The sequence below is a fragment of the Euprymna scolopes genome, chromosome 2 (genome assembly GCF_053919585.1).
Source record: "Euprymna scolopes isolate OS-2025 chromosome 2, ASM5391958v1, whole genome shotgun sequence".
Lineage (NCBI taxonomy): Eukaryota > Metazoa > Mollusca > Cephalopoda > Sepiida > Sepiolidae > Euprymna > Euprymna scolopes.
The window spans coordinates 179861486-179993985 of record NC_136483.1 but is presented as its reverse complement, the minus strand read 5'-3'; the positions used below and the strand labels follow the sequence as shown (position 1 = coordinate 179993985).

The window sequence follows — 132500 nt, the reverse complement described above, 5'->3', positions numbered from 1 at the left end:
AAAAATTCTTCAAATCATTTCCATACATTAAACGACGCGAGCTCAGTAGGGAATTTCATTCTAATGCGTTTTATATAAATACTTTTTCTTTATGTAGTAGTTTTCGACCGTTAACTATTCTGTACTTTTACCGAAATAACAAACAAAAGAACAAAATGAAAGAAATATGAGAAAGAAAAAAATATGAAAAAGATAGAAAAACAAGAATGTATATTCTTAAGATACGTTTGCTCAATCTATTAAGCAAGGAAGAAAATTGCTATTTCAACCTTAACCGTGACAGACGAATGAAAATGATATTTCAAAATTTAACATTTACGAAAATATTTCAAACTTTAGCATGACAAACCAACGAAAATGATACTTCAAAATTTAGCGTGACCGACACAAGGAAATGATATTTCAAACTTTATTTAGTATAACATACTAACGAAAATGACATTTTAAACTTTAGCTTGACAGACCAACAAAAATGATATTTCAAGCTTTACCACAACAGACGAACGAAAATGTTTTAAATTTTAGCATGACGGACTAACGAAAATCATATTATATTAGCGTGAAAGACCAACGAAAATAAGTCAAACTCTAGCCTGATAGACTTACAGAAATGATATTTCAAACTTTAGCGTGTCAGATCGTGGCCTTCGTAAATAAGTTAGTTACTTACGGTCCTTGCACTAAAGTCACGTGACCTGCTTATGTCACGGAATATAGTGTCAAGACACGACCAGAAGTCATTGTGTTGTATCGAATTGCAGAGCGAATTGCGAAATTCAGAAGTGGTTGTATTTTATTTTATTTATTAAAGACAAGAAATTATTTTCCATTTGAACACGTGTAATTAAAAAAGAGAATTTCTTGCCGTGGAATATAGTAAAGTTAGAAATATTTATATTTTTAAAGTCTATTTATTTATCGTAAAAATTTGAAATTTAAGAAAGCCAAAGCCATATGTGCTTTTTTTTTTTAAGAAATATTTTTTTGTTTTAAAAGGTAAATATTTTTGTTTTAAAAGGTAAATATTTTTTTTGTTTTAAAAGGTAAATATTTTTTTTGTTTTAAAAGGTAAATATTTTTTTGTTTTAAAAGGTAAATATTTTTTTTGTTTTAAAAGGTAAATATTTTTTTGTTTTAAAAGGTAAATATTTTTTTGTTTTAAAAGGTAAATATTTTTTTGTTTTAAAAGGTAAATATTTTTTTGTTTTAAAAGGTAAATATTTTTTTTGTTTTAAAAGGTAAATATTTTTTGTTTTAAAAGGTAAATATTTTTTGTTTTAAAAGGTAAATATTTTTTGTTTTAAAAGGTAAATATTTTTTGTTTTAAAAGGTAAATATTTTTTGTTTTAAAAGGTAAATATTTTTTTTGTTTTAAAAGGTAAATATTTTTTTTGTTTTAAAAGGTAAATATTTTTTGTTTTAAAAGGTAAATATTTTTTTTGTTTTAAAAGGTAAATATTTTTTTGTTTTAAAAGGTAAATATTTTTTGTTTTAAAAGGTAAATATTTTTTGTTTTAAAAGGTAAATATTTTTTGTTTTAAAAGGTAAATATTTTTTGTTTTAAAAGGTAAATATCTTTTGTTTTAAAAGGTAAATATTTTTTGTTTTAAAAGGTAAATATCTTTTTTGTTTTAAAAGGTAAATATTTTTTGTTTTAAAAGGTAAATATTTTTTGTTTTAAAAGGTAAATATTTTTTGTTTTAAAAGGTAAATATTTTTTGTTTTAAAAGGTAAATATTTTTTTTGTTTTAAAAGGTAAATATTTTTTGTTTTAAAAGGTAAATATCTTTTTTATTTTAAAAGGTAAATATTTTTTGTTTTAAAAGGTAAATATCTTTTTTGTTTTAAAAGGTAAATATCTTTTTTGTTTTAAAAGGTAAATATCTTTTTTGTTTTAAAAGGTAAATATCTTTTTTGTTTTAAAAGGTAAATATTTTTTTGTTTTAAAAGGTAAATATTTTTTTGTTTTAAAAGGTAAATATCTTTTTTGTTTTAAAAGGTAAATATCTTTTTTGTTTTAAAAGGTAAATATTTTTTTGTTTTAAAAGGTAAATATTTTTTGTTTTAAAGCGTAAATATCTTTTTTGTTTTAAAAGGTAAATATTTTTTGTTTTAAAAGGTAAATATTTTTTGTTTTAAAAGGTAAATATTTTTTGTTTTAAAAGGTAAATATTTTTTGTTTTAAAAGGTAAATATCTTTTTTATTTTAAAAGGTAAATATTTTTTGTTTTAAAAGGTAAATATCTTTTTTGTTTTAAAAGGTAAATATTTTTTGTTTTAAAAGGTAAATATCTTTTTTGTTTTAAAAGGTAAATATTTTTTGTTTTAAAAGGTAAATATCTTTTTTATTTTAAAAGGTAAATATTTTTTGTTTTAAAAGGTAAATATCTTTTTTAAAGAAAAAATGCGCATATCGTTTTGGCTTTCATCAGTTTCAGATTTTGATATTCATTTCATAACAATATTTCAAAAATATGTCATCCTATTGTTTATTATTAATTTTCAAATAAATTTTAAAATGAGTTTTTTATTATTATTATTATTATTATTATTATTATTATTATTATTATTATTATTATCATTATTATTGGCGGCTCACATGGAGCTTTCACACAAGTCAACAAACGATCTGATTGGAAACCTGTGGTGTTCTCTGGAAGCTGAGTGACAACAAGTCTCCCCAGACGTCCAGCTCTCTCCACCTCTTTCGATAGCATTTGCGAATGAATTTGCATTATTCGCAACAGCCTCTTACCATTGATTTCTCGCTGGCAGTAGCCATTGGTTTATACTGGAATTTGAGTGGCACTAAGCCTCCCCAAGGTCCCAGTTCTCTTTGCGCTTGTCCAGCCGAGGTCTGGCTAGCGCTCTCTCCTCGGTCTTTCAGTCCTTATTAACCCTTCTCAGCTCTTTAGCGTCACTTTTTTATTTGGAGGAGCGGTGGTGAAACAATGGGGGATGCATGATGGGGGTGTAGAACTTGTAGATATGCAGCTTCGGTGTTCTTCATTCCCTGTAATGCTTATTCTTTATATTGTCTTGTATTATTCTCCGCATTCAAGGGTTTTCCTTAATATTTCCGTCGTTTTCATTATCGTTAGTCGTTGTACTTTTGCAGTTATTCCTCTGATTCCGATTTCTGACATTCTTTTTTCGAAGTTTTTCGGAATTGTTCCTAGTGCTCCTACTATTATCGGTACTATTTTGATTTTCTTCATCATCCAAATCCCTTTTAACTCTCTGGCTAGCTCTGTGTATTTGCTTCGTTTCTCCTTTTCTTTCATACTCACCCTGTGGTCAGCTTGGACTGCAAAGTCTACGATTTGACAGGATTTTTCTTTCTTGTTAATTATTCCGATATCTGGTCTTCTTGCTTGGATGGGTTTGTCCGTCTGTATGTCCATGTCCCATAGGATCTTGTGGTTCTCGTTTTCGAGTGCTGTTGCGGGTTTATGCTTGTACCATTTGTCTGTACGCTCAAATGCAGTCGTTTGCACGATTCCCACTGCACCGCCCTCCCCACTTGGTCATGTCTGTTTTTGTATTCCTTTTCGGCCAGTTTACTGCATTCACTTACTATATGGTTTATCGTTTCGTCTCTTTGTCTACATAGTATGTATTTGCTGTTTTCTTGTTTTATCGATCCTTGCTTTGATATGGTTAGTCCTTATCGAGCTATCTTGTGCTGCAGTTATTAGAGATTCAGTTTCTCACTTTATATGTCCTTTTCGCATCCATGTCCGGTGTTTTCGTTACTCTCATCTTTTGTCATTCTTATGAATCTTCCCATTTCTCTTTTCTCGTTTTGTCGTTTGTCTCTCTGTTTTGTTGTTTTTTTTTTCAGTGTCTCTCGCTACCATAATTATCCTTTCAGTGTTTTGCATTATGTACTTTCTAGTTCTTTTTTCGTATCCTTCACACAGTCTTCTATACAGATCAGTCCTCTCCCGCCGTCTTTCCTTTTCACGTAGAGTCTGTCAATATCGTCTTTTGGATGTAGTGCATTATGCATGGTCATGAGTTTCCTGGTTTTCTGGTCGAGTTTTCTCAGCTCTTCTTTTATCCACCCTATAAACGGTCCAGAGTATCTTACTAGTGATATTGCCCATGTATTTATACTTTTTTTTTTTTTAGGTTTCTGCTATATAATTTCGTTTCCAGGAGTTTTCTTGTTCTCCTGAGGTATTCCTTTCCAATTTTCTCTTTCATTTCTGTTGCTCTGATGGTGTCCGCTTCCAGAATTCCCAAGTATTTATAGTCGTCTTGTTCCCCAAGTGCACTCATTTCTGCCTGGTTGGGTAGTTCCATGCCTTCTGTCGTTTCCAGTTTTCCCTTTCTTATAACTAGTTGTACGCACTTTTCCATTCCAAATTCCATTTGCATATCTTGGCTGAAGATCCTGGTAGTGTTAATTAGTTAGTGTCTCTAGCTCCTTTTCTGTCCTTGCAAAAAGTTTCAGATCGTCCATATACATCAGGTGGTTCATTTTTCCCTCTATATTGGAGAACCTGTATCCGGCTTGATTATCATTATTATAGTCGTCGTCGTCGTCGTCGTCGTCGTCGTCGTCATCATCATCATCATCATCATCATCATCATCATCATCATCATCATCATCGCTCCGTCCATTATCATGCTGTGCATCCCTAAAAAAGGAAAGTGGAATAATATTCCAAATAAACCTTGTCACCCTTGAAAAGAAATTGAAATCTAAAACAAAAATTGGTGTCGCTGTTGAGGCAAAGCTAATAAAAATGATTTGTCTTTCTTGGCCTTTTGGCTAAGATCAAAGTGTAGTATCTGTTCTTCAGGTGCTACACTTCAATTTCTTCTCTCAGTGGAAGAGAAATCCTTTATGACTAAGACAATTTTTAAGACAATTTTTTTCTCCACATTAAAAAACGACCCTGGTGTCTAAATCTGTCCCGTAGGGAGGCATTGTGAATAGGTACTATGTTTAATGTAACAAAGTTTTAATATTAAAAAAAGTAACTGGAAAAAGTTATTTCTTATTTAATTACAAAATGTCCTGGAAATGTCACTTCTGATTAATTATAAAATGCCCTGGAAAATGTCCGTTCTGATTATTTTTTTTGTTTGCTTGCCTCCCCACAAGGGCGGAATTGGACATGAGGTCGGTTAAAAATTTAGGGCGAAACCAGCTCCCCAAATGGGGCACTCTGGTCAATAACAAAAATAAGAATTGTATCAGTAATGAAGGATTTCTCCGCCATTAACCAAGACCAAAAAAAGGGGGGATTTAAGTCACTGGAATGCTGAAACTGATACTACACTCAGAAATTCATGTTGAAGCAATGGTTGCCTAATCCCTAACCGTGTTAATGTTTTTATGTATTACTTTCGAAAAGCTGCTGAAACAGTTTATGATTTAAACATTACTTTATTTCAAGTATATTTAAAGCAGTGGGTTACGGGATATGAAGTCAGTTCTGGAAATTACTCAAACCGTTTACGATTTAAACATTACTTTATTTTATGTATATTTTTAACAGTGGGGTGGGGGATATTAAATCAGTCCCGAAAATGGGTGAAACGGTTTACGCATTACACATTACTTTATTTAATGTATATTTTTAACATTGGGGTGGGAAATATGAAGTCGGTTCCGGAAATGGCTGCAACCATTTACGTTTTGAACATTACTTTATTTAATGTATATTTTTAACAGTAGGGTGGGAGATAAGAAGTCGGTTGCGGAAATGGCTGAAAAAGTTTACAATTTATACATTACTTTATTTCATGTATATTTTCAACAGTAGGGTGGGGATTATAAGTCAGTTCCAGAAATGGCTGAAACAGTTTCCTATTTAGGCATTACATTATTTCATGTATATTTTTAGCAGTGAGTTTGGGATATAAAGTCGGCCCCGGAAATGGCTGAAACAGTTTACTATTTAGACATTACATTATTTCATGTATATTTTTAGCAGTGGGTTGGGGGTATAAAGTCAGTCCCGGAAATGGCTGAAACAGTTTACGATTAAAACATTACATTATTTAATGTATATTTTCAACAGTGGGGTGGCGGACATGAGATAAGTCTCAGGATTGAATGAGATGTGCAAATATATACTATCAGAAAGCGTCGCCCAGTATTGAATGAGATAGGTGGAAAACATATAGTAGCAAAATACCCAGCGTCGCTCGGGATCGAATGAGATAGGTGAACGATATATCTTAGCAGAATATGCGGCGTCACCCGGGATTGGATAAGATAGGTGAAACATATATACTATGAGAATACCCAAAATTGATTGATTTGTTTGTAATGAAATAATCAGCCAAGGCAATATATCAAAGTTATTACTTACGTAAGAGGGAGCGACATAGTGGGTTAAAGTTATGAAAATTATTGTCGAAATTAGTAACATATCCAGGATTATGAACGAAGATTTAATGTGAGTTAATCGAGTTTGTGTTTATAATAAAATAATTAGCCCAGGAAATATATCAAAGTAATTATGTTAGTAAGAGAGGGCGATAAGGATGGTTAAAATTATGAAAAATAATTGTCGAAATTAGTAACATATCCAAGAATTATGAAAAATTATGTTATTTAATGCATTATTGTGTTTGCCATGAAATAATAAGACCAGACAATATACCAAAGTTATTATTTTAGTAAGTGGGGCGATGATGTGGGTTAAAATGATGAAAAATGATTGTCGACATTAATAACATATCCAAGAATTATGAAAAATGACGAAATGTAAGTTAATTGATTGGTGTGTTTGAAATGAAATAATCATCCCAGATAATATATCAAAGTTATTATTTTAGTAGTGGGGGGGTGATAATGTGGGTTAAAAATATTAAAAATAATTGTCGAAATCAGTAACATATCCAAGAATTAAGAAAAATTATGAAGTGTGAGTTAATTGATAGTTGTGATTTTATGAAATAATCAGCCCAGACAATATATCAAAGTAATTTTTTAGTAAGAGAAGGCGACGAGGATGGTTTAAATTATAAAAAATTATTGTCGAAATTAGTAACATATCCAAGAATTACGAAAAATGAGGAAATGTGATTTAATTGATTGGTGTGTTTATAATAAAATAATTGCCCTAGACAATATATCAAAGTTATTATATAAGTAAAGGGAAAGGAGACAAGGGGAGCTTAAATTATGAAAAAATATTGTCGAAATTAGTAACATATCCAAGAATTACGAAAGAATGTTCAAATATTAGTTAATTGATTGGTGTGTTTGTAAGGAAATAATCAGCCTAGACAATATATCAAAGTTATTATTTAGTAAAGAGGGAAAAGCGAAAATGTTGGTTAAAATTATGAAAAATGATTGTCGAAATAAGTAACATATCCAAGAATTATGAAAAATGATTAAATGTGATTTCATGCATTAGTGTGTTTGTAATAAAATAATAAGCCCATAATATATTTAAAAGTGATTATTTTATTAAGGAGGGGCGACAATGTATCAAAGTTATTATTTTAGTAATGTTGGGCGTCAACGTTGGTTTAAATTATAAAAAAATATTGTCGAAATTAGTAACATATCAAAGAATTACGAAAAATGATGAAATGTGAGTTGATTGATGTGTGTTTTTGTAATGAAATAATCAGCCTAGGCAATATATCAAAGTTATTATTTTAGTAAGGTGTCCGATATGGTGAGTTTAAATGATGAAAAATTGTCAAAATTAGTACCATATCCAAGATTATTAAAAATGATGAAATGCGAGTTAATTGATAGTTGTGTTTTTTATAAAATAATCAGCCCATACAATATATCAAATTTAATATTTTAGTAAAGGGAGAGGCGATAATGTGGGTTGAAATTATGAAAAATTATTGTCGAACATAGTAACGTATTCAATAATTATGAAAAATGATAAAATGTGAGTTAATTGACCAGTGTATTTGTAATGAAATAATCAGCCTAGGAAATATATTAAAGTTATTATTTTAGTAAGGGGGCAGTACAGTTTTAATAAAAAAAACTTGAATAATATGATTGTGCCTTCATTAATGCTGAACAGAACGCTCACAGCATGCCCAGCTACAATATATTACATATGGTGATGGTGGTGGTGGGAACTGTTTTTTCTTTTAACCTTCAGGACAATATGCCTTGTTTGATGTGAACAAAATTAAAATAAAATGTTTTAAATTAAACCGGAAAGTATCTTCACGCGTCCCTGGTGTATCAAAGAACATTTTTTATCTGTTTATTCATAATGTACGAGGGGCGTGCAATAAGTAATGCCCCTGACCCACTTCCCATAGCAGTAGAGCAACGAAACTTGGCACAGTTATTAGTCTTTCTCTACATAGGAACCACCCACAGTTATGCATTTCTCCCATCAGTTGATGCAGCTATGGAGACTGTTTTTGTAGAACACCCCAGGTTGGTCCTCCAACCACGACGTGACTTCAGAAATCAAGGCTGCATCATCTGGGAAACGCTTTCCTTTCAAAAACAACTTCATGGTTGGGAAGAGGTGAAAGTGAGAGGGTGCAAGGTCAGGAGAGTAGGGAGGATGGGGAAGGATTTCATAACCACACGCCCGTGCTTCTGATCTGGCGACATGCGAGTTGTGGATCGGAGCGTTGTCCTGCAGGAGGAGGGTACCTTTGCTGATCTTGCCCCGCCTCTTGATTTTGATAGCTCCCCTTAATTTCCTCAAAAGTAAAACATAATAGGCTCCTATAATTGTGGTACTCTTTGCCAGGAAATCTGTCATCACTACTCTGTCCTGGTCCCAGAAGACTGTGAGCATGACCTTGCCAGCGGAGGGCTGCACCCTTGCCTTCTTTGGAGGTGGTGAGTCCAATTGCTTCCACTGCATTGATTGGGCTTTGGTCTCTGGATCATAGTGAAGTTTCATCCTGTGTAATCAGTCTTTTGAAAAACTTTGACTCATCTTCTTGGCACATCTCCAAATTCATTCTCGAGCACTCGACACGTTCTCGCTTCTGGAATGGTGTGAGCAACTTGGGAATCCATCTGGCAGACACCTTATGCATATGCAAATGGTCATGAATGATAGTTTCCCCAGACTCTGTACTAATCTTGACATCTTAGGCTATTTGGCGAATAGTAACGCGCTGATCTTCCAAAATGGCAGCCTCAACATGACGGACAGATGCCTCATCAATGGCAGAAGGCGGGGGCGACCAGGTCTGGGAACTGTTTCCATAGACTTCCGGCCATGTTTGAATTCACAATGCCAGCGTTTTATAAGGTCATATGATGGGGCATTATCACCATAAGTTTCTTTCATTTCATCAAAAGTCTCTTGTGGTGTGCGTCCTTTCAAATACAAAAACCGGATCACTACTCGACATTCAACAGGCTCCATTTTACACCTGACTCAGTTCAAGCACGTGTAAAACAGAAACCACAATTACTTCAGAGCTGTAATTTGCCACATAACCCGTAGAGATATAAATCATTGCACATGCAAAATTTCAGCTAGATCAGACAACTGGAAGTGGGCCAGAGGCATTATTTATTGCACGCCCCTCGTATGCTTATTAATAACCAACCGATCTTCTACACAAACCATGTAAGTTCTTTCGTTATCATGGATTGAAAAGGTGTGGCTAGAACTTGTCACGTGTCTGGTTAAAAGATTTGAACAAGTTATTAAAAAGAAAAAAAAATGTTCTAATTAAATATATGTTCGTATATTTTATTAGTAAAAAGCGTAAAAATGCTTTATTAGTTCGTTTTAACACAATAATAATAATGGTTTTACTATTAAGGGAAATAATAAAAAAATGAAACTTAGAAAATTCGACAAACAAACAAAAACAAAAATGAGAAAGACAACCATAAAATGGTTTAGTGGGGGTCCCTTTTCTCTTCCCTGCAACCTCTCTCCTACAGAAGAGACGTTGCGAGCCTATCTTTGTTTTATCCTTATTTCCATGGCAGGTGATCGTCTGAACTCCAATCTCTGGTCCCCCCTCACCAATCTTTCACCAAAAAACACCCGTCTAGCTGAATCCTAAATCAAAACGTAGATTCCATGAACAAAGCTCCTTAGAACTGCACGCCTGTGGAACTCTATTCCGTCTGCCTGCTTCCCACCTGACTACAACCTGGATGTCTTCAAGTCGAACGTAAACAAATTCCTGATGAATCGCCCCCTTAAGTAGACACTTTATTAAATCTCCACACTAACGTACTGTACTTGCAATAACCCTTATCCCTGAGTTGCTTCCGGGCCTTGATAAGTGGTGACCACCTTGTAGAAAAAAAATAATAAATAAATGTGGTAGCTCAAAATCTGTAAAACATTTCCATTATCGACGGTCTAACTGTTTGAAACTTTTTCTAACTTGCCAGGACTCCCAGCCTCAATGACGTAATTTTTAAGTGAACAGGTCTGGATCTGTTTATGTACGACGGCATCAGGCAGACCAACGAAATCGATCTTGTAATCTTTATTGTGACAGACCAACGAAAATGATATTTCAAACATGAGCTTGACAGACCAACGAAAATGATATTTCAAATATTAGCTTGACAGACCGATAAAAATGTCATTTAAAACTTTAGTATGAACGAAAATGATATTTCAAATTTTAGTGTGATAGACCAACGAGAATAATCTTTTTAATTTTAGCGTGACAGACCAACGAAATCGATATCTATATATATCTATAAACGTGAGAATGTGTTTGAGAGAACACTTTTCAACCTACATAATCAACGGATTTTTTTATCTACAAACTTTAAAATTGGTATATAAGGTATTCAGACATGTAGAAAAGTTTTTCATTGGTTTTCATACGAAAAAAAAAAGGCTACTAAGAGATCAAAATTTGAAAAATTGGTATTTGGGGAGTAACAGATTATTTGGGGAGTAACAGATTATTTGGGGAGTAACAGATTTTTATCTGTTTGCCAACTGTTTAACTAGGTTTAAAAACACCTTTTAAAGATCATGGCCAGCTGGTCTAATGGTTATTGTACCTGACTTACTGTCTTTAGGTTTTGGTTTCGATCTCAGCTCGAATATTTATTATTTTACAAGCAAGAAATGACTGTTTCCCCCCCCATTTTTTTACTTCATTTTTTACAGGGATTTAACGTTATCTTTAATACCGGGCAACGCCCGTCACATCTTCTAGTTAGGTACAAAGATAATTGGATGCAAAACAAAACAAAAAAAAAAAAGAAAGAAAGAAAGAAAAAAGAAAGATCGAAGAAATCCGAATTAAATAAAAAATATCAAACCAAACAAAAAGATTGCAGTGGGGGAGGGGCACAGGTTTCGTCTGAAGAAGCCTTTTCTTCGATATTTCAGCTCATCGTTTACCATATTTGTGAAGAACTGGCATTCAGGCTCCATTTACCATTTAGTTTTCTGAAGAGAGGCAGAATATTTCACACGGTTGATTTTCCCGTGAAGGAGATCACCGAGTTTCGCATATGCTGCAATGCTGCATGTCACAGGCATGCGTACAAGTAGGCATCACGAGGGCTAGATGTGATTCAAGGTTGTGTGTGGAGTGGAGTTCAGGGCCTTTAAGGTACTCAGGACAGTTTGAATAAAAATAGCATGTTGCCCATTCTCTTTTGTGAACGCCCCAGGCGACAGGCAATAAACATATCCCTCTTCCTTTAGAGGGTACTTTATGAGAGGAATGCATCAAGCATGCAAATACACATCAGAATGATATACCGATTCAACCAGCATGCATTTCGACAAACACTTTTAATTAACAGAGAGCTTCTTTGTGTTCACAGCTGTGAAGAACGAATGAACTAACGGAAGAAAGAACAAACGAAGGAAAAAAAAACAAACGAACGAATGAACAAAGAACGAAAGAAAAGAACAAATTAAAGAACGAATAAAATACAGAAATAATGAAGGAACAGAAAAAATAATCCGAATGAACAATCGAAAGAACGAACTAACGAAAAAAATAAAAGAATTAATACAAGAACAAACAAAACATGGATGAAAAATATCGAAAAAGAAAAAAAAACGAACAAATGAACAAACAAAAGAATGAATGAATGAAGGAAAATAAGACAAAGAAAATAAAGAAAGAACAAACGACTAAATGAATATACGAACGAAAAAAAAAATAAAACGATTAAAGAAAAATACGAATGAAAAATGAACGGAAAAAAATCAAAATGAACTAAGAACGGGGGGCGGGAAATGGAAAGTAAAAAAAAACAAAAAAACAAAAAAAAATAAATAATGAACAGACAACCAAACAAAAGAAAGAACGAACAAATGAATTAACGAACGAACGAATAAATGAATGAACGAATTAATGAACGAACGAGTTAATGAACGAACGAATTATTGAATGAACAAATCAATGAACAAATGAATAAATGAATGAACGAATTAATGAATAAATGAATGAACGAATTAATGAACGAACGAATAAATGAACGAACGAATTATTGAACGAACGAATAAATGAACGAACGAATTATTGAACGAACGAATTATTGAACGAACGAATCAATGGACAAATGAATAAATGAATGAACGAATTAATGAATGAACGAATTAATGAACGAACGAATTAATGAACGAACTAATTAATGAATGAACTAATTAATGAATGAACTAATTAATGAACGAACGAATTATTGAACGAACAAATTAATGAATGAACGAATTAATTAACGAACGAATAAATAAATGAACGAATTAACGATCCAACGAGTTAATGAACGAATGAATTATTGAATGAACGAATTAATGAACAAATGAATGAATAAATGAACATATAAATGAAAGAACGAATTAACGAACGAATAAATGAATGAACGAATTAATGAAGGAACGAAATATTGAACGAACAAATTATTGAATGAGCGAAATAATGAATAAAAAATAAAACTATAAAAGAAACAACAACGAAAACAACAAACGAACAACAGGTGAAAAGAATATATAAACGAATTTTTGCGCAAAATGTTTTATTGTCTTGACCTTGTGTCATACATGAGTATACTTAATAGACAAAAATCTATATATATAAAAGCGAAAACGCATGTATGTATGTGTGTATGTTTGTGTGTCTGCTAAAAGACAGACACGACGAAAATTCACAAACTCGGTATCATATCGAAGCACCATCCTTCGCTCGAAAGATATCGAAAAATTGGCCAAAAACGTTCATTTTTTCACCCCGAAATCGACAATTTTCGACAGGGGGGGGTCAACAAAAACGGTCTTCTCGTGACGACGAGCGGTTCTAGGCATGCGCCAGATGACGGCATGACCTGATTTACTTTAAATAATTGAAAAACTGAAAATTTCATGTATGTCGCGTTAGGTCAGTCGATTAGCGCGTTGGTTCATATCTAAAACTTTTGGGTTCGAATCGTGGTGTGAGATGTCTTTGAACCAGTGTTATTTAAGCCATTTTTCACGTAGCGTTCGTTTTTCTGTTTTTTTTTTGTTTTTTTTTACTTCGCTTATCCACCCCCGACCACACACCCAAAAACACCCGGGTACCCACCGATTTTTTTAAATTTTAATATCGAAACAGGCTTATTTAAACCATTTTTCACGTGTTCGTTTTCTGTTTTCATCCTTCGCTTACCTTACGTTACGTTTTTTTGTGTGTTTTTTCCCACTTAAGTTTTAACGTTAGTTTATTTTTTTACTTCGCTTATAACAAACAAACCTGGCTATTGACGTCGTCGTCGTCGTAACGCTCGACGACTTCCGGGCGCGCACCTATAAATCTGGTTCTTACTTAAATAAATTTAAACATCTTTCAGTAACTCATTCTGGCTGGCTGATTTTATTTTCAAACTTCGCCTCAGGGCTTCGGGTTCGATCCTACCAACTTTTACCCCCCCGGTTTCTTTTTTATTTAACACCACACACACCTCCAAACACCCGGGCAACGCCGGGTACCCCCGCTAGTATTTATGAAAATCACACTTTTTAGTTACGGGCGGCTTTATCTAAGTTTAATAGCATTCAATTAACATTGACAATAACATATACAGGGTGTCCAAAAAGTTACTGAAGGGTTTTGAACTTAAATAGATTCTTTATTTTTTATATCTTTCTGTAATTTTAACACGATCTGACTAAGACATTGGGATATTTTTAAAAATTATGCAAAATTCAAACAATTGTTATTTATAAAAAAATAATGTCTTTTAAATGTTGCCAATTTTCAGCTTCGCATATTTATACTCTTCCCAAAACATTATTCGTGACAGATTGCAGAATCTCTGGATTGCGATTTAACTCCCTGTTTCCGTTCCGCGAGCTGGCAAACCTCGAAACGTCAAACCCAAGCCCTGCAAGAACTGAAAGAAAATATCAGGAACAAAATAAGAGAGTAAAATCGGAATCCAGAGATTCGGCAATTTTTCATGAATAATGTTTTGGAAAGAGCACAAATATGCGAAGCTTAAAATGTCCAACATTTAAAAGACATTATTTTTAATAAATAAAGATGGTTTGAATTCTGCATGGTTTTCAAAATTTCCCAATGTCTTAGATTGTATTAAAATTACAGAAAGATATCATTAAAAATAAAGAATCTATTTAAGTTCAAAACCCGTCAGTGACTTTTTGGACACCCTGTGCTTTTAATGTCAGAACCTAGTCTTTCCCACCCCCCTATTTTTCGCAATGTTTTGTGTTCGTTCTTTCTGCCACTTGTTGGAATTTTTTTGTACCAATAATGGTGCATTCCTCCCTGTTTACATTTATTATTTTTTTATCTGATTCTAATATATGATTTTTTGTATTTCGTATCCTTTATGATTTTTAGTTTCGTATATTTTGGATTTGTACGAAACTCTAATTAAAATAAAAACTTTAATTTGAGAAAAGGAAAATGACGTCACGAACCCAGCGCGAGATTCTTCCTCTTTTGAAATTCTGCTGACGTGGAGAGTGAACGTGTTGTTCATTGCCCGGCGCTGAAAATGGAATTTCGACGAGCCTCTTTCGAAGTGAAAACCCGGTAAGAAATTAATACCCGGAAACGTGACGAGACGTACTTCTGGAAACTATTTACGTGACTACAGTTTTGCACGTATTTTAGAAGGAGTGAAATTATTTTAAAGAAAATATCTTTTTTTACGTGACAAGGAATTTTGGAATCTCCTATCAAGACAAGCGACGAGGTCTTGCTTCTGAAATTCATCTGTATGTCTACGGTTTGCAAGCAAGCATGGAGGGAGAGAAAATTCTAAAGGGACTTTAAACAAAAATAAAAGAAAAACGCACGTGGCTGACTGGCTTTCAATTTGTGAGTACGCTCCTAGAATTAATTTCATATGCGCGTGTGATTAGGAGATACTATTTTGAATATTATTATTGTATTCGTTAATGAATACACACATCTTTATAAGAACCAGTGTTATTTTTTTCATAATATGTTACCTTGGCGTTTCATAAGTTTAATGCCCGCAAAGGGAAAAATTTGCAACTTATTATTGTAAATAAAATATCTTCTTCGTTTCAAATCAAGACCTTTATATTTTATTCTTTACCCCCTCTTTTGTTTCATGCTGTTTTTTTTTTCAGGTTAGTTACTTTAGCGTCGAGTTTATCTGGAAGCAAGATAAAATTTCGGCACACTGCCTTCTCAACGTTCTGTTTCTTTTACGTTATTTGTTTCTAGTGAGTGTGAAGACGATGTTGTAGTCTTCATGGGAGCAGTCTCATGGCAGTGTGTTTCGTAATTGGAAAGTTCTTGAAAAAAAATATGTTGTGTTTAATGTTATTCGCATGGAAGACAAGAAAGAAAAGTTATTTTTTATGATATGGAATTTTTTTGCAAATGTCTTACAAGTAGAATTAATTTTAAGGGATCGCCATTTAAGAGTCTCGTCCGCGCAAGGAAAGTTTTTTTTTTTTTTAGATGGGCATTCACTTCCTCCTTCGTGCACACAAAAATTAAATTTTGAGAAAAAAAAAAAAAGAAAAAAAGAAGCGGATTTTACCCCCCCCCCCCACTTCCTAAAAAAGTGAGAAATAAAAATGCCCTTACTCCTATTTAAAAAAAAATTTTCCTTGCGCGAACGAGACTCTCCAATGGCGTCCCCCCCCATAAAATTCTGGAGAATCGAAAACAGAAGGAGAAAAGGAATAACTAAAATGATCCAAAACTGCGTTTTGTCAAACTTAAAAAAATTAGATGGATTTATCTCCCCTGGCACCCCTTCCTCTTTGTAACTGAATTTTCGAAAATGTCTGCGTCGCGAGGGATCATATTAAAATTTGATGCTACTTAATCAAATTAAATGATTTTTTCTTCATTCAATAACATGCACATACATAATAGAGATTTTTCTTTATCTTCTTATTTCAATATTTTTTCTAAACTACATCAGCACCGAGCATTTTCCTTTGAAATAAAAAAATAGAGAAAGGCTGGAAATTTGTCTTCTGTGAGAAAGAGTTGGAAGATGGCAGAAGAGATCATCTCCCACTAGATTGTGAAGTCGATTTTGTATTCTGCCAAGGCAACAGATAGCGTTGCCTCCAAATTGTAACAGAATACTTCATTTTAGAATGCAGCTGACTCTTATACAGGATGAACATCAAGTTCATATGTAACTTTTAAAAGTTATAAGAAATAATATGTAAAAAAAAAAAAAAAAAGTTATAAAGTTTCACGAACTTAATTTTAAGTATAGTTATTGAATAATTCTTCACCACAAAATTTGTGACAGTTTTTAGATAAGTACAAAATATGTTTTTTTTTTTTCGGAATGAATTTGATCCATGGACAGGAAAATGTAAACTGTGTCCTTTGGTTGACTGAACGGAATTGGACTGAATTTTTATGAGGGGTGGAGGCATGAAGAAACAATTGTGTGTACAACCAAACCTAGTTCATCAAAAAATTTGAAAGTTAAAATAACTAATGTGATTTCGGTTATTGCTATAAACTTTCATAGAATTGCCCGGTAGTATTCAAGTGCAATGTAAACAAGTTCTTGTTGAGCCGTCTCCTTAAATAATCCAAATTCTACCCAATCTACACTATTAACGATTGCTATACTACCACCTTAATTTCATTAACCTTTATCCTCGAGTAACCTTCGGGCCTTGATAAGTGGTGATTCCCTTGTAAAAAAATTCAGTTGGTAAATGCTTTCCGTGAATTGCGAAATCGTATTATTCTTGTATTGTTAATAATGGAGGGTATGTGGAAACTTAAATCAAATTGTAATAAATTTCGATTTATTTATTTCTTGTATTTTTAAAAGATTATTTCCAGCAAATATTCAAATAAAGTTATAACTTTTAAAGCTCACACTGACTTTATGGACATCCTGTATATGTAAAGGGTTACATAGGAAATCAGGCACTTTCGTGGGTAGTAGAATGATTTAACCATATATTAATTCGTTCGTTCATTAATTAGTTAGTTCGTTCGTTTATTCGTTCGTTCATTAATTCGTTCGATTGTTTATTTGTTCGTTCGTTTATTCGTTCGTTCGTTTATTCGTTCGTTCGTTTATTCGTTCGTTCGTTCGGTTATTCATTCGTTTGTTCATTTATTCGTTCATTCGTTCGTTTATTCGTTCGTTCATTAATTCCTTCGTTCGTTCATTCGTTGGTTTATTAATTCGTTCGTTCATTTATTCGTTCGTTCATTTATTAATTCGTTCGTTCATTTATTAATTCGTTCGTTCATTTATTAGTTCGTTCGTTCATTAATTCGTTCGTTCATTCGTTGGTTCGTTCATTAATTCGTTCATTCATTCATTTTGATTTTTTTCTTTCTTTTGTTTGTTTTTCCAGCAACATTAGCAACAGATAGGATGCATGTTTTTCATTTTAGATCTGGAATGAAAGGGGTGGAAAGGGATTCTTCAAGGAGGGACCATTGATTTAGATTAGTGCGAAACATGGATATGAGTGTTGGTGATTAAAGGGGAAAACTTCGTATTAGATGCGTTAAAGGTGACAAGCTATTTTTTATCCATTGAATTACGTGCACAGGACCAGCAAGGTTTATTGCCATTAATACTCTTGTATTATTATTTTAACATGCCGGGACAACACCGAGTAACCTGATCTATTATTGTTATTAGAAAAATAAAACAATTAGATTTGGAAAAAATGTGGAATTACATCTTGAAACATTTAGTCAGGAATTTAACTCAGAAATAGAATAAACAAAGTTAATTTATGAATTTTCAAAGTAGCTGCGAAATTTGGTTAGAAATAAATAGATTTTGACTTATGTGAGAGGTCACCTGTTTGTGTCCTTGGGCACCTGGTGGGGTTTTGCTGACGTAATAGTTAGATCAAATTGGGAGTTGGCGAGGATCGCGTTAGCGAGCAGACTTGTGGACGACCCCGCTGGAAGAAGAATAAGAGGAAAAACCATTGACAATGTAGACAGAGACTCAACGTGCTAAACCCTGACAAGTGAATCCATAAGAAGAATAAAGACCGTGTAAAATATAGCTCGTTGTTATGGCCCCCTTTCGTTGTTTGGGAAAATAAGAAAGTATGTGCCATTTGGTCTGAGACAAGCAGACATCTACATTATCTGTTCATTGAATAAAAACTGTCTATAAAAGTTTATGCGACACGTTCGTTAGTTACGTATATTTGTGAAGAAACGTCCGCGCACACAATGAACAGTATACATATATACACAAGTCTACACACATACTAGACGACACACGTATATATATACAAGACACTATATATATATATATATATATATATATATATATATATATATATATTTAACAGCTAAATCTGACACCCAAGATTGCCATGGGCATGGAATATGTGCCTACATTAAGGATGGCTTCCCATGTGGCAGGGATATCTCTAGAGAAGATCCTAATTTACCCTATATGTGCTTCAGGGTTGCACTTGCTAACACCACTGCATTTATATTTGCCCTCTATAGGCCCCACAACAGCGGAGTTACTATCTTTAAGAGCATATCTGAGAAAATAGACCACATACTGTCTTCACATCCCTCGGCTAACATCCACATCTGTGGTGACTTCAACGTCCATAACGTGGAATGGCTGACCCATTCAAATAAGACAGATGATGAGGGGAGGTTTTGTCATGATTTTGCCATTGCTTATGACCTCACTCAGATAGTTCGCGAACCCACCCGTGTGCCCGATACACCCAATCAATATGCAAGCCTCTTAGACCTTTTTCTCTCAACTTCCCCTGAGCTATGTTCATGTACCGTTCATTCTCCTCTAGGATCCTCCGACCACTCCGTCGTATCAGTTAAGATAAAAACGAAATGTAAGAAGCCCCCAGACGTACCCCTCCACCGTACTGTATACCGATACCGATACTCTATGGCTGACTGGGATAGCTTCCGTACATTCATATCTGATTTACCTCTGCACTCCATGTTTAAAAAGGAAGTGTCCTCTATAATATCAGATCTGACCGAATGGTTAATTGTAGGCATAGACCAATTCATACCATCTAAAACTTCCAACAAAAACCTAACAGCCAGCCATGGTTCTCCCCAGAATGTGCTGCTGCCATCGGGCACAGAAATCACTTTTTCCATAGCTACCAACGTAATAGATGCACTGAGACTAAAGCTGCTTTCAGGACTGCCAGCAACCACTGTAAAAGAGTAATAAAAAATGCAAGAGAGCTATATGCCCAGGCTGTTAAATCCAAGGTAGCTGATCAGCGGCTTGGTTCCCACCAGTTTTGGCAAATAACAAATAGGATCCTGAACAGAAGTGTGCGTTCTATCCCAACCATTATCAATGGACCAGAGGTCATCTCGTCAGCGTCAGACAAGGCCAAACTATTTGCAAAGAACTTTGCAGCTAATTCTACCCTATGCGACGAAGGCCATCAACTCCCCATATTTCCTCCTATAACACAGAACAAGCTAGGTAACATACAAATATCCGTGCATGAGGTCGCCAAGCTAATAAAAACCTAGATTCCAGTAAAGCAACTGGCCCTGATGGCATCCCAATTATAGTGTTAAAAAAGCTTCAACCAGAACTTGCTCCATACTTACGAAACTGTTTAAGCGCTGCCTTAAGGAGAAGTGCTTTCCGACCCCCTGGAAGACCTCATCAGTTTGCCCTGTATTTAAGAATTCAGGTGATAAGTCATCTCCCTCTCAGTACAGACCAATAAGTCTCCTCTGTGTTATGAGTAAGTTGTTGGAATCAATATTAAATAGAGAAATAGTCAACCACCTCAGCAGGAATAACCTTCTTAGTGACACACAATATGGTTTCCGCTCTGCAATATCTACCGCAGATGTGCTGACGGTTATATCCCACAGGATTAGTGGATCTCTTGACAAAGGCTTCCGTTCTAGGGCAATTGCTCTTGACATATCAAAGGCCTTCGACAAGGTATGGCATAAGTGTCTACTTCACAAGATTTCCAGCTACGGTATAACTGGAAATGTTTTCTCAATCATTAAATCATTTTCTCAATCATTAAATCATTTCTCTCCAATAGGCTCATAAGAGTAGTGGTAGATGGACAAAAATCGGAGGCCTGCAATATAAATGCTGGGGTCCCTCAGGGGTCAATCCTGGGCCCAACTCTCTTCCTGATCTACATCAATGACCTCCCTAAACACATACTTAAATCATTCGTTTACGTCTATGCTGATGACACGACCATCTACGGCAACACATCAAAGGCTGTAAATGACAAAGTTCTCTCTGATTCTCTCTCCTCTGATCTCGAGCGCGTGGTTCAGTGAGGGAAGATGTGGCTAGTTACCTTTAATACATCCAAAACCAAACTCCTATCCTTACATCATCAACGCTCTGATCCCCAGCTGGCATCAATTGTGATGGATGGCTCTCGTCTGGGTGAGGCCCCGTGTTTTGACAAGCTTCTGGGTTTGACCTTTACTCCTGATCTGAAATGGAACACGTACATCAAGTCTGTTGCCAAGGTCGCTGGAAAGATGGTGGGATCCTTCTACCGCTCCAGAAGATATCTCACTACTGATGCAATTCTCTATCTATATAAAAGCCAAGTACGTTGAAGGATGGAATACTGTTGCCATATCTGGGCAGGAGCTGCCAAAAACAGCCTATCATGCCTTGACAGAGTACAAAATAGACTTCGTGGCTTAGTGGGGGATGTCCTTTTCTCTACCCTGCAACCCCTCTCCCACAGAAGAGACGTTGCGAGCCTATCCTTGTTTTATCGTTATTTTCATGGCAGGTGCTCCTCTGAACTCCAATCCCTGGTCCCCCCTCGCCAATCTTTCACGAAAAACACCCGTCTAGCTGAATCCACTGTGAAAAATTTCCCCCACTCTATATCTGTGCCTAAATCAAAACGCGGATTCCATGAACAAAGCTTCTTTCTTAGAACTGCACGCCTGTGGAACTCTGTTCCGTCTGCCTGCTTCCCTCCGGACTACAACTTGGATGTCTTCAAGTCTAATGTTAACAAATTCCTAATGAACCGTCCCCTTAAGTAAACACTCCATCAAATCTCCACACTAACGTAATGTACTTGCAATAACCCTTATCCGTGAATGGCTTTCGGGCCTTGATAAGTAGTGATCACTGTGTAATATATATATATATATATATATATATATATATATATATATATATATATATATCACAATGTTAAAAAAGACATCTGTTAAATTGACGCTGTTTATATATATATATATATATATATATATAAGAGAGAGAGAGAGAGAGAGAGAGAGAGAGAGAGTTTACTAATCAAGGAAAAGCAAACACCAAAATCAAATATGAATATAGTTATTTATATTATAATCCCAACCAAATGAAAAAGCTCAATACAATCACTGAGGGTTGTAGAGCTTAGGATAAATAATAAAAAGAACAGATTTGCAAAGTGGTGTTATACAAATGGTTTTTATTGTTCGGTGGAATAGTCCAAAGATGGGTGCTCCTTAATCCGTGGAATTTCAAAGAATGCTATTTCTTCTCGTTAGAGGAAATTATTAACGAAATATCTTTATGTATTTGCTGGTAGCTGCATAGGTTGAAACTTAAAATTTTATAATTTGTAGCCACAAAACTTAAAACATAGGGTGTAAATATGTGAAACTGTTCACGTGGAAAGTTCATTCAGGGATTAAAGTTACAAAAATGTAACCGTATTTAAGGATGTCCGGTGTAGAAATGCGTAAAGATTTGCCAGTAAGTTAAGCGGCCTGTGTCCGTTTCAATGGTTGAAAAATAAAAAGTAAATCGTCAGAGAGATAGGATTCCAAGGAGTTGAAGCCAAAACCGCTTCCATTTGGCTAGGTGGAGAGTTGAGACTGAATTAAACAAAGGAAAAGCAGAAAGCTGGGAGGTGGAGGGGAAATAAAAGTGAAGGAAGGGAAACGCAGCGTAATATCTGGGCCACTTATTCTCATGGCAATGCGAGTCAGGCGTGTGGAAATGTGGATCTCTCGTCTCTATGGCAGTGCGTGTCGGGTGAGTGGGGATAAAGCTGATTGGTAGATTTGAAATCTGGGGTCATTATGGAAAAAAAAAGGATTAAGATGATAAAAGAGATAAATTACTGTGTGGAGATGTATTCCTAGCAAGTAGGGATATATTATATAGACAATATATTTACGTGAGTTATATATATATATATATATATATATATATATATATATATATATATATATATATATATATATATATATATAATACACTTCAAGGTGCTGTTCTAGTCATGTCGTTTGCATAGGTACCAATAAATGATCTGAAAATTGGAAGTGACGGAGGTCTAGCGGGTAGCTCCACGAACTGATTGATCTAGGTGTCTCAAGTTCGTTCCACAGAAATCACTTTCAATTAGTGTGTTAGTAACCTTCATGTAGTCTCTCCCGTAATCCCCGATCTCTTTCTAGGAAAATATCGGGAAAACCAATGCCAATAATAGAATATTGGGATTCATACAATATGTTAATGATAAAAATGACCTCATAAAAGGATTTTAAATTCATTAATGGTGATCAGCAATACAATTAAACCAATAATAGATCCTTGAAGAACGCCGACGTTGATGCTGTCTGTTCCAGACTTCTGCCAACCACAACTTCTTTATAGAGAGAAATGATTTGCTGATTGAAAATTATGGCCTCCCGGTATTTATGAAAGGATTAGGGGTGAGAAAGGATGTCATAGAGGCCACAACAAAGAATCTATGAAATGAATAACGTTGGAAGTGTGTAGATTCCGACTCCATATAATTAAAGACAGACGAATATTGAAAGGTTGAGAACCGACTTTATTTACGACCAACAATTTGTATTAGGAGAGGCAAAGTGTTCGTAGGATGGAATGTGATTTAACAAAGGAGATGAATGTTCGTAAAATGTTTGTCGGTATGTATGAATTGGCAAGGAATGAATGTTCGTAAAATGTAACTTATCTTTTGGAGATGGAGAGGGTTGGGGTAGGCCGGTCATCCTACTGTCGGTGATGCATGTCCCGGCTTGTAACTGGAAAGCGAGTGATTTCTTTCATCAGCGCTAGCAGCCCGGCGTCTTCGTCGTCTTTCTCCTCCTCTCTCTTTGGTTTGTGTGAATTAGGCATCGTTTAGAATTGAAGGCGTTTGGCCCATAACATGAGAGCGTACTCGGCTTCAGTTCACTGGTGCCTTATTTCTTTTTCTTCTTCATCTCTTTAGGTCGGGTTGGAGAATGTCCGTGCGTTCACTGACGCAGCTGGGCAAAAATCTCCTGTTCCCTCCTCTCGGTTCCCTCAAATACCTCGTTTTTATAGAGGCAAACTGGCTCCCAGCGACTGTGATATTTGAGGTGTTTATTTTAGGCGCGGAGCTCTGCCATCCGTCGATAATTATTTTATGGTTATCTTATTTTTTTCTTCCCAAGTGGAAGCGATGCGTGGAGCCATGTGCAAACGATGATTTTTTATTTTGTCTCTCATGGTGGATGCGTTAACATCCGGTTGGCTGCCAATTCTCATGTTCCCACAAAATACATCGCTAGATATTCTTACTAGAAAGTTTGTTAAGCAACTCGTTTTGTCTGGCCCTATCAAGGGCGTTTTCTGTGTCGAGAGCTATTGGTCCTAAAAAAATCCGGATTGAGAGATTCTTTGCGATATTATAATCAACACGTCATCAGCTAATATTGCAGTACGAAATTAATAGTGTTTGCCACTAAGTAGATTGCTTTTGTTGAGGTTGAAATCTCATCGGTTCAAACTTATACTATACTAATGTATACGCATTTCACGTTTGAAGTAAAAAACAATAATGATAGCTAAACATTTTGTTTTGTTTTGTTTTTTTCTGTTTTTGATACATATCTGAAAGAAAACATTTAGTAAATTCAGAATACGGCCATGTACATGTCGAGAGCTTTTAGAGTGGTTTCTTTTAGGGATTTCAATTCGAGTAACATATTTTGGGGAGGAGCCTATTTTAGAGAAATGTTTTCAGTGAAATATTTTTTATGTCTATGATTAAATGTGAGAAAACAAAAGACATGTTACAAATGAGAAGCACAAACGAAATAATGAGTGTAAAAGCATAAATTCACAAAAGCGATATTTTATAAATATGTTTAAAGTGCAAGTTTACAGCAATAAGGAAAACAGAATGTTCGTCAATAAAGTAGAGACTTTGTAAAACAAAGGAATTTGTAGAAGTCAGAGTCGATAATCACGGGGGTGTGTTACATGGGTCTGAAAAGCGTCATCAAAAGTTAAAAGTTATTAATAAATGTCAATATTCATTTCTTTTCATAGTAGAAAGAAAGTTCAATGAGAAAGGTAAGGAATAATTCAATTAATAAATTTGTACATTGATATCTGATTGGCAGACGATAATGAATAAGTTTTTTTTTGTTTTCGTTAATGCTTGCGTGACTATGCGTTAGTTGAGACATAGCAGCAGGCTCAAGACCCAACAGAAGGGCGCCAAGGCGACACCGATCTGTGGACTACCGCTCAACTGGTTGTTGAAGAAATACCTTTTTTTTTTGTAGCATTTGGGTGTATTGAAAATAACAATTTTTATAAAAATCGGAGAAATACATCTGACTGGTATAGAATGTTTTTATTTGGTTTTATTGATTCAAACGAGTTTATGCGCAGGAATACCTGCGCATAAACGAGTTTAAACATTTTGATTTTGGACACCGAAAGTTGGGTCACTACTAGCCATTGTTCTAAAAACAAAGCCGCGATTGAGATATTCGCCGATTCTATGCGACATTACAATTAGCATGTCAGCAGCTAATATTACAGTACGAAATCCATAATGCTTGTCATTAAGTATATTTCTTTTGCCAAGTTTGAAATATTGTCGGTTTACTATGGTCCCTCCAGTAAGTACCTAGCCTTAGAAAGAACTAGGGAAACCAATAAAATAAAAAATAAAGACAGAATAGAAACAGATAAAACTTATACTATGCCGATTCATACGCTTTTAACATGTATAAAGTAAAAAAAAAATAGCCAACCATTTTGCTTTTTAGTTTTGGTTTTGCTACATTTCTGAAAGAGAACATTTTTTTAAATTGGTACTTATGCAGAATATGAACCGTGTTATCGCCGGCATATTCCGGACAGGTTAGGTTAACCGCTGGAAGGTGCCGAAACGCTTTGCCAATGACATAGTAACAGCCGACCATTGGCGAACGGTATATGTTCTTTATTAATTTTTTACAGTATCTTTTGTTTATTAAGTCGTTGGGTGAAAGTACAAAATAGTTATAAAGATCTCCGATTTCCATGTTAAGAAGGATTTTCTAAATAATGTTATTATTTTAGCACCGCTTATAAACTGAAAAAGTACATTTTTTTTTATTTAACTTACCATATAATGACCGTTATATATTTTTTCCTTAATTTTTAACTATTTGCTAGGGTTTTAAACTTTGGCCACCACTTTCGGCAAAAAAACAAAATAAAAACAAAACAAAACAAAAATGTAATAACGTTATTTAGAAAGCCCTTCTTAATATGAGGAAGAGGCCTTTTAACTATTCTGTATTTTCATCTAACAATTTAATAATCAAAAGATACCGTAAAAATTGAATTTAACTTTAACTGCCAGGAATATGTCGCCTATAACGGAGTCCGTATTCTGCATAAGTTGTATAAAATTTTATGTAGAAGTGTCCCGGTGCATACCAATAAGGGTACTTGTACAGTTTAATCAATACATTTAAAAATGAAAATATCGAAAAAAAATGTTATATTGTACGTATCCGTTTTGACATGAAGATCTCCAAAAAAAATTTCACTTAATTTGATCGAGTAGTTTTTTTTTTGTATTTTTACAGCGGAAAAACACGTTTTTATGAGAGCAAGTTGAAGGCAGTATTCTTGGATTTGTTTTAAATTTTTGTTTGAATTTTAGAAACGACACGGGAGATAACTCCATGTAAAGCACCGACACTCCCTCCCCATCTTTAATAACTAGCTTTTCTTCCTTGCTCGGTATCATAACAAATTGTTTTTTCGCTGTAAAAAAAAAAAAAAAACTACTTGAAATTAAGTGAAATTTTTTTTTCGGAGAACTTCATTCCATAACAGATACGTACAATTTAAACTTTTTTCTATATTTTCATTTTTTAATGTCTTCACTAAACCGTACAAGTACCCCAGTAAGGATCGACCTCGTGAATCCAACATTGTAATATACTTAATGTATATCCGTCCTTTATTTTGTATTTGTAAAAAAAAAAAAAAAAAAAATGATTTTCGTGCGAAGTGATTAGAATGTCGGAAGTAGTGATGCATTCTGGGAAAGATTTGGCGTATATAATTGTCAGGACACGGCCCAGGGGCTTTTTTTTTTCGCCAGCAAATGTCATTGCAGTACTTCTTACAGATTTGTGTAAGAAGTTTTCAAATGTAAACTTGCCATTTTTATTCAGGATTACCACGGATTTTGTTTATTCCAAGAATTTTAACTACTATATCGTCGTAGATAAGGTAAGATTTTCATTTTTTTTTTTTTTTTTGACGGAATGATGTGACGAAACAGCAGTAGTGAATTAACTTAGAAAACAATAAACGGAACAGAGATTGCTTGCCCCATGTTTCAAGATAGCCGAAGTAGATGCTGTTTACCTTAAATTAATGGAGAATAATATTTCTCTCTCGATTAATTAATCATTGAATTCGTTTTGTAAAAAGCGAATAATGTTTGGTGCTAATGCAGAGAGTGATCCGCGCTATTTTTTAAATCGTATTTCCAAGTTTAATTAAAGTTTTATGTGTTTTTATTCAATTGTAAGGTTAAAGTATAGAATAGGTACAAAACACCCTCCCCATGTTAAGAATGGCTTTTTAAATAACGTTATTATTTCAGCACTGATCACTGAGTACCAAATGTTTAATCTGATTAATGCTTAAGTAGCAATGTTATTAACAATATGCATATTTGTGAAATGTGTTTATGCTGTGTCATTCCGCCATGTTTTTCATTAGCATATAAATTTTGTCAGCCACGTATTTTTAAAAGCTAACTTAAATTCGATATTCATATAGCTAACAGCGTTCAAAAAGTTTCTCAAGAGCTAAATACACTAATTGGGGATTTAGCTCAGAAGCCAATAAACGAAACAAAGGATTAAAGAAAATAATCAAATATACAAAATGTTAGCATAGTTAATAGATTAACTTTTGTATTTATTTGGCTTTTTTTGTTTTGTTTTTAACGTAGTTTTAAATTCTTTGTCGATGTGTACTGGTTGTCCAACCTGCGAAGGATGTTTATTCCGAAAGCCGTTCTTAACATGGGAGGTTGAAAATAAGAAAATACCTTTAGGAATAAACACCCCCAAATTCCCCATGTTAAGAACAGCTTTCGGGATAAACTCTTTGCAGGCTTGACAATCAGTGCACATTGACCAAATGCCCTTTTTTACTCTTAAATATTCGATTTTTACGAGCGGTTTCACAAACAAAATGGCGGCCTACAGCTTTCTTTATGGGAAACAAACCTGACATCTTGTTTGTAAAACTGCTCGTAACTCCCCCCCCCGAATATTTGAGAGTAAAAAAGAGCATTTAAAACCACAAATGAGCCAGGTAGGTACAAAAGTACAAAATGATATTTATTTATTGAATATTCGATATTTTTAAAATATTTCCTTCGTTTGTTGGCTTCTACTAAATCCTTTACTAATTTTACGAAGATCGGCGCGCATCTGCATCTAAATGGGTTTTCATTTTCTTTTAAAAATTTCCAATACATGCCCTTCATTAATCTCACTTTTCCAGAACTAGTATATTTTCAATTGTTTTTTTTTAATATTGTAATTTTGTGTGTACCCTCGTGGCCATAATTACTTTACGACGGCCACAGTAATGTCCACTTTTGGATGCTTAGGTAAGTCATCTATTTGTGAGAAATATTATATCTAAGGAACTATTTGTTAACTTCAAGATTTTGATTTTATCCATTGTACTTTTGGTTTTGAAAAATGGTGTTAAAAAAAAAAGGTTGAAGGGCGATGCTTAAAGATGCAGGCAGCAATCGGGGTTGCAAAAAAAGAAATCCTCTTTAAGCGACCCGCTCACCGGGTCTGGTAACAGAACTATCTAAATTCCGGAGTAGAAGACTAACGGTCTGGTCTCTGATAACACAGTACAGACTGAGAACGGGATAGACCAACTCTGAATATATAGATTGTAATCACCTCCCACCCCTCCTATTTAATCCTGACTATAAATATCAGAAGTAGATAAACATTCAAGTTGGTCACAATATCCTCCGTCGCTGAGTCTGCCAGATATAAGTAACATTCATCCAACTCATTTTTTTTTCCACAAGGGTAATTCTGTGTTTATGAACCCGCGATTTCTACGAAGTTACTCGGGTGTATCCGGCAGATGACGGGAATAAACGGAAACTTCCAGACGAGCCTTATTACTAAAAACAAATTATTACAACCTCCCCCTTCCCATCCCCATGTTAGGAACGGCTACGACCACTGAAATTCATAAAGTAATACATTGGAAAATTGTTTTAATATCCAGAAAATTACTCGTCGACCGTTTCCGGTTCTTCCCGTCATCCGCCTGGCACACCCGAGTAACTTGGAAATTGCTAGTTCATAAATACAAAAGTACCTAAAGTTTCATTGCTGGTAAATTAAAACTGAAACATTTTCAGAGCGTAGATTTTTATTTGTATAGGATTGAGTTTTACAAGCAAAAAAAAAAAAAAAAAAAAAAAATTGGTTCCTAAAAAATGATTTACAAAACTGTCGAATGTTTTTCTATTTAAAATTAAGATATTTAAATCCAATCTGTTAAAATGTTAATTGTACGTGTGGTCATTATCACACGTAATCTTTTATGTGCGAGAAGACAATTTACATATGTAAATTATTGGAAGAAAAAAAAACGTACGATAGATAAGTTTCATATATGAAACTTAGGTTTTTCATCGATTTTTATGCATAAGTATTTTATTGGACGCCCCTAATGTATATTGTAATTTTTACTTACCGGAACTCGATGTGGAGGAGTGAAGGAATGGAATTCTGTGTGGCAGTCGTTCAAGCAAAAGGGGTGAATGTGGTTGGTCGACTGATTTTATGTCAGAAAAAGTTACGGTACTCACCTTCCTGCAGCTTCTGACGGAGATGCTTGAGACTAGGAAGTGAGTGCCTTGCTAACGATTGATTTTATTTGTAATCAGTGTCACCTGGCGCTCGTCTGCTATAAAAGGGGCTCAGTGCACACGTTTTTTGCCTTTTTCTCTTCCCTTTGACAGCTCAAGTGTTATTTTTTGCATTTCCCTATTAAGATCCTTTCGGATCTACTATTACCCCCCGAAACTACGGGACCTTGTTACATGTTTTTTTCTTTCGCGCAATCTGATGCAAAAATTAAGGTAAGGTATTCTCTTATTTTCTCTTCTCCATCCGTTGTTAGGTGAAAGACTTTTTTTCCCTGCTAAGGTCACCCCCGCACTCTTGTGCCGATGCTTCCCATTGGAAATCGGCACATAGTGTTGGTTTGTTGTCCACTCACGTGGATTGGATGTGACACTTGCATAGAATAAACTAGTAGGTTATAAAACCACCCCTATCGTCGATATGTGTCGTTGGTCTTTTAGTTCCGCCCAGTTATACGTTTCGTAGTTACGATTACAAGGACGATCTGTCGTAAGCAACGATGCAATTTGTTGCAACTCCAACCTGAAAAGCCGTGAAGGATTCACCACGCAAGGTAAGTTTTTTTCTTCTACGTCGAGTTCAGGTTTAACCTGTTGCGTTGCAGAAACGCCTTCCCCTCCCACTTTAGTCGATTAAAATCCGATAATATCGCTTGTAGTTCCAGAAATGGCGATTAAGAAAATAACCCTTATCACAATCAGATAAACTTGCAAATGAAATGCACAAAACTATAAATTTTCATTGTTTTGTTTGGTGCTTCAACACAGCGATGGGAGATCTTGAAAACCCATGTAATGTGGCGAATTTTCCTTGTGCTGGGCTTGAAACAGGGAGAAAGTTGCAACAGGTTGCTCTGTTGCGACCTCTAAGGTCTGGAAGCACTAATGTGCGTCCAATCTCTCCCACTGCCCGAATGCCAATGCCTAAAAAAAGCAAACACGCCCCCTATGCGGTATTCTGCCGCTTTAAATACGAAGCAGTGGGGGGGCATAACGTGAAATTACGTTCACGCGTGAATCACGCATGCCTAAGAATTAGAAGATGGCACAGCAGACGCCCAGAGAGGCAGACGCTTACATAATTTCTCACAGTAAAAAATCTGATGGTAAAGCCTATATCTGATACACGCTGGGAATGCAGGAGTGACAGTATGAAAGCTATTCGTTATGAAACAGCAATGTAAGATGCATTGGTAGAAGTGTCTGGAAATGCTAACGATCCAAAAGCAAGGACTGAAGCAACTGGTTTGGTGAAACAACTAAAAGATTTCAATTTCTGGTGACTTTAGTCATCTGGTGCGATTTATGGTTTCAAATGAATATAATCAGCAAATTGATGCAATCGAAAGACATGCAATTTGACATTGCACTGAAATGTATAAAAAAAAGCAAGAGTTCCTGAAAAACTACAAAGAACATGGATTCATATCCGCTCAAATTTCAGCCATAGAATTGGCTCAAGAATTAGAGATGGAACCAGATGAAATCATTTTCAGCTGCCACAAACTTGATACGATGGAAACTACACAAACAGTTCGATTATGAAAGCATAAATGAATCATCGACAGATAGAAAAGAAATATTTTGAGTGGAATTTTTTAATGTTTTGTTAAATCTAAGCAGTTATGTTACTGAGTACGTTTTGAGCAAAGAGAACGTTACTTTGGTGTTTTTGGATTTCTGCACAATATCGAAAAAATTGCAGAATTCGACCAAAACGATTTGATGAAACGTTGCATGGATTTGAATATTGCGTTCACCGATGCATCTGGTTCAGATATTGATCCGGAGGATTTATGCAGTGAATTGCAAATATTTTCCAACATTGTTCCATATATTGTTTCGTCTTCTTTTGGTGCTTTAAGTTTTATGATCATGGTTTGAATATTGATGTTCCAAATGTCTCTAGCTCTTCGTATAGCATTGACAGTTCCGATTACTGTTGCATCGGGCGAAAGAAGTTTTTCCACGTTGAAACGAATTAAAAACTATTTGAGAACTATGACGCAAGAGCGTCTAAACAGTCTGGCAATGATATCTATCGGACGAGATATCGTTAAGTCTCTGGATTATTCACAATTTATTGCCGCTATCAAAGCACGAAAAGTTGATTTCTTTTTGTTGATTTATGGCATCTGCACAAATGTTTGTATAAATTTCAGTTTTGTTGATTGAGATAAATAATAAAGGCGGTTTTTATTGGATTACGTATTTTTTTCCGGTACTAGTGCACTTAGTGATCCGTGCTGAAATAATGTTATTTAGAAAGCCATTCTTAACATGGGGAGGGTGTTTTGTACATATTCTGTACTTTAACCATACAATTTAATAAAAACAGAACTTTAAACTTGAAAATACTATTAAAAAAATAGCGCGGGTCAATAAGCGCACTACTACCTTTCCGTATTTATTTTTCTATTTCATTTGGGGCCACTAAATTCATTTGCGTAGGGCTTCCAATTAACTAAGGCCGGCTCTGGTCGAAGCAATGCCTGATATAGTTTTTGCTTTGACTGTAAATTGTTGTCGCGCGCACACGCGTACCTGTGAAATATTTCTTAAAAGGGCTGGTATTGTTTCCCGCGAAAAATCTGTCCAAGGTCTGGTGTATGTATGTATGCATATTGTCATACATGCAGAAGATTCCAATATAATGAAAATAAACTCCAGTATTTTTTAGATTAGGTCCACCTCCACAATTTTCTTTTAAATAACGACTTAAATAGGTTTTCGACTATACTGAATACGGAAATCGCATTGAAATTTTGCAGAAATGAGTAGTTATTGCAATATAAAAAGTTGTTTTATGCATTGTATTCTTTGTCGGCCATCCTTGTTACGCGCGTAGATTTGTTTATGGCGGGTAAAAAATATGGCCGCCAAAGAATACAATGCATAATACAACTTTTTATATCTCGATAAGTACTTATTTCTGCAAAATTTCAATGCGATTTCCGTATTCAACATAGTCGAAAACCTACAAAAGTTGTCATTTAAAAGAAAATTGTGGAGGTGGACCTAATCTAAAAATTTACCCTAGTGACTAACATAGAATGATTTTCAAAGTCTTGTTATTTTACTGTGGCGCCACAATACGATATTTAATTATTTTATGTGGAGTTACGTCTGTGTAAGACTCGTCCGATATAATGTATTCTTGTGAAGTATCCTGACAATGGAGATTATACGGGTGTGTGATTGTATAGGTGTGTATAATAGAGCAAGTTCTTCATCCGTTATATCGTCATCAATAGTATTATTAGGAAATTTATGTGCTTTACAATAATGAGTTCGACAATATTGAGTAGATGAATTTGGATCTAGTGTACACATATTGATACGTTTTGATTGTACATCATGTTCAATAATTGTATTTTGAATCATTACATTCGCCTGTTCTTCTGTTAATATTGTATACTTTCGATTTGGGTGGATCTCCATGTTGGTGTTGTGTATGTGTTTTATAGCTTTCTATATAGGGGTGACATACAGTGATCCACATGAGGGGGTTCAGTTCAATTACACCCAAATCTTTAAATTTAGACAGTGATCGAAACATGGGGAATTCCCAGAATATAAAGATATACATGTGACGTTGCAACAAGTTATCTTGTTGCGACCTAGATATATCTAGAGTCTGGTAGACTGAAATGCGCTAAACCTGTCAAAGTGTTGACCAACCCTATGCGGCCGCTTTTTTTCTACCTAAAAAGTAAGTTTGTTGACGTGCATTATTGAATACATGAATGACGTGTTCACGTGTTTAAATCACGTAAACACGTCATTCATGTATTCAATAATGCACGTCAACAAACTTACTATAAGGTGGTCTAAAGAATGCTACCGTTTCCTCCGATCATCCCAGCCGCCGTGGCAGGTAGGTACCTATTTTCTACAATAGGTAGTCGAGTATTAAAAATGAACATGCGATTCTGCACATCTCTTTCGCCTGCTGCATATCCCTATGTGTCGTCGTCGGACGTTGAAAGAAATGGAATACGTTTAAGTAGTCTCTCATTTTGATTTACATTGAAATGTTTCAGTACCTTCTAAAATACTGTCGGAATTAGCTTACCGACGAGTAGGGGTGGGGGAAGAGGTATGAAGTCCTGCAACGAAATATCGACGTTGCTTACAAGCAGTCTTTCCTTGTAAAAGTAACGATGATCGAAGTGTACTTTGTCTAAAAGACAACTGTCGAGCGACCATTCCTTTTATCTACTCCAACTCTCCGTCAACGAGATTCACGCGTGACTGGAATGTCTTTAACTTGTAAGGAATAGGCACTGTTTCTTTGCTTAACTGACCACCGGCCGTGTTGGTCACAGCTACCAGCACTCCTTTCTTCCCCACCGACCTCGGCAAGTCAACCAATTCAAAATTCTCACAATACATTTACCTTCAACATTCTGTGGGGTAAACTACATTTCGTCTGTGTTGATGATTGTCCTTAGGGGACAAAGATGTATAAAAAAAATCACGTAAATTGATCAATTTTTTATTTTAGAAAATCAAATCTTACGATTTTTAGCGATTATTTTGACAGCCATTAGTGATCTCTTGTGGAGAAATAGGTAAGTCTCGTTAATGGAATAGAGTTGCCCGCCCTTGAATGTTAATGCATTTAAAAAATAGTATAGCGCGTACTGCCTGTCCCACCCAGCTTGTCATAAAATTTGATTTTCTTAAATAAAAAAAACTGCTTATGCACTTATGTTACTGTGCTATTTTTTAAAATAGTATTTTCAAGTTAAATTCAAGTTTGACGATATCTTTTACCATCAGGTAAAAGCACAGAATAATTACAAAACACCCTCATGTTAAAAATTACTTTCTTAATAACTCCATTTCAGCACGATAAGATTAGTGAGCCGAATTTTCATGAGATATGTGTCACTTCGAAGCTCGGCTATTCAGACGATAAATATCGAAAAATTGGCCAAAAATATCAATTCGTTCACCCTCAACGGGGCACTTTTCTAAAGGGATGGGTCGGTTTTTTCGACGATATTTTTAAGTCCTCGCCTCTTTTCGATTGTCTAGCCTTAATTTAGACCTACGTCACTTCCGGTTTGGCGATAGCCGCAACAGCTAAAGCATTACATTTTTCACGTTTACTTCCTCCTTCGCGGTACGGGTTCGAGCCTGCTTGCCTACTAACACTTGTTTTTCCTTTTTTTGCGTTTGCAATTTTTCTTTTTTTTTTTTCTCAACCAACACCCTTACACCCCCCCCCCCCACTTTTCCATTTTCGGATCAAGAGTTCGAGCCTGCCTACCTACTATCACTTTTTTTTTTTTTTTTTTTTTTTAACACACCTCCAACCACCCGGGCAACGCCGAGGTACAAATAAGAACCAAAACGAAAACTATATCAATCCAAAAGCACACAAAGCATAACATCTATTTTTAAAGGGGTGTTCCATTTCTAATGTAACGTTTTAGTAAATCAATCACCAATTTTAGAACCACTCAACGCTTTTAGGCCAAATTTCGCGAATTTAGCATTTATAAGCAGTTTGGCCTTTTTAAATTTCGCTTTCTCCCATTAATTTATACACATTTATGCTTATCTTCAAGTTGTCACCCGACATTTACAATCTAAGGGCAATGAACATGCGCTAGAGTGCCAACTAAAGCCTTGCGTTTAAAAAATTGATTTTTAGGGGTATTCGTACAAAACAAATTGGAGCACGTATTGGATAAAACTCATCAAATTTATATAAATGGAAAAAATCTGTTATAGTTGTAACATGTTCAATTTATATAAATAACAATGATTGTTCGTATGTTACTAAGATGTAATAAAAAAAAACTAATTTGTTTGACTTGAAATTTTGCTATAGAATTTTAATCGGATACGTGCGTGTTTTTTATAGATCACTTATTTATAACGTTCTATGAAACTTTTTATTTAATAAATTTGGTTTTCTTTGTAACGAACTGACCCTTTTACTATAAGGGAATAAATCACTGTATGCATACTTAATGTGAGTTGAGGTTGCCATTCGGAACACATGCTCATTTGTATTTGTTCAGTTGGGAAAAAATGGCTGCCAATGAAAACAATGGATTACATTGGATAGTAGAGGTCTTAATATCCAGAAACTACTTATCTGCCTCAATTTTCAATGATATTCGTTTTCAGCATAACCGAAAACCTATGGGTTGTCAATTTAACCGTAATTGTTGAGTTGCCGTTAAAGTAAAAACAAATACGATTGTGCAATATAAATAGCAAATTTAACTTGTATGTCTTATAGCGAATTCTTAATAGGATGCTATAAAAAAGGTATAATCAAGGACCAAGGTCTGAGGCTAAGAAATTTATCCTAACACATCAATGACAACTGGCTGAGAGAGAAAGAGAAAAAGAACGTCTTACCTCTTGCAACAGATGCCGTCGGTTGCGACCTCAGGTATTAGTCCTTGTGGTCCCGTAATAATTCTTTATCAATACAATAATTGATTGAGAAAGAAAAAACAAAGGAACTACCAAGACGGTGTCCCAATAGTAAATAAGAGAAAAAGAAAAGGAAAGAGAAGAAAAGGAACAACTTCAGACACGGTGTGAACCGATTGTAAAGATGGGGGTAAAAATTAGGTATTTATTTTCAGAAAATTTACAAATAAAAATTCAGAAAAATTTGGCACAAGGCCGAAGATGGGGGAGGGGAAAGGACGGTCTTCTCTGACTAGTGCTAACTAATCTAACCTAACTAGTTCCTACTTTCACTCTACTTACACCATAATACCACATTCATACTATACATCCATCAGCGTATACATCCTTCATCAATCACCATAAGAACATCATACCATGATAACCTAATTAAAACCCATAAGAAAGGGGGGTTTGGGAAGATAAAAATTTTATATACAAAATATAAATGAAATATTTACAATGTTAGTAACAAAAGACCCCCCCGTTGTTAAACTATGGCAGATACACCGATTCGCCAGTCGAAAGGGTGATGCGGGTCCGAACGCTTTATTTAAAACACCTCTTACGAAAACTTCGAAAGGGAACCCGCATCTCTGGCGAATCAAGCGACCTGTCACCTAATTGGGGAGGGGAGTGGGGTTAAAAAAAAAAAAAAAAAAAAATGGGACAAACTTAAAAGGGGCCTAATGATCGCTATCACACACTAGCTAGGTTATGAACAAAGAAGCCTAAATAATGGTCCTACTCTTGCCTATATCGTGACCTACTCTGGACTAAAAACGAGTCAGGGCTGACGTTCGTTCCTGTCACCCAAAATTCTTTTTCCTAAGGAACATCCAAGAACCAGTCAAGACTTGCTTCTCTCACCTGACACACACGCGCAACTGACACCCACCTTTCAACAAAGTCTGACGGAGAGAGTCTAACTCTCTCGGCCTTGATACGATCCTTCAAATAATGACGGAAGAGTCGTATAAGGTCGAGGGGAGCAAAGTCCTCAGATCCATAGACCACTTTCATACGTGTGTTCCAGATAACACCTCTCATCACAGCTAGCAAGGTCAAACACAAATCTTTTCTGAGCCTATCCGTTGTCGGAGCCCAATTGCTACAGACATTAATAGGAGCCAAAGTTAATGAGGATGCGTTTAGTATGCGGACCATGAGATCTGTAACAAACTCAATCAGCGGCGTCACGATGCGACAATAAACGAAGGCGTGACATAAAGTCTCGTCCTCATCGCCGCACCGTTTACAAATAGGCGAGTCCACCAAGCCAGCTGAGTGGAGTCTCTTACCGACCCAGAGAGCATCCCGAATTACCAGCCAGGTCAAGGAAGCTTCGTCGTTAGTGAGGCATCCTGACCCAGGCGCCCAAGGCCAGATTGAGCGGAGCTGCTCCTTCGTCAAAGGGAGCCTCCCACCGATGACATCCGTTACGGATCCCCTCACTAAAACCCGATATAATGCCTTTCGGGACAACAGCAGAGTGTTAGAGAGGCTTTCCTTCACTCTTAAGAGGGACTTCAGTGCGCGCCGGCACTCGCGATAGAAGGGGCATTCACCTCGGGGCAACCTGTGTGCCTGCCCCTCGGAGTAGTGCACCCCTCTCAAAGCCGGGAAGGCTTTCTTAGTGTCCTCCATCCAGAGGCCACCGTTTTCCCTATCTTGTGTGCACATTCGATCTAAGTAGTAGAGCCGTAGCGTGTATAGCCGAATCTCCACGTTTGGCATACCTAGACCGCCTTCAGAAGGATGTAGGTAGCAGACATCGCGACAGACCTTAGGGGCCCTTCCAAGCCATAAGAAGTTGAAAAGAGCCCTCTGCAAATATAGCAGTGTGTCTGACGGGATTGGAAGCACTGATAGACGATAAATAGCGATTGGATAGATGTGGGTATTACACACCTCCGCTCGCCCCTTTAATGAAAGGTTTCTACTGATCCACCGTGAAGCTGCAGACCGTACCACTTTCAGAACCTCCGACCAATTTTTCTCCAGCTGGAGGTCAGGACCAAACCAGACGCCGAGTATCTTGCAAGGCCCATCGCTCCAACTAAAGGGCCCCTGAAGGGGCATACCCCTCCAGGCACCAATGCGCAAACCCGAAGACTTGTCGCAGTTAATTTTGGCCCCTGTTACCGTTTCATACAATCTGATTTCTACACCGACGACACTAATCTCAGCACTGCTCGTTACAAGCACAGTTACGTCGTCGGCATAGGCGGAGTACTTCGCCTGGGCATCCACACCTGGCAGAGTGATTCCGCGTAGGACCGGATTCACCCTTAGCCTGCGCAAAAATGGCTCGATCGCAAGCACATATAGCATGGGTGATAACGGGCACCCTTGACGAATGGAACGTGACAAACTGAAGGGTCTCGACCTCTTCCCATTTACTTCTACCATCACCGCGGGGTTAGCATAGAGAAGATGAACCCAAGAGCGAAATTGCGGGCCAAAACCGGCCGCCGATAAAACAGCCCCCAAGTACCGATGGTCAACCCTATCGAAGGCTTTGGACTGATCTAAATTGATCAGCGCGGCCTCAGTGTCGACTTTTTCTATCATCAGGCGTATCGAGTGCAAGTTATCCTGGATTGTCCTGCCCTTCACGGCACACGTTTGCTCGGGGCTAATAAGACGAGCCAGGACAAGCTGCAGACGATTTGCGAGAATCTTGGCCAAAATCTTTAACTCAGCGTTAAGCATCGTTAAGGGCCTGAAATTACCTAACCCATCCCCTCCATCTTTGCTTTTACGAACAAGCTTTATCACACCCATGGTAAAGTACTTGGGGATTGAGCCGTTCCTAAACCATGAGTTAAACAAAACCGTCAGTAAGGGGACGAAGATGTGCGACAACCTCAAATACACTTCGTAGGGAAGACCATCGATCCCCGGTGACTTATTAAGGCCGACCCGCTTTAAGGCTTCAATGACTTCATCCTCCGTTATGCCACCTTCGCACCTAGCCGCTTCGGTCGTCGAAAGACGAGAAAAGTCAGCCAAATAGGTGTCAAACTGTTCTAATGACAGACCGGGTTCCATGGAAAAAAGCTCCTGGAAATGGGATCTAAACGCCTCCAGCACACCCTGGTTTGTGGTCACGGTACGCCCGTCCGGCAATGTGACACGAGCGATGTGCCTATCAGCCGCTTGCCTAAGCTCCTCTGCACGCAGTTCAGCGGCCATGTTTTTTGCTTCCTGAGGCATTCTTTTTAACCTAGCCCTAATCGCTAAGGCTTGGTGCTCCTTTTCAGCAAGGGAGGCAAGTCGAGCCCTAATTATATTAACGCTAGCACTATCCCCCTCCTCCACCGCCCGATCTAGTCTAGACTCTAGTGTCACTTTAGCTGCCCTAGAATCTAGTTTGAGTCTTTTGCTAAAGTCAGCAGCAAAGGACCTAATGGCTTCCTTAACTTTTACCCACCACCTATTCCCAATAATTGCCCCCGTCAATTCCCGCTGTAGGGTTAGTAATAGCCCGTCACGGAAGCCCTTCACATCGAACAACGACGTGTTGAGCTTCCAGTAACCGGCTAATCTAGGCTTAGGTCTATCTAAGTTTACCCGTACACGAACAAGTCTGTGATCCGAGTAAACTATATTGTGGAAACTTGGACAATTCAATACTCCTACGTCGACTCGCCTAACTAAGAACCGGTCGATATAGCTCGAGAGCTGTATCGAATCGGAGCCGCCTCTACCTGTCCAAGTCCACACTAAGTCACGGGGCTTTTCATTTCGGAATTTGTCGATAAGATCAAACTTATCCACAAATTCACGAAATAAAACAGCATCCCGATCTCTGTTAGTTCCCCTAGATGTTAACCCAAATCGATCTAACTCGGGATCCAGGACGGCGTTCCAGTCTCCCGCTAAGATAACCGTTCTGGAAACATCTATGAACTGCTCGATCCGCCGAAAAAAACCAGCCAGCTCAGAATGGCTATTGGGCGCATAAACCCCAATAAGACGTAATGCCCTACCCTTTATGGTAACATCCAAAACATATAGTCTTCCCTCCGGATCCAAGTAACACGGGTCACACGACGCATCTAGAGACCTTTTAACTAGCCAGGAAACCCCTCTCGAGCGAGAATTATAGTGCGCTGAGTAAGCCTCAAAGGTCTTAGACAGTGCACCCAAATGGTCACCAGGAATAAGGTGGGTTTCCTGCACACAACAGATATCCACTCCGAGGTGCTGCAGGTCCAAACTCAAGCGCCATTTGCGCGAGTCGGCCCTTAGCCCTCGGACATTTAAACTAGCAAGCTTGAGATCCATGGTGGTGCCTTAGGGTTGGGAACCAGGAACGAACATCGCGGTCGTGAGCATGCCGACGGCTCTCGTGAGGGAATAAGTACCCATCGTAGTATCGATGAGGCCGTCACGAGAGATACCACCGACATGCAAAGGATAGGTTAATTTTGCTATCCTATACAGGGAGGGGTGAATATTTACCGGGACCCTCCCAACACAACATTTTTTTAGGCTTTTTATGTCAGAGTCTTTGAATATTACTATGGGAGGGGAAAGATTGAAGGTCTTGTTTGCCTCCTCCAGCATTTGCCATAGGTCCTTGGCTTCTTCTTTCTTCCTAATAACGGTCAAAATCCGTTTTGCATTGGGGAAATTGGTGGGGGTGTCTATTAGCTTTCCCCCTATCTCCCTGAAATCGATTAACTTGCTGAGGTCAGCACCTTTAAAATTTTTGTTGTTGTTCAATGCAGCAGCATTTAATATACAGATATCTTTTCCAGGGAGGGAGAGGGTTTTTTTCTTTATATCAATTGCGGGGGTGGTGTCCATGTTAATAGGGTTAGTCGAGGTTTTATCAGGTGAAGTGGGAGGGGTATTGTGAGGGGACTTAGAGGTAGCTAGGACAGGAATGGAGGATTTGTTTTTCTTAATGGGGCTTAGTGGTATTAGTTTGGGTGTTTTTTGGAGGGACGGGAGATGTGACTGGAGGAGGCATTTTGAACGGGGAAGGAGTTTTGGATGTAGAGGGGGAACTAGTGATTAGCTTCAAGTTTTTGGGTGGAGGTGATTTACATGGGGATTGAGGTATTTGTTTTTTTTGAAGGTCCAGTTTTTTTTTTAAGTTTATGATTTCGAGGTACTTTTCCCTACCAGGGTCTTTCTGCAGCATGGCTTCCTCCCTCATCTGGTCGAGGGAGATGCGTCCAGGGTTTTTTTTGCCGGGAGCGATCTGCCAGGGTTCTCTTTTCAGGATGTCGTTGGTTGCTTCATCAGCTGGCTGTTTGGGAATACTTGGCATGCTGGTTCCTAAGTGCTGGCCTGTAGTTTTCTTTTGGTTTGGTGGGGGTTTTTTAAGTGGACACTCGGATGTTAGGTGTCCGATTTCCCCGCAGTTCCAACATGTGGGGCGTCTGCCGGCCACTATTATCGGTAGTCTTTCTTCGCCAACCTCTAAGAAGAATGGTATACTCATAAAATCCTCTTTATTGAGGAGTATGTCAAAGCTCCATACTCCGTGGAACTCATCCACTTCCACGTGGACCATCTCCCCGAATTTTAAGAAGAAGGCACCAAGTTGTTCGCCGTCAATGTGGTGCGGGACGTGGAAAACTGAGACTGTGGTGCGTCTCTTGCCCATGTACTCTGTTCTGAGGATATGTTGTTGGGTGATGATTCCCTTTTGGGAAATAGTGAGGCACTCCTGCGCGGTGTTGAAGAGAGCGCTCCACGTGTTGTACCCCTTACATTTGATGACGCGTAAGGGTCTCAATCCTGCGTTAGCTAGTAGGTTTAGGATGATGTCGACTGAGGCTCGTATTACTTTTTTGGACTTTCTATCCACGACGAATAGTGTAAGGCATCTCTTGTTGATCTCTTCGAGTTTCGGTATGTCGACTATAAGTCCGGTGTTGGTGACTTTGTCTAGGCATTGTTTTGCCTTCTCTATGAACTGGTCTATGTCAATGTCGACTTTCGGGGGTTTGGTCCACGGGTTTACAGCTGCGCCGTTCTCCGTCTCCATATTGACGATAACAGGCGTCTGGCTCGCAGAAGCGGCCATAGTCGAACCGTTTAAAAAACGGTTAAAAAAAGTTCACAAAACTGTTATAAATAACAGTAAAAACAGTAGGAGGGGGGGAAAAATTGTGTAGAAAAAAATCCGGCTCAGTGAAGAGGAAGAAGAGGAAAAAGACAGAGGAGATAACAGACTTACAAAATAATCGCAGCGTAGACTCAGGAGTGGGGGTAAAAATTAACACACAAGCTAGTCAACCCATACAATTTTATAGAAGGTCTAGGGTCACATGATTTATCCATTAGTATAAAAAACAATCACAAAGGGAAAGACGCTTTCGCATCCATCTCTCAAAACCCGAGGTCATTGAAGGTAGGAAAGATTTTCTTATAGTTTCAAGCAGTAAATATACGTATACCAATGTATTAGTGTAATGAAATCTGAAGATTATGGTATCAACATTTAAGGCAAATATGGACATCGTAGATTGGAGCTGTATTAATGTTAGTCGGTCTATATAAAGCAGTTGATCTATATACAAAAATATAAAGACTTAAACAAATGTTGGGATTCATTTTCCCCCGAAAACGTAAGATAAATTTAATTTGGACTCTAACACATCGTGCCCTTATGATCTGCTCAAAATCAAAATTCGATGAGGAATTAAAAATAATTACTGATACCCTCTCCAAAAATGGGTACCCGTTGGATGTGATTAGGTCAGTTATACAGAGGAAAATAGCAGTCCTCTGTAACTAAAATTCAAACGGTTAATAAATGCCCAATATATCTGCGTTTACCTTGGCTGCGGCAGTGAGAAATTTGCAAAGCAAATTAGCTCAACAGTGCAAAATTGTTATTTTGCTTCAAATGTACGCGTTGTGTTCTCTACGAGAACATTAATGCCCCCCTCTCGAAAAAATGTTCTACCCCTCCCCATCATAATAATTTACAATTTTTAATTTAGTTACAGTATTTATGGTCCGCATACTAAACACATCCTCATTAACCTTGGTTCCTATTAATGTCTGTAGCAATTGGGCTCCGACAATGGATAGGCTCAGAAAAGATTTGTGTTTGACCTTGCTAGCTGTGATGAGAGGTGTTATCTGGAACACACGTATGAAAGTGGTCTATGGATCTGAGGACTTCGCTCCCCTCGACCTTATACGACTCTTCCGTCATTATTTAAAGAATCGTATCAAGGCCGAGAGAGTTAGACTCTCTTCGTCAGACTTTGTTGAAAGGTGGGTGCCAGTTGCGCGTGTGTGTCGGGTGAGAGAAGCAAGTCTTGACTGGTTCTTGGATGTTCCTTAGGAAAAAGAATTTTGGGTGACAGGAACGAACGTCAGCCCTGACTCGTTTTTAGTCCAGAGTAGGTCACGATATAGGCAAGAGTAGGACAATTATTTAGGCTTCTTTGTTCATAACCTAGCTAGTGTGTGATAGCGATCATTAGGCCCCTTTTAAGTTTGTCCCTGCGTTTTTTTTTTAACCCCACTCCCCTCCCCAATTAGGTGACAGATCGCTTGATTCGCCAGAGATGCGGGTTCCCTTTCGAAGTTTTCGTAAGAGGTGTTTTAAATAAAGCGTTTGGACCCGCATCACCCTTTCGACTGGCGAATCAGTGCATCTGCCATAGTTTAATAACGGGGGGGGGGTCTTTTGTTACTAACATTGTAAATATTTCATTTGTATTTTGTATATAAAATTTTTATCTTCCCAACCCCCCCTTTCTTATGGGTTTTAATTAGGTTATCATGGTATGATGTTCTTATGGTGATTGATGAAGGATGTATACGCTGATGGATGTATAGTATGAATGTGGTATTATGGTGTAAGTAGAGTGAAAGTAGGAACTAGTTAGGTTAGATTAGTTAGCACTAGTCAGAGAAGACCGTCCTTTCCCCTCCCCCATCTTCGGCCTTGTGCCAAATTTTTCTGATTTTTACTTTGTAAATTTTCCGAAAATAAATACTTTAATTTAGTTACAGTGCCAACTATGTGGGTCGAACAACATTAAGATTGGATGGAAGAGTCCAACACGTACCTACCAAAATCAGAAATGGGACATACCAAACAGACGTAATTGCAAATAAATACGAGTCTTCAATTACTGACCACCTTATAAAAACCCGTCTTGTGCAGCGAACTTTAGCACGAATTCTTTTACAATCTTTAGTCGTGCTCACTCACTATTTCATTTAAAGATCTTGGAGACTGTTCACGTTCGGTTGAGAAGGCATTCCCTCTGCAAGCAGAAGGAATGCCTCTTCGGTTTGAGGATGATTAATCTCTAGGATATGCGAGTATTATAACGTTGCTGTATTTCAATAGCTTTCCCTACCCCCCCCATACATAACGTAACGCAACGTTATTTTTATCTGAACATAATTTCAATTTCCATTCATGTCTTTTTTTTTTTTTGCACTCAAATCCCTCGATACGGCTTTGATAAAGCGAGGGCGAAACCGGTCAGCTGACTTCCATTTTTCTTTTTTCCTCCTTTTATTCTCTTCACCCCGTAAACTTTATTTTAAACGTTTTAATCATGAATTTCGCCTTTCTTTCATGATTGCATTATATAAATGTTGTACCCTATAAAAAATATATCTACATATACAAAAATGAAAAAAAGACTTAAGGTAATAAATGTTGAATAATCCAGATTTAGTATAATAATAGATCGACTTTATTCATGTTTTCTATCGAACAATCATATCTATATAAAATGACAGTTTATTTAAATCATTCTGTATAAATACAAATTGTCTTTTAAGTAAGCCTTTTACCAATCCAATAGCGGCCATCTTGAATTTGTAAGGTTCTTATTGAGATTTTTTTTTTTTTTTGTGTATTGGTAAGAATTGAACATCTCTTGACGTACGTACGGGAGCGGTATCCCCTCTGTAGTTTTATCTTCGTCTTTATTTTTTTCAGAGGATTATTATAGAATGAACTTGTCTAAAACTTAATTTCGACTCGAAAATGGACTGGATGCTCCGAGATGGGGACCGGTATAAAGGATTGCGAAATGATCGTTATTTCGCGACTCGGGAGTCAGTTAACACTTAGATGACAAACGACGCGTCGACTTCGTGGTGGATTGTTCGACAAGCTTGGAAAGGAACCAACGACATCGGCATCCTGCAAAGGTCCTCGTCCGCAACGTACCTCATTATCACGCCCACACTCGATATGGTGCATGTATGTGAGCAATCAGCTGGTAACAAATGAAATGCTCACCGAGACACTGCTAGCACCCTATCGCATCACGTAACATAAATAAGCGCAATATAAGAAGCTATAAGACAGACAGGGAACACTATAGAATACGGACGACGTCGACACCCCTCAGAACTCTATGGAATGAAGTGGTGTGCACCAACTAACCTGACCTAACCTGGTCCAAGGCACGTCCAAGGGCCAGCACCTCTCAACCGACCCTCTTGGACCCCCCCCTTTTGGCATTGGTGCTTCTTATTTTTTCAAGAGACCCTAGTCTACCAGATTATTAAAATTATGTCAATATTTAAATATTTGGTACTCATGCACTTATTGATCCGTGCTGAAATAACGTTATTTAAAAAGCCATTCTTAACATGGAGAGGGTGTTTTTTATCTTCTGTACTTTAACCTTAAAATTGAATAAAAAAAAAAAAAACTTTAATTACTCTTGGAAATACGATTTAAAAAAATAGCGCGGATGAGTAAGTGCATTAGCACCAAATATTTTTAAGGGGGTGTTGTTCCATTTCTAATGTAACGTTTTAGTAAATCGATCACCAATTTTAGAACCACTCGACGCTTTTAGGCCAAATTTCGAATTTAGCATATTTTAAGCAGTTAGGCCTTTCTCCCGTTACTTTATACACATTTATGCTCATCTTCAAGTTGTCACCCGACATTTACAATCTAACGGCAATGAACATGTGCTAGAGTATCAACTAAAGCCTTGTTTAAAAAGCTGATTTTTAGGGGTATTCGGATCTTTATTCCGTGCTTTTACTGGTTGCTATATTTGTTTTCGCGCGAAAACAAATATGGCGACCAGTGAAAATAATACGGAACACAGACCCGAATACCCCTAAAAATCAACTTTTAAAACGTAAGTCTTTTTTATATTTACAGCATCTCCAGCAAAGTTTATCAATTTTTGCTTTTGAATATTTCTAAATGGACAGGACATGCTCACGTAAACACAACTTGTTCTGTGCAATTGAGTTTTTGGACTAAGCATATTATAAAGCTATATCCATGAGGCAAATTTGGAAACAAGTTCTAAAAAAGGCCAAAAAGAATTTTTGAAGGCCAAACTGCTTTTAAAAAAGGCTAAATTAGGAAAATTTGAAAAAGGGGAAAATAAAGCAAATACAAAGGGGATACCGTTTCCATACGTGCGGCCATCTTTTGATGTGAAAGTTTAGGGTTTACTAATTATGCATGACAAATTAAGGCACGACAAAGCACGAAAACTGCTCCTGCTGATTATCTATTCGTTTGATATTTATTTACATCATTCGAACAACCTGGAAATTTTATATCAAGATCAATAAAGAAACGATTTTAATTTCGACAGACTGACATGCCGTTTATCTGTCCGCCAAAATCTTTGCGAAAAAAATAAACAAGTTTTTTTTTTCATACTTTTAGGAAAATTAAATAGTTTGATATATTTTGTCATTTTCTTTTGTTTTGTAAAAATGTACTATTTACAAAAATACTAAAAAAAAACAAAACAAAATGATTACGATTTTAAAAGTAAATTTTCCTTTTAAGTAACATTTTTTGTTAGACTCGTATTTTTTATTTTTGGTGCTAGTGCGCTTATTGACCCGCGCTATTTTTTTAAATAGTATTTTCAAGTTTGATTAAAGTTTTGATGTTTTTTATTAAATAGTAAAGTTAAAGTACAGAATATGTACAAAACACCCTCCCTTCATGTTAAGAATAGCTTTCTAAATAAGGTTATTTCAATGAGTGTACTAGTACATTTTTTTTTACTCTCTCTAAATCTAAAAAAAAAAAAAAAAAAAAAAAAAATTCAAAGATTTTTATAAAAAAAATTGCAGGAGCAATTTGTCGTGCTTAAAATCACGAATAGAAAATTAACAAGAGCAGTTATGCCTTGTCGTACATTTGCCGTGCCTTAATTTGTATATGAATTGAAAAACAAAAATTTACATGAGCATCAACACAAGCCCTAGACTATTATGATCACTGTATGAGTGTATATATTCGGAATGTTTGACTGTAGGCACAGGTAGTTAATTCATTTTTGGTGCTTATCCAAAATTCAACCTAATTAAGAAAAATACAGAAAAATCTTTGAGGTACGTACCAGTCACGGAACGAAAATGTCATCTAAAAAATGACGTAGATTGATGAGGCGCTTTTTTTAACTAAAAAAAAAATTTTTTATTAGGTAGTGACATTTTTAAAATTCATCAGCAGTAACCTCTCTTAACATCTACAAAAATAAATAAAAATCAGCCTTATGTTTGTAATTAATAGTAAATCGCTAAAAATCATTTTTTTTTATATACAGCGTGCAAATACACATGCTTTGCTTTACCTGTCCACATCAGCCGCCAACCAAAGGTGATAAGCTTCGGCGGCTAAGAAGGTAGCGCCACTAGCAGCGTTCGCCCCCCCCAAAAAAAAGCTGCTGATAGTCCCGATCGGTCGTAAGTATTTATAACAAGTCAATTCACAGAAGTTAGTGCAGAAAATTGAAGTCAACGGATTTTTTTGACAATAAAAGCGTTTCTTGTTAGACGACCAGAAAACGTTCTACTTTAATTTCATTAACTGGATTCGTGACCAAATCTAACTTTATTCTTTATCTGCAGACGCTGCAAACCACGTCTTAAAACATCACCAGAAATAGATTAAAACAATCAGCCCTGTTATGGCTGTAATTCGCCAAACATCATTAAAAAATTTATATTTTACATAAAAAAAACTACTTTATCAGTTTATTATAGAATGACATTTTCATTCTGTGATGTGCACGTACATCTTGAGTTTTTTTTCTCTGTATTTTTTTTTATGTTGAATTCTGGGCAAACATCCGAGTTTTTTTTTTTGTTCCTAAGCATGTATGTGTGCAGGTTTTCTTTCCCTTTCTTCCTCAGTCTGGATCAACGGGATTGAAGAAATAGAAACACAATAAGCACGAAACTCCGATGAAAACGAGGCCGATCATCACGTGACAGATGATGATCTGCGCGACGCTAAACATATACACCGTGTAGTTGCACCATTCGATCGGTCGATGGAGGCTGTCGGAAAAGTGCGGCCACCAGATGCGAAAGACCCATACGTTACCGAGGATGAACCACACGAAGAGGAAAAAGCTGAGGAAGTTGTTGGTGAATCGGAGCATCCTCGTGACCACCATGGAATCGTCTTCGTCGTCATCGTCGTACTCGTAATAACCTTCGTATTTCTGGCACCGCCGAAAGGCAAGTTGACGCCATATCGAAAGCAGCAATTTCAACGTCCCTGTGCATCCGGTGACCAGAAGGTAGATCACAATCTTTGGTTCTTCGGGACATTCGTCGCGGTAGGAAGATCCTAACAAAAACAAAAAAATAAAGGGTATAAAACAATGCTGTTTATACAGTGGTTGTATAATTATACTTTTTAAAAAAATATATAATTTTAATATACTATATAATTGTGGTTTCAAAAGTAACGCCTCTTATTTGTTTTTAACTCAAAGAGCTACGAAGACTGGAGTGGTACCATTAAAACGAGCGAAATTTTGTGTTCCAGAAGTTATTTTTCTGCATAGTCACCAACATTATTAATCGATGCTTCTGTTCAGTCTTGAAAGACAAAGGATACCCCCTGTAAGGTCAGCTTCGCATGTAATTGTGAGGCAAGGGTTGCGCAATCTCCATCCACACCTCTCCTGAATCAACACTATTTGAGTTCAGTGGCAGGGATAAGTTCAGGACGACTGGAAACAATGCCAAGATAAACAGAGAGAACACATACAGCACCTGGAATCCCAAATGGTCACCCATTTAGTACTGATCAGGTTCAACGTTGCTTAACTTCGGTGATCCAGCGGGAACCGGTGTGTCATCGTGATTATGCCGTACACACCATTATTAATGCATTTTTGCCAAAAACTCAATGACTCATCTCTGCTTCTGACCGTCACACACCTTCAATATTTCTAACAGATTGAAACTTAGGTCATGAATATATAAGTTCAGCTATCATCACAAAGCAATTCGTAATCCTTTTGATCCATTAGGGCGGAATAAAAATATGCATTACTTTGGAACATCTCTATTATTAAGCGCGCAAAAAGGGGGGGGGGAATACAACAAATAACACTTACTAACGATTTACGTTTGTGTGTATGTGTGTGTGTGTATATATATATATATATATATATATATATATATAATACGTAAGCAATATGTTGCTACAGTCACGAGTATGTTTCGATCAGCTAGTTACCAGTAACTAGACCTCTTCATGCAATACAACTTATACATCACAAACATTGCATTCATATAGGCTGTATCGCCTAAAGAGGTCTCTAGTTACTGGTATCTAGCTGACCGAAACAGGCTCATGACTGTGTAGGAACATTATTGCTTACATAAAAATAAAAAATATACCCTGCTCTGCTTTGGTATTGAGCACTCTTGTATTAACCTCGTTAAACTTCATTGGTTACTTAACCTCTGGAGAACAACCTCGGATTATATATGTATATATATGTATCAAGATAATGAGGCGAGTTTTCAGTGTTCATGGAGACTATTCTTCCTAACTCCTAGTATGAAATCAAATCGACTTTAATTATCGCTAATAAAACAAGCATAAGTGTAGGTTCTGCCACACAGAAGTAGAGAGTGTGAGCCACCTGACAGCCAGTTGTAAAGTCCTGTTTGGGGGACGGCTATTATACAATGCAACACAATGGAGTGTGTAAATATCTCCACTGAAAAATCTGTAAAAACTTGAATATCCAATGTAATAGTAAGTCTTTGGAACATGTTTACCAGAAAGAACAGTTGGAAATAAGTCATACACCATGCACTATGACTACGAAATCCCTACAGTTACATACCCAGAAAATGGGGCTATTAAGCCTGACATAGTAATATGGGACGAGAGGGAGAAAGTGGCAACCTTAGTTGAAGTAAGCGTCCCTAATGATGCTGACCTTAACAGAGCAGAGAGGAAGAAAATAACGAAATATCAAGGACGTGAAAAGAAATTGGAATCTTAAGGTATCAATCATACAAGTCATTCTAGGAACAACCGGGCCAATGAAAAAGAATTTCAGGAACTATCTGGCGAATATACCAGGTCAACAAAGTGCAAAAGATATACAATAGCACTTAAAGGGAACGGTTAGAACCTTAAAAAGATCTCTCGGTTGGATTAACTAAACTAATGGGAGAATGTATGGCATCCGGTAGAATGCCCCATCCGCAGCAAAAACAAAGTGATAAAATTAAAACAAAAATATATACATTTTTTTTTTGTCTTTGCTAAACTAACCTTCATATTTATATTATATATCGATGTATTGCTCGACGACACTGATACTGTTATCCAAAATGGCTTCGAATAATCCATTATTGAAAAAAATATATGCATTTTTGAATCTTAGATTGATATAAATTAATAAAACGAAAAAAAGCAAAAAATCTTGATAATTTATTACTAAAATAGATTATTTTTGGTGTTGAGAAAACTTGAAGCACTTACCTGCGACTCTCAGGAAGAGTGACAGCAGAAACCTTTTGTGTGGGGTGATGACTCTTTTTATATTGGTAATTGTTACGTTTAACTTATTTGATTGGCTAACTGGATTATAAGAGGGATGGAGTGAACTGAATTTTGGTGGTGATTTCAGTTTGCTTTTGACTCTTGTCTCGTGCATTATTCTATCAGCGATTTCTACCTTTTTATTTTTATTACCGTCGGATTTTTTTTTCTCTACACGACGCTTTTTTTTTCTTTCCTTTGCCTTACTGTTATTTTTAACAGTTGTTTTTTTGGACTTTCTTTTAACCGCGGCGAGCCAAATGCCCATTGTCGTCGACATTTCGGAAGCGGAAAATGGCACTACTTCTACGCCAAACACCTGGACCAAACCACCGAAAGTGGATATCAATGTCAATGAATTCATTGAAAAGGCAAAACAATGCCTGGAACTTGTCACCAACAAAGGACTAATTGTCAACGTGCCAAGATTGGAGGAAATCCAAAAAAAGTGTCTGACTATATTTATAGTCGACAGAAAGTTAAAAAAAGTTATAAGAGCAAGTACAGATATCGTCACCAACCTTTTGGCTACAGCTGGTTTTAGACCTTTGCGCATCGTCAAGTGCAAGGGCTACAACACATGGAGTGTACTTTTTAACTCCCCAGAAGACTGCCTAACTATCTCACAAAAAGAGATAATCACTCAGAACTATATTCTAAGATCAGAATATATGGGAAAACGTCGGACTACGGTGTCCGTTTTTAATGTACCTCACCACATTGAAGGAGAACACATCGGCGCCTTCCTTCTAAAATATGGCGAAATGGTGTCGGTGCAGGTGGAAGAGTTCCACGGCATATGGTCATATAACATCCTCCTCGATAAGGAAAACTTCGATGCGATCCCTTTCTTCCTCGGGGCGGGAGAGGAGAAACTTCCTATAATAGTGGCTGGAAGAAGGCCGACATGCTGGAATTGCAGCGGAATTGGCCACCTCACGTCAGAGTGCCCCTTAAAAAAACCTCCTCCAAACACCAAAAAATCCATCGGACAACACTTGGGATCCTCATCAAAAAGCGTTCCCAAGCCGCCTACCAACGAAACAGAATCGGACGAAATCCTCAGGGGAGAACCCTGGCAAATCGCCCCTGGGAGAAAACCCCCTGGATGCCTGAGCCTGGACCAAATGAAAGAACAGGCAATGCTGCAAAATGACCCCGGAAAAGAAAAATATCTGGAAATCGTCAAACTAAAAAAGAAATTAGACGCTCAACGCCCATCACCCAAATCCCCATGTAAACCCACTTCTCCGAAACCAAGCTCCAAATCTTTAACCAACCCTATCACCCAATCTTCTACAAAGCCAAAAACTCCTTCCCCCCTCAAAATGCCTCCTCCAGTTACAACTCCGGTCCCTTATAAACAGCATAAACTAATACCCTTAAGCCCTTCAAAAAAACACAAACCCTCCTCTCCCATTCCATCCACCTCTGCGACCACTCACAACACTCCCCTTGCATCTCCTTCTAAAAACACACATTCTGCTATGGACATTACCCCCTCGCCTGAACACAAGAAAAAGACTCTCTACCCCCCTGGCAAAGACATTTGCATATTAAACCAAGCCGCCATCAACAACCATAAAAACTTCAAAGGAACTGACCTCACAAAACTAATTGAGTTCAAGGAAGTGTGGGGGGGGGAGAAACTAGTAGATACCCCTGTTAATTTCCCAAACGCTAAAAGAATCCTAACCGTCGTTTGGAAAAAAGAAGAGGCCAATGACCTTTGGCTAATGTTAGAAGAGGCAAATTAAGCCTTCAACCTTCCCACTCCCCTTGTTGTGTTTAAAGATAGCGACATAAAAAACCTTAAAAAATGTTGTGTTGGGAGGGTCCCGGTAAAAATGCACCCTTCCCTATATAGGATAGCAAAACTAACCTATCCTTTGCATGTCGGTGGTATCTCTCGTGACGGCCTCATCGATACTACGATGGGTACTTATTCCCTCACGAGAGTCGTCGGCATGCTCACGACCGTGATGTTCGTTCCTGGTTCCCAACCCTAAGGCACCACCATGGATCTCAAGCTTGCTAGTTTAAATGTCCGAGGGCTAAGGGCCGACTCGCGCAAATGGCACTTGAGTTTGGACCTGCAGCACCTCGGAGTGGATATCTGTTGTGTGCAGGAAACCCACCTTATTCCTGGTGACCATTTGAGTGCACTGTCTAAGACCTTTGAGGCTTACTCAGCGCACTATAATATTCGCTCGAGAGGAGTTTCCTGGTTAGTTAAAAGGTCTCTAGATGCGTCGTGTGACCCGTGTTACTTGGATCCGGAGGGAAGACTATGTTTTGGATGTTACCATAAAGGGTAGGGCATTACGTCTTATTGGGGTTTATGCGCCCAATAGCCATTCTGAGCTGGCTGGTTTTTTTCGGCGGATCGAGCAGTTCATAGATGTTTCCAGAACGGTTATCTTAGCGGGAGACTGGAACGCCGTCCTGGATCCCGAGTTAGATCGATTTAGGTTAACATCTAGGGGAACTAACAGAGATCGGGATGCTGTTTTATTTTGTGAATTTGTGGATAAGTTTGATCTTATCGACAAATTCCGAAATGAAAAGCCCCGTGACTTAGTGTGGACTTGGACAGGTAGAGGCGGCTCCGATTCGATACAGCTCTCGAGCTATATCGACCGGTTCTTAGTTAGGCGAGTCGACGTAGGAGTATTGGATTGTCCAAGTTTCCACAATATAGTTTACTCGGATCACAGACTTGTTCGTGTATGAGTAAACTTAGATAGACCTAAGCCTAGATTAGCCGGTTACTGGAAGCTCAACACGTCATTGTTCGATGTGAAGGGCTTCCGTGACGGGCTATTACTAACCCTACAGCGGGAATTGACGGGGGCAATTATTGGGAATAAGTGGTGGGTAAAAGTTAAGGAAGCCATTAGGTCCTTTGCTGCTGACTTTAGCAAAAGACTCAATCTAGATTCTAGGGCAGCTAAAGTGACACTAGAGTCTAGACTAGATCGGGCGGTGGAGGAGGGGGATAGTGCTAGCGTTAATATGATTAGGGCTCGGCTTGCCTCCCTTGCTGAAAAGGAGCACCAAGCCTTAGCGATTAGGGCTAGGTTAAAAAGAATGCCCCAGGAAGCAACAAACATGGCCGCTGAACTGCGTGCAGAGGAGCTTAGGCAAGCGGCTGATAGGCACATCGCTCGTGTCACATTGCCGGACGGGCGTACCGTGACCACAAACCAGGGTGTGCTGGAGGCGTTTAGATCCCATTTCCAGGAGCTTTTTTCCATGGAACCCGGTCTGTCATTAGAACAGTTCGACACCTATTTGGCTGACTTTTCCCGTCTTTTGACGACCGAAGCGGCTAGGTGCGAAGGTGGCATAACGAAGGATGAAGTCATTGAAGCCTTGAAGTGGGTCGGCCTTAATAAGTCACCGGGGATCGATGGTCTTCCCTATGAAGTGTATTTGAGGTTATCGCACATCTTTGTCCCCTTACTGACGGTTTTGTTTAACTCATGGTTTAGGAACGGCTCAATCCCCAAGTACTTTACCATGGGTGTGATAAAGCTTGTTCGTAAAAGCAAAGATGGTGGGGATGGGTTAGGTAACTTCAGGCCCTTAATTATGCTTAACGCTGAGTTAAAGATTTTGGCCAAGATTCTCGCAAATCGTCTGCAGCTTGTCCTGGCTCGTCTTATTAGCCCCGAGCAAACGTGTACCGTGAAGGGCAGGACAATCCAGGATAACTTGCACTCGATACGCCTGATGATAGAAAAAGTCGACACTGAGGCCGCGCTGATCAATTTAGATCAGTCCAAAGCCTTCGATAGGGTTGACCATCGGTACTTGGGGGCTGTTTTATCGGCGGCCGGTTTTGGCCCGCAATTTTGCTCTTGGGTTCATCTTCTCTATGCTAACCCCGCGGTGATGGTAGAAGTAAATGGGAAGAGGTCGAGACCCTTCAGTTTGTCACGTTCCATTCGTCAAGGGTGCCCATTATCACCCATGCTATATGTGCTTGCGATCGAGCCATTTTTGCGCAGGCTAAGGGTGAATCCGGTCCTACGCGGAATCACTTTGCCAGGTGTAGATGCCCAGGCGAAGTACTCCGCCTATGCCGACGACGTAACTGTGCTTGTAACGAGCAGTGCTGAGATTAGTGTCGTCGGTGTAGAAATCAGATTGTATGAAACGGTAACAGGGGCCAAAATTAACTGCGACAAGTCTTCGGGTTTGCGCATTGGTGCCTGGAGGGGTATGCCCCTTCAGGGGCCCTTTAGTTGGAGCGATGGGCCTTGCAAGATACTCGGCGTCTGGTTTGGTCCTGACCTCCAGCTGGAGAAAAATTGGTCGGAGGTTCTGAAAGCGGTACGGTCTGCAGCTTCACAGTGGATCAGTAGAAACCTTTCATTAAAGGGGCGAGCGGAGGTGTGTAATACCCACATCTATCCAATTGCTATTTATCATCTATCGGTGCTTCCAATCCCGTCAGATACACTGCTAATTTTGCAGAGGGCTCTTTTCAACTTCTTATGGCTTGGAAGGGCCCCTAAGGTCTGTCGCGATGTCTGCTACCTACATCCTTCTGAAGGCAGTCTAGGTATGCCAAACGTGGAGATTCGGCTATACATGCTACGGCTCTACTACCTAGATCGAATGTGCACACAAGATAGGGAAAACGGTGGCCTCTGGATGGAGGACACCAAGAAAACCTTCCCGGCTTTGAGAGGGGTGCACTACTCCGAGGGGGAGGCACACAGGTTGCCCCGAGGTGAATGTCCCTTCTATCGCGAGTGCCGGCGACACTGAAGTCCCTCTTAAGAGTGAAGGAAAGCCTCTCTAACACTCTGCTGTTGTCCCGAAAGGCATTATATCGGGTTTTAGTGAGGGGATCCGTAACGGATGTCATCGGTGGGAGGCTCCCTTTGACGAAGGAGCAGCTCCGCTCAATCTGGCCTCATTCGCCTTGGCCAGGATGCCTCACTAACAACGAGGCTTCCCTGACCTGGCTGGTAATTCGGGATGCTCTCTGGGTCGGTAAGAGACTCCACTCAGCTGGCTTGGTGGATTCGCCTATTTGTAAACGGTGCAGCGATGAGGACGAGACTTTATGTCACGTCTTCGTTTATTGTCGCATCGTGGCGCCGCTGATTGAGTTTGTTACAGGTCTCATGGTCCGCATACTGAACACATCCTCATTAACCTTGGTTCCTGTTAATGTCTGTAGCAATTGGGCTCCGACAACGGATAGGCTCAGAAAAGAATTGGTTTTGACCTTGCTAGCAGTGATGGGAGGTGTTATCTGGAACACACGTATGAAAATGGTCTATGGATCTGAGGACTTCGCTCCCCTCGACCTTATACGACTCTTCCGTCATTATTTGAAGGTTCGTATCAAGGCCGAGAGAGTTAGACTCTCTTCGTCAGACTTTGTTGAAAGGTGGGTGTCAGTTGCGCATGTGTGTCGGTCGAGAGAAGCAAGTCTTGACTGGTTCTTGGATGTTCCTTAGGAAAAAGAATTTTGGGTGACAGGAACGAACGTCAGCCCTGACTCGTTTTTAGTTCAGAGTAGATCACGATATAGGCAAGAGTAGGACCATTATTTAGGCTTCTTTGTTCATAACCTAGCTAGTGTGTGATAGCGATCATTAGGCCCCTTTTAAGTTTGTCCATGTGTTTTTTTTGTTTTTTTTTAACCCCACTCCCCTCCCCAATTAGGTGACAGATCGCTTGATGTGCCAGAGATGCGGGTTCCCTTTCGAAGTTTTCGTAAGAGGTGTTTTAAATAAAGCGTTCGGACCTGCATCACCCTTTCGACTGGCGAATCGGTGCATCTGCCATAGTTTAACAACGGGGGGGGGGGTCTTTTGTTACTAACATTGTAAATATTTCATTTGTATTTTGTATATAAAATTTTTATCTTCCCAAACCCCCCTTTCTTATGGGTTTTAATTAGGTTATCATGGTATGATGTTCTTATGGTGATTGATGAAGGATGTATACGCTGATGGATGTATAGTATGAATGTGGTATTATGGTGTAAGAGTGAAAGTAGGAACTAGTTAGGTTAGATTAGTTAGCACTAGTCAGAGAAGACCGTCCTTTCCCCTCCCACATCTTCGGCCTTGTGCCAAATTTTTCTGATTTTTACTTAGTATTTATTTTCAGAAAATTTACAATGATTTCAGTTTGGGATTGGAGTTGAAGGAAATTGAATCGTTACCCTTATTACCAGACCGACAAGGTTCTACAATTTTTACCTAGTCACAGGTCGCAACAAACCATTGTTGCAAAAATCCTTGTTAACCTCTACCTTTCAGTGGAGAAAGTTTCCACATTGGAAAGGAATCCTATAATCTTTCGTTTGTTCCGTTTTATTCAATTTCCTGATGCTAGTAGATCAGACTGTCTGAAGATATTGGCATTTTTTTTTTCAAATACACTGTACATTAAAGTTTCTTTTTTTGTTGTAAAATTTGATCATATTCTACAAAGCTAAAAACAAACAAAAAAAATCATCGTGACCCTCTCTGTTTTTCTTTCTCCTCTACTTCTCTCTCTAAAGATACTTCTTGACTTAAAACGTTTTACTTTTCAAGTCTTTTCAAATTGCATTTTAATTTGAAAAAAAAAAAGACGAAGAGAAAATATTGTTAATAGAATCCCTATAATTTTTTAAGACTGAATAGTTTTAATCTTATAGCCTTAATTGACTTATAAGAGGTTGATTTACCGTTCGACACAACCAACCAACCAACCCATTTAATTTCAAACATTTAAACAATGCGACGCTATAAAAAAACAAATAAAAACATAACGCACAGTGTTTTATTGAGCACATTTAACTAAATAACATAATTTTATATTGCATAGGCAAATCTATACGCCTATAAATTTGAGGTTCTTTGTATTTAGATCCATATTAAAAACCACTTTTTTCTATTAAAAAAAAATTATGAATCGTAGAATTGCATTTATCTGTTAAAGATCTAGCTAATTAGCAAATTCTTTTACGCATTCATTCTAATTAATTCCCTATTTTTTTTTTTACATAGACGTCACCACTTATCAAGGCCGATAGGCCACTCAAGGATAAGGGTTAAAGAGTGTAGAGTAGTCAAAAGGACAATATAGTAATCGATAGTAATGGAAGTTCGGTAAATTTGTTAACTTAAGTGGAACGGCTCATCAGAAACTTGTTCACGTTGGACTTGAAGACAACCATATTATAGACAGCTGGAAAGCAGGAAAACGGAAGACAATTCCACACGCGTGCAGTTCTAAGGAAGAAGCTTTGATTATGGAATCTATGTTTAGGTTTAGGTACAGATAAAGAGTGGGGAAAATTATTGATAATGCTTTCAGCTGGTCGAGTGTTTCTTGTGAAAGTTTGGCGAGGGGGGGACCATAGATTGAAGCTCAGTCGAACACTTTCCATGAAAATAACGATAAAGCAGAGACCAACTCGCAACATCTCTTCTGTGAGACAGAGGTTGCAGCGAAGAGAAAAGGACATCTCCCACCAGGTTTTTTTTCAGTTTTATGGTATGATCATCTTTAGTTATCTATTACATATAATTTTTATATTTATGCAGATATTCTACATGATTTATACTTACGTAATTGCGTAAAAAAGGTTATAGTAAACAAACATTTTCTATTTTTATGTATGCGTATATATATTTGTTGAAAAAAATTTTGCCTACTAAACTCCTGCCAGTTTTTGGTCTACAGTCATGAAACTTAATATATAGGGTATTCGAAACCATGCGAAACTTTATATTTGGTTTTTAGCCGGAGAATGTCGGTGCAGAAGTGTGAAAATTACAAAAAAAAAAAAATGAAATTTGCTAGGTGACGGTCGAACAAGCGTGTTACGAATATGCGTAACGTAATAGCTATTGGTTTATTTCCATTTGTAATTTTGCAGCAAAAACGTGTTCATAGCTCAGGCATTAACGTCAAAGGAAAAATACATCGTAAGCTAAACGTTTTGGATTCTATTCTCGGTGGTGGCGCACGATTCATGATTTTTTTTCTTTTTAACTTTTTAAATCCTTACTATGTATTGGGTCCAATATAATAAATACGAAATCGGCATTAATTAAAATATATTTAAACGTATTTTACGGGCGGCCTGATAGTCAATACATTTTTTAAGAAAATCTGTTAATATAATCGGCTATCCTTTTTTTAATTTAATAACCACTTAAAATCACGTTATCGAGTTTTATTTTCAAATATATGTATTAAGCGTAATTTCATTTTCTCGAATTTAAATAGTCAAACTCGAATATGGAAATGAGTTCGTATTGTGAGAGAATATTAATATTAGTTGCTGATGTGGAGGTCCTTAGTTGTACCTACTATCTCTTTGTCCGTCCAAAAAATTGAGCGACTCGCAAGAAAAAAGCGGGTACACTCAGCATTATAAAGGGAGTGTCAAGTGCAAGTGGAGTAATCCTAGAAATGGATGGTCGCCATACTCCTACACATCAGTGTAACAACTAATGAAAAGGAACTGTTCGGGTCGCCCTTGACTATACTCGGCATCTTAGCTTCCGTGTTGAAAACTATTGCATATGTGTATTTCGTTTTGATGGTATTGTAAGTAAACAAACTTTTGGCATTCATTTGCATATATATCGTATGTAATCTGATGGAACAAATCGATTCGACTGCGTATATTTTATATACTCACCAATGAGGATCATGGCCACTGGCAGGATAAGCAGGATGACTAAGAAGACCGTGAACCGAACTGATGAATAAAGAAAAATGAATTGATTAAAAATAAATTACAATTAAAAAAAAAAAATCCTAGTTTTCATTCTCTCTCATATATATATATATATATATATATATATATATATATATATATATATATATATATGCGCGCACACACACACATAGTTAAAGGTATGCAAGAAAACTGGTAAATTTAACGAAGTTATTAAGAGTGCTCAATAAAAAAAGAGCAAAAGATATTTATTGATATAGACAAATTTACCTGATCGCGACACTGGACTAATTCTTTGGTGCTAATAGATCTCTTTTCTGTGTTCATAGGATACTTTATTTAGGTTAAAAGTTACGCCTAGAAAGTGCGCTATTTTAATATTGGAGTTAATATCAACTTTAAGGTTAATTCTTTTAAATTCTGTAAGGATTTTTTTTTTGGGGGGGGGGTACATTTTTACACTTTGGGCCGTTGGAATTTTATGAACATTAGGCCACCACCTCTAAATGCCTATGGTGTCCACTTTAATATACTTAGTAATATTATATAAGATTTAAAGACCCACTAGGTTAGTCATGTTAGCCGAGTCCAGAAATCCCATGGACACATCGAAAGAACCCGCCTGGCGTTTTTACTAATTAAAACTATTTCTGCATCTTTTAATAATATCGATTTCGCTCTTTGTGATGTCAGAATTGGAACGAACTCTATTATCTCATCGAAAAGATGGATTGTAATCGAGAGATAATAATTTTCAATGTCAAATTGAATAAACAAATTTTGTTTTTTTTCAATACTGGGAAACCAACTTAACGCCTTATGTATGAGTATGTGCCGCAGTAGATTATACTATTAATATACTCATAAATTGTTTACCTAGATTCTTCTCTTTAAACAAGTCTTTTCTGCTCGATCTTTCAGAATAAATTTCTGGTCCTGGATATGACCTTAAACTATATATATATATATATGGTGAGATCCCAGCTTGCGGGCTTTGGGGAGTGTGGAGCCATCCTTCAATTGCCATTGCTCCCAGGTCCACTCTGACCCGGAGTGGTAGTACCTTTAAGGATACCAAGTATGAGTTAAATAGAAACTGACTTGAAAAAAAAAAAAAATATTAAAAATTTTCTTCAAAATCATTGGATTCGGCATTAAATAATTTGAAAAGTGTTGATATGCCGTAAAACAAAAACAACCAACCAATCAGAATAAATATCTTATTCTCACACCTCTCCTTCCCTTTATAGTTCATTTACGTTCATTTTCCCTCTCTGTCTTATGATTCCGTAATTAACTCTTTTCCTCTCTGCTCACATTTTTAATTTCGATTAAACCGGATTTTGTTCTTTTTTCCTTCTTTTTCTTTCCCCGTTTTCTGCCTTCGCTTACAATGTCTGAAGTGTAAATGTCACATAATAACCCTTCCCTAAATTTGAACATCTTTTATTTTTTAAGCAAACAATTGTCATCTTTCATTTAAGAACCGGACTTCTTCAGTGAAAGACAAACGTCCACAAAGTCGCCTGGTGAGGACTTGTGGCCTTGACCGACCACCTGTCCGAAACATTAGCATGTCCAGTGGCGCAAACATAAATTTATTTATATATATATATATATATATATATATGTGTGTGTGTGTGAAACACAAGTGTCTGTATATATTAAATAATTATGGTATGTTTGTGGGAGGTAAACTTTGAAGTAATCAATGAAATTTGGAACACAAAAACTTAGTGTAAGGATGAGTAAAGTGGGTTATTAATTTTCAGGCGAATGAGCTTACAAAACCTACTGTGAAATCTAGATAATTTCGATTTTAATATTTTTATCATAGGATCAATAAATATTTTTCTTTGTATTTCAAATGTGATTTAAAGTTTTCGGTAGTATATGGTCGCGATCTCGCATTAAAACATTTTGATTTTATGAAATTTGATTTGTACTTTTTTTAATATAAAAATCATTCCAGACTAGGCATGATGCCACTTTATGTTCCGTCTGCCTGCTTCCCACCTGACTACAACTTGGATGTCTTCAAGTCCAACGTTAACAAATTCCTAATGAACCGCCCCCTTAAGTAAACACTTCATAAAATCTCCACACTAACGTACTGTACTTGCAATAACCCTTATCCCTGAGTGACTTCCAGACCTTGATAAGTGGTGACCACCGTGTAAAAAAAGGAAAAAAGCCTTCAAAATTAAAAACTGGCTAACGGTAAGTATTGACAGATTCCGACTTAGAAAATAGTATTTCTTCCTCACTGTCCGAAACGTCACTTATAAAATATGAGAACTAAAGGGCAAAAAGGGGGAATTTGTAGAAAGTAAACCCAACAAAGTAAACCCAAGGTCCATTTTCTAGTTTCTATTAATGATAATACAGCTTGTGAATGACCAGCCGAAATATTAGTTAAGACTAAATAATCATTGGTTATGCATGACACAATTTAAAAGAATCCGTTTTGGGTTTGTATTACTGGACACATAGATTCGAAAAGTTGTCAAAAAACAAATATATAACAAATAAATGTTATCAAAGGCAAGATAAGTTACTTTTCTACCAAACTGGATATATTCTTTGTGTTTTTATTCAATGTAACATATTTATTCAGCTCGAAAAACAGTGTTTACCGATGTATTGGACAATTCAAAATGGCGGCCGACTCTCTCTTAAACACGGTAAGTTCGGGAAAAAGTGTTATAAATAATAAACTAGACAAAATACTATTAAAAAAATACCGAATATATGTCAACCTATGTCACGGTAATATATATTGAGCGAATTTCTAACAGTATTTTGTCTAGTTTATTATTTATAATACCTTTTCCCGAACTTACCGTGTTTAAGAGAGAGTCGGCCGCCATTTTCAATTTTCCAATACATCGGTAAACACTGCATGTTTTTCGAGCTGAATAAACATGTTAAATTGAATAAAAACACGGATTATATCCAGTTTGGTAGAAAAATAACTTATCTTGCCTTTGATAACATTTATTTGTTATATATTTGTTTTTTTGACAACTTTTTCGAATCTGTGTACCCTCTTTTTTTTTTTTTTTTTTTTTTTTTTTTTTTTGCATAGTATTTTAAAAATTAAAATGTGACAATGATAAAAAAAAACAAACCTTTCTTGAGGTGCCTCGACTCCCACATATACTTATACCCAACCGTTCTTTTCCTCTTGTTAAGGAAACAAGTTAAATAAGATGTTGTTGAAACGCGATCCCTCGCTCAATTAGGGTTGACGGCTTGTTACAGAGTGACGGCTGTCGGTCCAGGTTGTTCTTGCAATTGAGGTTGATCGGGAAAAAGTCAGATCAATATGACTGACATTGGTTTCGCTAAACGGGTTAACATTTGCAACAATCTATACTGCAGTACCTTTAACGTACGTGTGTGTGTCACGGTTTCCAGATTATAAATTATTCGATCGCGAGATTCTATTTATAAAAAAGGAAGATAGGTGATAGTGTACTGCGAATATTAAATTAGTATATAGATATTCTAATTTAATGTTCGTCATATGTTATCACCTTCTATCCGCCTTTTTAATAAATAGGATCTCCCGATCACCGGAGACGCAATGTAATAAAAAGTAATAAAAATGTTTTGGGGGCCGTACGGGAAACTAAAATATATCTTGATCTTTTAGCTAAGATCATAGGGTAGTATCTGTTCTGTCCAAACATGGTATGATGATATCGTGGGGTTTCCGTTCGCGCCGGACGTCCATACACTGAAAAGTATGTCGCAGACTCCCATAATGATATTAGAGCTAAACTGTAATAACCAGATATATTCTGACACTACGTTAGCCAGATTACAATACTTTTACAGTTTTAACAAAAGGGTTACAATAATATTGCAGGTCTCTATTCATGCTGAACGTCCAGAGTATGTCCAGCAATAATATATTGTCTATCGTGTTTAACATCCGGGGAGCAAGTTGACGTGCCAGGATTCAAAAGAAACGCCCACACAAGTTGTGTGGGCGTACACAACACCGACAAACCAAGGTATTCTCCCCCGATAGGGTTACAAGAGTGTACTTTATAATTCACTAGCACTTCAGCCCGGCGTTGCCCGGGTGTTTGGAGGTGTATGTTGAGCAAAAAAAAAAAAAAAAGCGGTCAATTTTTTTTTTAACTTTGACCCCTATTATGACCCCCCTTAACATTTACTGTTTTGGGCTCAAATCAAGTTAAGTTACATCCATGCCCAAGGAACATATATCTAAAATTTCAATTGTTTCTACCTAAAATTGGCGGAGGAGTTTGGTAGTTCTCAAAGGTCAAATCGTTGAACTTTGACCCCTTAATAGCCAAATTTCTGGCCGAAAACCGATCAAAGATTTTCCCTGTATATCAAATTTCGAGTCTGTAGACTGAAAATTGAGTTATTGCGTAGGAAAATATACAGTTACACACACACACACGTTCACTTTTATAGATATATAGCTTCATTACATAGGCATATACATGCTCACCAATACCTTTGTTCGCGAGATTACCTTCTAGAAAGAAACAATACGATGATTTCAATCTGGATCGGTTATTCTTCATAGACTTCTTTCTGCTGATTTCACTAAATAAATTTCTGGCTTTAACGCTAGCGTCCAATCGCTCACATGCCTTCGTCACTGTCTCCCGATTTTGAACCTCAGTTTGTCCTGGCTTTTTGCTTGTATTTTAACAGCACCAGTGTGTTATGCCAGGCCGTAACAGCCGTTCTAGAAACATCCTCGCGATACGGACATACGTGGCACGCGATAGAAAGAAGATAGAAAAAAGGTAGAAGGAAAGGGGGAGGGGAGCGGGGAAGCTCATCCTTCTTCACGCAGCTTGATTCGTTGTCTTGTTAAACAAATCGATCACTAAATAAAACTATCGAAATGACAGGAGGGACCTTTGTGGCCTTTTGGCCAAGTTCAAAGTGTAGTATTTGTTACGGCAGATGCTGCAATCAAAGACCATTACCCTTGCGGCAATCTTCTGGTTCATGTAGGGGAAACCCTACATACCAGCGTGCAAATCACTATCCATTTCCCACCTGTCGGGAGATGGTCCCCTTTACCCTCTCCCCTCCCCCCTCTCTCTCTCCACATTAAAAAAAAAACGGCCTTGTGCCTAATTCGCTCAGTGGGGAAGCAAATAAATACAAATGACAGGATTCAGTGTTAAATAACCAGAAAAAAGGTTGATATGCCGCAAAACAAATCAAACAAACTAAACAAGTTACCTTGCACGTGTTCCTCAATCAATCATAGATTGTGAATCTTATTTTTTTTTTGTTTGTTTCAGATTGGGGTTAACATGCGAGTTAAACATTTTCTAACTTGTATTACAAATAAACTGACGTTTCCTTTCATGTCCGCTAATATTGAAAAATACAAATGAGCGATGTTGTTACGTGTAACAATTTTAAATTTTACGAAAGAAAATGAACTATTCTATTCTACCAGCTCTCCTCAGAATCAGTGGTTGTGCCTACTAGAATGTAATAGAATCCTTTGATTACATGATATTTTACAGAACGAAAAGTATACTTTATAATTCATTATATACGCACACACTCCATTCATTGGTTTGCAAGATGACTCTCTGGGAAGAAATAACACGATGGTCATATTTTCGTTTTTATGTATTTATTTGCTTCCCCACGAAAGCAAATGTGACACAAGGTCGTTTTTAATGTGGGATTAAACCAGCTTCCCTAAAACAAGGGTAAAAAGGGGGGGGGAACTCTGTCAGGATCCCCCCCCCCAAATAGTAATTGTCTCAGTATGAAGGGCTTCCCCTACATTGACCAAGGACCATTTTAACTTATGTGCAGCATCTAAAGACCATATACTACACTTTGAGGTATTTATTTTCTTCCCCACTAAGCAAATTAGGTACAAGGCCGATTTTTAATGTGAGGAGTGAAGGGGAAATGGGGACAAACTCCCCGGGGAGTAGGGGAGCTGCATAGTGACAATTGGTATGAAGGGTTGCCCCTACATTGACCAAGGTCTTATATGTGGGATTGCTCCCACATATGGCAGCAAACGGTTTTAGTTAAAGAAAAAGAAAAAAAAAAAAAAAAAGAAAATCGTATTATAGTTTACATACAATAAAATGTTTAACTGTTTTGAATTTGTTTTTGCCATTCTACAAAACATATATTTATGAAATATTTCTTGATCCCTTTTTTTATTTTTAGAAGTGATACTATTTGCTGCGGACTTAACGTCAACTGTTCTTCTTCTTCAGTGCGTGCACTATCGATTTCAGAAAATGATTTTAATGCTAGCCTTTACATGCGTTTGTCATGTCTCCTGTTAATTTTTCAATTTTCATAACGTATTCGATTTTGGAACAATTGATTTTAAAATGGTAAAAATTCGTAATTTTAGTCAGTCAGCAATACTAAATAATTATATTGATTTAAAAAAAAAAAATTATATCATCCTTGGCAATTGAACGATCTAATTTTTGAAAATAGGTGTGGAAGATAAAGCCTTACCTGATGAGCAAATTGTCCTTTTGATTCGATGAAGGAAATCAATACAAGAGACAGCTTCCTGGTTGGCATCGAAAATTTTCATTCTGAACGACCCATAAGCTTTCTCTTGTCTCGCCAGTGACGTCAGTTGAAGCGTACTGTTGCTATGTTCACCCATAACTTTGTTGGACAAAAAAAAAAAAAAAAAAAAAACTGAAATAAAGAAAAAGGTGTCATGCTTTAATTTTAGTCGTAAGAAGATACGATTTCACGTTTGTTTAATGAAGTCTCGCTATCTACCAAGCTTTAGCCCCTGTCTCCTCACCACTCGTATCACTGCTATTTTTTAAATATACTTTAATCGAATGTACTCAGGAACTTGTTGCTTTAGTGCCAACTCAATGTAAATATTATTAACCAAACTGACAATGTGCCACATTTGAATTATTAAGATTTAACAAAATTCTGACAGTGGATTTGTTGTTAGGCATAATTAAGTCCCGAGAAATCTACACTTTCGTTCTGAGAAGGGGCTAGTTTATTGCTAATTGCCCGAGTCGTGCTCCAACAAAAAATGCAGACGGAGCTGCCTTGCGCAATAGCTATCCAAACTACGCTTGGTCTTGTGCCTAACCTCCTGGCACGGAACTAAAAGTTGTAACCGTATGTTCGATGCTCTGTCAATATTTCTGCACTTACGTTGTTTTAAAACGATTCGCAGACCGTTTGTTGACGTAATTTAGTCGGAGACTTGCGTAAGTGTTCTGCTTGCTTGGAAACTCGAAAGCAAAAATATTTATTTGAACACAGAATAACTAAAAGAAAAGTCAAGTTACCCTTATTTGGAGATAAAAGAATTTGAGGAAACTGATCGGTGCTAATTCTGATTATATGAATTTTTGATGTTTTCTCCTTGCTTTTGGTCTCGTTTAGAAGTGGGTGTGAAAAAATAAAACATTATTTTAAGCAGAAAAGTAGAAATTTCCCAACAATGTCAAATATACGAATTACGACTACGTGTGAAAATATGCGTAACAAATAAGCTGAATCATTTTATTTTGTAAATTGCGAAAGAGCATTTCGTGCCCCCCCCCTCGTGTCTGTGCGCATGTCTCCGTGCACCCCCCCGTGTCTGTGGCGCATGTCTCCGTGCACCCCCCCTTCGTGTCTGTGGCGCATGTCTCCGTGATTCCCCCCCCCGTGTCTGTGGCGCATGTCTCCGTGCCTCCCCTCCCCCCCCGTGTCTGTGGCGCATGTCTCCGTGCCTCCCCTCCCCCGTGTCTGTGGCGCATGTCTCCGTGCCTCCCCTCCCCCGTGTCTGTGGCGCATGTCTCCGTTTCGCGCCCTTCCCCCTTCGTGTCTGTGGCGCATGTCTCCGTGCACCCCTCCCCCTTCGTGTCTGTGGCGCATGTCTCCGTGCCTCCCCTCCCCCGTGTCTGTGGCGCATGTCTCCGTGCACCCCTCTCCCTTCGTGTCTGTGGCGCATGTCTCCGTGATTCCCCTCCCCCTTCGTGTCTGTGGCGCTGTCTCCGTGACTCCCCTCCTCCCCGTGTCTGTGGCGCATGTCTCCGTGATTCCCCTCCCCCTTCGTGTCTGTGGCGCATGTCTCCGTGCCTCCCCTCCCCCCCGTGTCTGTGGCGCATGTCTCCGTGCCTCCCCTCCCCCCCGTGTCTGTGGCGCATGTCTCCGTGATTCCCCTCCCCTTCGTGTCTGTGGCGCATGTCTCCGTGATTCCCCTCCCCCTTCGTGTCTGTGGCGCATGTCTCCGTGATTCCCCTCCCCCTTCGTGTCTGTGGCGCATGTCTCCGTGCCTCCCCTCCCCCCGTGTCTGTGGCGCATGTCTCCGTGATTCCCCTCCCCCTTCGTGTCTGTGGCGCATGTCTCCGTGCCTCCCCTCCCCCCGTGTCTGTGGCGCATGTCTCCGTGATTCCCCTCCCCCTTCGTGTCTGTGGCGCATGTCTCCGTGCCTCCCCTCCCCCTTCGTGTCTGTGGCGCATGTCTCCGTGCCTCCCCTCCCCCCGTGTCTGTGGCGCATGTCTCCGTGCACCCCTCCCCCTTCGTGTCTGTGGCCCATGTCTCCGTGATTCCCCTCCCCACCCGTGTGTGTGGCGCATGTCTCCGTGCCTCCCCCCTCCCGTGTCTGTGGCGCATGTCTCCGTGATTCCCCTCCCCCTTCGTGTCTGTGGCGCATGTCTCCGTGATTCCCCTCTGCCTTCGTGTCTGTGGCGCATGTCTCCGTGATTCCCCTCCCCCCCCGTGTCTGTGGCGCATGTCTCCGTGATTCCCCTCCCCCTTCGTGTCTGTGGCGCATGTCTCCGTGATTCCCCTCCCCCTTCGTGTCTGTGGCGCATGTCTCCGTGATTCCCCTCCCCCTTCGTGTCTGTGGCGCATGTCTCCGTGATTCCCCTCCCCCTTCGTGTCTGTGGCGCATGTCTCCGTGATTCCCCTCCTCCTTCGTGTCTGTGGCGCATGTCTCCGTGATTCCCCTCTCCCTTCGTGTCTGTGGCGCATGTCTCCGTGATTCCCCTCCCCCCCGTGTCTGTGGCGCATGTCTCCGTGATTCCCCTCCCCCTTCGTGTCTGTGGCGCATGTCTCCGTGATTCCCCTCTCCCTTCGTGTCTGTGGCGCATGTCTCCGTGATTCCCCTCCCCCCCGTGTCTGTGGCGCATGTCTCCGTGATTCCCCTCCCCCTTCGTGTCTGTGGCGCATGTCTCCGTGATTCCCCTCCCCCTTCGTGTCTGTGGCGCATGTCTCCGTGATTCCCCTCCCCCTTCGTGTCTGTGGCGCATGTCTCCGTGATTCCCCTCTCCCTTCGTGTCTGTGGCGCATGTCTCCGTGATTCCCCTCCCCCTTCGTGTCTGTGGCGCATGTCTCCGTGATTCCCCTCCCCCTTCGTGTCTGTGGCGCATGTCTCCGTGATTCCCCTCCCCCTTCGTGTCTGTGGCGCATGTCTCCGTGATTCCCCTCCCCCTTCGTGTCTGTGGCGCATGTCTCCGTGATTCCCCTCCCCCTTCGTGTCTGTGGCGCATGTCTCCGTGATTCCCCTCCCCCTTCGTGTCTGTGGCGCATGTCTCCGTGATTCCCCTCCCCCTTCGTGTCTGTGGCGCATGTCTCCGTGATTCCCCTCCCCCTTCGTGTCTGTGGCGCATGTCTCCGTGATTCCCCTCCCCCTTCGTGTCTGTGGCGCATGTCTCCGTGATTCCCCTCCCCCTTCGTGTCTGTGGCGCATGTCTCCGTGATTCCCCTCCCCCTTCGTGTCTGTGGCGCATGTCTCCGTGATTCCCCTCCCCCTTCGTGTCTGTGGCGCATGTCTCCGTGATTCCCCTCCCCCCCGTGTCTGTGGCGCATGTCTCCGTGATTCCCCTCCCCCTTCGTGTCTGTGGCGCATGTCTCCGTGATTCCCCTCCCCCTTCGTGTCTGTGGCGCATGTCTCCGTGCCTCCCCTCCCCCCGTGTCTGTGGCGCATGTCTCCGTGATTCCCCTCCCCCTTCGTGTCTGTGGCGCATGTCTCCGTGCCTCCCCTCCCCCCGTGTCTGTGGCGCATGTCTCCGTGATTCCCCTCCCCCTTCGTGTCTGTGGCGCATGTCTCCGTGCCTCCCCTCCCCCTTCGTGTCTGTGGCGCATGTCTCCGTGCCTCCCCTCCCCCCGTGTCTGTGGCGCATGTCTCCGTGCACCCCTCCCCCTTCGTGTCTGTGGCCCATGTCTCCGTGATTCCCCTCCCCACCCGTGTGTGTGGCGCATGTCTCCGTGATTCCCCTCCCCACCCGTGTCTGTGGCGCATGTCTCCGTGATTCCCCTCCCCCTTCGTGTCTGTGGCGCATGTCTCCGTGATTCCCCTCTCCCTTCGTGTCTGTGGCGCATGTCTCCGTGATTCCCCTCCCCCCCCGTGTCTGTGGCGCATGTCTCCGTGATTCCCCTCCCCCTTCGTGTCTGTGGCGCATGTCTCCGTGATTCCCCTCCCCCTTCGTGTCTGTGGCGCATGTCTCCGTGATTCCCCTCCCCCTTCGTGTCTGTGGCGCATGTCTCCGTGCCTCCCCTCCCCCCCGTGTCTGTGGCGCATGTCTCCGTGATTCCCCTCCCCCTTCGTGTCTGTGGCGCATGTCTCCGTGATTCCCCTCCCCCTTCGTGTCTGTGGCGCATGTCTCCGTGATTCCCCTCCCCCTTCGTGTCTGTGGCGCATGTCTCCGTGCCTCCCCTCCCCCCGTGTCTGTGGCGCATGTCTCCGTGATTCCCCTCCCCCTTCGTGTCTGTGGCGCATGTCTCCGTGCCTCCCCTCCCCCCGTGTCTGTGGCGCATGTCTCCGTGATTCCCCTCCCCCTTCGTGTCTGTGGCACATGTCTCCGTGCCTCCCCTCCCCCTTCGTGTCTGTGGCGCATGTCTCCGTGCCTCCCCTCCCCCCGTGTCTGTGGCGCATGTCTCCGTGCACCCCTCCCCCTTCGTGTCTGTGGCCCATGTCTCCGTGATTCCCCTCCCCACCCGTGTGTGTGGCGCATGTCTCCGTGCCTCCCCCCTCCCGTGTCTGTGGCGCATGTCTCCGTGATTCCCCTCCCCCTTCGTGTCTGTGGCGCATGTCTCCGTGATTCCCCTCTCCCTTCGTGTCTGTGGCGCATGTCTCCGTGATTCCCCTCCCCCCCCGTGTCTGTGGCGCATGTCTCCGTGATTCCCCTCCCCCTTCGTGTCTGTGGCGCATGTCTCCGTGATTCCCCTCCCCCTTCGTGTCTGTGGCGCATGTCTCCGTGATTCCCCTCCCCCTTCGTGTCTGTGGCGCATGTCTCCGTGATTCCCCTCCCCCTTCGTGTCTGTGGCGCATGTCTCCGTGATTCCCCTCCTCCTTCGTGTCTGTGGCGCATGTCTCCGTGATTCCCCTCTCCCTTCGTGTCTGTGGCGCATGTCTCCGTGATTCCCCTCCCCCCCGTGTCTGTGGCGCATGTCTCCGTGATTCCCCTCCCCCTTCGTGTCTGTGGCGCATGTCTCCGTGATTCCCCTCTCCCTTCGTGTCTGTGGCGCATGTCTCCGTGATTCCCCTCCCCCCCGTGTCTGTGGCGCATGTCTCCGTGATTCCCCTCCCCCTTCGTGTCTGTGGCGCATGTCTCCGTGATTCCCCTCCCCCTTCGTGTCTGTGGCGCATGTCTCCGTGATTCCCCTCCCCCTTCGTGTCTGTGGCGCATGTCTCCGTGATTCCCCTCTCCCTTCGTGTCTGTGGCGCATGTCTCCGTGATTCCCCTCCCCCTTCGTGTCTGTGGCGCATGTCTCCGTGATTCCCCTCCCCCTTCGTGTCTGTGGCGCATGTCTCCGTGATTCCCCTCCCCCTTCGTGTCTGTGGCGCATGTCTCCGTGATTCCCCTCCCCCTTCGTGTCTGTGGCGCATGTCTCCGTGATTCCCCTCCCCCTTCGTGTCTGTGGCGCATGTCTCCGTGATTCCCCTCCCCCTTCGTGTCTGTGGCGCATGTCTCCGTGATTCCCCTCCCCCTTCGTGTCTGTGGCGCATGTCTCCGTGATTCCCCTCCCCCTTCGTGTCTGTGGCGCATGTCTCCGTGATTCCCCTCCCCCTTCGTGTCTGTGGCGCATGTCTCCGTGATTCCCCTCCCCCTTCGTGTCTGTGGCGCATGTCTCCGTGATTCCCCTCCCCCTTCGTGTCTGTGGCGCATGTCTCCGTGATTCCCCTCCCCCTTCGTGTCTGTGGCGCATGTCTCCGTGATTCCCCTCCCCCCCGTGTCTGTGGCGCATGTCTCCGTGATTCCCCTCTCCCTTCGTGTCTGTGGCGCATGTCTCCGTGATTCCCCTCCCCCCCGTGTCTGTGGCGCATGTCTCCGTGATTCCCCTCCCCCTTCGTGTCTGTGGCGCATGTCTCCGTGATTCCCCTCCCCCTTCGTGTCTGTGGCGCATGTCTCCGTGATTCCCCTCCCCCTTCGTGTCTGTGGCGCATGTCTCCGTGATTCCCCTCCCCCTTCGTGTCTGTGGCGCATGTCTCCGTGATTCCCCTCCCCCTTCGTGTCTGTGGCGCATGTCTCCGTGATTCCCCTCCCCCCCGTGTCTGTGGCGCATGTCTCCGTGATTCCCCTCCCCCTTCGTGTCTGTGGCGCATGTCTCCGTGATTCCCCTCCCCCTTCGTGTCTGTGGCGCATGTCTCCGTGATTCCCCTCTCCCTTCGTGTCTGTGGCGCATGTCTCCGTGCCTCCCCTCCCCCCGTGTCTGTGGCGCATGTCTCCGTGCACCCCTCCCCCTTCGTGTCTGTGGCCCATGTCTCCGTGATTCCCCTCCCCCTTCGTGTCTGTGGCGCATGTCTCCGTGATTCCCCTCCCCCTTCGTGTCTGTGGCGCATGTCTCCGTGATTCCCCTCCCCCTTCGTGTCTGTGGCGCATGTCTCCGTGATTCCCCTCCCCCTTCGTGTCTGTGGCGCATGTCTCCGTGATTCCCCTCCCCCTTCGTGTCTGTGGCGCATGTCTCCGTGATTCCCCTCCCCCTTCGTGTCTGTGGCGCATGTCTCCGTGATTCCCCTCCCCCTTCGTGTCTGTGGCGCATGTCTCCGTGATTCCCCTCCCCCTTCGTGTCTGTGGCGCATGTCTCCGTGATTCCCCTCCCCCTTCGTGTCTGTGGCGCATGTCTCCGTGATTCCCCTCCCCCTTCGTGTCTGTGGCGCATGTCTCCGTGATTCCCCTCCCCCTTCGTGTCTGTGGCGCATGTCTCCGTGATTCCCCTCTCCCTTCGTGTCTGTGGCGCATGTCTCCGTGCCTCCCCTCCCCCCGTGTCTGTGGCGCATGTCTCCGTGCACCCCTCCCCCTTCGTGTCTGTGGCCCATGTCTCCGTGATTCCCCTCCCCACCCGTGTGTGTGGCGCATGTCTCCGTGCCTCCCCCCCCCCGTGTCTGTGGCGCATGTCTCCGTGATTCCCCTCCCCCTTCGTGTCTGTGGCGCATGTCTCCGTTTCGCGCCCTTCCCCCTTCGTGTCTGTGGCGCATGTCTCCGTGCCTCCCCTCCCCCGTGTCTGTGGCGCATGTCTCCGTGATTCCCCTCCCCCTTCGTGTCTGTGGCGCATGTCTCCGTGACTCCCCTCCTCCCCGTGTCTGTGGCGCATGTCTCCGTGATTCCCCTCCCCCTTCGTGTCTGTGGCGCATGTCTCCGTGCACCCCTCTCCCTTCGTGTCTGTGGCGCATGTCTCCGTGATTCCCCTCCCCCTTCGTGTCTGTGGCGCATGTCTCCGTGATTCCCCTCCCCCTTCGTGTCTGTGGCGCATGTCTCCGTGATTCCCCTCCCCCTTCGTGTCTGTGGCGCATGTCTCCGTGCCTCCCCTCCCCCGTGTCTGTGGCGCATGTCTCCGTGCCTCCCCTCCCCCGTGTCTGTGGCGCATGTCTCCGTTTCGCGCCCTTCCCCCTTCGTGTCTGTGGCGCATGTCTCCGTGACTCCCCTCCTCCCCGTGTCTGTGGCGCATGTCTCCGTGATTCCCCTCCCCCTTCGTGTCTGTGGCGCATGTCTCCGTGCACCCCTCTCCCTTCGTGTCTGTGGCGCATGTCTCCGTGATTCCCCTCCCCCTTCGTGTCTGTGGCGCATGTCTCCGTGATTCCCCTCCCCCTTCGTGTCTGTGGCGCATGTCTCCGTGCCTCCCCTCCCCCGTGTCTGTGGCGCATGTCTCCGTGATTCCCCTCCCCCTTCGTGTCTGTGGCGCTGTCTCCGTGACTCCCCTCCTCCCCGTGTCTGTGGCGCATGTCTCCGTGATTCCCCTCCCCCTTCGTGTCTGTGGCGCTGTCTCCGTGACTCCCCTCCTCCCCGTGTCTGTGGCGCATGTCTCCGTGATTCCCCTCCCCCTTCGTGTCTGTGGCGCATGTCTCCGTGCCTCCCCTCCCCCCCGTGTCTGTGGCGCATGTCTCCGTGCCTCCCCTCCCCCCCGTGTCTGTGGCGCATGTCTCCGTGATTCCCCTCCCCCTTCGTGTCTGTGGCGCATGTCTCCGTGATTCCCCTCCCCCTTCGTGTCTGTGGCGCATGTCTCCGTGATTCCCCTCCCCCTTCGTGTCTGTGGCGCATGTCTCCGTGCCTCCCCTCCCCCCGTGTCTGTGGCGCATGTCTCCGTGCACCCCTCCCTCTTCGTGTCTGTGGCCCATGTCTCCGTGATTCCCCTCCCCACCCGTGTGTGTGGCGCATGTCTCCGTGCCTCCCCCCCCCCGTGTCTGTGGCGCATGTCTCCGTGCCTCCCCTCCCCCCCCGTGTCTGTGGCGCATGTCTCCGTGCCTCCCCTCCCCCCGTGTCTGTGGCGCATGTCTCCGTTTCGCGCCCCTCCCCCTTCGTGTCTGTGGCGCATGTCTCCGTTTCGCGCCCCTCCCCCTTCGTGTCTGTGGCGCATGTCTCCATTTCGCGCCCCTCCCCCTTCGTGTCTGTTGCGCATGTCTCCGTTTCGCGCCCCACCCCCCTCGTGTCTGTGGCGCATGTCTCCGTTTCGCGCCCTACCCCTTCCTGTCTGTGTTAAATTTTAAGATTCTAACATACCTATATTTTGGAGATTTTTGGGTACTGGTCGCGGTAAGAGTTCCCTGCCGAACACCCTAAAAAAAAACAATGACTTCTCCCCACGCATGCGCAAAGGACATGTCTTAGTTGCCCTAGTAACAAAACGATCCAGAATTTTTATTGACTTTGTTTTACTGTTTATGAATATTGAAATAAAATACATTACTACACATTTATTAATAATATCTCACTTTTAATCACTTTTATCGACTTTTTGAATGGTGCGAAAATAACATTGATTAAACGTAAGTAAATTTATTATTCTATCACCATTTTGTGGTACTAGTGCACTTATAGATCCGTGCTGAAATAACGTTATTATTTAAAAAGCCATTCTTAACATGGGGAGGGTGCAAATTCGCCTAAAAAAGTAGAATCTCATTTTACGGAATTAGCTAAGAGTGTTAATTTACAATAACATCTATGGCACCATTGACACTTCTGCATGTCAGTAACATGAAGCGAATGCGTGTAAGTTAGTTTCAAGAACCGCCGACAGATGTCGTTTGTTAGCCAAAGAACCAGGGTCGATAACTATTGTTGTAATGAAAAATAAAAGTTTCATTCAACACACAAAACTAAAAACACATAGAAATGAAAAAAGTTGGGAAATTATTTTAATATTAATTTTAAGAAAATGCTATTAAAAAAGAAAAAAAGTCGATAAAAGTGAGACAAACAGTAAAACAGTAAAAAAAAGATTAATGTGTAGTAATGTCTTTTATTTCAATATTCAATATCAGAATAATTTCAATATTTCATATATATAATATTTCAATATAAGAAAAGTCGATAAAAGTGACACATAAACAGTAAAAAAAAAAAAGATATTAATAAATGTGTAGTAATGTATTTTATTTCAACATTCATAAACATTAACGTTGCCATTTAAAAAGAAAATGCTATTAAAAAGTAAAAAAAAAAGTCGATAAAAGTGATTAAAAGTGAGATATTATTAATAAATGTGTAGTAATGTATTTTATTTCAATATTCATAAACAGTAAAACAGTCGATAAAAATTCTGGATCGTTTTGTTACTATGGCAACTAAAACATGTCCTTTGCGCATGCGTGGGGAGAAGTCATTGTTTTTTTTAGGGTGTTCGGCAGGGAACTCTTACCGCGACCAGTATCGATTTTTGAATAAGTAAAAATTAGTGAAAAGTAGAGAAAACAAAAATTCACGGAGTCATAAAATATTTGCATTTGAAAGATGTCTACCTCAGAAATCTGATAGGTTCAGAACATTAGCAGACAATGTCTCTTCATATGCCACAATCACACGATGGATCAGAAAATTCAAGCATGGCAGAGACAGGGTTGAATATCAAGACGACCCCCCCTACATAATTAACAATCAAGGATCAGCCTCATCTTATTTTGCAGATGATCATGCAAAATTGTCTAATATCATGTCTGACAGAAAAGATGGTTGGGATATTTATTGAGCGAACGGGGAAAAAAGTATTTGACCAAAAACTTGGAATTAAAGATTTCTAAAAGTTTGTTTCTTTTTTCACTTCTGACAGAAATGCACCAGATGTGTGTCCAAGAGAAATCTTGAATTGTTTTAAGCTGTTGAAGATGAATTTATGGCTTGTTCAGCACTATCAACCGAAAATCAAAGAGCAATCTAAGCAGTGGGAACACGTCATCTTCTAACCCAAAGACCAAAGTTGTTCCTTCAGCTGGCAAGGTCATGGCCTCTGTTTTATGGGATTCCATTGGTATCATACTGATCAAATACATTCAGAAGAGTCACAAAGTGTCTGAAGCGCTTACTGAAGGTCATTGCAGAATATGCATCAGACCACGCCCAAACAGCAATAATTCACAATTGTGAATTCGAATTTGTTCTCCATTTTATTGGCCAAACCTACTTTCTTCCGACTTCATTCTTTTCTCCTTTTTTTAACAAGGGAATCACCACTTATCAAGGCCCAGAGGCCATTCAAAGGTTAAAGAGTGTACGGCGGTCCAAAGGACAATATCATAGTAATCGTTAGTGTAAATTTGGTGAAATTGGATTACTTAAGGGGAAACAGCCCATCAAGAACTTGTTTATATTGGAATTGAAAACGACCATATTGTAGTCAGCTGGAAAGCAGGCAAAACGGAAGAGTTCCACAGGTGTGCAGTTCTTAAAAAATAGATTTGTTCATGGAATCTACGTTTAGGTTTAAGCACAGATAAAAATTGGGGAGGGGAATTATTGGTTATGTTTTCAGTCAAACGAATGTTTCTCGTGAATGTTTAGCAAGTGGGGGGCATAGATTGGAGCACAAACGAGCACTTACAATGACAATAACGATAACACAGACAGGCTCGCAACGTCTCTTCTGTGAAAGAGGTTGCAGGGAAGCAGAAAGGCCACCCCCTACTAAGCTACGAAGTCTATTCTGAACTCTTTCAAAGCAAGATAAGGTCTTCCTAGCAGCTCCTGCCCAATACTCAATCCTGTTGTTCGAATGCTAGGAATATCCAACTACCTCAAATGTTTTTAATTTTTTATTTGAACACTGAAATGTGATATAAAAAACATACTACACTTTGTTCTTAGCCATAAAACGAGAAACTGTTTCGTTCACGTAGATTTTTTTTTTTTTTATCTAGAGTCAAACTAAAAAAGATCCAAATGTAAAAAAAATCACTACACAAAGTTAAGACGCCGGAAGTTAACCAATATACGAAACCATATGGAAATAATTTAAAAAATTATTTTAGTTTAACACTTTTTGTGCTATCATGAAATAATAAAAAAATACATTTCATTTTTTTTTTTTTTTTACATTTCTATAGTTTTTGTTTTAACACTTGTGTTGTCACGAAAAAAAAAAGCTAATAAGAATATTTACATTTCTATAAATATTGTCTTTAAAATATTTTTTCACACGTTTTATCACAGAATTTTGTTAATGTATGAATTTAACACTCGTTATAAAAACTTATTTGAAACATTAGTGCAAAAAGTTATTTAAAATAAATGAAATTTTGTCATAATGTATGAAAGTTTAACCCTAGTCAGAAAACAGTTCCGGTTTCGTAATTCAATTGAAGGTATTTTTTTAATGATACACTAGCATGGGTGCTCGGCGTTGCCCGAGTGTTTGGAGGTGCATGTTGAGCAAAAAAAAAAAAAAATTGGTAGTAGGCAGGCAGGCAGGCTCGAACCCGTACCGCGGAGAAGGTAAAGAACGTGAAAAAACTGACGTCTTTGATGTTGCGCCCGTCGCCAAACCGGAAATGACGTAGATTTAAATTAAGGCTCAAAAAAAGAGGACGACTTTCTAAAATATCGGCGAAAGAAGCGACCCTTCCATATAGAAAAATACCCAGTTGAGGGTAAAGGAATTCATGTTTTTGACCAATTTTTCGGTATTTGTCGTCCGAAGGGCCGATCTTCAAAATAATACCGATATCGTGAAAATGTTTCCTCTTTCGAACATTTTAGGCAGACATAAAAACATACATACATGCATTTAAACAGACAGGTGATATTTATATTATAGATTATTTATGATAAAATCATGTGATAAAATTTGAAAATTTAAAATTATTTCAATATGAACATATCTTAAATATTAAAAAAAATATTTATAGAAATGTAAAAAAGTTTTACTGTTTCATGATAAAACAAAAAAAAATGGTTCCATATGGTTTCGTTTTTCATCTAAAGCTTAGCGACTTCCATTCCATATTTAAGTAAACCAAATCGACTTTCGGCGTTTTAATTTTGCGGACTGAATTTTGGAACATAACCAAAAAAGTGACATGAGTCACTCAATCGTAGACAGAGCAGCACATGCGACAAGTGTTTCTTATTTTTCACTATAGTCAACGCTTATCAAGGCCCAGCATCCACTCAAGGATAAAGATTATTAGTTGTCAGGTAAAAAAACGCTGGTATGATGGTGGAAATTGGATAGTTGATTTGGAAGACAGCTCATTAAGAACTTGTTTAAGTTGGACTTGAAAACGACCTTATTATAGTTAGCTGGGAAGATCTGTGGTATTGTTCTGCATGCGAGCAGTTCTGGGAAAAGGGTCTGCTCATGGAAGTTTCATCTAGCTCTACGTAGAGAGTAAGGAAAATTGCTGATAGCGTTGTAGCAGGTTGGATGTTTTATTTTTAACTCTGTTAAAATAGTTTGATAGACCAAGTAAATCGTGTCGATCGATTCTTATTTCCAGTAGATTATACCGACGGTCTTTTAGCAGAGAAACAGCTGAAGTCCTGCTGATAACACGTAGCAATATATATTTACTTTATTCCTCCATTTCGTTAGACCTTTTTTTTTTTTTTACCTTTCTAATGAAGTACATCAATAGAAAAAAGGATATATATGGTGGCTGTCTCAGTGTTTACAAAATGGTTCGTCAAGAAATTACTTTTTCAGAAACGAAAATACACGCCTACTGTAATCATTTATATATAAAACTCACTGTCTGTATTATAAAACACTGCATGCCCTGGATGAATAATACTTAAAATTTATAAAATAAAATGGATTTAACCTATTATATATATATTATATATATATATATATATATATATATATATATATATATAAACGAAAATGTATGCATGTTCGCTTTTTGTGTATGTCCAAGAAAGGCTGTTTTCAAAGAAGCGGCCGGTTCGCAACTTAAAACTTTTTATATCACATATAAATCGTAATATCTCCGAGTTAACAACGGAGCTCGCCTGTCTAATTAATTTGATCGACTTCGGTAAGATAAATATTCAACATTTGTCGCTCGCCGCATGTAGATTAGGCTTTTTCCTATAATAAAGGCGACACTAATTCTGGCGGTAATTTTCCGGTGGCGATCGCCGGAAATGTCCGGAAGCAATCAGCTTCGATCAATGTGGATATATTTTCCTTATATCAAACAATTGCTATTCAATTTGGACAAGGGGAGCTGCCCCCACCCACCAACATCTTGGGAAAATAAAAATAAAAAAGCGTAAATGAAATACTATCCCGCAATCAAAGTTGACTTCATTAAGTCATTAAAACGTGCACCTGCCAAATCTAAGTAATTAAATAAATTTAAACGTGTTTCCGTTAGTATCTCGCGGTGGGCCAATGGTTAACGTCGACCTGTTTTTTTCACACTTCAATTTCCAACTTCGCCTCAAGGATTCGGGTTCGATCCTCATACTCACCTACCAAAACTTTTTTATTTTACCCCCCCCCCCCCCCGAGTTTTGATTTACCCCCAAACACCGGGGCAACGCCAGGTACCACTCGCTAGTTAATTTATAAAACCCTGTCTCTATATTTCAAATTCTCTCTTCGAAACTAAAAGTCGCAGAGCGGCGCTTGGGGCCTCAAATGAATGGATTTTTTTTATGGACCGTTCTTTTATGGATTTAGCAGGTTAAAATAGTTTTATGGTGTCAAAATTGAAAAAATCGTTATACTTATTGTACACTCATCTTAGTTTATTTTTAATTAGTTCATATGCGTGTCACGTTGGTATAGTGGTAACATTAGCAGCTTTGAATGCTACCGTTTCGGTTTCGATTCTAGCTGATGGCACCAAAATACTTTTTTTTTTACTTTTGAAATAACAATTCTATAATAATATATACGAAATCTGGACAAATTAAAATATATTTAAGCGTATTGTACGACCGGGCAAAGCTGCACCCCCCACCTTGTCTGTATGATAAACTAAAAGTAAAACACTGCAAAAGGAAAAACTAATAAAGTTAGTATATTCATCAGCGTTGCCCTGGATAAATATCTAAAATTTAGCAAAAACATATTCCTTTTCCTGTAGCTAACTAGGACAGGTTTCGTCGGGGGGGGGGTTCAACCATTTTGTCTTAATTAGGAACGTAAATGCCTACTCATTTCTCGGGGAATCAATTATATAAATATAAGTTGTCTGTGTGTATAAGGAAGAGGAAGGAGCAAGGCGGAAGAGATAATGGTTGGAGAGAGTGAGAGGAAAACATGGATGCAGTAAAGAGATGTTTCCCACCTGACTACAACTTGGATGTCTTCAAATCCAACATAAACAAATTTCTGATGAACTCCCCCTTAAGACACTTTATCAAATTTCCAATACTAACGATTACTACGATACCATCCCATTGATTACTGTACACGCAATAACCCTTATCTCCGAGTGGCTTCCGGCCCTTGATAAGTGGTGACTACCTTGTAAAAAAAAAAAAAAAAAAAAAAAAAAAAAAATGTTATACTTTTGCCTCGAGCAACGTCAGGAAACCCTGATTATATATATATATATATATATATTGAAGTTTTAATTTTTCTTGTCTAATGAGGTCTATTATAATCGAAATGGTCTGCACATCGTAGAAAAATATGACTATATTTACATAAAGAATTTAAAAATATAATTTGCTCTTCCTGATTGAGCACTATCAATAACCTTTGTTGAAATTCAATTATTCTTCATGTTTGGATATCTCTCTACCTGGAATAGCAACTCTGGGTTGTAGACGACGGAACACGTGTCAGTGGATAATTATATTTTAAAAACAATATATATGCCGCTCCCCATGTGGGGGGGTGCTAAATTAGTCAAAAGGAAAATTATTCCCAACTCGCATTTAGGTAAAAATGAACTTTCGTAAATAACTGAATTCATTCAAAACATACCACAAAAACAAATATCTCTGGAAATCGCGATATATCCAAACAGTCGTGCGAGATGGACAAGCGGGTTTAGAGTTTAGGCTCCTTACTGTATGGTCCCGATTTCAAATCTCGCTAGATTCAGCCACTCTGATATATATATATATATATATATATATATATATATATATATATATATATATATATATCGTCTTACACTTGTCTCATTTAACTGTGGAAGAAAAGGAAACAACTCCATGTTCTTGTATAGAATGAAAAAAAAATTGAAGAAAACGTAAAAAAAGAAATCACTTATTGTAGAGTTTATAGGCACTCTCCACAAAATAATTGAATCTAAAACACGCAGGGGAAACACACACACACACACACACACACACACACACACACACAGTGTGTATGTGTGACGCAGAGGAATAATCTGCACAAATATATTTATTCATTAAAGTGGATTAATTTTTAACTCTTTCTTATCCATCTAAAAGATAACGACTAAGGCTGGAGAGCTTTGTTTCAGTTTCAATTCTAGCTGATGATACCCACTAATATATTTTGCATAACGTTTGAAATCACTATATTGGGTAAAATATAATGATGATGGTGAATTGACTCTCTAATAAATACTAAAAATGCACAAGTTAAAATATCTTAAGCGTATTTTATGACCAGAAAACTCCGGGTGCCCGGCTAGTTTCGTATAAAGCAGTCACTTTAACTCAACTTTTTTTTTTTTTTTTACGAGATATATATATTTAAAAGAGTGTAGCCATCAACAATTGTGTGTTTTTTAAAAGGTTTTCATCATATTTTTATTTTAAAATATTTTTATAACGCGTTTCGAGCTTAGGGTGTGCTCTCTTCAGATGTTTTCGTAAAAAATTTTTTCTTTAAAATGGGAGTTTGTAGAGTTACTTCCGCTGATAAAAGAAAGCTCGAAACGCGTTATAAAAATATTTTGAAATAAAAATATGATGAAAACCTTACAAAAAAAACCCACAATTGTTGATGGCTACACTCTTTTAAATATACATTTTTTCTCTCGTTGGAACTACACAACCATCACTTTATATATATATATATATATATATATATATATATATATATATATATATATATATATATATATATATTAGAAGAGATGTTGTCTGGGATTAAATGTTTTACGCTCCTATATTTTTGTCATCAAAATCGGCGAAATCGTTCATTTTTCAATCAAACCGATTAATTGCTTTCTCTAGTCGGGGACCCATCCCGGTGCATCGGGAGGAAGCTTCATATGCCTCACCAGAGTAACTTATTCCACAATACATTGTAGTCTACATTGCAGTGTAGGGAACCTACTGTTGACTTTAAATTATATTTATATATTATGTCTTGAATTAAAATTTAAAATGCAAAAGTCATGTATCTTGGGTCAATTGCGCCCTAAACAGAAACATTAATTTCGTACGCCCCACCAGTAACTTACTATTGATTTTATATGCATCTTGAGTTTACTTTTGGCAGCCACGTAACTCTTGCTTTTATTTTGTCCTTCAGTCCTCATATTCCATGAACAATGTTTCTGACAAAGGGGAGAGTGCTGTTTCCTATGTCAAAATGTATTCCATCTAACAATTATCGTTGGCAAGTTATTGATCTTGGAGTATTGTTTTTCTTTTTAGCTTCTTACATAGAGTTGATCCTGCTTTGTCTAGAGCGATTTCTATTTAAAAAAAAGAAGCAAACTATGGATATCATATTTAGATTTTCAAGAAAAGAAAACATGCAATTTGTTCCATAATATAATAAACATACAAAAACTGGTTAATGTGACCTTTAAAAGAATCAAAATGTATTGAAACTGAAAAATCAACAATGCGAAGGTTTTTCAAAGAAATCGATTTCTATATTGTCGCTGTTAATTCGTGTGTAACAAGCCTGACTGATCAATGAAAGTGATATGCCACGGCAATCAATTCTTTCTACATGTACGTATATATGTATGTGTGTGTAATAAATATATATATATATATATATATATATATATATATATTAACTACTTAATTTACTCACATAAAATTAATATACGAAAGTATAGATTTATGCATAAACTTTAAGTATTTACTTCAAAAGTGTTCAATACGTAGGTAGAGCTAGTTAGTAATTTATAAAATATATATGGCGATTAAGCTACACTGAATATTCTGCGTTTCATCCACTCTAGGACTCTTCAGGCTTATGCGCGAATTCTGTGGTTGTTTATAGTTTTTATATACTCCTCTTCTATTGAGATTTTAGTTAGCCAATCAGCTTTCTAGTATCCACCGCGCCCTTCCTATCAGCCAATGGGCATGCATTTTATCGGACAAAGGATCTGTTTTAAAACTAGGTTAATGTTTTTTTTTATTGTTTATATATAAATATATGTGTACATACATAAATGCACACACACACACACACATATATATATATGTGTGATCGTTTATGTATATTCATGTTTATTTAATTTATTTGTTTATTTTCTATTGTTTTTGTTAGTTTTAAAACTATTTTGTATCGCTATATATATATCTGTATATATATATATATATATATATATATATATATATATTATAAACAAAATAAATATAGGTGAATATATATTTGTCAGTTCAATGAGAACAAAAGCATCATTCGGAAAATGTGTTATAGATGACCTTTTGGACATTTATTTTTCTATAATTTCTTTATATATTTACGCTTCGTACCTATACGTTGATCTTCTTATATCTTGATAAGTCTTTATAAAATTTCTATTCATTCTTTCATTCCATTTGTCTCACACACACACACACACACACACACACACACACACACACACACACACACACACACACACACACACACACACACACACACCATCTGGCGCCACTCTTCAATGCGTATTAAATTAATTCCAACTCATTGAATTATCGCCGTTGATATATACCAAAGAGATATGGTTTAATAATGTCAATAAACATTGTCAACAAAACAATTGATTTCAGTCGACGGTCATTTCACTGTTGGGCGAGTGGTGAATCTGATGTCAGTTAAAGGCAACTCCTTTTCTTATACACAGGTTCGAATCCTGTAAGGATCTTTTTTTGTTCTTTTGGTACCTATGTTGCTATACCCTTAGATAAATACATCGGTTCATGTAACCACCCTACTACCTAGGAAACACAAACCTCCTTCCTAAAAAAAAATGCTGCGTGTATTACATATATAATTTTGAATAAAATAAAATACGTATTAGATACGTTTGAAGCCAAAACAACGCATTATTACAAAATTAACAGATATTTATTTTGTTTGAAATTCATATTGAATTGCTGATTGTCTGCTCCAACATGGCAAAAAAGAAATACATACTGAAGATGAAGCTTTGCTTCGAAATATATTTATGAAATTCTATATAAATTTCAAACAAAATGTTTATTTTGTAATGCGTTGTTTTGGCTTCAAACGTATATAATACGTATTTTTTATTCAAACTCAACCAGCGCTTCTAAAGAGCAAAAATCTTAACATTTATAATTCATATTTATAAAATATGAATTAGAAACAAAATAGAATATAGGTGCATATAAATTATTTTTATACCTTCAGACACTAGTGTTTCATCCTTCCGGAATTATCAGTGCAGGAAGCTACGATTGGCGTTAGTCGTGGGAGTCGAACCCCACAAGGAAGCTATGCTATTTGTCTCCATTTGCAAGGAACATAACCCCAGGGTCATCATCAACCGCAACGATATTCAAATGAAATTAAACATTTATAAAAGCATAAACTTTATTAAATGGCGATCTACAGTGAACAAGCGGCTGGGCAGTCGCGGTATTTTACAGTAATCATTTTTTTATTTAGACACGAGTGTTTCACGCTTTTACAATCATCAGTTCCGGAAGTGATAATGAATTCTGGTCAAGGGATATGTAGCCAGTTGCAAATTGACATCTTTGCTAAAACGTTACCCTTGGACCAGCATCAATTAACACGTAGATTAAGGGAAATTAAACACCTATAAATGCTAAATGCGAACATAACAGTAAAGCAGTCAGTGTTCTAACAACCGCAAGTCGTGAACGTTGCATATCGCTAATTAGTTATTTCTCAGATAGGGTTCTACTTTAATAATTTTAAACGGGATTATAATAAATATTTATTTTTATATCTAGAGTAAAGTGTTTCATTCTACGCAACGATCAGTGTAGGAGATAATTATTGCTGGTCAAGGGATAATCTAATGTTAGCGGGGGATATTGTTGCGTGTATATCTCATTACGTGTTTTTTTATGAGTGTGTGCGCGATTATTATATGTGTAATAGACATGTGTTGGTGCATGTGTTTCTTTGTCTGCATCGATGTATGTAATCGTGATACGTCTAGTATCTATATATGGCAATGCTCATAATGTCTTATCTAAGTTAGTGCATGCGTGCATAACTAACCGTTGAATGCCTTTTTTTTCTGCCACTTGGCCTCGTCGCTCGTAGCTGCAAAGGAACCGCACGCAAAAAATAACTAGTCAGAGGCTTCGTTTAATTAATGCTTAGTTTTATTCTTTCTAAGTCTTGGCAATTCCCATTGTTTCTTCTCAGCCAATCTTAATTTTTGTGTTCTTTCTCCCATGCATCTTCGCGCCAATCTCGACACATCTGCTCTGTCCAAAATCGGAAACCAGACTAACTTGTATGAGAAAGAAAATATCTTTTTCTTTCAATGCTCTCTTTCTTTCAATGCTCTCTTTCTCGTCTGGGCTCTTTCTTTCTCGTCTGGGCTCTTTCTTTCTCGTCTGGGCTCTTTCTTTCTCGTCTGGGCTCTTTCTTTCTCGTCTGGGCTCTTTCTTTCTCGTCTGGGCTCTTTCTTTCTCGTCTGGGCTCTTTCTTTCTCGTCTGGGCTCTTTCTTTCTCGTCTGGGCTCTTTCTTTCTCGTCTGGGCTCTTTCTTTCTCGTCTGGGCTCTTTCTTTCTCGTCTGGGCTCTTTCTTTCTCGTCTGGGCTCTTTCTCAAAGTTCTGATTCACACGTACCTCATTGTCCTATTTCAGGTTCTATCATCAACCCTAGCTACAGAGTTTGACATACGTCAGCAACTTAACCGTTAGACTCTTGCACGAACCAACCCTCACAGCAAATCACAATTTTTAACATGCCGGCGTAACCCGGAATAGATTACATATCAGTAATATATTACCTAGAATGTGAAAATCAAGATATAAATGATATTAATCATATGTATTCCAATCTGGTGCTTTTTACTTGCGTGGCGGGAGTTAAGTGCATTCATGTACGTATTTATATACAAATAAATACACATTGGTCTTTATTACAGAACAATGGATGATTCCATCAATCTTGGGTTAAGCATACTGGTGAGTGAAATAAATTGATACTAGCGTATAATAAAATGCCCTTTATGTAAGCCAGTGGAATTTCTGGCGTTTGACAATAGCTTGTCTAGCTGCACTGAAGTGTTATGATATAACGAAACAGTCTATGGATGACAGACGCACATAAGCTGTACTTAATCAGTATGACATTGCTTGGTTGTAATTTCACTTGTATTTTTTTTAACTATGTCGTTTTTTTTTCACAAATATTATTTTTGTTCTGTTGGCAAATAGTTACGTGCATTTTTATTGTATTTATTTATTTTTTTAGCGTCTGAATGAAGAAAATTCCGATTTGGTCAATATTGTTTCTGGAATTAAATAAAATGCTACCACCAAAAACAGGTTAGTCAGAATCAAATATTGATATTGCATCAAGAAAACTATCAATAACAGAAATCGAGGAAGAGACTATAGTTTTAAAGAATGCATGAAAAGATGTAGACGCACTTAAAAACGATGGTACCAGTATGCAATAATAAAAACTATTTTGTTCAAATACTGCCACGCTAATTTTTAGTTTCTTAAATAAAACTAGCCTCCGTGGAAATTCTGTCGTTTTCTACATTGGTCTTTATAAATATTTTTCACACAAGTTTGTTATGGTCGATATTATTAAGAAATTACCTTTTCTTCCGTAAAAGTCATTCTCAACTAAATATTTTTTAAATCAGACTATTTTTTTTAAAATTGTAGTCGGTAGTCACTTATCAAGGCCCGGAAGTCACTCGGGGATAAGGATTATTGCGTGTACAGTAATCAATAGGATAATATCGCATTAATCGTTAGTAATGGAGATTTGATAAAGTGTCTTAAGGGGGCGATTTATCAGGAATTTGTTTATGTTGTAGTCAGGTGGGAAACAGGCAAACGGAAGAGAGTTACACAGGCGTGCACTTCTAAGAAAGAAGCTTTTTCATGGAATCTACGTATTGATTTAGGCACAGATAAAGAATGGGGAAAATTATTGACAGTGGTTTCAGCTAGACGGGTGTTTTTCGTGAAAGATTGGCGAGGGGGGCAGGGATTGGAGCTCGGACGAGCACTTGTCATGGAAATAACGATAAAACAGACAGGCTCGCAACATCTCTTCTGTGGGAGAGAGATTGTAGGGAAGAGAAAAGGGCATCCCCCACTGACTACGAAGTCTAGTTTTTACTCTGTCAAGGCAAGATAGGCTGTTTTTTGGCAGCTCCTGTCCACATGTGGCAACAGTACTCCATCTTTACACGTACTTGGCTTTGTATGCGTGTGTGTATCTGAAAAAAAATTAAACAATTAAAAATTAAACTTAAACTACTGGTCACATAACACTGAAATGAGCAGGAAATAATAAGCATACACCAAGGATGGTTTATAACGAGGAAAATCTTTGTTTGGATGAATTAATAACGCGTACAGGAATATCGGCAGATTGATATGTTTTTTTTTTTAATATAAATAAATTCACAATGTCGCTACACTGACCATGCTAATGTTTCGGACAGATTAACAAATGGGTTAACGTCACAAGTCTTTGTCAAACGACTTCAAAAGTTACTTTTGACAGAAAAAACCAGTCCATTAAAGATTTGTGGACTGGTTTCTTCTGTCAAAAGTAACGACTTTTGAAATCGCCTGTCGAGGACTTGGGATGTTAACTCCTACCTGTCCGAAACATTAGCATATTCAGTGTAGTGACATTGTAAATTTGTTAATATATATACACACAAGTATTTCTAGCTCTTAAAAACTGGCAAGTTATGGGTGATTTATACTAAATTGATGGTTGAATATAATTAAGTTTACGTTTCTACATTTTTTTTTTATAGGCCAAAGTAAAAACTATAGACAGAACGGTAGAGAAAAAGACAACCCCCCAAAAAAGCAACAGAAATTCTGGGAGATATTCAATTACTAAGTAGACCTAGTATAGAATTTAACACATGGGAACCGTTAATTATAAATAGATAATATATAAAGTAATAAGCAAATAAGAATAGTGTGTGTGTATATATATATATATATATATATATATGTATATATATATATATGTATATATATATATATGTATATATATATATATGTATATATATATATATGTATATATATATATATATATGTATATATATATATATGTATATATATATATGTATATATATATATATGTATATATATATATATATATGTATATATGTATATATATATATATGTATATATGTATATATATATATATGTATATATGTATATATATATATATATGTATATATATATATATATATATGTATATATATATATATGTATATATATATATATATATATATATATGTATATATATATATATGTATATATGTATATATATATATATGTATATATATATATATATATATATATGTATATATATATATATATATATGTATATATATATATATATATATATGTATATATAGTAACATAGTAATAAATAGTAATATTTACAACAAGATAAAATAAGTTTAAGGACCCATGGCGCAGTAGTTAGAGTATTTTGAAAATCAGTTGTAAAAGTGGCCTTCAGTGTGGGCGACCGAAAAATACAATTGCAAATTACTTAGGACTTTATGGCTGTCGGAACAAGAACATACCACCGTCGTGAAGTAAATAAGGGTTCCACTCGAAATTCCGTCGAAATTCCCGAGTTCGACAGAAAAATTACTAGAGTTTGACAAGATTCACCTGAGGAAGGTCGGAGGGTTACATCGACCGAAACGTATTGTAAATGACACTCAAGATGAGAACAGTAGTCCGAAGAATCCAAATAATGCAAATGTGTTAAAGTTTGATCATTTTTGCATTAAATTCTAATCCCTGTTGTAGATTGATATGTAGTAATTTGCATATAAATGAGGCTACATCAGGTAATAAAAAACTGAAGTCAAGCTGGAGAACCGAACTGAACTGATCGGAATTTACAATGACGTTCGAATGCAAACAAGAATCCATTTTTTTTTTCTTATAAGCTATTTCCGCTTGAAAAATAAAGTCGATGCGACCGAGACGAAATTTGAAAGCGTTTAGAAAGGGTAAACTTAGACGAGTTGCTTGGAGATTTGAATGCCTCGAGGAAGGGAAAATTGAAGGAGTCTCGTCAAACTGCGAAAATTTGAAAAAAAAAGATTCAAGTGTGATATGTATCGGACTTTCTTCTAATTGTCGTCTTATAATGAAGAACTACGATTCGACTTTTTTTTTTGAGAGGCTAGTAAAGTCTAGCAGGTTTTTTTTTTTGGTGGGGGGCTAGTAGAGAGACTAGCGGTTTTTTTTTGTTGGTGGTGGGGGGGATACTAGAGAGACTAGCGGGTTTTTTTTTGGTGGCGGGGGGATAGTAGAGAGACTAGCGGGTTTTTTTTGGGGGGGGCTAGTAGAGAGACTAGCGGGTTTTTTTTTGGGGGGGGCTAGTAGAGAGACTAGCGGGTTTTTTTTTTGGGGGGGGGCTAGTAGAGAGACTAGCGGGTTTTTTTGGGGGGGGCTAGTAGAGAGACTAGCGGGTTTTTTTTTTGGGGGGGGGGTTAGTAGAGAGACTAGCGGGTTTTTTTTGGGGGGGGGGGGTTAGTAGAGAGACTAGCGGGTTTTTTTTTGGTGGCAGGGGGGATAGTAGAGAGACTAGCGGGTTTTTTTTTGGTGGCGGGGGGATACTAGAGAGACTAGCGGGTTTTTTTTTGGTGGCAGGGGGGATAGTAGAGAGACTAGCGGGGTTTTTTTTTTGGGGGGGGGGGCTAGTAGAGAGACTAGCGGGTTTTTTTTTTGGGGGGGGGCTAGTAGAGAGACTAGCGGTTTTGTTGGGGGGGGCTAGTAGAGAGACTAGCGGTTTTTTTGGGGGGGGCTAGTAGAGAGACTAGCGGTTTTTTGGGGGGGGGCTAGTAGAGAGACTAGCGGGGTTTTTTTTTGGGGGGGGATAGTAGAGAGACTAGCGGTTTTTTTGGGGGGGGCTAGTAGAGAGACTAGCGGGGTTTTTTTTTTTGGGGGGGGGGTTAGTAGAGAGACTAGCGGGTTTTTTTTTGGGGGGGGGGCTAGTAGAGAGACTAGCGGGTTTTTTTTTTGGGGGGGGCTAGTAGAGAGACTAGCGGTTTTTTTGGGGGGGGCTAGTAGAGAGACTAGCGGTTTTTTTGGGGGGGGCTAGTAGAGAGACTAGCGGGGTTTTTTTTGGGGGGGGGCTAGTAGAGAGACTAGCGGGGTTTTTTTTGGGGGGGGGCTAGTAGAGAGACTAGCGGGGTTTTTTTTGGGGGGGGGCTAGTAGAGAGACTAGCGGTTTTTTTGGGGGGGGCTAGTAGAGAGACTAGCGGGGTTTTTTTTTGGGGGGGGGGGTTAGTAGAGAGACTAGCGGGTTTTTTTGGGGGGGGGGCTAGTAGAGAGACTAGCGGGTTTTTTTTTGGGGGGGGGCTAGTAGAGAGACTAGCGGGGTTTTTTTTTGGGGGGGGCTAGTAGAGAGACTAGCGGTTTTTTTGGGGGGGGCTAGTAGAGAGACTAGCGGGGTTTTTTTTGGGGGGGGGGGGTTAGTAGAGAGACTAGCGGGTTTTTTTTGGGGGGGGGGCTAGTAGAGAGACTAGCGGGTTTTTTTTGGGGGGGGGGCTAGTAGAGAGACTAGCGGTTTTTTTTGGGGGGGGGCTAGTAGAGAGACTAGCGGTTTTTTTGGGGGGGGCTAGTAGAGAGACTAGCGGGGTTTTTTTTGGGGGGGGGCTAGTAGAGAGACTAGCGGGGTTTTTTTTTGGGGGGGGCTAGTAGAGAGACTAGCGGGTTTTTTTTTGGGGGGGGGCTAGTAGAGAGACTAGCGGGGGTTTAGGTTTATGAGGTGATCTTTAAGGATCAGGCGAAATATAGTTTAATATGCAATAATTTGCATATCAATGAGGCTACACACTAAAAGAGGTAATAAAAAAAACCCCTGAAGTCAAGATATCGGGTGTTTAATTCAGAGAACTGAACTGTACGGGTCGGAATTTGGCATTCGAATCGGCAAGAATCCATTTTTTTTTCTAATTATACGTATTTATCCCTAATTGTGCATCGAATGGATAATATAATGTTTAGTTCGCAATAACTTGCAACAACCAACCAGATCAACCCAGTAATTTCTGATAAAGGTGAAACAAACTAAACCAAACATAACAGATGTTAGTGTTCGTGCTGCTTCAGCTGTTGCAAAATAAGAAATAGATCTTTTAAGGTTATCATAGCGAACTGAACTTTATTTGTAAACAGATTTTATATTCAAATAAGTTTTGATCAGGGAAGAGACATATGGATGATTGGCAGGACCTTTGCCTCAATCAATATATGATTAGTTGTTCGTCTATATAAAACAGTAATAGATTACATGGGCGCATGAGCGAAAATGTGACTCTGTATACCATCTATTGAGCTAGAGTTAGATTATTGATCCAGGAAAAATTAGTTTTAAAAGCTAGTTAAATTTTAAAGAATAAAGACATAATTTTTGAATGGACTAACTTTTCTCGTATGTCCTATTTCTTATATTTAGTTATTTGGTTTAGTTCAGATCTATTATGACTTCGTTTACTTGGATTCATTCAAGTATGTTTTGAATTTTTAGAAACACCTGTTAGATTTTCTTTGTTTCGGAACTGACAGCAATCGCATAGCATCTGTGTAAAAACTAATTATAACAAGTGCCCCATTACGTTCTAAATATTTTTATATTATAATGTATTTTTTTATACTTATAATATCCTACAATGACGCATTAATTAGTTATGTGTCGTACTTTTGGAAGTTACTTTCCATCAGTGGAAATGGTCTTGGATCATTTACCCCAATAAAGGGGTAGTTTCCCAAACACTAAGAAATCACCGATACGGATGGCGAACCAGTGGATGATAATATATATGCATAAATATAAAGTCATTGATCCATAAACTTTAAAAGTAAAAACAAAAATACTTACCTACGTTTCGAAAAAATATATTATGAAACAGATCAGGAAAGTACAAAAAGTTGCAGCCAATGCTTATACGAATGTTATCACAATCATTAAAACTCCTTCCTGATAAAGGATAAAATAAACCCAATGGTATGAGATAAAATGGAAACAGATCTTAAACTTCAACGTTTTACCCAACTGTTACGAGTGCATTATTAATGGTTAAATTTAAAAAGTCACAAAAGGCGAAGTTTTAGATTTTCCATTTTCTCATTACGTTGCCCTAGTTGAGGATATTTGAAGTCTTTATAGGTATATTTTAAACTAATATTAAACAATGGTAGTGTTTTAAAATATATTTCGTTTGTCTGGGTTCGAACTATTTCATTTAGAATCTAGTTTCTTAAAGAATTATTATTAGTTAAAAAAATCTAAACCCCAAATATCGTAGTGCAGATGAGATTTTATTAGGAACTTTTGCATCACCACATTGTTGCTAATTAAGAACAGATTTCGCCCACTGACAGAAAGGATTCTACAGGGAAATATACCTTTATTTTATGCTTCACGCAGCATTTTTCGCTTTATTTTTAAAATTAATATCGTGTCAATTCTTCTGTCGTATGTGAACAATGTAAATTTGATCTGAGGTCTTATATTTGTCATTTCTCTTTGTCTGTCGTAGACAAACTATTAAAAAATGAAATGTCTTCGTCTATCACGATTTCTTAACCATTTTAATTCTCCGCCGTGTGTACATCTTTATAACAATATATGCGGTGAATGTTAGCTACTTCGTTGTAAATTTTCTCCGCGATCGTGCAGTATAGTTAAAGAGATGAGAAGAAAAAAAGACAACTTTTTACGCAAGAAAATTAACTCTTCTATGTTTCACGTTTGCTTACTGATTATAAGATGTATTATCCATGAATTTATCGTCATTTTCCAACACAGCCAACAGTTTTGGAAGGACTCTGCCGCGAATTTCAGATAGTGTTTTTAAACAGCTGAACTATAAGTCTAAGTTCGAGATTGATTGCCAATCAGATTAGGGTAAATAATTTTTATCTCTTAAACCTGAACTTAGCAAGCTGCTTTTAAAACAAATCGGACGTCATCTTGGAATATGAGTCGAACGATAGATTAAAAGTGCGGATAAGAATCCTTAGAATCAATATCCACACATTTCACGTTATATAAGTAGACAAGAGTAACTTTCTGTTGCATTTGGTAAAAGTTATTGTATATTTGTTATCCTTTCTTTCTTTACTATACTGTACCATCGCCAATTTCTCTACCCAAAGTGTCTAATTTTTAAATTATTAGATATTCATCTTTTACTAGTCCGTTAAATCCATTTAGAAGGACGATAAAAGTGAAAATGAGTATGAAGACAAAGGGGGTGCTCATGAAGAGTATAAAGACAAAGGGGGTGCGCATGAAGAGTATAAAGACAAAGGGGGTGCTCATGCAGATAGTGATCAGCAGCACTATTTTTAAAATCGTATTTCCACGTTTAATTAAAGTTCTGTTTTGTTTTTTTATTCAATTGTAAGGTTAAAGTACAGAATAGGTACAAAACACCCTCCCCATGTTAAGAATGGCTTTTTAAATAATAACGTTATTATTTAAGCACGGATCGCTCTCTGCATGAGTAACGCTAAAGGAGAATAAATAACGTTGTTATTTGACTTGCTCTGAAAATGAAATATGAATGTATCAATTTCGGTAAAATGACTCTTAAATTGATACACAACGTTGTGTTGCGCGGTCTCTGGCCTAAGTGGACCATAGATTGGTGTGCCGTGTTGGTAGTTCGTGTACTGCTTACTTTTATAGACATATAGATTATATATTCGTCTCGTTACGCAAAGAATAGCAAGAAGTACAGGACAAAACCCATTTCAAGTATTTAGAGGGGGGGGAATAAAAAAGGAAACCATTCGAAAAGAAATCGTTTACTCTCCTTAAAATGTTTTTTCCTTCATTTTTATTATACCGATTTATACGTTTTTTTTTTTTTTTTTAACTTTCTGGTTTCAGACACTTTTATTTCTTAAATTTAAGATGGAGACAATATTTTACATGCATATTTATGCAAACACTGGCGAAGCATACACTTTTTGGATGGAGTGTGTACACTTTTATATATATATATATATATATATATATATATATATATATATATTGTAATGTAATTATCAAATGTATGAGAAGTAATTCCGGCTTTGTTCGGAAATAAATGGACCTTTGCCTACTACTAGGATCTCATGCTACTATTTTTATGTTGACAATTTCTGTATTTACAAATATGCTGTGGTAAATGTTAAAGATCGCTGCTAGAGGAAGCGAGAAAAATTCTGCATAGGAATTGAAATGTTTTTGTTAAAATTTCTGTTTAAGTATAAAAATCATATTTTTGTTATATTGCTAAACTATCATGACCGGTTTACCGGCGTTGCTCTGTGGAAGTATATCCCTCTGTCCTGTAAAACAACAAAAAACACTATTAATGGGAGCCACTGCCGGCCCAGTAAAATAGTGGGCACTGGCGCCCTAAGCAAAAATGAATGTACTGTGCCATGGTAAGAACGTTAGTATCTACTATTTTCATGTTGACAATTTTTATATTTACAAATATGCTGTGGTAAATGTTAAAGATCGCTGTTAGAGAAAGCGAGAAAAATTCTGTATAGGAATTGAAATGTTTTTGTTAAAATTTCTGTTTATGCATAAAAATTATGGGTACTCATGCAGAGAGTGATCCGTGCTGAAATAATAACGTTATTTTAAAAGCTATTCTTAACATGGGGAGGGGAGGGTGTTTTGTACCTATTCTGTATATTCTTACAGTTGAATAAAAAAAAAAACTTTAAACTTGGAAATATGATTTAAAAAATAGCGCGGATCACTCTCTGCATTAGCAGCAGATTATGTTTTTGTTATATTGCTAAACTAGCAGGACTGATTTATCGGCGTTGCTCGGTGGAAGTATGCCCCTCTGCCTTGTAAAAAAAAAACAAAAAAAACAACATTGTTAGCGGGAGCCACTGCCGGCCCAGTAAAATAGCGCGCACTAGCGCCCAAAGCAAAAATGAATGTACTATGCCATGGTAACAACGTTAGTATCTATAAATCCATTTTGAACATGGGGATTTGATTGCCATGTGATTCTGTGCTTTCATCTAACGTGTCAAATACAAGTAGGGTAGTGTGACCTCTTAGATAGCAGGTGTTACCGTCCGCCGGTAATTTGTAATGAAAATAAAATAATTCACTAAAAATATAACCTGGTGTGTTTATTGTGACAGACCTAAACAATGATTCTAGTAGTCTTTAAATTTTTCCTTTTCACGTTGTAATTTTTTTTGGCGATTATCATTGAATACAGGCTTAATTTTAAAATGAAAAGAAATTTAAGGTATTTTCAATGAATGTGATAGTCGGGGATCAATTTGTAATGATACCGTTCTAATAAATAAAATACGATTTTTTTCCACGTCAGTTGTTAATACTGCTCCTAGCCGTTAAGTTTCCCTTTCCTATTGATAAAGGTGTATACAATTTTTCCAAGGTATTTTGCGTGTAATCTATGATAGGCGCCGTAGAAATTTGCAAAAATGTTTTTAAAAATTTTAATGCTGGTGACAGTATTAACAACGGGATTGGCCAAAAAGTGGGTGTTCACTGTAGTAGAACGTTATAATTTAAAATTGAATTATGTAAGCGCTGATAATGGCCTGAAAAGTTAACAAATAAGTGAAAAATAAAAAAAGTAAATTGTACTGGCAGCATTGTTTAGGTTCACCAATTTATATATTATTTATTTATTTATTTATTTATTTATTTTTTTGTAATCTGAAAGTTATGCTTGTAATCGATGATAATCGCCGGAAAATGAAGTATGAAGTGAAATCTAAAGGCTAGGTCAGCATTGTTCAGATTCGCCAAGCCATGAACAATAGGAATCTCCCATTACAAAAGTTAACCCTGTATTTTTCCGACTATTTATGCGGATTATTATTGATTTGGCCCTCTGCTACCATTAAAGACTGTACATTTTAAGATTTAGAAAGGGAGTTTCCGTTTCACATGCACCGTTATAGTAAATAATAATAATAAAAAAACTAATATTTAAAGATTTGGCAGGGGAAGTTTGTGTCAATGTTCTTTTATAATATAGTAGTTTAGTCTCCAAGCGATAAAATCTGCAGGATTAGTTGAAAAAAAAAGCCAAAAAGGTAAAAATATGTTAGGGTGCACCTATGTTTGTATTACGGAATACGTTGTATAAAAAAAAAAAAAAAAAAACTGGAGTAAAAACAAAGTGAACGGATTGCTAGTCTGTATTACGAAGTTTGTTCAAATGGTTAAACAACTCGCTCGAAAGGGCTGTGTATTTGTTTTGTTTTGAAAGCGAAGGAGATTCTTATAGTGGATAGTGTTTTAAACTTTATGAAAGAAAGCAAATAAACTGGTTATTGAACGTTCGTTTAATGATTTTTCTGTCTTGTATTTTTCAATTACATGACTATAATGACGTATGCATCAAGTGAACTTGTGAGGTTAAAACGTATAATTCTATACGCAACATATATGGAACAATCACGGTAACACAGCGGTTCTCGCTAGATCACCAGTTAAGCAACGAGGAGCCTGGCCAGTACCAGATGGATGACTATTTGAGAAGGCTAGATGCTATATGTATCGTGCCGAGTCGTAGAAATGTCCAGGTTGGTATCTGGGGGCGTATTAATTCACTAGTAGAGATGCACTAGTCTTCAAGACATAGACCTAGGAGAAGGAAATCTTTGTAAAACCTGCTATCTATAGTATGCTCATTCTTGTGATAGTTATTGCACCGACAAAGATTAGCAGTAATACCAGAAAGTGTGGTTGTTTCTACAACAATCCTTCACCACTATAAACGAATCGTCTGTGTGGATTTCCTAACAACTTAGTTGTTGTGGTGGAGCTCATACGTTGAAATCGACGGGAGAGTCCATATATATATATATATATATATATATATATATATATATATATATATATATATATATATATATATATATATAAGCAAAAATACCCGCGCTTTGCGTAGGACTTTGCTGTACGCTCTGGTGCCCAACCTTTACATTTGACTTTGAAAAAGTGTATCATTCCTAGGTCGGAGACCATATCAGGTTTGGTCATGATCGGTTTAGTGGTGTAGGCTGTAGAAGAATAGATATACTGATGCTATGACGTTAACCTTGAAAATAGTGTGCACCATTCCTAGGTGGGGAACTATCATCATTCGAGGCTTGTTTATGATTGGTCCAGTGGTTTGGGCTGTAGCAGAGTTTTTTAGATATAGATTCTCGTTATGTAATAGAGGTAGAAGCTTCTCGTGAAAATTCACATCTCCGATTTTTGTGAAATTATTTTGCAATATTTAAGACATCAATTAATAAATATTCAAAGATTCCCGTTTCTCGTTGGACAATAACAAAAATTTTCAATCTAAGATTTTTTTAACTTAAGCTTTAAATTTGAGACCTTTTCAAAAATAAAAATCCGTTAATGAATATTAATAAAAATATCTAGGCATGACGTTTAATATTTTGATTTTAATCTTTGTGAGTAAATATTGCAAAATTTTCCGTTCGAGGAATTAAATTTAATTTCTTAAGAAAATTATATCACAGCTGCCCGTACCTGGTGAAGTCTCGGAATTACAAAAAAAAAAAAAAATAAATAAATAAAAATAAATTTTTATCAAATACTTTTTCATTTTCCAGTCCAGGAAAGAAACCGACGTTAATCATATCTGATACGTAATTTCTATGTATTACATTGCAAATCTACGCATTAATATGGGAGAGGAGACTACCTTCAAATATCATCCTAAATTGGAAATAGAGCAACGGACTTGTATTAAGTAGATATTAATAAGTCTCTCGTACTTTTTTTTAATGGAGAGTAGATAATGCACTGTGGATGTGTTATTGGCAGCTCAAGTAATTCTCGCTTCTCCTTTTTTGTCCTTCAGTCCTCATTTCCAATGAGTGATTTTTTCGATAAAGAGTAAAGAAAAAGCTGCTTTCTTACGTGAACAGTAGACCGAGATGTTGGAAATTTTCTATGTATATCCTTGTGGACAAAGGCTTTCTTTCTAGGGCAATTGCTCTTGACATATCAAAGGCCTTTGATAAGGTATGGCATAAAGACCCACTTCACAAGATTTCCAGCTATGGTATAACTGGAAATGTTTCCTGAATTAAATCATTTCTCTCTGATAGGCTCATAAGAGTAGTGGTTGATGGGCAGAAATCAGAAGCCCACAGTATTAATGTTGGTGTCTCTCAGGGGTCCATCCTGGGCCCAACTTTCTTCCTGATCTACATCAATGATCTCCCAAAGCACATACTTAAATCATTCGTTGACATCTATGCTGATGACACGACCATCTGTAGCAACATTTCAAAGACTGTAAATGACAAGGTTCTCTCTAATTCTCTCTCTTCTGATCTTGAGCGCGTGGTACAATGGGGGAAGAGGTGGCTGGTTAATTTTAATGCATCTAAACCAAGCTTCTATCTTTACATCATAAACGCCCTGATCCCCATCTGGCATCAATTCAAATGGATGGCTCTTGTCTTGGGGAGGCTTCATGTTTTGACAAGCTTCTGGAATTGAAATCTGAAATGGAACATGTACATCAAATCTGTTGCCAAGGTCTCTGGGAAAATGGTGGAATCCTTCTACTACTCCAGTAGATATCTCACTGCTGATGCAATTCTCTATCTCTATAAAAGCCAAGTACGTCCAAGGATGGAGTACTGCTACCACATCTGGGCAGAAGCTGCTAAAAACAGCCTATCCTGCCTTGACAGAGTACAAAATAGACTTTGTGGCTTAGTGGGGGATGCCCTTTTCTCTTCCCTGCAACCTCTCTCCCACAGAAGGGACGTTGCAAGCCTGTCGTTGTTGTATCGTTATTTCCATTGCAAGTGCTCGTTTGAGCTCCAATCTGTGCCCTCACCAATCTTTCACGAAAAACACTCGTCTAGCTGAAACCACTGTCAATAGTTTTCCCCATTCTTTATCTGTGCCTAAATCAAAACTTAGATACCATGAACAAAGCTTCTTTCTAAGCCGTGCACGCATGTGGAACTCTCTTCCGTTTGCCCGTTTCCCACCTGACTACAACTTGGATGTCTTCAAGTCCAACATAAACAAATTCCTGATAAACTGCCCCCTTAAGACACTTTATCAAATCTCAATTACTACGATATTATCCCATTGATTACTGTATACGCAATAACCCTTATCCCCGAGTGGCTTCCGGGCCTTGATAAGTGGTGACTTCCCTGTAAAAAAAAAGAATTATAGCAACACCTTTCGGTTGTTGTAAATTCTTAGCAGATTCTGTTGAATCATTAAACTGGAGCAAAAACTAAAAAGTATTTTAAGTTTTAATTCACTTGGCAATAAAATTTCGCAAATAAAATATTTTTCCAAAAGTACTATTTTTCTTTTATTATTCTCCTTTGTGTCGGCCATTCGTTATTATTTACATTGGAAAATCGAAACGTTGGCATATATATATATATATATATATATATATATATATTTCCGAAACAATGTTTCATAGTAAGCAACTGATGGTCCCTTAAAAAATAAATTATTAGTGCTATAGTAAATTCTAGAGTGAGTTGCAGTGATTAAATGACTTAGTGACTGGATGGTTTTCTAACGAATGATAAAAATATTTATTTTTTTTGTATAGTTTTAAAGGTTAAAAACTTCGAAGACTATATATATATATATACACAACAGTTCCTTCCGCATGCTAAAATTTCGGTACAATTTTTTACAGACCCGTTTCGTTATATAGAAACAAACGGTTATGTCAATACCTTCTGTTTTCGTGCTCTTTAAAAGAATGAGAAATTCAATGCATAACGAAACTGATCTGTAAAAAATACACCGAAACTTTAACATGCTGGAGGTGATATTTTGCATGAAAAATAAATATTTAGATTTTGGAAGGTAACTATGCTATTATCCTTTTATACATGCTCTGTTATATTTAACATATATTGAGCTTCCAAGCAAAATGTATTGGTATACACAGAGTGAAATATAATTGAAAAAAAAAAACAAACAAAACATTTTACTAAAATATATACTAGCGGGGGTGGGCTGGCTTTGACTGGTCGTAAAATACGCTTAAGTATATTTCGATTTGTCCAGATTTCGTGTATATTATATTTCAAAAGTAAAAAAAAAAAAAATAGTGCTTGGCTTCCATCAACTTGAATCGATAGCGAAAACGAAACTATAGCATTCAAAGCTGGTGACGTTAGCACTATAGTAACATGACACGCATATAAACTAATTAAAAAAAGAAAAAAGATGAATGTACAAAATGTATAACGATTTTTTTCATTTTTATCCATTTTTGACCACTTAAAACTATTTTAACCGGCTAAAGGCCGGTCCATAAAAAATCAAATCATTTGAGACCCCTAGCACCGCTCTGCGACTTTGTTTCGAAGGAGATAGTTTGAATATATGGGAACAGATGGACGGACGAACGGACACACACACGCATATAGCCTTATATATATATATATATATATATATATATATGTGTGTGTGTGTGTGACGATTAATTGGAATCAGGAAAATCGGAACTTCTGCGGATATCAGAATCAGAAAAATGTTCGCCTAGTTTCTGATGCCAAGAACGATTTATTTCATTTTCTTTTTAATTTGATTTTGTTTAAAGCAAAAATCTTCCGCTAGTAATAATAAACATTGATTTCAAACTACCAGTAAAACTAAAATCTATAAATTATCGTCCACAAGTGTATTTTTGGGCATGAGAAAATATCTGCACACTTAACATGTTTTGACGATAATCGGGACAAATAACCCTATACTTAAAATTAAACGGAATTCCATGAGCAGAGGTTCTTTCCTAGAACGTGTTGTCTGTGGAACACAATACCGCGGGACTATCGTTTTCAGGTCCAGTGTAAACAAATTTTGTTGAACCGTTCCCTTAAACAGTTGAATTCTGACCAGCTTCAACCATCGTTCCAGTCAGTCAACTGTCAACCTGGCAAACTTTTTAACACTTAACCTCGAGTGGCTTTTTCCCATTGATAAGCTGTGTTTCATAAAAAAGGTTTTGTATTTGAACAGATACTCCTTTAACTACAACAACCGTAAACAATTTACCTTACTCTCTGCTACAAAAACTAAACGAAAATTCCATGAGCAGAGTTTCTTTCATAGAACTGTCCGTCTGTAAAGCAAAATACCGTAGGACTGCTTCCTGGCTGACTATAACATAGCCGTTTTCAAGTCCAGTGTAAATAAATTCTTGAGCTGTCCTCTTAAATAACTAAACCCTACCCAAGCTCTACCATTAACGATCATAATGGAGTTGTCTCATCAACTACCTAATACTTATTAATCCTTGAGTGACCTCCAGGCCTTGATAAATGTTGACACTTGTGTAAATATATATATATATATATATATATATATATATATATTCTTCCACATTTTTTAAACCTTCCATAAGTAAAAAAAAAGTGGGAAAGAATAAGAATTTTCCTTTTCTCAATGAACCACTTAATTATGTGACAGTTTATTTTTCATGCGGGTTTTGTTTGGGGGGTTTGGTCTGGTGAAGTATCCAGCTTTATGCTCTAACTTGTGTTAGCATCACTTAAAGATGCGTTCTCTTTTCCTTTTATGATCCCGTGTGTTGATAGGCGGAGAAGACCCTTTTTTCTGAGGTTTCTAAGCTTTTCAGCCATTGCCTTAGATACGTGTTCATTCATTTTCCTCCCATATGTTATAGAGCTTTGTGCCATCAGTAAATATGCTCATCTTGGAGAAAATCAGGGAGGTCATTTATGAAGAAGAGGAATAATAAAGTTTTGACGAACTAGCTTAAGCACTATTTTCATTCAAACTAAATAAGTGCTTCAACAGAAAGCTTATCTAGGTAAGTAGAAAAGAAACCAATTTTGTCTTTAGTAACATTTATGTTTTTAGACATTTTTTTCGTTGTTTTATATACTGTAAAATATCCTGAGAATGTCTTATTAAAAAATTAAAAGAAAAGTAAAAAGTGTAATTTAAAAAAAAGTTGATGCAAAGTAAATCCCTATTAGGACTCTGAGTTTCTTACCGAGATTTCTTACAAGAAATAACTAAAACAATGTTTAGCATGGAGGGGTATTTAAAATGTAATATGGTCACCAAAATTCGCCATCAGCTTCGCAAATCACCGGTGAATAAGTACCGAAAGTTTCGTGAAAATCTCGCCATTAGTTTATTTTTGGGCGAACTTGAAGAGAATAATCCCCCTATAATTTTAACCGATATTCTGCAGTTGGTATTTTTTTTACGACCTAACCCAGCATATTATAAACACCCCTCCAACCTCCCCATGTTAAGAACGGCTTTCGGAATAAACACCATTTGTTAGATTTGTAGTAGTTATGCAGAGAAGTTACCGTGCTGAAATAATAGTGTTATTTAGAAACCCGTTCTTAACATGGGGAAGGTGTTTTGTACCTTTATTTTTACTTGATCTCAACACTTACAAAGGCGCGAAGGGAACTCGAGGATAAGGGTTAATATAAGGTGGTAATGAAGTAATCGTTAATGGTGTAAATCGTGTAGAATTTGAATATTTATGGGGACGGCACAAGAATTTGTTTACATTGGATTTGAAGGCTTCTATGTTGTATTCAACCAGGAAGCAAGACAGCGAAACAGTGTTCCACAGGCGGACAGTTCAGGGAAAGCAGCTTTGTTCATGGAATCTGCGTTTAGAATTGAGCACAGATCGTGGGGGAAATTGTTGATAGCGGTTGTAGCTAGTCGAGTGTTTAACTATTCTGTACTTACACCTAACAATTCAATAAAAAAAAAATATTGTAAAACCTGCGTTTAACTTGAAAATACTACTAAAAAATATCACGGTAGCTTCTCTACATAAGTAACGATGTATTAAACACTTGTATGCTTGCACCTTAAAAATAGCCACTGCATAAGAACGTTGCTTTCAGGTGTCAATAATGTAAACACAATTTTAGTTTCGCGTTTTTATTTTTGTTCGCCGAAAAAAACTATTACCAGTTTATTTTAGGTTTCTTTTGAACGGTACAAAAGTTATATTTAAGTTGCGTCGTGTTACATGTAGTGGAATTCCGTGGCGCACTTATGAGGTATCTAGTGGAAAGTAACTTCCTATTAAATACTCGGAAGTTTCTTTCTGGGGAAATAAATAGAAGTGTAGAGCGTGGGGTTTTTGCTTCGAATTGAATATGAGCGCCTGCATTCGCCACCAGCTTAAAAAATCTCCCAGGACGTGGGTAGACTGATTTCATAGGTAACTCTTAATATACTGATAATGCATCATCTATCATGAAAAATAACTCACTCTAAGGTCTCATGAGGTGGCTATATTGACAGTTGAACGATGATGAATGCTATGAGAGGATTGTTAATCTACATACCATCCACTCAAAACAATGTAAAATAATAATAATAATAATAATAATAATAATAATAATAATAAAAATATGACCCAACCTTTCTCTGGAAACAGTTTGTGAAATATAAAAAAACTAGAACTGCACGCCTGTAGAACTCTGTTCCGTCTGCCTGCTTCCCACCGGACTACAACTTGGATGTGTTCAAGTCCAATGTTAACAAATTCCTAATGAACCGCCCCCTTAAGTAAACACTTCATCAAATCTCCACACTAACGTAATGTACTTGCAATAACCCTTATCCCTGAGTGGCTTCCAGGCCTTGATAAGTGGTGATCACTGTAAAAAAAAAAATATAAAAAACTTAAAGATAAAATATATGGTAGTCTCGTAATATACGCTTGCTTACATTTCTTGGGTATGTTTCTAATGAAAAGGAAGACCCACTCTCTCTATATAACACGTTCACAGCAAAAACTCGTTTTGGCCAAGATCAAAGTGTAGTATCTGTTCAGATGCTGCACTTCCATTTCTCGTTCTCTTTGAGGAGAAATCCTTCCCGACTGAGACAATTTTTATTTTTGTACCTTTTCTCCACGTTAAAAAACGACCCTGTGTCTAACTCTGTCCCGTGGGGAGGCATTGTAAATAGGTACAATCACTGTAAATAATTTTTATTTCTCACTGTGTATCTGGAACTCGACGAAACTCTTTAAAAACTAACCATCTGTGGAGCGCAATACCGCGGAGCTGCTTCTCGGCTGACTACAGTATAAGTTTTCAAATCCAATGATAACAAATTCTTAAGCCGTCCTCTTACTAAAATTTTGCCCATTGTCTAAAAGATTCAGGGTGTTGTCCCAATGACCCATCGTTCAACTGACGAACTCGTAAACCTTTATCATCGAGTGACATTTCGGACCTTGATGGGCACGAACGTAGAAAGAATTAGACTTTACTCATTTTACAGTGAATTGCTGCAAAATACGATTCCGTCATCTCATCGACTTAACTAGTTGATACCCACTCTAGCAAGATGGTCGGATAAAAATAAGTAGTTGAGAATGGATCCGTTGACATTCTCCGGTATGCGCGCCCCAGGCGAGCGGCAGTAACCCGCTTGCTATTTTGGAGGTAATCATACCGTTTTGCGACAAAAAAAAAAAAAAAAATGTCCTGCTGGTTCATGTTAGTCCTAGGTTGCTAAAGTAGTGCCAAAGCTAACCATGATATGATAAATAACCAGGAAACCAATTAATAAGCTTTAAAAATGTATTTGCATTCACTTTTATTTTAAAACGAGTGCGCACCCTCGGTCAAAGAAAAAGGGAAAAGATTAGTGTTTTCATTCTTATTCATATGCAGTAACGTCTAAGTCGGTGAAATAGAAATAAAATATAAAAACGTCCCAAGATAGAACATTAAAAGAAAGTATTGAAACTTACACCGTCTATTTATATATTGTTTCATTGGAATTCATTGACGTTTCTGAATTTTTGAGATGAGGATTGGTTATTTATATTATTCATCGGACTACTGTTCTCATCTTGAGAGTGATTTTGACAACGTTTCGGTCGATATAACCTCCGACCTTTTTCAGGTGTATCTTGTCGAACTCGGGAATTTGGACGGAATTTCGAGCGGAACAATTTTTTAATTAACGGGGGTAGCATGCTCTTGTTCCGTCAGCCATGACTGGATAGAGGCCCCAAGTAATTCGCAAATGTACATCGATCACCCACACTGAGGATTGAACCTTCAGCAGAATATCACTTTTAAAATTGATTTTTCCCAGTACTCTAACCACTGCGCCATGGGTCCTTTCGACAGAAAAATTCCCGAGTTCGACAAGATACACCTGAAGGTCGGAGGTTATATCGACCGAAACCTTGTGAAAATCACACTCAAGATGAGAACAGTAGTCTGATGAATAATAATACAAAGTTGTTTATTTTATTTATTGCGAACTATTATCCTCATCTTTCTTAGTTGTTGCTTCACGACATTTCGGCCATCTATTCCTCTGGCCTTGGACAGGCGTTGAATCTCTACGGTTCCAGGTGAGAATTGCCTGAAGATAGCGGTTTGAATCCTACCCAAAGCCGGCCGGAGGTTTACTTGGCCAAAAGCCGGCCGGAGGTTTACTTGGCCAAAAGCCGGCCGGAGGTTTACTTGGCCAAAAGCCGGCCGGAGGTTTACTCGGCCAAAAGCCGGCCGGAGGTTTACTCGGCCAAAAGCCGGCCGGAGGTTTACTCGGCCCAAAACGTGGTGAGACAACGACTATGGATGGCAGTAATTGCTGAGAATGCCTTTAAGAGATTCGGAGTTCCTATCCTGTCGCGGTTACCAACTGACGAAGGCCAGAGGAAGAGTTGCCCGAAACGTTGTGAAACAACTACTAAGAAAGATGAGGATAATAGTCCGCAATAAATAAATTAACCGTCTCTTTATTTCTATAAATTAAATAATCCTTTCACAATTCATTTAAAACTGCGCAGAGGTGTTGGAACTGCTATTTGTGTTCGGGTTTCTTAAACATTTGAAATGTTTTCACCCGGCAGTTTTTAAAAAAAAAATTTATTTTACTCACTAACTTGTGTATGACGTGACAAATATGAAGGCCTCCAGAATCATAAGAGCCAAAAAAAAAAAAAAAAAATCAGAAAGCGGGTATTTATTTTTTGCGGCCGTTATCCTTATCTTCATAGATGTTGCTGAAGAGGAGGATAACAGTCCACAAAAATAAATACTCAAATTATGAAGGCTCATCTCAAAAGATTCTAAAAAGAAATACAATATATAATTCAGAAAACTGGTTTAAGTTTCGCGACTTCGTTAACTAAGAACTAAAAGATTCGTTTGGGGTTAATTTTAACATGTGGTGTTAATTTCATCTATGATAAAAGTTGTGATAAAATGATTGTCAGAACGATGACAATGAAATGTTATTGCTTGTAAACATAGTAATAAAGTTGAATGCAGTTTTACTGCTCTTACATTGCTTATGTGATGTTGGTGTTAGCATAATCCATGTGTTGCGATCATCCGAATAATCAGCATCATCATATTCCTCACTGACAGTCACATTTGCTTATCAGGTCGGGTTTTCTTCCATGTTTTTACGTGGTCCTGGATATGACCTTAAATTATATCCAGTGGTGAGGCTCCAGCTTGCGGGCTTTTGGGAGTGCGGGGCCACCCTTTAATTACCATTACTCCCAAGTCCACTCTAAAAACGAATTCAACTGATAACAATAAAGATAACCAACCTTAGCTTAATTTTTTCAGTAGAAAACGGAGTCATCAGCTATTTACCATAAAGCTGTTTCGAAAATTTAAAAACAATAGCTATTAAATTCATAGCTCTCCCGTGGAAAATATCACTCCCTCCCCAAACAAAATGTAGACACAGCCCACTTACTATTTCACTAATGTATGAATAAAAAAAATAACAAAAGGCACTTTGTGAGTTCGTTCCCTATGGACTCTGAAACTGTTGGGCCGATTTTATGAAATTTCACACAAATGTACTTTATGTCTGGGGGTGTTTTTAGATAGATTTATTATCGAAATGCCTCTGATAACTATCGATAATATAAATCGTCCAATTAAAGAAGGAACAGTATGGTTTTGACGAAAATTAACTCTTATATAACCTAACATCACGAGAGCATTTGAGAAATTTGATCACCGCACAAGCAGTAGGACCCGGTGTATATAATCAACAGTAGATTCTTTGATAAGGCAGAGGTGAGTTCAAAATGAATCAATTTTTTTTAGAGCACAATTGAACCATAATACTTGACTTTTGGATTCTAAACTTAAAATTTAAGCCATTATAGAAAAATAATTTTATAAAATCAACAGTGGATTCTATAAAGTGCAAGGTGCTAATGCAGAGAGTGATCCGCGCTACTTTTTTAAATCGTATTTCCACGTTTAATTAAGTTTCTTTTTTTTTATTATTCAGTTGTAAACTTAAACTACAGAAGAGGCACAAAAACTCCTCCCCATGTTAAAAATGGCTTTTTAAATAACCTTATTTCAGCACAGGTCACTTTCTGCATGAGTACCAAGTGCAAAGTAGACTACAATGTATTATGGACTGTCACTATGGAGATGTATGTGAAGCTTTCTCCCGGTGCACCGCCGTAGGTCCCCGACTAAAGCAGGCAATCAATTGATTTGATTGAGAATGGGTGATTTTGCCGATTTCGATAATAAAAGTATGAAAATATGAAACATTCGTTGATCCTCATTTAATCTTGGGCAACGTCGAGTCTCCCTGCTCGTTCGACATAAAACTTCTCAAGTTCGACTATTAGGTATCCAAGTTTCAAAATAGGATGCGTTTGAAGAAGGTCTGAGTTTATATCGGCCGAAACGTTGTGAAGATAACCAAGATAAACATAGTGGCCCTAATAATTCCAATCTAGCATTTTTGAGAACAAACGACATGTTTTGATTAAATTTTTTTTTTCTTTACTCTTTTGGATTAAAAATGAAACACTTTAAATTTTTTTAATGTATTGTTATTTTGTTTGCTCAGAATTCCCCACAGAAAAAAAAAAAAAAAACCTAGAAAAATATTTATGTACCCGTAAGAAACGAACAGATCATATTCGAAAAATCACTTAATTTGATAAAGTAATTGTATTTTTATTAAAGAGGACTCGTAGGCATTTCGCAAGTTAAAATTATTTCCCTTAGTTTATTCAATCTGTGAAGACACTTATTAAATTTGTTTATCTTCAGTTTAATGTAAAACTTGATCAGTTTACGTGATATATGGAATGTGACGGTTTCGTTCAATCGCTGGTACCTACAGCAGCATACTAATTTTATTTTTTGTAATATAAGAATTGTGGATAAGAATTATTTTTCTTATTGTGGTTATTTTCGGGTCATTTTTTTCCAAATGCAACCAATAATTGAACTTAAAACATTTAGATTATTTTAAATAAATATAACTGAAGCATGCATGGTCCCACGTAAGTTCAGTGAACGAGGCATAAAAAAATAGTCAATAAGTTCAGCATTTACCCCCCTCCCCATCATTTAGCTCCAACTTCCCCAGGGAACGTCAAATCCTGGCGAAAATGAACAAACGGTGCAGTTTTACGCCTTAACATATGTAAATGTGAGTTCTGCACCATGCAAAAAAAAAGTCCATCACCCCCCCCCATTTAGCCCCACAAGTCCCCAAGGACCTTACATATTTAAATTTGAGTTCAGTATCATGCAAAACTGCTGAATACATACACAGAAAATGTTGGACAAATATGGTAAAAATGGTGTTTTATTAGCCCTAAAAGAGAGCCCTTGAGGTACACCCAAGAGTTATCGCAAAGTATAGACAAACAAAAATATAGAAATCAGTAAGTTACAACTTTTCAGAAAGTTTTATAAAAATCCAAGAAATCAATTTTTTTTTTTTTTTTTTAACAAGTACAAAAGTTTCAATGTAAGCCATTTTAACCCGAAAAGCACCCGTAGGGGGGGGGGACAACCGGAGTATTCCACGAAAATCGTTTTTTTTTTTTTTTTTTTTTTTTTTTTTTTTCATATCATGTTTAACGTTTGTGCAAAATTTTAAAAAATTCCAAGGCGTAGTTATAGAGAAAAGTGCGGACGAACAAACGGACAAGGGTGAATTTACAGGTCCACTCTCCTTTTGTCGGAGGGGAACAATTAAAATGAATGTTTAAAAGAATATGCAAATTAGCTAGATCTTTTGCTAGTGAATGCAATTTCACGCCTCATATATAACAAAGTTGTATTTTCTTTTTAAATAAATAGAAAAAAGGGGTTTTAATATGAATATCAATACAAAAAAAAAAAAAAAAAAAAATCGGAGTATGGATATATCTCGCTCGAATTCGGCGTTTAATTGTTCTTAATTCTCTTCATTGTCGTGACTATTGTTTGGTGGCCTTGAGGTAACGACTTAGCAAAAGGTGGCTTCGTGGCTGGGTTCGAATCTCGTGATCGGCAGGAATTGTCCTCCCCTACACTGATGATTGTGTAAGTATGAAACACTAGTGTCTGTAGGTATAAAGAGTAAGTATTGTTTAATTATAAAATAAGTACATACAGTTGAACCCCGGGATACGGTGACCCTAAGATACGTTTATTTTCAGGTTATGATATGGAATACGATGTTTTTCCGGCCCCTGGTTACGGTTTTTCCCAGCCTTACGGTGTTATTTATGTTATTTGATTATATGCATGTGTATTATATACTGTGCTGCATTTTGTTACTAATTTTTAATGCTGTATCCCGGGGTACTAATATATATATATATATATATATAGCTGCGACATGGAATTGAATGCGCACCTTTTGGAAATCAATCAATTAATAAAATCGCTTAATTACTTATGTCCTCTGTTAAGCACGATCCCAAATAATACCCCCTTACGTTTCAAGTGGAAAGATGCCTTGTTTTAGGTGAAAAAGAGTAAAATAAATGAATAAAAATTAAATTGTTTGCAACGATCAAGGCGTAATTTTTGCTTTTTCTTCTACTTCCTGTTTTTATACCAATGACATTTTTATATCGAAATATATTCATGAATCAAAATATAAATTTTGGTTTTCTTAAAAAATGAATCTTTCCGAGAGTAAATGTGGTATTATGGTGACTGAGATGATTCTCGCTAAAAGTAAGATAATTTCATCACTTTGGACTAAAGATGACCAACAACATCTAATTCCCCCGGACTTTTTTCTCTTCTTCACATTAAACCAGACATATTGCCACTTGGACGTAAGAGAAGACTATTTTGGACCATGTCTATATCGGCATTATAAGGGGGGGTTGAGAAGCGAGATATCGGTTTACATTACATTTAAAATTCTTCATGTTAGTACAAGGGAAGCATGAAAATCGGAAGTGGATTCCAAAGTCTTGCACTTCAGAAAAAGAAATTGTGAAAGCAGGTTTTCCAGTCTCTAGGGAGCTCTGCATTGGAAAGGTGGGATTTTGCTGCTTGTTGAGTAGACTTATTTACATTAAGTGGGTACAAAAGCTACAAGTTCGTCAGAACACATTCCGTTTAAATACTTTTGAGGCTTTGTGCATAATTTGTTTTAAATGTATTTTGGAGGGTGGACCTGTAAATTCACCCTCGTCCGTTCGTACTTTTCTCAATAACTACGCCTTGGAATTTTAAAAAAGTTTTTTCACAAATATTAAACATATGAGTAAAAAAAAAAAAAATAAAAATAACGAATTTTCCAGGAAAACTCCAATTGCCTTCCTAGGGGGTGCCTTTCGGGTCAAAATGGCTAAAATTGACACTTTTGTGCTTATTAAAAGAAAAAAAAATGCTTGAATTTTTATAAAACTTTCTGAAAATTGCAACTAACTGATTTCTATATACTTTTGTTTGTCTATACTTTGCGATAACTCCTGGGTGTGCCACAGGGGTTCTTTTTAGGGCTAATAAAAACCACTCCATTTTTGGGACTATTTTACCATATTTGTCAAAAATTTCTTGTGTATGTCTACTTAGCAGTTTTGTACGGTGCTGAACTCAAAGTTAAATATGTTAAGGCCTTGGGAACTTTTGAGGCTAAATGGGGGAGGGCAAATGATGAACTTGATTATTTCTTTTTTTTGCATGATACAGAACTCAAATTTACATATGTTACGGCCTAAAACTGCCTCGTTTATTTTCACCAGGATTTGGCGTCCCTGGGGACTTCTAGAGCTAAATGGGGGGGGGGGGAGCAAATGCTGAATTTTTTTTTTTTATGTCTCGTTAACTGTGCATTTACGGGGGACCATGCCTGCTTCACGTGTTTCATTAATTTTCAGTAAAAACATATAAAGATGAATCTGTTCTTTATAGGAAAGGAAGGATTAGTGTTTTTGACTGAGGCAATTTTTAAAAAATCTCACTACTATATGGAATGTGCTCCTTTTTAAGAGCTGGATATCCCCCATAAAAAGCGACCTTTTGTCTAACTTTGCCCTAGTGAGGAGACGAGTAAATAGGCACTTAAATTGAAACAACTGTTTCAACAACAGCAGTTACGGATTGTACTATTTATATGCGACAGATTCAGGCACGACAAATGTATGGCTAGGTACGACAACCGTTTCTACTGTTTCTCCAATCACGTCATTTGAACAACCTCTGACGACGGGCAACCGCTAATTCCAAAATTCTCACAAGATATTTGCCAAAAATAAAGTAATATTTTTAAACATAAAGAAATGAATAAAAGGCAATCTACATTTAGACAATTTGGAATGATTTTTTTCGTTAAAAATCTTTGAAAAAAAACAAAACATTTTCTTGTTACATTTTTTTTTTTTTCAGACTTGTGGGAAAGATTTTTTTTTTTTTTTTAACTAAAAAAAAATTGTTTGACAAAACCAAGATATTTGCTAAAAAATAAACTCGGTTTTTTAAATCCGAAAAAAAAAAAATTCAATTATTTTAAAATGATAACAAATCTGCCTAAAATAAAGTCGATTTTAACTTAAATGGACTGGCAGTTTTTTTTTTTTTTTTTTTCGTTAAAACCTACAAAGATTTTTAACGGAAGAAACATGCCAATTCGCCAAAAAAAAAAAAACCCAGATGATTTTATTAAGACTTGAGGAAAATTAAAAAAAACAAAACAGCGGAAGCAGTTATCGTGCATAAAGCTGTCGTACATAAATAATAAACCTGCAGCAATTGCCGATGCTGTGGTCTACTTTATTGCATTTTAAAATGACGAGCGCGATCAAAACGTTTTAATTTCTATTTACCTGACAAGTTTCAGTAAAATTTTACCCCCCCCCCCATATTAAAATTAAAAATAAAGTTGCAGTACCTTTCCACGCTCAAAAAATCCTTTCAAATTACCTCTATTTAAGGTTTTCGGGGGGGGGGGTGAAAACGAAAATATGAAGAAATTATAGTTTCAAAAAGTGTTGGATTACTTTTCTATATTAATTTAACGTAAAATGAGCACCCACTTTATGGCAACCTTTTTTTGAGGGGGGGGGGGGGTCAATGGGTTTTTGGGTGTGCTGAAAACGAATATCGCATACCCAGAAAACTACTTATTTGCGGAAAATTTAAATGCTATATTCGTTTCTCTGGAATTTTTACACGTTATTTTTGTTATCAGCGCCCCCCGAGCTGTAATAATGGTAATCTGAAAGGATTTCTTGAAGATGGAAAAATACTGCACCTTTACCAAAAATAATAGCACTGAGGTCCGTTTAAATTTGCCGGTTTTTTTTTTTTTTTGTTTTTTGTTTTTTCAATTTGTATAATTAACTTTTCATAATATTCCTTTGGAAATGGTTTCTGAATTTTTGCGATGAGGATTGAGAATTGTGATTATTCGGACTACTGTTCTCATCTTTCAGCCCATCTAACATTCGAAGAATTAGGTGTATCTTATCGAAATCGGGATTTTGTTTATCGGACTCGGGAATTTCGAACATAATCCTTTATTTAATCAACAAAGTTAGCATGCTCTCGTTCCGTCCGCCACGCCTGGATAGAAGTCTTAATTCGCAAATCTGCTCTTACTATCGCCTGCATTGAGGATTGAACCTCCAATCGTGAGAACAGTGTCACTTAGTACTGAATTGTACGTGATACTTTCCGTTATTCACGAGATAAGAATAGAAGTTAAAGTAATTCTTTAGAAACGTCAGTCCATATTATTAAGAAGAAAAAAAATGACTCCGCAAAAATTAACTTGTAAAATTGTACGTCTAAAAACAAAAATAGGTTTAAGGCTCTCAAAATTAACTCTAGAGTTGCCCGCAAGGACCCATGGTGGAGTGGATAAAACACTTGGTAGAATTCAGTTGTAAGTAATACTGATGATTGATGGTTCAATCTTCAGAATATGATTGCGAATTACTTATAACATCTACAGCTCTTACGGAACGAGAGCGTGCTACCCCCCGTGGGTTAAATAAAGGGTTCCGTTCGGAATTCCGTGCAGATTGTAGAGTTCGATAAATACACCTGAAGAAGATCGGAGGTTACATCGGCTGAAATGTTGTGAAAGTAACGTACTAGGTGAAAACAGTAGTCCGATTAATCCATCTCTTCTTTTTATTCAAAATTTTAAATCATTTTTAAGACATCAAATATTTTGTCATGCCATGGAATTAATTGCTATCTAAATATCTGCTTTATTTATTTTAAGAATGTCATTTTAAATTTAAAAAAAATGATTGTTTTTTTGGTTTGTTTTTACTGTTTTAATTAACGGGAGACATGATATAACTTTGTAGAAAAATTCATTTTAAAATTGCTATAATCGGATTTTTTTTTTTTAACTTTAAAATGAGAGTAAACACTAATCGAACGATTTCAATAAAGTGGCTGAAAGTTAGTTAAGTACATACAAATATTGAGATTTAAAAAAAATATATTTGACACCGAAATTAAAACTTACCTAAAGTGTAAAATATTTTTGTTCTTCTCCTCCGTATTTTGTATCCAAAACTTGGTATTTGTTTTGACGTAGTTTTTCTGCGTTATTTTTTTTTAATACTTAAAAAAAAAAAAAAAAAACTTTATTAATAGTCTAATTTATTTTTAATGCCATGTGTTTTCGTCTGTGCACAGATCACATTTGTAAATGAAGACAATTTCAATGATTTTTTTAAATTTTTTATTTTTTTTATTTTTGTAATAGGATCTCCGTTTGGCGAAGAACTTAATTTATCATAATACTTCAATTTGCTTAAACTTCGGAAACAAAACGATTCAAGCTCAAATCTATAAAAATTGTCAATCTTTGTTTTTATACGCATATAAAAACGCTAACATTTTTTTTTCTTCTGCATCGCAAATGATCTGAAAATTGTTGGGTAGTTGTCTCCTCGTTCAGACCAGTGCGTGCGCGTTTGTGCTAAGTTAGTCGAACGTCCACCAAGTGTCCTAATAATGTGCACCTGTTGATTGGATGTAACATGTTGTGCGTTCGTCCCCCTCCTCTTTCTCATACGTATGTATATATTCTTGAATCAAGTCTGGTCGCACTGCTAGTGGAATACATTACGACACACTATTGTTGTCTGAGGCGCGTTATAGGTTTAAACATTGGAGTTTGTTTTATATTCGGAGAAAAAACAAACAAACGAGGACTAAGAAAATACGCAAAGGCTGAGGCCAAATAACATGTATATTTTCTTATGGATCATTTTACTAAAGATATGTGACCACGCACGTAAATGTACATATAATACCCCCATATATATATATATATATATATATATATATATATATATATATATATATATATATGACTTTGTCGGTGTGTGTGCGAGAAGTTTCTACCAAACTCCGCTCTGAATAGTTGAAACTTGATATATAGGATATTTGGATCAAAATAGTTTAGTTTGGCAAAGTATGTCGAATAAAACATCACTCCTGCTGTTTTTTTTTTTTTTTTTTTTTTTTTTTTTTTTTTTTTTTTAAGTATGTTTAATTTTGAACATTCATAACTAAAAGTGTCTTAAGTTTTTTAACTCTTTGTATCCACGTCGGTAGTTCACACGGTAATGATACTGGAGAGATAACTACCGACTAGGACTGGGGCGCTAAACGTTCTGGTTTCAATTCTAGCGGATGGTACTCAAGTCATTTTTTTTTTTTTTATAACCTTAAAAATCATTATATATCGGATAATAATCAATAAATTGGCACTATCTGCATAAATTAAGACATTTATGCGTATTTTACAACCAGAGACCGCCGAGCGGCCTGCTAGTGTGCGCATGCGTATGTATATATATATATATATATATATATATATATATATATATATATATATATATATATATAATCCATCCATAGTCCTTGAGATCCTGGAGGGGTATAAGCCATCTACAACTTTGTAGATGTTTTTTAGCGAGGAGTTCTTTTTACAGGGTGAGGGTGCTGGCCCCACGTCCAACCTTCCCAGCGCTAGGTGTATAAGAATTTTTGTAGGAATTTTTGACACCCCTAACACCCTTAACACCCAACTGCGAACAAAATAAAAAAAAACTCGTAATTTCTCTTTTAAAAATGGGTTGTTTATTTTCTTTATGGAGTATACTTTCAAAATAAACTATTAAAGTTGTTTGAAAAGAAATAGAAATATGTTTTTTTATTTAAAAAAAAAACAGTAATGAATTTTACGAACTCAATATTTTTCAAGTTTTAAACTTTAAAAATCTATCAATTTTTCTATTGATTCTATTTTAACAATATTTTCAGGGTCAATGTGAAATTTTATGCTCTTTCCAATAAACCGAATATAATATTTTAGAAAAACGTTTTGTTTTTTTTAAAATTCACGCCCCCCCCCATTTTCAAGTGTCTATTAAAAAGTAAATAATTTACCCACCAAAGTTTTATATATCACAAATTGAAGAGAAAAGGTCAAATAATATATTCAAATTTAAAACAAAAAAAGTAGTGTTTCTTAGAAATTTACCTGTAAAGTTCGAAGTTTAAAACTTTTTTTAAACCACGTTTGTTTTTTCTTTTTTTTTTTTTAATGAAACCTTGCTCTTTTAAGTAAAAAAAAAAAAAAAAAAAAAAAAAAAAAAATTAGGGCTTGAATTACATTTTTCGAGTAGTTATAAGCTTGGAAAGACAGAGGGTCGAATAATTCACGCCTCCCATTTTGAAATGTCTATTAAAAAGTAAATAATTAATTTACTCACCAAAGTGTTATATATCACAAATTGAAGAGAAAAGGTCAATAAATATATTCAAATTTAAAACAAAAAAAAGTAGTGTTTTTAGAAATTTACCTGTAAAGTCCGAAGTTTAAAACCTTAAAAAAACAAAAAAAACACATTGTTTTTTTGTTTTGTTTTTTTAATGAAACCTTGGTCCTTGCTTCTTTAATTGAAAAAGAAAATTAGGGCTTGAATTACATTTTTCGAGGAGTTAGAAATACGGGGTGGAATTATTCACTATTTTTCACGAAATTTCTGACACACCTAATACAGCGCCTAGCCTTCCCAAATGGTCACCCATCTGGTACTGGCCAGGCTCAACGTTGCTAAACTTCGGTGATCTGGCGAGAACCGGTGTGTCAACGTGATTGTACCGTACACACACACACACACACACACACACACACACACACACACACACACACACATATATATATATAAAATTCTGCCTTGGAGATGCTGCTTCTCTAAATGAGTTGCAGCAGAAACATGTATGCACATATGTAGCCAATAATGTTTGTATGAATAAATATACTATAATTACACCCTGCTTGTCATTGCATAGTTTTTGATAAACAAGATATTCAGAGGCTTTACATGGAGGAAATAATACAATCACATTGTATATATATTATTAGATAATAACTCCCTATTATTAACTGCTTGTAATTTTTAAAACCATTTATAAAATATTTTTTACAAGAAATTATATTAAGAAAATATACCGTACGTTTTATTTAGAATTCAATGTGTACCAGCATTCGATACTAGATTTACATGAAGCTTGGGAAACGCGTTAACTGATTTAACAAGGATTTTTTTTTCTTCACTGATGAATCCAACACTATTTCCCTGTTGTCAAAAATATCGCTCGTGGAATGTGTGAACTAAAAAAATAAATAAATAAATGGACAGCCTCACAACTCTTGCTCCCCTCATTCATTTCTGGTGTCGTAACCCCGACGCACGCGCGTCGAATCTACTCCAAAACAAAATAATGGCGCGCTGCCTCAACGGTAAAACCCAGTTGCGCGCGCGTGGATGTATAAACATCGTTTCAGCTGCGCGTACATTTTTTTTTTTTTTTTTACCCATCCACGCAAGTTCGGTGGTCCTTAATCGAAATTTCAGTTATTCGTGCGGACGTCAGTTAAAGCATCTTACGCCATAAGAAAGTTATTCTTTTCATCAAATCAGATTACAGGAAAAACAAATGAAAAAAAAATGCTTTTCTGAATGACTCCCTGGTGCCGGTCGGACAAGTAAAATAAGGTCATTTTTCACCCACACCGAAGTCGATCTTTGAACACCATGGCGTAAACATCAACATCGACCCGTCCGCGTTTGGACGTTAAACACGCGCGCGCCCCTCAATTCCTTCACGTGGATACGGGCTTGCAACCCTAATGGACCTTTTTTTATTCCCCTTTTCTATCTCCCCGCTAAGTAAGCAGTGGGTTTTTATAGTTTAATTCTTTCTAAAAAGACTGATTATTTCTAACCAAGAACTCTTACTTGTCTCCTTCAGAACATTCAGTTAATTCAGTCGAAGACTTTCCTGGATAATTTCAATACATAAAAAAACCATTCAATTACCTATCACATATTGTAGATCTTTTTATACCTCAGTTGAGGAACTGTCTTTTTTATTACATCGAAAAACATTGAATTATCTCGGTCACAGAGAGAGACTTTAGATCAAGAAACTTTCGTATCCTCTCTTTTCTTTTACAATCTTTTATAAATAAAATAAATTTTGTAAATAATTTATCCATTCATCTCGGTCATCTTTGCTTGCTTGTTTCAACACTATTTTGGACTTGATTTCACCTCTAATTCCTAACACTAGTATTCTTAATACACAACTCCTGATTTCTTAAACATCTTGAGTTTGCGACATTAACACGGACCTTCGGAATCCCGCAACACTGGCAAGAATTATATTTTAGTAATAAATTTCAAGTTTATGAAATTGCTTTCCAATCATGTTGTATACATAATTGCATGCATTTGTGTTCACATAAACGTTACGAGATTTTGTATAGATTTTCAGTATTTCGAGTTCTCAGTGCGCGAGTAGGGCTACATGCCCGAAAGGATGAAACACTAGTATCTGTAGGTATTTAATAATTATCATCCCATGGCCCTGACCCCTAAGGGGCATAGACCATCTACAACTTTGTAGATGCTTTTGTAGCGACTGAGATCTTTTTACAGGGTGAGGGTGCTGGCCCCACGCCCAACCTTCCCAGAAGGTACATACAGCGCTTAACCTTCCCAAATGGTAACCCATCTGGTACTAGCCAGACTCAACGTTGCTTAACTTCGGTGATCTGGCGAGAACCGGTGTGTCAACGTGATTGTGCCGTACAATAACTATTATAGTAAATAATTATGTCAACCCCTTTTATAACGCTAACACCCTCTCTGTTCGAGGGCCGGGATGCACCCGTCGCTATCTTGGTTCACGGGAGCATACTTGTGATGTACTTCTGGCCGTGTTTGTCACTCCCAGCTCGCAGGACTATAGATGCAACCCAGCAGGGCTACATTCTTACTTGTCTAGTGGTAGACCCTCAAGGGTGACCAGACTCTCACTGGTCACTGGAAAATATCTTCTGCTGCTCAGGGCACGCGAAATGTGCATGACCCTAAGTCCGTGTGGCAACATTGTCGATTCGGTCGTCACTCTGGCTTCGTGCTGGATTCAGTCTGTCTCCTTCATCTGGCGTCAGGGCATACCTGAAATAAACTGCATCTTCATTCAGGCCGGCAATCGAGAAAGAAAAACTCTGGGACATGTTTATATAACGAAACAAAATAATTATTCATAAATCGTTTTACACTTGTTTATAGTCGAGTTCTTTGATCCGAGCTTCATGATGCATGTTGCATAACAAGTTCCTCTAATTAATTTCCCAACTAAGAACAAGAGCCTTTCAACTAAGCTCTATGAGGGTTTCGCCCCCCCCCCCTCAGGCGGGGTGAGAGCGATGTGAACGTCTCGATGCCAGTCAGTAAAAAGGACTCTAACTCTAAAAAAAACAATCGTTTTCATCAAATCAAAAATTCCCCTTCCACCTTTCTGGAGTTATTCTTTCTTTTCTCTTAGAGCTTATCTCTACCAGACCTCAACCCCCACCTGCACTGAGGTTTTTACTTATCAATTAGGCATGATTAGTCACCCCAGGTCGAACAATGCCTGGCGGAGACCCCCCATTCTTCATCTCGCTCAACAGTGATTTTAAAAACAACCTTTCCGTTGTTGATAGATGTATTCTCGTTTGTCTTCTCTTAAAAAAACCCACCCCGGCACTAATGTGATAAGCGATAACTATTTATTTCCCATTGAAATATTTTATTTCTTTTCTGGGGGACAGGAATCTCATAAACATCTGTTTTTCCTTGACCAAGTGTCAGCATGCCCCCTTACCATACCTCATCCTCTCCCATTTCTCTTCCTCTATTTGAAAAGCAAGATCATCTGGTGTCGCCAGGGATCTCGTCATACTCTAAGAAACTCGTTTCTTATCGTTGAGCACTTTCAGTTGAAATAAATTCGGTCAATTTAGATCACTCTAACAGACGTTTAAAAACATTAAAAAAATGTTTAAATTTCAACAGTATTTCTCGCGATTAACGGTGGCCGAATGAATTAAGTCCTTGCTAAAATAGTCAGATGATTTCTGTTGTCGGGCTCGGATCTATCGACCGGTGTTAATCGTGTCATCAATGCCAGGTGTCACAATTCTTGCCGTTTTTTAGTTACTATAAATTGAATGTTTTTTAGTTACTATAAATTGAATGTTTTTTAGTTACTATAAATTGAATGTTTTTTAGTTACTATAAATTGAATATTTTTTATTTCACTATAAATTGAATATTTTTTTTTAACTATAAATTGAATATTTTTTTAACTATAAATTGAATATTTTTTTTTAACTATAAATTGAATATTTTTTTTTAACTATAAATTGAATATTTTTTTTTAACTATAAATTGAATATTTTTTTTTAACTATAAATTGAATATTTTTTTTTAACTATAAATTGAATATTTTTTTTAACTATAAATTGAATATTTTTTTTAACTATAAATTGAATATTTTTTTAACTATAAATTGAATATTTTTTAACTATAAATTGAATATTTTTTTAACTATAAATTGAATATTTTTTTAACTATAAATTGAATATTTTTTTAACTATAAATTGAATATTCTTTTTTAACTATAAATTGAATATTCTTTTTTAACTATAAATTGAATATTCTTTTTTAACTATAAATTGAATATTCTTTTTTAACTATAAATTGAATATTCTTTTTTAACTATAAATTGAATATTCTTTTTTAACTATAAATTGAATATTCTTTTTTAACTATAAATTGAATATTCTTTTTTAACTATAAATTGAATATTCTTTTTTAACTATAAATTGAATATTCTTTTTTAACTATAAATTGAATATTCTTTTTTAACTATAAATTGAATATTCTTTTTTAACTATAAATTGAATATTCTTTTTTAACTATAAATTGAATATTCTTTTTTAACTATAAATTGAATATTCTTTTTTAACTATAAATTGAATATTCTTTTTTAACTATAAATTGAATATTCTTTTTTAACTATAAATTGAATATTCTTTTTTAACTATAAATTGAATATTCTTTTTTAACTATAAATTGAATATTCTTTTTTAACTATAAATTGAATATTCTTTTTTAACTATAAATTGAATATTCTTTTTTAACTATAAATTGAATATTCTTTTTTAACTATAAATTGAATATTCTTTTTTAACTATAAATTGAATATTCTTTTTTAACTATAAATTGAATATTCTTTTTTAACTATAAATTGAATATTCTTTTTTAACTATAAATTGAATATTCTTTTTTAACTATAAATTGAATATTCTTTTTTAACTATAAATTGAATATTCTTTTTTAACTATAAATTGAATATTCTTTTTTAACTATAAATTGAATATTCTTTTTTAACTATAAATTGAATATTCTTTTTTAACTATAAATTGAATATTCTTTTTTAACTATAAATTGAATATTCTTTTTTAACTATAAATTGAATATTCTTTTTTAACTATAAATTGAATATTCTTTTTTAACTATAAATTGAATATTCTTTTTTAACTATAAATTGAATATTCTTTTTTAACTATAAATTGAATATTCTTTTTTCTAATGAATAGTTATTTAAATCTAAAACAGAATTTAAAAAATTTTCAAAAAACTTTCTAAGCATGTATACATAGATTGATTTGTTTTTATTTAAACTCACCACCTGGGAAACGCCGGATAATTGCAACTTATATCTATACTCTTATAAATTTATTATTATTATTATTATTATTATTATTATTATTATTATTATTATTATTTTGTGCATCTGCATATTAAAAACCCTTTTATCTCGATGAATTTTCGTAATTTTTTAATATATTACTATTTTCGAGATGACAAGTAGCGTTTTTTTTTGTTTGCTTAAAACATTTTTTTTTAAGTCGATCTGTCGACTCTATCTTAACAAGCACCGAATTTTTAGTATTTTTAGTATTATCACCTTTATTTTTTAGCAAAAAAAAAGGGGGGGGGGGAAGAAGAAAAAAGTCCCCTAAGATCACATGGACAATATAGCATAAACAAGTGAAGCATGCATGCCCCCCGTGAGTACAGTGAACGAGGCATATAAAAAATGACAGAGTTCAACATTTGTCCCCCCCATTTAGCCCCCAAAGTCTCCAGGGGATGTCAAATTCTAGTGAAAATAAACAAACGGTGCAGTTTTTGGCGTTAACATATGTAAATTTGAGTTCTGCACCATGTAAAAAAAAAAAAAAAAAAAATGACCATGTCCACCATTTGCCCCCTCCCCCCACCGCCACCATTTTGCCCCGAAAGTCCCCAAGGTATTAAAATATTTAAATTTGAGTTCAGCACCATGCAAAACTGCTAAGTAGACATACACAGTAAGTTTTGGACAAATATGGTAAAAATAGTCTCAAAAATGGAGTGGTTTTATTAGCCCTAAAAGAGCCCCTGTGGCACACCCAAGAGTTATTGCGAAGTATAAATAAACAAACGTATGTAGAAATCGTTAGTTACCACTTTTTAGAACGTTTTATAAAAATCCAAGGCATCAATTTTTTTTTTTTTTTTTTTGTGCTTAAAAAAAAAGAGTCAATTTTAGCCGTTTTAACCCGAAAGGCAATCCTAGGGGGCAACCGGAGTTTTCCCAGAAAATCTATTCTCTTACACTTTTTACTCGTATCATGTTTAATGTTTGTGGAAAATTTAAAAAAAATTCCAAGGCGTAGTTATTGAGAAATGTGCACACAGACGAACGGACAAGGGTGAATTTTGTCGGGGGACCAAAAATATATAAAATTAATAAAAGAATTCAATTTTATATTCGTTTAAACTTGTTCACCTTTATTGTTCGTCAATCAGCAAATTTTTCATTACAAGCGACCAATTGATTGTCTGCTCCATATTCAGACCAATTCGTGTACTGTTTTATTTTTTGCAACCTCTTTCTCACAGAAGAGACGCTGCGAGTTTGTCTCTGCTTTATCGTTATTTTTATAGCAATGCTCGTGGCTCGTCGTCTGAGCGTCAAACTTAGACGAGTATTTCTCGTGAATCTGAAACCACTACCAATAATTCCCCCACTCTTCATCTGTGCCTTAACCTAAACGTAGATTCCATGAACAAAGTTTCTTTCCTAGAACTGCACACCCGTGGAACTCTTTTCCGTTTGTCTTCTTTCTAGTTGACTACAATATGGCCGTCTTCAAGTCCAACGTAAACAAATTCTTCCCCTTAAGTAATCCAATTTACCAAATTTCCGCTACTAACGATTACTACGATATTGCCCCATTGATCACTGTACACTCTTTAACCCTTGTCCTCGAGGAGTTTCTGGGCCTTGATAAGTGGTGATTCCTTTGTAAAAAAAAAAAAAAAAAAAAAAATGAAGGAAGACACTTGGTCGAATATGCGCCGATAGTTTTAAAAATTCGAACCTGTCGATTAAAAGAAACATGTTGCATATGTCACAACTGCTGTTGGTTATGAGCGGACAGTTTGGTTCTAATCATTTTCAGACCTGTCAACGTTTTTAAATCGGCAAGTGGCTCGGCTCATCTGTACCCGCATCGTTTTTTTGTAATCGATGAATACATAAGATTTTATTTTAATCTTTAAGGAAACATACAAAACCAGTAAATATAAAGAGTGCGTGTTTTTAAAGATTTTAATAAAAATAATTTTATTCAGTGAACAAAACACGAATGCCTATTTATTTCTTCACGAAGGCAAAGTTAAAAAAAAAAAAAAACGAAATAAACGGTGCTTTTGTTTGAGAGAAATATTCAGTAACTTATTACGGGAGGTCAGTTCAGAAAGCATCCGTATTTAAATAATTGGACACGTGTTCATTCCATTATACATATATTTTATAGATGATAGTCTCTTCTATTATAGACTTTGTGTGTGTTTTATAGGTTGAGTATGGGTGAGTGCGTATAGGTGTATGGGTGTGTGCGTTGGTTATAGGTATGAGTGCGTGTGTGTTGGTTATAGAATGCGTTTGTTATAGGTTGCGTATGGGTGCGCGCGTATGTTGGCTATAGATAGCATATGAGTGAGCTTGATATAGGTTGCATCTGGTTGCGTATGTATGTTTGTTATAGGTTGCGTATGAGTGTGTGTGTGTGTGTGTTATAGGTTGAGTCTGGGTTCACGTACACCATTGTTTATTCTCCCCCTTTTTATACTTCCTTTCTCTCCACTTTAAAAAATTCTCTTCCCATTCCTTTTGTAAATTTTTTTTTTTACCCGAGCCTCTCCTCACCGTTAGGCAATGGTGCTGATCCTTTGATATGACATGGCTTTAACCTTGCTTTCTTTATAACCCACAAAGGTATGAACCCATCAGTCCTGTTTTTAGCTTGAGGTAAAACGGGAACTAATCCCCTCAACCTTTCGTATAGAAACTCATCTACAAGGGAAACTCCGAACTAGCATCCCTATCCTCTTATTGCAGCATTGCTTATGCCTGTTCACTGTTCTTCCTTGCCACTGGACTTGAACAATTCCAGACCAGAAGTGCAGCTGGTGATTGTAGGGCCTTTGCTTCAGTATAAATTCATCATTAAACAGGAACCATTTCAGGGTCACTCTCGAGACGGCATTTGGCAATCAGTCATCTGTATATACACATATCTTTTAATTGGGGAAATTGGTATTTCTAAATTCACGCTTAAGTTTAAAATAACGAGTTTTCATCTAATATATAAAGTATAGCTAGTCTTTTTCTCGCCGGGTTTGTCACAGATTATATATATATATATATATATATATATCTCGAGATAGCCCAGGGGTAGAGGTTTAGGCGTCTTACTATGGGGTCCCGATTTCGAATCTCGCTAGATGCAAACACTCCATGTCAGTGGATAATTATATTTTTAACAACATATATGCCGCTCCCCATTTGGGGGTACCAAATTGGTAAAAGGGAAAATTATTCCCAACTCGCATTTAGGTAAAAATGCACTTTCATATAAATAAATTCATTCAAAAGTATCGCATAAAAAACTGTAGCAGCCGAAACTACAGGAGCTAAATCTCGCGGCCCGAGATTTGAAATCCATTTTCTCCCTGGCTTGTCCAATCATAAGCCAGCTCTCAATCACGTGACAGAGTACATAAAAGGTGAAATCTGAAACTCTTATTCCTCTTTCCTCCTGGCCCTGCCAGACAGCAGACATTAGCCTGGGGATTTGGCCCCAGGCCGAACGTTATTACAACAAGCTAACATGGCGACCTTCTAACTCCTATTTGTTTCTCCGCACAGTACCCAAACAAACTTTGTTTATCATGCTACAGAAATGCTCTCGTCAATACACCGACACACGCACACACAACACGTAAATACACTGAAAATTTTCTCTTTCGTTCTCCTTAACCGGCATCCTTCGTCCCAACGACTGCTGGCTGCAGGCACCTGTGGACTGGGCTGTTCTCTCCTAAACAAGCCGGCAATATATTAATTCTATCTTTACACAAGAACACTTCTACCTACTGACCCGTTTCTCTCGTGTACACGCTACTAACGAAGATAACAAATAAAGTTGTTCATTAAATGTTAGAATGAAACTCCCTTTCTTTATCTTCAATTTTAACTAAAAAAAAAACATAACATTTTCATTAATCGTCAGTTATTCTGGATCGTTGTATGTTAAGAAAAATAAAATGTAATTTGATTTAATTTCTTCTCGAAAATATTTTGTTCGTGTCGGAATTCTCAGATGGCCACCATCTTTTAGAAATGTGACGTAACTCTGTATTTATAGATACAGTTCTTATTTAATTCCCTTTCATTAGAACAAAAACAAATGCGTTATCGTCAGTCTATTCTGGGCAGGTTGCATGAACTGTAAACTTTTTATTTTTTTTAAAAGATGACCAATATTTAAAACGCTAATAAAGCGCTAAAATTAAGAGAAAAACAGTTCTAACAGTCACCGTATAGTAAGAAAATGTTATTTGTACAGTTTAAGGAACCTGCTGAAATAACGTTATTCAGAAAACCATTCTTAACATGGGGAAAGGAGTTTTTAAGCTATTCTGTAGATTCACATGACAATTTAATAAACAAGCTACCGTTTGCCAATTGTCGGCCGCAGCAATTTCACTGTTAAAATGTTTAGGCACTTTCAGGCAGTTTACGTAACCTGCCCAAAATATGCCAACGATAAAGCAATTTGTACTCTCCATACGGACTCCCGAAAAATGAGGGGGGGGGGATAACCACCCATCATCGTTTTAAGAGAATTGCAAGTAAATACATTACCGAGCAACGCCGGGAAGGGACAGTTAGTGTTTACTAATAAAATCAATTTTTCTACTGTGTGTGTGTGTGTGTATATATATATATATATATATATATATATATATATATATATATATATATATATATACATACATATACATACACCATAGCTGAAGTTTGTGATTTTATTTGTTAAAGTTGGGACTTTCTTTATGATACCAATTGTATATATGCTGATGACACTACTCTATAACAGGCATGACAGGAAAACAAATGAACACATATCTAAAGAAATGGCAAAAACACTAGAGGATGACCTCCAATCTGTAGTGGAATGGGGACATAAATGGATGGTCACATTCAATGCTGCCAAGACTAAACTGGGTTCCTTCAATAATTACAAGAAACCTTCTCTGCCACCAATAGCAATGGCCAGTGAATCCCTGTCTGAGAGTCCATCTTTCAAACTGCTTGGCCTAACGTTCACAGGAAGCATGAGTTGGAACAATTATATTGAAAACATTGCCAGGGCCGCTGCGAAAAAGGTAGGCTCTCTCTACCGTGCTAGAAAGCTACTGACACCTGAAAGTATCCTGTAAGGCCACCATTCGCCCATGTATGGAGTATTGTTGTCACATTTGGGCTGGTGCATCTGCTACTAGTCTCTCGCTCCTAGACAAGGTTCAAAAGAGTCACCAATCTGATAGGCCCTGAACTGGCATCTAAGCTTCAGCCTCTGTCCCATCGACGAAATGTTGCATCCCTCTGCCTGTTCTACAAGTATTTTAATGGTGAATGCTCTGACGAACTGAAGACACTTGTGCCCCCACGACGTAGACACCCTCGACAAACCCGACAGGCAGCTAAATCCCACCCCCACACTGTAGAGATCCCTAGATGTAAAAGATCTTTCTACTCCAGTAGTTTCTTCCCCAGAACCGCTAGACTCTGGAATTCCATTCTAGGTTCCTGCTTTCCTAACTGTACTGACAAGCAGAAGTTCAAGTGTAATGTGAATCAACATCTTGCTGCCCAAATCCCAGCATAGTGCCCCAGTAGTTGCTGCCCCTGATAGTAGCCCTCTACACCAAAGTGGCAATGTGCCTTGTTTGAGGTGAAAATGTAATAAAAAAAATTATTTTAATCATCAATTTTGTAATAACAATTAATGCGATGGGATTGTAAGTGTGCCTGTCCATAGTAGCATACAATGAAAGGGTTAGTAGTAGTCGTTGTCGGAATAATTTAAAGTAGTTATGAATGGAAAAAAAAACAAAAAAAAACAAAGACTTTTTATAGAATTTTATGTTTACAAATTTATTTTATGTGCATAAATAAAACACACTCGCACTATGATTTAGGAACCTTAAGTAGGACAACCCCCTCCCCACCTGGCGTGTTTGAGATATTGTGGTGAATGAGAACGTTAGTTAGGATCAGGTTAGGCAAGAAAAAGTACAGTAACGAGGATGACTATAGATACCCACCTCCTCAATTTTTGAGTGGTCTTGTACCTAATTTTTTGTTTATCACTTTTTTAAAAAAAATTTATTTAGCATTTCAAGAGAATAAAAAAATACAGAACTCGAAAGAGAAGGGGACGCTACTTAAGTGTGCTTTGAAGTGACACATGGTTGGTGAGGAGATGAATGTACGTCTATTTAAATATTAATTTCATCATGCAAACGTTAGTGAGTAAAACACCAGCGGATGAAACCATTTTAAGGGAAAAGTAAACAGCAAGTTCGTCCTCCTTTCGATCGCAAATAATTTTTTTTTTAATTTAAAAAAAAAAAAATCCTCATTCTATTTCCATAATGGGTTTTCTTATTCCTTCCTATTTCAATTGTTGCATTTTTCCCGTTTCCTTGTTTCAAAACTTTCCAGTTTGAGCCGTTCACTTTTTAACTTTACTGATTAGGAAGTTATTTATATGACTATCAGTGTTAATACCGGTGAAGCATAATCTATCCATCATTTTCGATGTAGAATGTATACTCTTAAAATAATAGATGTCTGTCGTGGTGTACAGAAAAGAGGGTACATCCAAAAAAATAATTTTTAAATAGACAATACACTAGTGGTTCTACACAGTATTTCAGGTAAAATCAATAAATAAAATCATCGTATATCTTTAGGTCAACTAAATGCTGTCACTTTAATACAAAGCTGTGTTTCTCCAAGATTAAAACATGACAATTCACAATTAAACCAGGATTTAGAATTAATTCTGTTCCCATATTAAACGACGCCTCGTTCTGAGCTCCTCGTTTGGCGCGACGATTCATTTTCAACTTGTCTCGCTAATCCTAGATACCCTCTTCAAATAACACTTAAGTACCGCGTCTTTCACGTTTTCTTTATAACTATGTTGAACGAAACGAAGCCATTCGCATTTACATACTATTATTAACAGGCACACGCACAATGTTGTTACAGACAGCCACCTTAAGCCGTAAATGCTATTGTAAAACTAGCCTGGGTGCCTGGCGTTGCCCGGAGATGTGTGTTGAGCAAAAAAAAAAAAAAAAAAAGTGGTAGCAGGCAGGCTCGAACTCGTGCCGCAAAGGCGGAAAAGAAAGTGAAAGAAAATCTGACGTCTTAGTCGATGTCTCCATGACACGACCGGAAGTCAAAAGCGTTGAAATTAACCGAAGTCAATTCCAACAGTGACGATGACTTGCTAAAATGTAAGCGAAATCCCCCCCGGCCTCTCCTTGCGCAAAACGGCCGATATTCGGGTGAAGAAATTAATGTTTTGGCCAATTTTTCGATATTTGTCGTCCGAGATGTTGAACTTCAAAATAATACCGATCTTATCAGGGACCGTCGCTTATATCGAAAGTTTTTGCGAGACATACATACATACATTTAAACAGACAGGTGAGATTTATATTATAGACTAGCGGGGGTATCTGGCGTTGCCCGGGCGTTTAGAGGTGTGTGTGCTCTGGCGGGGAGGGGGTAAATCAAAACAAAATAAGCGAAGTAATTACCCTGTTTAAATATTATTAAAAAAATGTAAAAACTTTTTAAAAAATCGAAAAAAAAACTAACGTAAGGCAAACGAACGATGTTAAAATTTCTTAAAATCGGAAAAACGAAAACAAAAAGACGCGAATGTGATGAAAAAAAAAAAAAACCCAGAAAAACGAACGTTAAAACTGTAAAAATCTGAAAAATAAAAACAAAAAAAAACATAGAACGTGAAAAATGGCTTTAATAACCCGGTTTCAATATTAGAACTTTAAAAATCGAAAAAAAAAACCAAGAAGATATCTAACACCACGATTCGAATTTACAACCTTTAGATAATTATGCCGACCTCTAAACAAGCGGGCTAAGAGGACGTTGACGAAATTGGGTCGTTTTTTTTTTTTTTTTTTTTTTTTTTAATATTTAAACGAAATCATGTTCCGACGTCATTTGCGCATGCGTAGAAGCCATCTTGTCATGAGAGGACGGTTTTTGCTACACCCTCCCTGTACAAAACTGGTGATTTTAGAGTGAAGGGATTAATGATTGGACCAATTTTTCGATATTTGTCGGGCGAAGGTTCGAGCTTGAAAATGATACCTATTTGGCGAAAATCCGTGGCCTGTGTCGAAAGTTTTTTGCGAGACATACAAACACACAATTTTCGCTTTTCTATATATATACTAGCAGGGGGTACCCGGCGTTGCCCTGGTGTTTGTAGGTGTGTGTATGGGGGTAGGGGTAAGTAATAATCCTGTTAAAAAAAACGAAAGAAAATCAGAAAAAAAGTGCAATCTTAAGATAACAACGTTGTGCATGTAGGATGGGGTGTTTCGGTGTTTAGAGGTGTAAAAGAAAAAAGTTTTGGTTGGAAGGTGGGCTTGAACCCGAAGTCTCGAGACTAAGGCGGAAAAATAAAAGCTCGACACGTTACGTGTATGCTAAAGAGACAAACAACTAATTACTGACAAAATGAAACGTTTAAAAAACCAGCACGTTAAACTAACATGCACGTTTTCTAGGTCAAATATGACGTCATGGTCGCAATAGTCGTGGAAAAGGGAAAATGAAGGCACGATTTTTTACTACACCCTCCCTGTACAAAACTGGTGATTTTAGGGTGAAGTAATTAATGTTTTTGACCAATTTTTATATATTTCTCGGGCGAAGGTACGAGCTTTAAAATGATACCTATTTGGCGAAAATCCGTGGCCTGTGTCGAAAGTTTTTGCGAAACATACAAACATACACACACACATACATACACATTTTCGCTTTTATATCTTCTATCTATATATATAAAAGGCAAAATGTGTGTGACATTTCGTGTATGTCTCACAAAGGCTTCTTTCGCACACGCTCCTGGGGTCGTTACGATCGCTTACAACTGATTATATAGCCTCTAGATAATATCTACGATTTAGGAACGCGGCTCGCCTCTACATTTATTTACGTCGACTTTTATGAGATTCGCGCTATTACGCTCTGTCGACTATTTGTCCTGCTTTTTAGTATAAATAAAGTGAAACTAAAAATTCAAACAGTGCATTCTCGGCATCGCGCCGGGAAACGTCCAGCTTTGATGAATGTGGAGACAAACTCCTCTCATATCAGACAATTGTTAATCAATCTGGACAATGGGGAGCTACTTTCCCCCTCCCCAACATCTGTTGGAGAAAAAAAAAACAGTCAAAGTTGTGCAAACAAACCCAAGTTAACTGCGTGACTTCTATTTGACCTCATTAATTAGGTAAAATAGAAGCAGCAGAGTTAACGTTTATTGCGCCCACCTGTCAATACTTAAATAAATAAATTCAAACGTGTTTCCGTTGTATGTCGCCGTGGCCCAGTGGTTAACGTCGCACGATTTTTTTTCACACTTTAATTTCCAACTTTTCCTCAAGGGTTCGGGTTCCTCCTCATACTCACCTACCAAAACTTTTTTTTATTTATTTTAACCCCCCCCCCCGGAGTTTGGATTTACCCAAAACCACACACCTCAAAACACCCGGGCATCGCCGGGTACCCCCCGCTAGTATATATATAAAAGCGAAAATGTGTATGCATGTTTGTGTGTTTGTATGTCTCGCAAAAACGTTCGACACAGGCCACGGATTTTCGCTAGATAGGTATCATTTGCGACTTGCCTCAAGGGTGGAGACTACATTCTGGAATTCTTTTGTTCATGGCTGGCCGGCGAAATCTCTGTCTCTCTAGCTTTCGGCTGTTTGTTTTATAGGAGTTTCGAACTTTGCATCGGCTTACTATTTTGACCTAGACTTGCTATTTTTGCGATTTGAAACGATTTTCATTGGTCGAAAGTTAACATGTTCTTGTGACAGCTTACTTGCTTTAGAAAGTGAGGAGGAAAGCAAATCTAAACAAAGCGGAGAAAGAAAGAGTAGCAATTAGACCTGTTTCCTTTTTAGCGTCATTTGAATAATGTCCAAGTCGAATCACATTTCCACCACACACAAGCGCGAAAAGACATCCTATTATGATAGCGGAGTACTTGGTACAATATATATATATATATGTGTGTGTGTGTGTAAAATAATAATATCGGAAATGATATTCCGACGAGATGGGTATATGAAAAAGGAACAAACCATATATATCCATCAACGTTTCGTCTTTATTTCAAAACTTCCTCGGAATGAGGACTGGTATTTTTTGGTCCCCCCTGACAAAAGGAGGGTGGACTTGTAAATTCAGCCTTGTCCGTTCGTCTGTGCGCACTTTTCTCAATAACCATGCCTTGGGATTTTTTGAAATTTTGTACAAACATCAAACATGATATGAGTAAAAAAAGTAACAGAACGGATTTTCCGGGAAAACTCCGGTGCCCCTCATTAGGGGTGCCTTTCGGGTTAAAATGGCTAAAATTTACACTCATTAAAAAAATTGATGCCTTGGATTTTTATGAAACTTTTTGAAAAGTTGTAACTAATTGATTTCTATATAATTTTGTTTGTCTATACTT

General features: G+C 37.6%; 1 protein-coding gene and 1 pseudogene across 3 annotated transcripts; one reads left to right on the top strand and one right to left on the bottom strand.

The window, feature by feature from the left end:
• Positions 1-4759: 4759 nt before the first annotated feature.
• Positions 4760-4885, top strand: LOC145242388 (U2 spliceosomal RNA; annotated as a pseudogene).
• A 42372-nt stretch (positions 4886-47257) lies between these two features.
• LOC145299214 (transmembrane protein 272-like) lies at positions 47258-115167 on the bottom strand. 3 transcript variants are annotated; one of them, XM_080144383.1, is made up of 4 exons: positions 114405-115167; positions 66074-66265; positions 59525-59584; positions 47258-48627 (listed from the first exon to the last, which is right to left on the bottom strand). In XM_080144383.1, the coding sequence occupies exons 2-4, from the start codon at positions 66228-66230 to the stop codon at positions 48182-48184; spliced, it is 663 nt and encodes a 220-aa protein (XP_080000509.1). In that variant the 5' UTR covers positions 66231-66265; positions 114405-115167; the 3' UTR covers positions 47258-48181. The 3 variants fall into 3 exon arrangements, with proteins under 3 accessions (XP_080000509.1, XP_080000510.1, XP_080000511.1); XM_080144384.1 differs by lacking the exon at positions 59525-59584 and having other exon boundaries at positions 114405-114889; XM_080144385.1 differs by lacking the exons at positions 66074-66265; positions 114405-115167 and adding an exon at positions 62695-62850.
• Positions 115168-132500: the final 17333 nt, after the last annotated feature.

Bases quoted from the DNA above. Each gene is read 5' to 3' on its own strand.
- LOC145299214 (XM_080144383.1), bottom strand. From the start codon at position 66,230: ATGGGTGAACATAGCAACAGTACGCTTCAACTGACGTCACTGGCGAGA. The intron at 59,585-66,073 runs GTAAGGCTTTAT...TTTATTCATCAG, and splicing joins AAGGACAATTTGCTCATCAG to TTCGGTTCACGGTCTTCTTA. The intron at 48,628-59,524 runs GTGAGTATATAA...TGTTTTTGTTAG, and splicing joins AGTGGCCATGATCCTCATTG to GATCTTCCTACCGCGACGAA.